Source organism: Schistosoma mansoni, chromosome 4 (genome assembly GCF_000237925.1).
Source record: "Schistosoma mansoni strain Puerto Rico chromosome 4, complete genome".
Taxonomy (NCBI): Eukaryota; Metazoa; Platyhelminthes; class Trematoda; order Strigeidida; family Schistosomatidae; genus Schistosoma; species Schistosoma mansoni.
Window position 1 is genome coordinate 11269554 of NC_031498.1, and position 108308 is coordinate 11377861.

Below are 108308 nucleotides of genomic sequence, written 5' to 3' on the forward strand. Positions count from 1 at the left end.
ACAACCGTTTAGTTAACCATAATTTTGCACACTAAAACACAAACACACTAACTTTATTTAAACCAGTAATTTTATAGCACATTGGACATATTACACACAAACACATACATATCTATGTAGATATGTGAATGTACTAGCTATTTAACCTTAACAGTCTTTCAACAAATTACCTAAGTCCGAATCATAAATTCAAAGTATTAAACATGGTATCAATAAAAGAAAAGAAAACTGTATGAAAAATATTTTATGAATACTAATGGTTCCACCATCCTATTTTGCATTAAAATAAAATAGTGATAAAAAGTTTTATTGTGATTTGTGTATTCGTTTTTTTGTTTTTACAAAATAGGAAATTCATTGAATTAAAGGTAATAAAAATTTGAAGTGAAAAGTTAAAAACAAAACAGTAAACTCAAAATTGATTGTCTAAAGATAAAAATCAACATAAAAGTGTTTGGTTGAAATACCCTTTTTACATATACATACAAATTAGTTGATGAATTTACTATTGAAGTAGTTCAGTTAGTAATCTCTTTCAGAAAACTTATAATAATTAAGTTTGTTTGTTTTTCCGAATTAATTTATTTTTGCTTGCTTAAATCACTTATGTTGACTATCTTATAAACAGAAGAAGATTTGAGAAAAAGAATTGCAATCCTCTTCAACACTTAACAATTTGATGAAGATAGATAAAGATGTTCGAGTTGATAAATCATAAAAAGTATTTTCAGTGTTTTATTTTATATCAGAGTAACATTGACTGGCTTGAAATGAAATAAAATCATTTCCTCTTGAAGTATTTTACTTAATGTCTGAATGAATTATGATTTAGTTGTCTTATAATATTCATGATTCTTTTATGATTGTAAACGTTTGAATAAAATATGTTTTGTAAAGTGTAGAATACTGATTTGGAAAATATAAGAAAACGAAATAATGAATATGTTTAGTTAAATAATTACTGATTAGTTGATCTACTTGCCCTGAATATCCTGGTGTTTAGTAAGCAAGTCTCCATCAGTGTTTTAAATCGCAGCAGTGAATCTTGTTGAGACACTTGTTTATTATATATATATATATATATATATATATATATACTTAAATTAGAAACAAATCATTTAGTTATAACTGGAAGTTAACTAGGACAGCATCATTGAACGAGTTTATTCACACTTACGTATCTAATCTATTTCTGAATGAGCCTACTTCATTTTTTTCTGAAAATTATGCAAGAAAATCAAAGAGTTCAGATGTAGTTACTCTATAAAATAGCTTCTAAGTTCTTATACATAAATTGTTATGGGCAAATTCTGATATCTGTGGAAACATCAGTCAGTTAAAAGTTCAAACCACAACTAAAGGTATCTTTAATAACCCAAAATAAGATCTGACATAAAAATGATATCTGATTTCATTCCAATTTGAGTTAAGATTTAACGTTCTGTGGAATATTTTGAAAAGAACAGAAATTTTCTGCGAATTTATTTAAAACTGTCTTTAGGTTTCTATACCTTTTTACTTGAACTTTCACCTAAACATTTATTTAAAGTTTGATTTCTAAAGTTCTGTTACCTTCATTATGTTTATTGAATAAAAAAAGTTTTATTTATAAACAAATAGTAACAACGTTTAATGTTGATGAATCACTCCTTGTTTAAACAACATTTTACAACTTTAAATGGTTTCAGTTAGAATAATGATACTTTACAATGATTGATCCTGATTTAAATATCGGTTAATCGATGTGTTTTAACAGACGACTTGTTGAGATATTATGCGAAATAAAAGGCTTATGAAAACTTTAAGAAGACTGAATTTTAAGCTTTCAATAAATAGAAACTCGTTATGTGGTGATTGGAGGTAGTCAACAGAACACCCCATACCTAGGTTTTGTATACCTAGGTGTACCTGTAACCTTAAGGGAACTGATGCTCGCTGACGGATTTTATCGCTTGTCACCCAGCTTCACAGTCAGAGACGTTATCACTGAGCTAACCATGAATACTAAGTGATATTTTAGTGAACACAAACACCAGAACACCTTAGCAAATTCTGAGAACCAAACTTTAAATATTTAATTTACACAATATTAATCAAACTTGACTGTTCCTTTGCAAACATCAATCAATCGTCTCAGACTTCACTGTTCGTTCATCTCCATACTGATTGCTTTCTGGTTCCGTCCTTCCTTTCTGGATCTTCTCAATCTTCAGCTGCCAGATATTTTACTCCCAACTGAAAAAATATACTACTTATGTCGATATAAGTAGCCCACGCAGCAATATAAATTATTCTTAATTGATTAAATGAATAATAAATTTCCTGTCATTTCATTAAATCAAATTTAAACAACCAATATAAAAAAATAACATTCAGACACTGTTTAATCATTAATAAATAATAATTTATTTCTTTATCTACTTTCACAAAAAGTATTCAAAACAATTTTACGGATTAGTTCAAAAACAAAAAAGCAAAAAAAAAAAAGAGAAAAGAACACCAGATTGACAGACCATTAAATATATAAATAAACTGAATTTATCAACAATTTCTTAATATTTATTTTTTAAAGTAATAAAAATGTTTTGTTGCATATTCAGTAGCTGACTAATAATGCATTTGATTTATCAACGGAAAAATTATTGGATCCTGTTATTATTATCATTAGCAACAGTAGTAGTTGTGTTATTAATGATATGAAATCACTATAAGTATACTGGGAAAAATATTAATCATTTGTGTATAAAAAGGGGAACAGAAATGTTTTAAGGTTTATCCAAAAACAAAAAATTTTTATACTGATAAATAAAAATCAATAAAGTTACAAAAACTATCAGTCATAAAAAATATAAGATAGTCTAATGTTTATTTTATAATATTGAGTAATATTATTCTTTCTCTCTTATGCTTATAAAAATATTGTATCATTCGATTCTATTGAACAATAAATAGGTACTGGGTTCAAATCTCATGAAGGGGGAGCGTGGAAGCGCACTGCTGAGGATTCCCACATTAGAACGAAACGGACATACAGTACTTCCAGGTTTTCCATCGTCGTCTAGCTTTAATTCATTAGTGATCTCAACTATTAAAAATTAATAAAATATAACAAAAGTTTATTTTGTTGGATTATAAATATTCAATGAAATCTATACATTGATCAAGGTGTTTTATAAATAGATTTATATGGTATGAAGATTATTTTCAAAATAACATGATTATGACTGAATTACACTGAAAATCAGAGGGTCAATAGACTGTTGTATGTTTAAAAACCAGCTACATATTGTTCTATGTTTTCCTATGTATATTTTTCTGATTCATTCAATAACGTATTGAGTTATCTAATGAAGAAATGTATTTAACAAATAAGGCATTACAATGTACTTTGGTAAATTACTAAATATAATAAAATAAGTAATACCAAATCCGTTTTATTCATTTGATCAATTAAATTTGAAAAGATAATGTAATGGCATAATTCCTTTTTGACATATAGTTAAGCAACACAATTACAGATATTTGTTTTATCCATATGTCTGCAGACATATATTCATAATTATAAAGATAATTTGTTTAACTTGTCCAATACGTTTAAATAGCACTAGTGCACATGTTTGACTTCTCCCTGAATGAAACATTTTTCGATAATAAGAAAAGATGGATAATGTCTAGCATTCCTGTTTGGAACTCGTCAGTTGGATTTATTTGCATCCCAGATTTGATGTTCACTGAATTGCAGTCCTAAACGACAATGGGAAGGTACAAGCAAACAATACCGTTGAATTTTTGGGTAATAGTTTTAATCAGTTAAAAAAGTTGATTTCTTTTCAATTTAACTGCCTATAGAAAAGTATAACACTAGAAAGAATCAGAATTAGATTATAAAGAATTAATTTTATACAACCAAAAATCAATTTATTCCCATAACCCCCTTTACATACAGAAGCAATTTCAAATCATATACAACACAGCATGCAAAAACGAAGAAATAAAAAAAACTTGATAAATTTTTCTTTCTTAAAACAAATAACTTAAATGTAGCCCAAAAAACGAAGTTGTTTTTTTCTTTTTAATTATTTCTAATATTAATTTACTACTTATTATTCTTCAATATAATCCTGCTGAGATTTTCAACTATTTTAACATATATACATGTAATATATACATATTTGTTACTCAAACCATTGATACAAACAAAAATAGTAGAAAAAAGGAAATGGAGAAAGAAGGGGAAGGTCTATTTCTAACACTTTTATAAAAGTGTAAACTATAGACAAGATAATACAAATCATTTCAGTAGGTGAACATGAAAATTAAATCGTGTAAAACTTGGAAAAACACAAAAAATCTAAAGTATTTCATCATCATTATCCATATAAAAAACCTTGAATGCATAGTGACAAAATGTGTAACTATGGAGAAGAAAACAAAAAGGTGTTGGGTGTATCCAATATTATCATCTATATGAATGGATGTTTAAAACAAGTGATGATATAAGGAGGAATAGTACAATGAAATAGATATTCATCCATTAAAATAATGTAGATAATGTTTTTTCACCAAAACAATTAGTTGATGCAAAAATGTATCTTATGTTTAATTTTGTTTCTTCAATATTAATAAATTATATTTGGAGACAATTAATGGTATTATCGAAGGGGAAGAAAATAATTCATTCAATGAAATGTATAAAACAGTTTATCATGTGGTGATTTTAATTTATTATTTTTGTAAAATAGTCGAATTGACTCATAAATTCAACTATGAAGTTATTAAAAATCTTCACAAGAAACTCTTCTGATAATAATCATCATGTGTTCACTAGTGACTGGCTTAAAGAGGTATTTCCTGGAGTTCTAGTGAGAGGTTGTAACCAGTGAAGTTCAAACAGGTCTGTTGTGAGATAGTAACTCACTGAAAACAATGGTGGATATGTCGTTCATTTTCTTGAATTAGTTGATGTTAGCATTTAACACTGTTTGGTGCAAGCTCAATGGTTTAGAGGTTAAGCGTTCGCGCGCGATACCTATAGGTCCTGGTTTTAAATCCTGTGGGGCAGGATCGTGGATGCGCTTTTCTGTGGAATTTCAGAATAGGATGAAACGGTCATCCAGTGCTTATAAGTTTTCCATGAGTTCAACTATTAACTTATTATAATATCCACAAAACCCTTTTCTGATAATATTCGAATATATGTTGTAAATCTTTGCCTGAATTCAATGACATAAATTGCAATCCTTTTGATAAGGTTGATTTCTCGGATTAGGTTTCGTATATTGAAACGAAATCCATGATTTTTAGAATTAAATAAAATTGATCATGGCACTATGATGGGATCACTAAATGGTTGTTTTTTTTTCTTAATTACGATAGTCACAACTTCAAATAGCAAAGCTGATAGTAGAAAATGACAACTAGTCACCAGCTAATAAAACAGTTCCACACTAAATGTTTCTTTGGCTCAGTCTTTAAATTTTCCAGTGATTCATTACCAAATGTGAGTTTGTAATGAAATTCATATCAAATCTAAATTATTCCTATTAATTTCCAAGTTGGTAGTCAGGTGAGCTTTACAAAATATTTTCATAGAAGTTATTTATCTTTCGTTACAAATTTTCCCAATTTCAGTGAACATGTTCAATATACTTGTAATGAGTTCAACGAATGTCCTAGATTCCCAATAGTGTATGTTTATATAGACTTCGGCAATTATGATCATCGCATAGTAATTAAAAATATTTTGTTATATTCTAGTTCATTTACCTAATGAATTAGAGTTCTGTTGGTATTGTTTAAGACTGACACTGTTTAAACTATGGATCAATACAAATGAGAAACTTGGCATTAAATATGCAACTTTAAATTGCACTAATGAATGAAACGTATTAGCGTCAGTAATAGTCTTTGCAATAATCCATTGGAATTCCAGAGACACAGACTTGGATGAAAACTGTCAACTTTTCATTCGCCTTAACGAGTTATTACTTTGTTATTGATTTTTGTCGTATAAAATTCCATCTTATCCTTTACTTTTTTATTACTCAGAGCCTGAGTTACAAGCCGATATATAAAGTAGTCTATAAACAGTGTTATTTGAAAGTGACCTTTGCCAAAAATTAACCAAACTGTCAATAAGTCAGTATTATTGTTGATAGGTTTATTCCAAGTATTTCATGAAAGAATGTAAATTCACGTTGTATGTATACACAGACCAGTTATTTATTTGGTTTAACCGACATCATATCACTTCTGTTCGGTAATATCCACATGTATACATAAAGTCAATTTATATTTTAGAACAAAACTGTCCGATAAGAAGTAAATCAAGAAAAGACATCAAAGTAGATTTTCATTATTTAAGTGAAGTTACCATTTTCCGCCTTGTCAAAATTTCATATATTTTAATAATTACAACATTCAACTTGTAAACACAAAGCTATATGTATACTATTTCTTCTATTTGGCATATGTTAATTTCACAGAATTCTGAATGAAAGTTCACTTATTATGGTTATTTATAAATAAACAAATCTTAAATGGTTTAATTAGTAAATGGAATTTCAGTATGGTAAAATGATGCTAGAAGCTTTATTGGCATTTATCAGTAGTATGTTATAACCTGCTAAATTAAATACATTATTTAACTCAAATGAATTTTGCAAATTCCAAAGTGATACATTCAAAGAGTATAGATATTATTCAGTCTCCTTGAAGCCAATTCTTAAATATGAATTCATATGATTAACTGGATAAATTTGGTAATAAAATCTGTATTTCTTCATTGCAGAAACGAGTTTTTCATCAGCTGATAACATTCATCTAATAGGTAGATGTAAACAATTTAGAATATCAAATATTTTCGACTTCGTTCAGATTTAAGATGCACCTTGCTAACGAGTACCAAGTAAGATAAAACTTGAGTCCAAGGTTGCCTACCATCTATTTGGTACTACCTGACATTTTTGTACCGTACGAACGATATCGAATCCCTTGGACAAAGGATCACATTGCAGCCTGATGAGTAAATTTTGTCAGTATCAACGATCAAAGAAACAATATATTAGACATTACACAGTGATCAATAAATAGAATTTTAGAATGGAACTCTGTAACCGGTTGCAAGGTGGTAATCAATAAGTAAATACCTTATATCTAAGCATCAGAAACACATTTATGATCATTCGTCTATAACCTTTCAGAGTTAATAAATAACTCCAGGTCTGAACAACGTCCGTCAATTAGATGTTATATAAACCGCATTGAGACGAAATGTTCTTCAGTATTACTCAAAGATGATTAAGAATAGTTCACGTTTTGATTCCAGACCATGCTTTTTAAAATCAGCCTTTCATTCTATCATACTAAACGTTTTGGGCAATAAATTCAGAAAAATATCTCAATACCTTATTGCCTAAATTGAGTAAATAAACAATTCCGTCAAAAAATTACTGACCAGTACTTCAGTGTTAACCATGAAATGTTCCAGATTTTTATATTGAAATATAATATACAACAAAAATGTTAAAGGTTAATTTTAATGCTTTGACATTTATAGGACAAATTTATTTTCTTACTTCTGTATTAATTTTTTATACTACTAATATTTAACTAGGAAATGTTATTATTAAGTTTAAAAACAGAGTTTTCAAATGTCAGTTTTTCACAAGTGAAATTTACACCCAAAACTAGTTATATTCACTAGGTGTTGTTTTACTTGTATCTTCGCATTAATATTTAGAACTGCAATTGATCAGTCTCTCATTGGCATATGTGCATCCTGAGCGGATTGTCTCGATATTGCCCTAAGTTACAAACTTTATAAGCAAAGATAGATAGTGGCTAGCAGTGGAATCCAAGATGCGCGTTTCGTCCTATCTGGGACTCATCAACTGGATGTACCTGCATCTCAGTGTTGATGTTCACTCTGGGACTCGAACCCAGTACCTTTCTCTTCAAACGCCATCGCGTTATCCATTTAGCTACTGAGTCCTGATAGCCACCTGCTTGCGAAATGATGTTGTTCTACTTGTATCTTATATTTATAAAATTCTAACCCGTTCGGCTCATCAGCGAAATTAAGAAAAAAACATTAAAATAAACTTGCTACAACTACAACAGATGTCTTTCACATCTTGTGAGCATAAAGTTTCATTAAAACACAATTAACTATCTAAATATAATTATAACAATAAAAAACAGTTCATTATTTTCCTAACAGCTTAAAATAAGTGCATCTATCTTAATGCGTACATTTTATTCATATGGTGGATGTCGAAATTGCTTAACATGACATTAGGCTACATGAAAAAATGTTATAAATGTAAACATTATAAAAACATGAATTGACTATGAAACATATTCGTTCATTTGCCCAATTCAACTCAGATAAATATTCTAAACAAGTGACAAGCTATCAATATGGAAATCAAACAAACGAATATTATTTTACAGTATTTAATTATTCAGTACAACTACAGTTTCTTTCAACAAAATTCACTTTCAGTAATTCACATAAATACGTGGCCTTTTATGATATCTAAGAGTTCAGAATATGACTTCATGTGTGTAATCGTCGATGCAAGGTGTTGTACAGCACTAAGTCAAACATAAAAGGTTATCTACTTCTTTTTAATTTTTTATTGTTGCTCCAATTAATTTCCATTCAAGATGAGAACTAACAATCATCAAAATCTATCTTTAAAAATCCCTAAAACCTTTTCCGTCAGTAAAGAATGCATATAGATAAAGCTAATCAACGACTGATATATTAGTTAATAAACAATTGGACTGGTCTTAAAGTTATGGGTGATATGTAACATTGCTTTTGGTACACATAATCAACATGACAAGGTACACGTATAAATTAAAATACTTCAACTATATTTGATTAAATAATTATATTGCTTATTTTTTCCATTTGAATAAACTTGAAGTGACCATAATTCACGGAGTTACTATAGTTATTGTTCCTAATGTTGTCTGTTAAAGATGTTTCGATTGTCTACACATTTGGACAGATGTAAAAGAACTTTTAATACTTTTACCACCAAATGTTAAGTAGTTTCAAATAAGATGTTCGGAGTTACATGATTGATATTAATCATAATTGATTATTGAAACAAGTAGTACGGTAAACCTTAACAGACACACTACTCGACAAAATGTTGCAACTATTGTATGTATTCTGTTCCCATCTTTAGACGTTTTATCTAAAGATATTTATCCAATAGTTATATGGATGTTTTTGTGACCTTGAACTACAACTGCAGTTGACACGATCAATTATGTAAAGTGATCATTTTGCCAGTTTTACTAACCGCTTTGGTTGCAGTCAAACTGTGTTGGGCAATGTATAATAAAATGGCATGTTATTTCAACATGAAAACAGTTTGAATTACAAATTATGTTAAAAAGCCATGAAGTCAATGTCATTACAAATGAGTTCTTAAGGCGGTAGTTGATGTGTCAGAAGTAGATCAAGGTCCCCTAGTTAGTCACTGAATACTGCAATAATTTAGACTGGATACGTGATATTTACTTTTTCATCCACATGCTTATTCATATTGCCAGTTGTTGCCAGTTGCCAGTTATCATCGGAAAATTATAACTCTACATGTGGCATCCAAAGGGACAATAATCTATGACAAAATAAACGCATGTTCAGTTATTCAGCATAAATTCTAGTTCTACAGATTCTCTAAGTATGTGAAAAATATTTTCCAAACAATATATTTTTATGAAAATATTAATAAACTGATAATTATTTTACGTTTCTCTTTAAGAAAAATTAAAGCCAAATATCCACCTCAGTTCTTAAGACTAGTATGACAACCTGTCCATGTAGTAATGATGAACATCACCATCAATAATAAACTTGGTAATCCAATCTGCTTTAAAATATACAAGAAACAAGTATTTGAAAATTTGTGAAATAGTTCAGACATTTAATTGTTGAATTCATGAGTCAATTAAAGCTAGACCATCATGAAAAACTTGGAAGCACTGTATTGCCGTTTCGTCATAGTTAAGGATTCATCAGTAGTGCGCATCCACGACCCATATGCTCACTAATGACTGGATTCAAGATGTACTTCCTAGAGTTCTAGTGAGAAGCCGTGACCTGTGGAGTTCAACTAGGTCTGTTGTGAGATAGTACCTCACTGAAGACAACGGATGAACGGTTACACAAGATCATGGATCGATTGAAGTTAGACATTAACACCATTAGACGTCAACACAGTGGTCTAGAGGTTAAGCGTTCGCGCGCGACACTGATAGATTCTGGTTTCACATCTCGGTAGGCGGGATCGTGAATGTCCACTGCCGAGGAATTCTATACTAGAACGGAACGACCAACCAATGCTTCTATGTTTTCCATGAATTCAACTATTGAATTACTGGAATCTCCAGAAAACCCCCTTCTGATAATAATTCAGACATTATTTTTTTTTAAAATCTTTCTGAAAATTAAACAGGTAATTTTTTCTTCACTTAAGTATCAGTATCAAATTAATTTTTGATCATAACAATACTGGTTACAAACAATTATTCATTTTTATTAATAATTAAGAAAGTTTTCTCATTTGTACACATTTTAAAGATGGAGATTAGTTAATTAGTTTTCAAATATTTTTGGGATGTTTAAAATTGAATTTTTTTTTCCAATGAAAAAATATGTTTTATGACTTTCTTGTTTATTTTGATTTTTGATTTTAAAGTGTTTGTTGTTTGAAATTAAGACTGCCTTTAATTTATACTTGGTTAGCTTGGGTTTGTATTCACCTAAGCAGTTCACGCATCATTGTATATATATATATATATATATACGTGATGAGGGGGGGAAAGCATGGTTGATTTCATACACACACGTATATACATAGAGGGATTTTGTTATAATTTGCAAACAACTGTATAATGATTTCGTTAAATGAAGATGATGTTTACTAGTTTTCTCTTCTTTACGACTTTATTTACAAGATTTTTAATTCATTAAACAGATAGATTTAACTAGTTAATCAATTAGTTACCTGATTAACATGTTAATTTCTCCAGATGTAGTTAAGCTTTACTACAAAAATATTTAGTTACTATTGATACCAGTAAATAAAAAAATGGTTACTTCATAGATATGTACACAATACACACACACACAAACAATCAAATTATATTGTTTACTTTCACGTATAATTTATGTATATCCTTATATTATATTCAGTATTAGGATAAAATGAGGTAATTTTGTTTGAGTATTGTAGACATTTTATAGTCTGTTTACTTATGTATTATATTTTATGCTTCTTTATTTTTAGTACAGTCTCTTCACAACAAATAAAATGACACAAAAGTTCATAAAACGCCTAACTGTATAGAAATAAAGTCACCATACGTTAATAAAATGTATTAATAGATGGAAAACGCTTTAGTAAAACGTTGCATTACGTTTAATTATTGATTTACAATGGATGATATTTAATCTCGGATCATATAAAACCTTTATTCAGAACAATGCGTTGTCTATCGAAATACCAAATTGTATACAAAATCATAGTTTTAATTAAATATGCTTAACTCGTTTGACCATAAAAGAGAAAGACTATGATATTAATAATTTTACGTCATGGTGGTAAAATTTGCTCCTAATTCAAATCTATCATTAACCTTTTATCTTCTACTGCAATATTACTGACATAACGTACTTCAAGAACAAGTGAGAATGATAATGCTGTACCCAGTAATCTGACTTCCTGTTTCTGGTACTCATAATATATAAATTATTACTCTTATCAGCAGCCAAAATATTTTCAAAATACTAAACTCTTAAAACTCAGTATGAAAGGAACTAAGTTCTAAGAGCTTGTCAATGATTGTACTAGTTGCGTAAAGCTATTTTTAAACAGCACTAACTAACTACATGGACCCGTTCATCACTAAAGGCAGTAAATGCATTCGTGTTAACTAATTTAATTTCATATTTTGTCAATATATAAATGACATTTAGATCATTATTGAATTTAATCAACATTTTATCTTTTTGTTACTAAGTGAGCAGTTCAAAAAATATTTATGCATAGTGGTGAATTCAGAATCTTTACTTGTTATCAGTATATTCAAACACAAGTTGGTTGCATCATGGACTACTCTTAATTTGCTTCCTTAATACTCGTAAAAATGATTATTCATTGTTTATCAAGGGAATATATATGATGATAATAATAACATTAATGCGTGTGGACTTTAAAGGGTTTATGATTCACTATACTTATGATGCTTTATTTTAATATTTTACTCTAAAATTTAAATCTGAATAATTATGCATTAGATATTAATGTTTCAATGAAAATCTATTAAAATATATTCACTACACTTTGTGAATAACTCCGCCTGTAGCTCTTCTACAGTTACTGCCCGTCCCAAGTCCGGGTAAAGGAGGAAGGTTGAGCATGGGGTTAGTGACCCCATCCCGTAGAAAAACTAACTCGCTAAAAAACACTAACCAGTAACACTTTGTGAAATAGATGTTAGTATACTAGGTGTATATTTTAAATCGAATGTGAATCAATTTATCAAGTTCAATTATAAGTCACTAACTGATTTGTTGTGAAGGAATGTTAACTTATGTTAAATTATATATATATATAACCTTATGTACGATTATTGTATTTGAACTAGTTCAGATAACTTAAATTACAAACATTTCACACACCTTATATGATACCTTCTGTATTTTTGTTTGTTTTCTTTTTTTGAAAATTAGAATAAATTCATTACATGACGAATTCAGGACACCATTTAAAAGTACATAACTATAGACAAGGTGAAGTAAACCATCCGGGAACACAAATAACTAATCTACTTCTATGTTTTGTTCCGTTTTTGTAATAGTATTAATGTTACTCGCTTAGTATTATAGTTGTGTTTATTGCACTTTGTCAATCATATTTGTAGAACCAATACACATAACTTATTGTTATAAAGAGTTGAATTGAATTGATCTTAAATAACTAAAAATGACAGGTTTAAGGATTTTGTACCATTTCTATTGATAATTATCCTTTAAATACATGTAGAAGAACTAAAGTTTTTGTCTTAGTGTAATTATCATAATAACAAATATGCAGAACAAATGAATCGATGTGTTTACCTGTTTATCCTAATATGGTTTCAAAAAGAAATAATGTAATTACTGACAGCTAACCGGACGCATTGTGCTAGACTACACAAGGAATGTTTTATACTTCACTAGTACATGAACTGATCAAGATCAATTGGAATTTATAGTCATTTAGGTCCTTCAGTAATGAAGTTGAATTCAGTATGATAATATTTCAGTTACATTACTATATGAATCAATTGTATGTTCCAAGTTGGGTGGATTCTGAAGCTCATAATGTCATTATGACACTTGAGATAATGTTCTCAGAATTTTATTTCTAACTTATTCTGATGAGCGCTTGTTACACAATCAGGAAAACTTCTATCTTAAAATTTCCTTATTATTTTTATTCTAAGCTACTATCTATCCGATGTTTTTTAACAAAACTCAGGCAAAACGCTTAGATCGGTAGAAACTTTCTCGTAATTTAGCATTTGAACTACAGACATAAATAAAGAATTATATAAGTTACACCTCTATTCTTTTTTATCTTAGCGACACTTCTCCAATATAAATCACAATTAATCCTTCATATTCAACGCTAATTTATAGAAAAATTTATAGTTGAAAGTACACATCACAATCTAAGTATATTTATGTCCAAATTACTTTGAGGATTTTTGTAGTTCTCAAGCAACACATGCCATTGAACTTTTGTGACAAGTGAATTTATTTTGTGAAATCTCACAGTTGAAGTCTCCATATCTGATATATTTTAACTAATCAAAGAAAACGGATCAGAATGAAGTGAAATTACGAAGAATAATTTCTAAAAGTAGTTATGGTCTAAATTTTTTTTACATTTTTTTAAATTTCTGAATGAGAAAACATTGAACAGCATACGTAAGAAGACATGCTTTACAAAACTGCTCCTATCGAAGAATAAGGAGGATCTGATGCAAACGTAAACGCAAGGATTGGAAAAGCAAAGGCAGCACCTCTACAACTGAAGAACATATGGCACTCAAAACAACTAACAACCAACATCAAAGTCAGAAACTTTAATACGAACGTCAAGAGAGTTCTACTGCATGGAGCTGAAACTTGGAGAACTGCTACTGAAAACTTTATAAAAAGTACAAATGTTTATAAACAATTGTCCAAACAAGATATTCAATGTTCATTGACCAGCTGTAATCAGTAACAACCTACTGTGGGAGAGAACAAACCGGCTTCCAAATGAAATTAGGAAAATACGATGGAAGTGAATAGAAAATACATTACAAAAATCGTCAAAATGCATCACAAAGCAATCCCTAACTCGAAATCCTGAAGAAAAACGGGAAAGAGGAAGACCAAAGAACACACTGCGCCGAAAACTTAAAAGCAGACATGAATAGGATGAATAGCAACTGGAAACAAGCGGAAAAGATTGCTCAAGATCGGGTCGAATGGAGAATGCTGGTAGAAGCCCATAATTCTCCGCGAGTAGTAACAGGCATATGTATGTAAGTAGGTATGTCTATTTTAATTTTAAGATTTTTAATCTTTCATTTCCACCAAATATGAAGAAATAGTTTATTAACAGTTTACTTCACTAAACCAACTGGTAAAAATGTTTTTTGTATTTGAATTTTTCCATTAGTACTAAGAAATCGGTCACAAGTAATTATTACCAACATTAAAAGTTTCAGTTCTCACCTCTTAGAAAAAATCAAAGACAATACATAGCAAGATATAAAAATTTCCTGCCAATGATAATACTATTATCTTCATGTACTGGTTGATAGTAGATTAACAAATAAAGCTTTAAAAACACGAAGTTCATCGAAGGGATCTCTTTCAATGAATTTATTATCAAGCTGTACAATCGTATATATGTGCGAATAACCTTCACTAGTAGGAACTTATTTTCTGTATCCATCAAAGACAAGCTTCCGCGTATGGTCACCTCTATGTGTATCTACCAGTTCACCTGCTCTTGTGGAGCAAGTTATATTGGCCGTAACCAGCGCTCGCTTTCAACTCGAATAAGAGAACATATCCCAGTTTGGTTCTACAAGGGTGAAAGGAAAGCAGCTAGCAGTTCTATACTTGAACACCTAATCAACTGTAATCATTCTACGGATCCACAGTCTGATTTTAAGGTTGTTTATATGATTCGTTCAAATCTACCTAAATTTCTTCGTATCCAACTCCTAAAAATAGCCGAAGCTCTTACCATCCATAAGCTTAAACCAGAACTATGCGTGCAAAAGAAGTACGTCTTATCGTTACCATGTCCTTAATATTATTAATATTATTCCATTATTATTTATTATTATTATTACTATTATTACTGAATTCCCCTTTACTTATGTCTTATATTCTCATCATTTTTTCCATGAATACTCATCATATCACCTTATTTATTTTTACACCTCTATGACCTTTAATGACCTTTAATTATTGTAATAAAAACATTTTATAAATAAAAAGGAACGAATCGAGCGAAGAAATTTCTTTTCAATTAGTTTTTCATCATGGCTCTACACTAATATATATATATATGATTTACAATAATTAAATAACACTCATGGAGTAGATACGTTACGTAATAATTATATAACGACATCGATTATAAACTAACATTAATTGGAAGAGAAGGTTTATTACTAATCAAAGTTATTATTCGAAAATCAAACAGTTGCTACGTTGCATAATATATAAAAATAGAAGAAAGAACTAACAAAATATTTTGATGAATGGTCAGTAATATAGTAGTTATGTAAGAATCAAGAGACGAATGAAGAGAATAAGTAAAATACAAAAAACGGAAGGAATAAGATAATTGTTTACCAAAATTATGCTACAAACTCCGCTATACCGATGGCCAAGGTAGTGAGAGTGGTTGTACAAACTTCTTTTGGATACAAAGGTTCGGTTTGTGAATATGAATTGCGATGGCTTCAGCTATGTGTAATAGACGAGCTCGTAAACCATGTGGCAAATTTGATGGAATATGGTAGATAACCTTAAAAGCTTTATTCAGTTCAACCTGATGACCTGTGTCCACCAAGTGAGCGAGAATAGAACTCTTAATCCCTTTTACCTGTCCTTTGGTCAACCACGACGGATGATGTTCTGTTATTCGTTGACGAACTTGCCGAATTGTACGCCCTATGTAACTGGCTCCACAGGAGCAGTTGAATTGGTAAATACACATAGATGTGGCGAATTCAGGCAATCTGTCTTTATTAACAGTTCTTATTGTGGGGTGGTTGTAGAAGACGGTACTAAGTCGGGCTGCATTAAATGTTTTCTGTACTGCCCTTCTTAATCTCTGCGTCAAAATTTCCTCCGTAGCATCATTTAAGAATTGTAACTTTAGGAACAATACCTTCTTCGGAAGGGTAGGTACCCTTGTCCTTCTTTTAGACTCCATCATGTGTTTGTCGATGAATTTCATTGGGTACCCATTCCTACTAAGCAAGTTTCGAATATTAACCAATTCATCTAAAATAATGTCATCAGAGCAAATCATTCTAGCACGATGAGTCAGGATCTTTATTAAGTTTCTTTTGTATTTCATTGGTACTGCGCTATAGAAATAAGTGTACTGTCCAACTGTAGATTTTCTATGTAACCCTCTTTTTAATGTTCCATCTACTCTTCTGGTTAGTTGGACATCTAGAAACGATATACTACCATTCTGTTCTTCTTCTAGTGTAAAAGTAATTGATGGGTGGATGTTATTAAATATATTAAGGATGTTCTCCTTTTCATGTTCTTTTTCTAATACTATGAAGGTATGATCTATATAGCGAGAATAAGATGTTAGATGGCTAATTGTGTCTTTGAGTGAACCATTTTCTAGTTTTGCCAGAAAAAAACATTTTGTTCATTTTAATCATCTTATTATATTCACTAAATCTAATGTCATTACTCGCATTACATAATCTAGTATTATAATCTTTCTATTACGTCATCTTGGTTATTCGTGTTCACGTTCCTTCAGGGAATTAGTACTTTAACAAAAAAGATTTTAATATATGAATATCAAATGTTGTTATTGAACAAAATAAAAGGATATGACTCTATTAAAGTACATGAGCTCAACATATCAAAATCAACGTTATCAAACTCATCTATAAGTTGATTATAAATTCAAGATAATGTCTGATAGTATTCATAGTTAGATTTGTCAGTTGAAAGTTTTTGAATGGTAACCATCTAAAATATAATACGAATCATATGTATTACAATGAGTGGACTGAGACTTATGGAGTGGAATAATTTTTTTAACTATCAAATGCATTTACAATTAAAGTGATCAAATACTGTAACTCTTTTAAATAAATCATATATAAATGAAAATTTGAATTTTGTTAATAGATGTTGTGATGTGAGCTACTTATATCCACATAAGTAGTATACAACGATAATAAGGAATAGAATTTATTGTAGTAGATCACGAAGGACAGAACGGAAACGGGAAGCAATAGGCATGAAAATGCAGGAACAATGAAATCTGAAACGACTAACTGATATTTGCAAAGGGAACAGTCAAGCCTCAGACAATTGATTGATATTTTGCAAATGAAGTATTTACTGCATGATTCTCAGATTTTCTTAAAAAGTTCTGTCATTTCGAGCCCATATGTATTCGATTTTCCCCACTGGTGTTAGTGTTCACTAAAATATTTCTTTTAGTTCATCATAAAAACTCATTACTTTTAGAATGGTTTTTGAAACTAGTAAACATAACACTACAATTTATAATCCACATTTTGCCTGAATACCAGTCTCCATTTCTTTTTTTAATTTTTACTGAAAATATTTCTTATCAGATAAAAAAAAACAGAATAACCAAGAGATGGATATCAGCTTAAACAGACTAATGACATTTTATTCATGTTACTAGCACTAAAAAACATGTAAGACAATTAGAAATCGGTAAAGATTATTATTACCATATGTTAATAAATGAACAATTATACAGACTGTCTTCTTTCTTTTTAAGAATTTCTGTGTACATTTTCTAATTTGAATTTGTTATGTGATGATATACTACTGAATAAGACCATAGAAAAACTACACTGTACATTAATATAAAAATTTTTATTATTATATTAAATGACTTCATATAAAACAAATTTTAGTTTAAAACCCATCTATTAATGTCCTTCCACCTTGTTTGTACTAAAGAAATCTGCATACTCCAACAAAAATTTCTATTGCACGTCATTATAACAAACAAAATAGAATAATACTATGACAATAGTGTTATATCCCCTGGTAAATTATGAATGATAACTTTTGAGCACTATTTATGGGCCAATGTAATATGTATATTTCCTATTGTATAATTAGTGAGACGTAATAAGGAGGGATCAATGCGATGTGAATAAATCATGTATAGGGGGGATTAATAATGATATTTAACCAATAATAATAATAATAATAATAATAATAAAATACAAAGATTTGTGAATAAATATAAGAGAGACAATTACATTTGACTACGAAAGGTCGTAAGTACATAGTCAAATTAGGTCATACAATAGCTAAGATGATTGTTCATTAATTGGCCTTGTGGTTGGCCAAAGGAGGAGTAAGGGTTGGAGATATTTCTTCTGTACACATAGCTCAGGTTTCTTCATTCTGATGGCTGCTGCTTCCGCCGTTTGAAGGACTTTAAGCCTGACGAGCTTAGGCAAAAAGTTACTGACCCTATAAATAATTGAAAAAGATTGGTTTATACTGGCACTATGACCAGTTTGTACTAAATGGGCCAAAATCGAGCTGTTTACTTTCCTCATCAGACCTTTGCTTAGCCACGCTGGCAGGTGTTCACGAGCACGAAAATGTAAATTCCTAGAACTTCGACCAATATAACTTGCTCCACAGGAGCAGTCGAACTGATAAATACAAAATGAAGTGGTCATTCTAGGAACTTCGTCTTTAAGCCTCGGTGTCACCATTGGACGCGTAGAAAACACCAAACGTAGTTCACCTGCGTTGAAAGATTTTTGGATAGATCTGCGTAATCTCTGAGCAAGTATTTCGCTAGAGGCATCCCCCCTGAATTGTAGGCGCATGAACAAGGACTTTTTCTTGACCGTTTGGAATTCGCCTGTTTTCACTTTCAAGATCATATATTTAATTATAAACTTTCTAGGATACCCGTTCTACCTCAGAGCATTATGCAATGTGTTTAGCTCATTCTCAACTACATCCGCCGAACATATAGTGCGTATTCGATAGCTAAGGGTTTTGATCAGGTTTCGTTTGTACTGTAGAGGTACAATGCTAAGGAAGTGTGTATACTGTCCAGTCCAAGTACTTTTTCTGTTCATGTTTCTTCTTAACGATCCATCTGATCTCTTAGTTAAGAGGACGTCCAGAAAGGCTATTCGGCCATCACTCTCTTCCTCCGATGTAAACTGGATATCTGGATGCACTTCGTTAAACTGCCTAAGCACATCTTGTTGTGAAATATTATCTTTACACAGGATGAATGTGTCATCCATATATCTGCAGTAAAATTTGAATTCTTGAATAATCTTTTTCAGATGACCGTTCATTAGTTTAGCAAGAAATATATCAGCTAATATAGGGCCCAGAGGCGAACCCATTGCCACACCATCTGTTTGTCTAAATATTTCACCGCTGAATTTGAAATTTACATACATGGTGCATTTCAGTAATAACTCTTTCAAGACATTAATCGGAACTGTAGTTTCAATTTTATTTTCAATCAGTTGTTCCCCTATATATTCTACGGTCTCTAGAAGTGGGACATTCGTGAATAGTGATGTTACATTCAAAGACATCATCTTTAGTCCCAAAATATTGACATTTTTTACTTTATCAACAAATTGAAATACATCCTTAACACTATGTTTTACAAGCTTTTCGTGGAGAGGTTTCAATAAAGTTACTGACCATTTAGCTATAGTGTGATAAGGAGAGTTATACATATCTAAAATAGGTCTTAATGGGATCCCCGGTTTGTGTACCTTTGGTAATCCATACAGTCTTGGCAGATAGGTTCCAACTGGTTTAATCGTTTCATATCTTATCATTTGATTTCTTATCTTTATTCACAAATCTTTGTATTTTATTATTATTATTGGTTAAATATCATTATTAATCCCTCCTATACATGATTAATTCACATCGCATTGATCCCTCCTTATTACGTCTCACTAATTTTTCACACAATTTAGTCTTCCACTTGATCGAATTGTAGTTGCACTATCATATCTCTCTCACCCTATCTGACCCATATTTATTCTGATCACAGATCTTAAATTTTCACTTACCATATATACAGATTCAAGTTAACATTCTATATGAGTCATATCAACATTAACAATTTTATTCTATTTGATTTGACATTCCTAAATCTACATGCTTTAAACGATGTACTTTGCCTTTAACCTGGCCATTTTTTCGGATTATTAATTTGGATATATAATTGTAGAACCTGAAGAGAATTTATCGAAAAGAATATTCTTCGTTCAAATATTAGTCTTTTTATTGTATAATTGTCGTATCATTAGCTTTATTTTGACCTTTGACCTATTATCATACGATCCTTGAGTTATCATCAGTTTATTGATTACTTTCCCCGTATCCACAGCCACATTTGACCAATTGTTGTACAAACGTTATTTTCTATTTTTTGGCACGATGTGGTCTGTTTGGTTTGTATATAAACCTAGTATGCTTGTGAAAAATGATTTATATTGCCGAGGCTGTTATTTGTGTTCTGGACTCAACTGGCTGGGCTAGGAAGTAGGAGGGTCGACAAGCACTCATGACTGCTCGTATGATTTATGTATCATTGCTCCGATAGATAATTTGCTCTTCTCTGATTCGCAGGGATCAGCACGTTCAGTAAACAGGGCACGCACACGTTATAACAAATAGTTCGTCATATGATAGGATGAGAGATATGATAGTGTAATTACAATTCGATCAAGTGGAAGACATTTGTATGTTTAAACAAAATTATCCTGCTCATGGAGCAAAACTGTAGTTGCATGAACCCAAATAATTTATCTTTCGTTTTCTACCATACAAGTTAATTTTTCCATGATCAATCTTGTATAATTTTTATTTTTTTGCGGTTAGAATAAATTAATAAAATAGCATAGAAGTTGTAAAGCTTAACTAAAATTTCAAATGTTTCTGAACCAATGTTCATAAGCAATTCATTTAAAGAACAAAACAGGAACTTTGTCCAGTTTCAAGAGAAAAAAAAACAAGATATCATTCCTAAACGAAACCCTGGATTATTCTAAACCACCGAATGAGGTTAGTTGGAAATTTTAAAACTAATAACATCCGCGGTTATCAGTTAGTTTATTTATTGTTTTTTTGACAAACAAACTATCAGATTTTTACTTCAGGTCTTTGAATGCTGTTAAAACAGACATGTATGTAATGCATCGGTTCCTTAGGAATTGAAATATTTCTAAACAGTATTCTTAAGACAGTTTCATATACTCCAACCCTCTTTATATTGAAGATACCACCAGTATTGTAGTTTGACAACTGTTTACCAGTAACACCTTCTATAATAGAATCGTGCCCACCCAGTTAAAATCAGAAGTCAGAAGCGAGGAGGTTGGAAGATATATTTGATGGGTTATCAATATATCGAGAAGTGACTGATCTAATCTGGCTAATGATCGTAGGAGATGTTTCCCACGCTGGTTCGTAACGTGATCTGGCACGGATGCATGACCGGGCGCCTTCAGCTAAACGAGTTCACTAAAACTAATGTGGTCAGCATCCAATGTCGAACACTTACAAAGCTATTGATTTTGAGGAATTATTTACAGCTACAATATTCAGCCATAAGTGTCCAAAAACGAGATGTTTGAAAGAATTTTCAAGTAATGTTTCATTTTGCTACTGTTAGCTAACAAGTGAGTACCAGAATTATTTTTATATTCTCTAACAACTTTTTAAGTATTCACTCACTGATTCTGAGTTTATGATTCACAAATAAGCAGTACAAAAACGCAATCCTATATAATTGAAAAATATTATAATTAATCAGTTTAATATGAAAGTTAATAGTTATGAAAATTACAGACCGCAATAAATAAATATTAAAAATTCTAGCTAAAATACAATCAGTTAAGTGCTCTGGCGCGAGACTGGTAGGTCCTGAGTTCGAATCTCGCGAGGCGAGGTCGTGGATGCGCACTCCTGAGGAGTTGCACAGTAGGACGAAACGGCCGTCCAGTGCTTCCAGGTTTTCCTTGGTAGTCTAGCATCAATTGACTCATGCTTTCAACTATGCAAATACTAAATCGCCACAAAAATCCCTTCTGATTAAAATAAAAAACTCTATAGTTAAGCGTAATGTGACTAATTTTATCAAATTTGTACAAACTACTGTTAGTAGTTCGTGTAAGAAAGATGTAATTTTGTTGATACCCTGACGAAATGTATTCTTGTATACATTTTTGTGAGGTCAAGGACATTTATCACTATTATAATTATTATGGTGTCATTACATTTTTGGTAAGAATACCGGTCGTATGATTTTAATGAAGTCAGTTACATCGATAGCATTGGTAACATGATTTTGAATAACCGCATGATTTTCATGATGATTCAATTATTTTTAACACTAACACTTTATCTCAGAAAAAGACTACTTGCCATTAAAAGTTTATTCATTAGAATTAGCAAATTCCCAAAATTACACATTCATTTTAAATAAACATTCTTGAATATTCAAACTTCAGAATGTGTTTTGTCAAAATGAGTCAACGCAAACATATTAAAGATCTGAAATTTTACTACAGAAAAATGAACAAAAATTGATGAATAGGAATTGTGCTACCAAAGTTTTGTCATAGTTTCTTTCTTTAAAGGACTAATGAGTAATAAATAATTCTGCTAGTACACCTTGGGCCTATATTAAGCATTAATTGTAATATCAAAAAATCTAGTATATTTTATTTCAGATATATCCATTGAGACTGAATACAATAAGAATGTATTCATTCTAGGAATATCTTGGAAAAAAAATACTACACTCTCAGTCGACAGCTTCGATGCTAAGTTGTAAATAATGAAGAAAAAACAAAAAGCTATAGTCTTGATGGAAAACTCTGATTCAGTTCACCAGTTATCTTAACTGACCATTAGATGGCATCGGCTTTTCCTTCAGAAACCGGTTACAATTACGTCCAAAGTTATGAAATCTGAATTATTCACTCATAAGAAATTTATTGAAGCTATCATTTATGAAACGTACAGTTTTACTAATGTATAGAGAAAAAACTATTGGACGATTTTAATAATTCTGCCTACAATTTATCCATTTTGTTTCCTCTTCTATGTCATCTACCAACTTAAACTGACTATTTACAAATGTTTTATAATGAAACTTCTTATGATTATTAGTCTATTAACATCGAGGGATTCAAGGAAATAATAAACTTTTCATTGGTTCTAATGAGTTCGTTTTCAAACTTTGACATACTTTTGCTCATAATACTATTCTGTTTACTATTCATATATTTACTACTATAAATGTCAAATTACTATCAATCTATAATTAGTAATGTAAACAAAAATGTGATACGAGACAATAGAAGACGACTGTTTCACTTGTCAAAACTCAGATCAAGGTTTTAAGATTGTTTTCATATAATGATATACTGATTTGGATCTATCAACTTTATTTTTATTGAGCCAAAACTGAAATGGACAGTAAACAAACTTTCACTACAGATTTAAAGGCTGTTGCTTTCAGTTTCTGATGAAGTACCGATTGATTCAGTGTTCAGATCTAATGAATTCATTCAAATTAGACGTTAACATAAGAACTTTAGAATGTCACTCATTTAATGATAAGATTTATAATAAAATGCATTAGGTCACGTAAGCTCAGTACATCATCAAACTAATTCTAATTAATTTAGCTTTTGATTAAAATGATATGACGAGATAATTAATTATTTGGAATAAAGTATTAGTGCTTAATTGACTAAGTGTTCACACCACATTTAATAATGATGTAAGCAATTCAAAAGTGGTTTGCTTGGCTTAAAACAGATTGTTACTTATTCATTTTAATTCTTAAATCTTATATAACATGGCTAAGCTAAGAATTAATGTAAAATAAGTCATACGAATAAAGTGCATCGATTTTATTTGTGGAAATAATTTTCGGATACATAGAGTAAATATAGATTATTACTATTTTAACGCGGTCACTTTATTATCGGTAATTTGTTGTATCTACTCCACGTCCCAGTCAAGTAAACCAGAAGTTCAGACAAAATTACTTATATACAAATCTTCGGATAAAATAATATCGCTTAGACTTGCGAAATCGATCTCTGTGTCCACTTTAATCAAGAACAAATTTTCACAATACTCGAATCGCTGTTATACAGTAAATCCAAATGAAGGATAGATAGAAATCGATTGAATTGTTCCTCAAAATATCTTCTCATCGTCCTAGCCATGAACTACGACAAAAATAACTGACATTTAGTTTTTAAAAATACTCAGTTTCCGTAGTAAGAGTAACCTATACTCAGAACATTAGTTGTAACAAACAATATGAGTACTTTGCGACGCAGAGTTCTCATCACATGAGCAGAATTACGTGACGAGTCATTCTAAGCTTAACAGTTATCGTATGTGTATTCGCAAGATTAAATTTTAGGTTATTAGATGTATTATTGGTAATCCAATTAATATTATTTCACTTATTTTCGGATCGTTAATTACTCACTCCTTATACCCTTCCGTAGACAGGAGTGCCTGTTTACATTTATTCATTTGACGAATCATACTTTGATTTGACTAAGAAGCCAACATCTTTATTCCGTCATTATTAGTTTTTCTCCCCCACAGTTCGTCTCCTGATCTACAAGCCTGAACTAAGTGTTATCCCAGTACATTCCATAAACGACTCTTAATACTGCTATGTCCAAAGGGAGAATCCTAAGAGCATATAGGGAACCAATCTGCGTTAGAACAACTTCCGCTTATCATTGCCAACTAGGAAGAATTTTCATATGTCAACACATTTTGACTAGAAGTAAGACTGTGGCTTTTATGAAGCTTTACATTTCAAGACCTAGCTCTTTTAGTTGTATTTTGCAGGTGACTTTATTAATGAGTGTACAGCTGCTACATTACGATAACTGAATATACTTTTAAACTTGAACTGAAGTGTCGCATAGTTATTTCGTAACACAAATGATCGTTTCAAACTAAGCTTGAGACTAGAAACTTCGAGCAGTAACGGTTGTCTCCCTGCCTACTAATGATCAATCCCCGTCGACCAGAGAACGAAATGACAATCAGTAGTCGTTTTAGTTACGAAAATCTCCACACATAACATACATAGAGCTTACATTGAAGATTCACTTTTTTAAAAACCACCGGGAAGTATATATAATACTACCAAAAGAATCAAACAAGCACTTCCGGTGCATAATATCACGTATCCAGTGACCTATTCAGTGGACAATGAAATGTAAATATTTTAGTTATACAGCCAGTTGCTACCCAAACTTATCAGTGGTAACGTCTCAGACTATGAAGCTGGGTGACTTGGATTCAAACCCCATAGGGAGCATCAATTCCTACAAGAATACAGATGCCAGTGCCAACTAGTATAAACCCAAGTTTATAGTTTCCTTTCGACTATCTCCGACATATCAACATAACAAAAAAGCTCACGTTCAATTCATTTGGACTTGTAGCCACATTGGAATTTGATCGATGAAATTATATCAGCACCAAAGAACTAGACAAACATGACGTCAGTCATTATTCACTAGTCAGTCAATTGGGAACTGTTACGTTTCAGTTATATGAAACTTGTTTAAAAAATCAACATAAAAAAACACAATCCATCACTTTCAAAAAGCTACACTATTCAGTAATAAAACAGATATTTTGAAATATATCAGTGGTGTAATGAAGTGTATGGTATATCTCCAAAAACGTCAACCGAAAAGGAAATAATGGTAATAACGATTAGAATAGGAACCAAAAAAAGCATCTCGAAATATAATCTTCCCAATTACTAATATTAATAATAAACGAAAAAAAATAAACAAAATAAAACGGAAAACCATATTGAAATGGGCGCTGAAAACTAAAAAATCTTGATTATTTTTTAAAATAATGATAGTAAATATAATGATGATTAAAGAAATAATAAGAAAAAAATTAAGTTGATACGTAGAGTATGGAGGGAAGTAACAAATAAGTACAAGGAACTGAAGTTTGTGATTGCTATCTATCTACAAACTAAAGAATAATACACTGGATAACTCTAAAGTGACGCGAAGGTAAATACATTACGAATACAATTAGAAAAAGAATTGCAATAGTAACAGATGATTTAGTGAAAGTAAGAAATAACAATAAGAGAAAATTTGTCAACATTAAAAAAGTGAATTAGAAAGATACTGGTAAAATTATATTTGATACTTGACATTTCATTCTACGTTCTACAGATTTTGGATCCATGTAAAAGTAATGATCATCTTCATCTGTATTAGAGAAATTATCATTTTTAAAAGTGCCCAAAAAATCACGTAAACGTTCAAATCGCCTTGTTTGATTATTTCTATTATCATTATTATTATTGATGGCGGTTGGATTATTAATATGATGAATACCATCGTTGAATTCACTTGAATTACTCTGTCTTATTAAATGAGAATATTTTGAATTAATATTAGGTGAACCAGGAACTGAATAACAAACAGATGACTGTAAACCATTAACATCATCGCCCGTGAGGTTTAAATTTGAATGGGAATTATGCAGTAACTTAGAAAACGATTTGTTTGAACTTGGAAATGCATTTGGTGATGTTTTTAGGCCATCATAAACGTGAGTGAATTCAAATTTCGGTGTTAAGTAATTACGATTCAAATTCTCCCCTAAGGACAAGAAAGAAAATAGATTTGAGACAGATAAAATGGTTAAAAATTGGACACAGCGGCGCAAATGAATTAACTCTTTGTCTACCATTTAAACTCAAGTCTCGAAATTGATCGATACATTTTATTTCGCTAATTCAGTCTCCTTTCTTGAATCATATTCTCTATGTTTAGTTTTTTACCAGTCACTAATGCTACTACTTCTGAAATATTTCACTTTGATAATTCCACCTCACTGTGCTAATTTATGGTGTGACAACTTCGATTGATGAATATCTGTGATGTACTGAATAAACTTGAACGATTTCCATAAACTCTTAAGTAGTTCTATTATTCATCGAAATACTTATAGTTAAGTATTTGACACGAATATTGTTAACATCTACAAAATTTAAAGAAATTGGACTAATTTCAAATGGATTAATCTCAGGTGACTCAACAAATGAACTTGACCTTTTAATCATTAAAAATTAAACTAAGTAAAACACTTTACATACCAACAGCATGACACCCCAGTATCTTATAGAATTCTAAATCAAAATATACTTTAGGAAATATTGAAGATTTTATAATCTTTAATTACTGTATTTTTATACAGTCTATAACAGAAAACTGGTATTTTATAAAGGCATGTATGTAAGCAGCTTACATGTTGATACTTCGCTAGAGCAAGACCTGGTTTAGATCATATCAGAAATATTGACAACCATTGTAGCACAGTAGGTATACCCAGTTAATGAGTGTGAAAAGACAGAATATGAGTCATGAATTACATACTTCTGGTTCTCCAAACAGAAGTAGGTGGAGCGGGACTCGAACCTGAGATTAAGTGGCTGAAAGTTGAACGCCTAAACCACTAAGATTAGTTTCATTACTGTCCATTAGTTCGACTACTTTCTTAAAAGCTAATATCCTCACATGTTCTGCCGTTGTTTTTACTATCATTATTACTTTTGTGAAATTCTTCGCGATACAAAATTTTACATTCTTTACAAACTATTAATCGTTATTTACAATACTTAGTAATGTATATCTCTACTTAGTGATAAGAGTATTTTTCCTTCCATCAAAATTTCAAATAAAAAAAAGCATTTTAATACAAGTACACTAAACAATATTAGAAAATGTAATATGATTTCACGATTTTTTTGGATGCTCAGAACAACTTGCGTATGAATACTAGTGGTTTGTCAGATGAGATTAACTTATGTATGATGAAAACCAATTTGGGCCACCCCTGCAGCTATCATGATGTGAGTTTGATTGTGAGAGGCCAAGTTAACAACTGGTCAGTGAGAGCAGTTTTGCTGTATGTTTGTGAAACTTGCCCTCTCCATGTCAAGGATGGTAAAGCGATTTCAGTGTTCAATCATCGTTACCTCAGAAAGATTGTTGACATTCAATATCAACATCATGTTGGTAATGAAGAGGTTCAGCAACATGTATCCGGGTAGGACTACGATAACCGAGTTGGTGTCACTATCGCGAAACACTGATTTTGGCCGCTTGGACATGTACTACAAATGTCGTCCAAGCGAACTTCACATCGTGCCTTATTTGCCGGGGTTGGGACAGGTTGGAAAAAGTAGAGAGATAGTCAGTTTGTGACACGGAGCCGTGTATCGGATTGGTATCTCTCAGTTCATCATAACTCTCTGGTTGGAGTCTGAGACAGTGCAACTCGGTGGTTTGAGACGTTACTAGACATGCCTTGGAATAGAAACAAATAGCAAACCTGTTGTAACTTTCTTTTACTTCATAAAAGTGAGAGGAATTTCTTTAACTGAAAAGATTCCTTCTAGTCGCAATTTATAGACTGAATGGTTCCTCCCAGTAAATAATACTCCCGTCTAGTTATTTTAACTCATTTATTTGTTTTTGAATATAATTTCTTCCCGCCTATTTCTTCAAAGAACTCATTCCCTTAATTGGGCGGTGTGTATTTGTTTTGGTGCCCATTTGTGTCAATATGCAAGCGTTCAAATGTATCTGATGGCGAAAAATACTCTCAATTTATACGCGTCAGTGTTAATATCCGTTTGTCTTAAATAAATTAAAAACAAAAAGATTTAAAGACTAACATCAACGGAAGAGTCATAGAACTAGATTTCTTAGAAGCATTCTCAGAGTAAGTACTAAGAGAAGACAAATAAGCCATGTACTTATAGACTGACTTTCCTACAACCCACTAGCGGGTCAATATTAGAAAAAGATAGAGAAACTGACTTGAATTTGTTTGTGTGCGACTAGAGGAAATACTCTTAGAACCAGGTCGTATATTTAAGCGCATTTCTAATTGTTGTTTACTCATGTTGAGCATTTTTGCTTCAGAAACAGCTTCTATAAGGTGATTATCTGAAAGATATCCAGTGTTAGTATGATCACAGACAGGCGGAAGTCCCCATGGTTCACCATCACTGTATTCACTAGAATAGCTTGCATCCGTTACGGCATTTCGACCATTCAAATAAATATTCAGTGAATTTCCAAGTTTGTCCGATTTCTTCATCTCAGATTTATTCTGGTTAGTATGCGCTCGAATTATCTGGTTTACTGGCATAACCATAGAAGCCAGAGTGGGTGGGTGGATTTGTAAACATTCTGGTAAGCGATGAGGATCATCCTGTACAGAAGTCTGTGGGGATCTCGATCGAGAGGAATTATTTGGGCATTTATATTCAGTAGGCTTTGATGTGGCGACCTTTGGATAAAAAGTGATAATAATTAGTAATACAATTTTAAGTTTAACACTTAGGTTCTTAAAAGGAAAATTCACTTTCTATGATTTTGGAAGAGAATGAAAGATTTATAACAACGTATGCAAGACGATGATGGGTAAGATATCACAAAGCAGAAGCTGTTTATTATAACCGAATTTAGAGATCGAATAATAGGACCGAAAACTTCTTGACAATTAATAGTACACAGTTTCATAGCAACAGATGCATATAATTTATTTATCTTACTGTTCACCAGTAAATCATTTTTCTACCATGTATTTCTGATAATCAACAATAACAGTATTTACATCCAGATACAGTCGAATAAACGTTTTGCTAAAAATAAAATCTACTACAGTTTAATGTAACCATTACTATTTTTAAATGTTTTCGTTAGACTGTCTCAGTAAAACATAGCTTCGTAAATTAAGAACTTATCTCTCTATAATCCTATGTAAATCACGAAGTCTTTCAAAATTCTTTAATATGTAAAAAAATAGAGTTTGTATGGTGTTTAATCGGTGAAAGCATTCACTTGAGCTGAGCTATGATTGGGCACACACGAGATATACAACTTATATAATTTGTAGGCAATATTTATTTGAAATAAAATACACGTGACACCTTAATTCCATGTGATTCTATTTATTTATTTTAAATATCAAATGGCAGACACTTTGAACAAAGTATTTCAGAATATTGATTTGATCAGGATAACAAAATAGGCCTGATGTAAATAACTGATAAGTTCGATGAGGATAAATCATTGCATTTCTATTTTTTTCTTAACAAATAACTGAAATCAGTACAAAATGGATATACATCTCCTCATATTTCCATTTAGACTATTCAGTATAAGCAAAATGTGAAACTGTCACTAAAATTATCTGGCTTTCCTAAATAAATTTGATCAGTCTCTTGGTATATTGAATCCTTAAGAAAAACTACACTAAGAAGATCCATTACAATTGAACTGGTGGACGAAAAAGCCAAAAGTTCCAGAAACAACTGAGTTCACATCCAGGCAGTTCTGTAAACGAGGCTGACCCAGATGTTTCTTGGAAAGATATATGAACAGCTGTGGAAACAGCATTAACATCTATTAGTAATTTAAACCGAAGGGTTACAAAAACCAATGGATTTCTTCTATGTCTAATGCACTAGTGGATTCTTGTAAAGTCATCCCATCAGGCTCTGAACACGATGAAGAGCGAAAGAAAATCAGATCTAGGTTAACCAAAAGTCTACGGAACGATCGTGAGCAGTGATGGGCAACGGAAGCAGAAGAAATGGAAAAGGCAGCGGCTGTAGGCAACTCTTAAGACTAATACAAGAAACCGGAATTAAGAAGTCAATTGTAAGCGAAACGATCTCGGGAAAAAGTAAGAATCTCATCTGCTCTCAGCCCAGACGCTTAGAACGGTGGGCGGAACACTTTAGAGAACAGTTTAGCTGGCCTTCAGTTACTCTACAGTTACCTACCATTCCCAGACAGTCTGAATGGAACATTGAAGTAGGTCCCTCGACCCTAGTTGAAGTTCAAAAGGCTATAGATAGTCTAAAACGACGAAGAGCAATTGGTCCAGATGGATTGACTCCAGAGGTCTTTAAATATGGTGGTTCACTTTTAGTGATTAGGATGACTAATGTTTTAGCTAAACTCTGAGAGTTTGCCGTAATCCAATCTGACTGGTTGCAATCACTGATTGTCCCAATATATAAGAAGGGGTCAAAATCATCCTGTAATAACCATATAGGAATTGGTTTGACCAATGTAAAGTCTAAAATGTTAGCCTTAATAATTATCGGGCGCCTAACTAAGACTCGTGAACTGAAAACATGAGAAAATCAGGCTGGCGTTAGACCTGGTCGTGGCTGTATCGACCACATATTCGTTATTCATCAGGTTTTAGAACACAGACATGCTTATCGGCGTACGACAATGATAGTTTTTCTTGACTCAAAAGCAGTATTTGACTCTGTAGACTGAGAGGTTCTGTGGCAGTGTCTGTCATTGAAAGGCGTACCTCAAAAATACATAAACCTTGTGAAGGCTCTTTACTCGAACACTAACAGTCGAGTGAGAGCTTATGGCGAACTGTCATCTGATTTTGCAACCTCAAGTGGTGTCTGGCTGGGCCGCGTGCTACGTATGCCTGAACACCGACTACCACGACGCGCACTGCTGACTAGTGTTGGCGATGGTTGGAAGAAAGTTAGGGGTGGCCAGACCAAAACGTGGCATCAGTCCTTGAAGTCACTAACGTCTGGTCTTAGCCATGTTGGTAGATGCAGACTACTTGGTTGGGGTCTGAGCGAATATCGTAACCGATGGTTGGAGACTGTGAGTGACATGGCTCAGAATCGATCACAATGGTGTAGGTGTATACACTCTTTATCTTCCCTTAAACCTTGAGATTAAAATTGCTTCATATCTGTCTTTCTTCTTGTACTATATCCTTATATACAATCTTTCTTTTATATATTACCACCACTAAATTAACTACTTCTATTCATCTTGTTCTGCTAATGAGGTATAGCAAATTGGACCGATGCATATGTGCGCCTGGTCCTACGTTGTAGCTGACTGACTGATTAACAAAAAAGGATTAATAATACTCGTTTTTTTATTTTATCAAGATTCAAAGGGATTATCAGATTGATGATATACCACAACGTTTATATTCTTCTTAGAAATTTGAAGAATTATTTAGCCAATAGATTACACTTTCAAATACAAAGGAGTGGACAAACATCTCACTCCCCACTCCGTGCCCCAGCCACTTGTCCAATGCCTCACATAATTAGTATGAGAAGGCTACAGATGCTACACCACTCCCTAGACTGCAGTGAATAGAATATACATTGGAGACCTATGACTTTATTTCCGAACAACTGGTCAACAGTTCGAAACAAATTCCAATCAAAGTATCCAGGGGATCACAGTATTAACAGAATTATTTCTTAAAACACTATTTCCAGTTTCCAGTAATACGTATGTAACGATGATAACAAATAGTGGATAATACTAACCTTGGCAAGGTAGAGTTTAACAAGATTCGAAGACAATGGACAATCAGGAAGAATATAATCTGAATAGTTAAAGGATGATAAATTAAGTGGCTGAGCCAGTTTGGTTACTGAATCAGAACAGGAACTTGGTACTTTAGGGTAAATTTCGGGAGTCGAAATACAACTATGTAGTGGATGGTCTACGACTGTAGCGACTGAGGACTTTCTTGAACGTAAATCACAACCATTTATTCCAAAATCTTTGATATCTGATGAGTCCTCAGACGTTAAAACTCCATTTTGTTTATTGTTTAACTTCTGTGAAAAACCCCCCAAGACTTGATCAAGAGCTGGATCACCATCAGGATAGACGAAAGATGGATGGCGAATTCGGAAGGCGGTAGGTAACTGTCCAAAATGAACATTGCCGGAAAGCTTGGGGAGCTAAACGACAGTAGGAAATATTCACTATAAATTAGGTTACTAAAAATTATAACAATCGATATATCTCCCGAAAATCAGAAATATTCATATACGATATCCATTCCACCCATGCTGATTCTTGGTCATAATGTAAGTAAATAGCTTTCTACAAGCCTTACCTGTGGCACAGAACACAAGTTCATGTGCACATCAAAGAGAGATCAAATTGTGAAGAACTTTTCTGCGTATTAGTTTATGGTACTTGAAGATAAAAGATATCCAAACATCGTAAGCATTCGACGAAAAATCCCGTCGGAAACTTTTCACATTTAACACTGCTGAGATAAGGTGTGTAGTACCATATATAAATAGTAAATCTATTGAAAAGATTCTGAAAGCCTCACCGACTAGGATGACTAGGCAGGTATAATACATACAAGCCACCGGCTACTCCAACGTGCAACTGGAGCTTGTATAGAAATGGCTCAGAAGGTAATATGGTTCGAAACTAAGATGTTACACATCAGACTGAGAAGTTATTATTCATTGAATTAAGTAGTGTTTAGAGTCGCAGAATTTCTAGTTGGGATCAGCAAAATGAAAGTAGTCTACAGTAGAGGTCAGGGAGATTTATTCAAACTTCATTCCCCTCTACATCCCCAGAATCCCTTCACACAACTTATTCCTCAATTTTATGGACTCATCTTAAACTATATTCTATATGTATATTTTTCTGATATTAGCAAAATCATGACCACTTTGATCCTTCTCGTGTTAATTTCAGTGCTGATGCAAACAGTGGCAACTTGAAATAATGAATAGTTTTGTCAGGTCCTTGTCTATGATTAACTGAAAAGCAAATAATACTGTCCCATTATGTGATATTGCTTAGTAAACTAGCCTGGGACTGTGACTTACCAACGTTTACGTCCAACTGTTACACAAATCATAAAACTTCTACTGTCAGGTGAATGAGAAAACAACACGCATTCTTGCAACACACTCGAGTGTTAGTGACCGAACAGACATATCAATGATATTCGCTGTGTGGAGAGGGGAAGGCAGTGAATTTCAGATGATTCCCCTCCATAGTTAGTATCAGATCCCGTTGAAAATTATATGACAGTACAACCTAAACAAATGAAGTAATCAATGCTTCTACACATCTAAAGAAATATGGCCACATTGGGTAAAAAATCCTGACCACTTTCTAAGCGCTATTCGTACGCTTCATGTCTAGAAGGCAGGGGGAAACACATAAGTTCAACTGTTCTTGATACCATAAACTTTTACAGTCTGTGGACAACCAAAATGAGTCACAATGTATATTGGACTATAAAATAGTTGTTGCTAAATAAAAGGCGAAAGATTTATCCACAAATGAGGAGACACCAGAGTTATCCTGCGGATCATTAACATGACCATATTACTGCCCCTAAATACCCTGATACGGCCGAGAGTGTGGAGATTCCGCTCTCCCTCTCAAAATGCTCCCACATGGCCACGTGCATACAACCACTGACAGGGAAAGCCTACTAACTGCATTCTCGCACCACAGGTGTTGTTGACAAAATTAAGAGAACGAAAAGCGAATGTCCAGAGCTTTGACCGAGTTGGTGGACACGGAAAGTCCACCTAAAGGAGTTGGCAAACCCTGATTCCAAACCAATGGTGCACATGGGCTCCAGTATCCTGAGGGAACAAATGGCGTATAAATCAATCGTTGGTCTTCGGTTACCATGAGATTCCATCTCTTCAAGATGCTCCACTACCTTGTGGATCAGACCTTTAGGCCAAAGGCTCCGGGTGTGGCTCCCTAAGAAAACCACCTGGGCAGCATCACAGCCCTCACAAAAGTCAAATGAGATTTGTGCGGCACATATATACCTGGTGCCCCCTTGTACCAATATTTATGTGTTTCCATAAATAAATAAATGTTGCTAGATTACTTGAAATTCAATTAAACTGCAGTACTAAGTTGTCCATTAAGTTTGTATCATGGGGTAGGTTTACCACAAATCTTTTGTCTGAATGGTCCCACTAAGAGGAAGCAATATTTCAAAATACAACAAACAGGGAACCTCAACCTCTAGGAAAAAAAGTTCAGTGGACTTATCAAAAGTTCGTCATATATTTCGAGTTTCGTAGTATCCAAAAAGGTTCTCGATTTACACAATAACGTTAATAGGAAAGGCATTAGGATTAGATAGTGATTGTGAAGTACATATAATTTTTGATCAAAAGTGACTAGTTAATATAAAAAGTTAATAGCATTCAAGTGGGAAAAATATAAACTAATTAAACAAGAGTTGTACCCCAGACTTGCCTCAGAGTATCCAGCGAACGATAACGCACGTTTTCGGCGGAGAGGTGGTTCTACCATAAATGGATATGATTTTTGGTAAGCAGCTTTGATCCACTTGAAGGTTACAAAACGTCTCTGTATTACATTTTAAAAAAGAATGGAAGTCGTATGGTTTGAAAGAAACATATTTGGTACAGTCAACGAACAGATGATTAGTGATAGTGTATAAGTAAGTCGACCAAGACATATAAGGTAGTCCGGTCTGAAGAATCTTAAACACTATGTGCAAATATCTCATATGGAATTGCATGTTTTAAAGTGACAACTAAACTGTTTCTAATTGTAATGAAACATTTTTGCACAATATGATACCGAGAAGAATGTTACGCAAATTGAAAGGATGATATTAAAATAGAAAGAAAAAGGCCGGATAATCAAAAATGGACAAGAATATTATATATTACAGACAACGATTTTTTAACTGAAACAGGTGCGGCGATGTTCAGGGATTCGAAAAGAAGTGAAAACATTACTAGTGTGAAAGTTAATGATGATACTCAGTAGCCTAATATAAATAAGGGGTTGTAGGCTCCTATGTGTTTAAACAAATAATAAAACGTTGTAGGCTCCAAACCTAAAACCTAGTCGTTGAAAACTGAATTTACCATAATATATTAACTGAAGAATGATAGGATACCCGAATCGTCATATCTTACCAAAAATCTACCCAGTCCTCTAACTTGGATCTGCTTCTATCCTTGTAAAGAGCTACAGACAAGTCACTGTGACCGAGACATCAAATAGTGGCCATTAAAAAAACTCTTAGTGCCACTGATTTAGACTTTCAGGCGTTCCATCTAAGCATCAAAACAATATCTACCTACCGATTATTCGGAGACTACAATTTATGGACGACCCTTGAGCGACATTTAAGTAATCTTGAGACTGTCCACCTACTAACTAGGACTAAATGATTATTAACTAGTGTGAGGAATTAGAATTTGCAGTTGAGGGTTAGGGTTAGGAATTAGATTTATGGTTTTCATTACGAATTGACATCAACCAAAATGCTAAAACGCTAGTTAGCTAAATAGATGAATGAGTTTCGCTCCAAAATCCAAAACCTGTCATCCTAAATCTGATTGCTTCGTCCATAAACTATAGTCTCGTCGAAACAAATGGCAAATAAAGACTTACGTCATTTAACAACGACCGTGGATATAGATCTGTTTTAGGGTTTGTTATTCTTTGAAAACTATCCAAAACCGAGTCCTTAATTCCTAACCTGTCTCGTACAGGACATTCCAAAGATTTTTAGGTTTGAGTGCTTAAACGTACGATCTATAAATTGTGATTATCGAAACTTCGTCCAGGATAGCCTCAAATACCAATACGTAAAATAAAGAACAGCAAACAAATGATAGTTCCTGTCTATGCAAAATAACGGAGAGAAATTGTTATGGGAAACCTGCAAACCAGTGTTACTTAACTGAATGCTGATAGTGTATCAAGTGACTTTTTCATCGACAAAGTTTCCTTAAATGTTTCGATGAACAAGGCAATATTGACAAACCAATGACGTTGCCCAGAATTTATTCAGGCATTATAAATGAAAATAGCTGCTGACGAAAACCCGATAGCTTACGTGAAAATGATGGTGATTTGTATACAATCCACTGAACGATTATATCTGTGTTACTTTCAAGTCAGAAGTAACTTCATAATCAAAAACTTCTAAGCGGAAGAGCTCAAGGTCGTCCATATACATTACTTCCACTACGTTTTATTCTGTATGACCGTAAGTATATTCAGTGTCAATTCATGCGTAAATCATACAAAAAAAAGCACTAATAAAAAGGCTTTGAATTACTAAACATGTCACAATCAATAACTTACCGTCTAGTATTTTTAAAGAGTGAACCTATGAAACATCATTAAGCTTCAAGGACACAATTTTAAAGAAACGCCGGGCATATATTCGATTCAATACACAATACAGTTAAATACACTTCCTAATGTACATTGAGGTCAGAGAAACCACTCAACTTCGGTCATCATGCTAGACTCATTGAGTACTTCGAAATTAACATATCTGTCAAATGAAAGAATAATTTATCTTTAGACACTAGGACCAATAGTCAAATTTGTTAATTATCAGTGTTTTTCTAGGGTTTAAGGTAAATACAAAACTTCTTCTCACCGAAGCATAGTTCACGTTTTCAGTGGTTCATCAACCCTTTCAACTGAGCTGTTTAAATAAATATTGTAGCGGTAAATAATTCCATGAAATAAAAAGCTTTGTAAACCTTTCGCATAAAAACAGATTATCTTGAGGAATTTCTTTGAAAGCCTTTAAAAACATTTTACATAAACGTTTTAGCACTACACGTCTCTTGTACTATGCCAAAAAATCTGAAATACATGTCATCTGCTGGTAAGAATGTCAATGCACTTTTTTAAAAACATTTGTGGTACAGATTTAATTCACTTATGAGACAAAATACCAAAACCGGGTGTCCGCTATTATTTTCTCATCTTCTTTATCCGTGTTCAGAAGGATGTACGAAGGAAACTTTGTTGAATAGTTTTATAGGACACAGGAAACATTTATATTCGTACACAATCCAAAGGACGGCGAGGAAATTCGAAACCATGAGATTATTTAAAGGTGTTTGTACTTCATCGAAATTTCTGGGATGGATAAGTTAAATTCCAGTCATTCTTTGACCAGTTTATCAGGATGTAAACTGCAAAGACGCCCTTCCATCGATTAAAAATAAGCTTTTCCATTCACACACTGGATGCTGTGACGATTAACTAACTCACTATATTTGATCTGCTAATATACAAGTAACGGCGGTAAATAAATCCACAAAATCAATAGCTCTGTAAGTCTTTGACATTGGATGCTGACCACATTGATTTTAATGGGCTGACATAGTCGAAGGTGCTCGGTCATGCATCCGCATCAGGTCACGAGTAGAAACGCCGCAAGTTTAGATCAGTCGCTTCTTGATATATTGATAACTTATCCAATACATCTTCGGACACCCTCGCTTCTGATTTTGGATTTCACTGGGTGGGCACGATTCAATTGTGGGAGGTGTTGCTGGTTAAAATATTATCAAACTAAAAACACCTGTGGCATTTTCATGGTATTTTAGGAAAAGTTACTGTTAGTATTGTTAAATATACTTGATATGGTTAGATCTATTTGATCCAGTGAAATACGTTTTGGATTATTGAGGGGGCCTGTAAGCTGCATTATAAACCATCTGGGCATATATTTTAACCTTTATGTAATCTAAAGTAGATTATCAAGTGACTGGAAAAGGCCACAATAAGTCCTACTTTTTTAATGGGTACGAAGCATCTAAAGATGTGGCCTCTATCAACTTAAGTAAGGAATTTGATGAGTTTCCGTGCAGCAGATTGCTTTCAAGGTTATTTCCAGCATACCAACGTAGAAAATAGTGCCAAAGTAGTCTTGAACGTAGTACCGGAACAGTGGATTTAGGTACAAAGTCAGATGAATTCTATTTTAACAATACCTTCTCTGACAGGCTAAACCACAATGTACAAAAAATTTTCACTCGTCGATTTACTACACATTAAATGGTGAAACCGTAAAAAAATAATACAACTACTCGGTGTGGTGGAAACAAGTTCTTTTCAAGACACTACCTTGAAGGAAAAATGCGAAAACTTTTCAACGAACAATCACAATGATGAAATAAAAATTTCGAGATGAAAAACGTATAAATAACTGGCTGTTCGAAGCAATACTTCATCCCTACAACCGAAAAAATATTTTCCTTCCATCAGAAACAGAAACAAAACAACAGGCCGAATAGAATCTGACAAGATGGAGCTTCACAATATGGTCACCACGAAACATTTAGAAGACTTGAAATTTAGAAAGACATAGCAGTCAGAACACTGCCAACAACAAACAGCCTGTCTAAAACTCATAAATACAAACGGTTTAGCAATAATACTTGTAAACAAAACAAAAAGAAGACTAAATATGTGTCAACAACAGAGCAAACGATCCAAATAGAGGAGGAGAAAAGGAAAAGGCCTAACAGAAAACGTTAATGGACTCATTTTCTCCAATCCTATACACAGGTATACTGAAACGAACTCCAGACCTCTATCCACGCAGATGTTAAAAACTCCATGAATTTGTATAAGGTGTTTGCTCGTCTTAAACCCACGTACTGCATGCAAGTACACAGTCTCTGTCCGTAAGAAGACAGTGATCTTTCGGAAAGGGTTTTAATAACATCAGCTAACTCGCATCCCGTAATCACATGGCCGCCGCATGATGTCAAGTTACTTGGGCCAACTTTCTCATCAAGTCATCAGTGAGTTAAATTCCCAAACTCAGCACGTGAATGAAAATCCCTCTGTCGACGCGTTCAAGAAAGACTCCAAATGATAGGCTCTCATTGCCAGGAATAATTCATCCCACATAGCCTGCTGTAATTTTTAGATCGAAACGGAACCATTGGACAAATCAATGACCATGTAGCTGTAAATAATTCCCCAAAATCAATAGCTCATTAAGTGTTCGACATTGGATGCTGACCACATTTGTTTAAGTGGACTTGTTTAACTGAAGGCTTTCGGTCATGCATCCGTGCCAGATCACGTTACGAACCAGCGTGGGACACAGCTCCTACGTTCACTAGCCAGATTAGAGTAAACGCTTCTCGATATATTGATGACGTATCAAATATATCTTTCCGATCTCTTCGCATCTGACTTCTGATTTCGATTGTTTGGGAAAGCTTCGAATATAGAAGGTGTCACTGGTTGCTAGCTGTCAAACTAGAAAACTAGTCGTATCTTCAACCAAAGATGCTCGTCAGGCGTTTTTAAATGATCACTTTTCATTGCTTCATGGACCACAATTTTGTTACCTTGTCAGATAAGATATTGAATACTCAATCACCATGGCCTAACATCCAAGTTTAACAGTTCATTGACCAAGCAAAACTAATCCTAACCTGGTGACCGGGCCAAACGTTTCAATAGGGCATGTGTTACAAGTCACACCCTGGTGTTTTCGTGGATATTCGCTACTTTCATTGTATCTTTTAAAATCTTTGCAAATAAGTAGTTGCGTTTATTTGTTTACCGAGACCCTAGTTTTACCAATCAAATCTCTGTTAGGATCTGTCCTCTGGCAAATTGCTTGATTCAATGATGGAATGATAGTACCAAATGATAGTATCAAAGAGATGATTTTTTCTGGTGACAAAAAATTTAAACCCAGCTTTCGTGTCAAAACTTATTGCTTTGAAAGTTTTTTAACTGGTCATGATTAAACCGCATCACTTCTAGTAACCACATTTACCATCAATTCATGATATGAAACCCGATTCGACCGCTGAACCAATACTCCGAGAAATGATGACATTGACAGATGACATAGAGTCCTAAATGAACTTTATCGTGTTTTTATTTTCTGTAACCATAGTAAACCTACTTTTCTATCAAAATTTTTCACGCTACGAAGCAACTTCTTGCTAATTTACTTGGAGTCGTATATGAGTAATCTTCGCCTTTATTCAGGTGCAAAGCCATTACCTTAACGAATTTCAGATTTAATGAAACTCGAAAATGCATGAGTATCCCAGAATTTATGTTCGTTATTGTGCAAACTTGTAATAAGAGCACTAAACGTCAGGCTCTGAAGTGAAAACCAGTAATGGGTAATACCATCAATACATCTATAACATTGCTATCGGAATTCGGTATTTATGCATATAATCGTGCAGTGTAAATTGTTTTTAAGGGACTAGGACAGATTTTTTCACTGTTTTCTGTTGGATAGATAAGTCATTTCGCAAATTCCAATCACTTTAGACTGATATATAATTGATGAAAAATCTTATTTTATGATGATGATACTTCAACTGCCAAACTAGTCTTTCTACTTAAATGAATGTGACGGAAAGAAGCGTATGGTTCACGGTACTAAAGTCTGAGTTATGAATTGTTTTCATGCCACACGAACTTACAGTAGTATTAGTAATCATTTGCAATACGAAAAAGCCTTTTTCGAGAAGACTTGAACTAATTCTAAGTTTGTAGATTTAACGTTAAAACGTTTGATCTACCTAGCTTTAGTAGAAAGTCATTTGTATACTTGATCAGGAGATACCATGAAATCATACGCCAAATTAATTTTCCTCGGCTGAAAAACTCTATATGTTTAGAAAACTGTATCTATTGTCCCATAAGTTAATTGAATAGTTGTAAACTTGTTTTCAATAGTGAAATACGTAAATGATGGTTTCCTATGCTGGGCTTAGTGATCTGGTTAGTTCCACGTTACATGAAACATTAAACTCATGAACAATATGGAAATCATTTGCAATATAATATTATTCAAAAGATGGCTTGTAATATTTAAAACAGTCCCATGAACTTGACCTCCAAGTGTAGTGCGAACTCGAAATGATATTACGAAGTAGTACTAGTTCCAACAAGCCTAGAACTTTGTCATGAGACAGGCAAGAAACAGAATTCGAAGTGCTCAGTAGTAATTGTGTTGTATTGTTTTGATGGATCTAAACACAACAAAATATATTTAATGTGTACTAGGTTCACTGATTATTCACCACATGTAGGCACGAATAAAATATGGGAAGTAAATAATATGGGTATACTTCATGCATTGAATGCTCCTAGATGGAGAACAGATTGGTACTAAGTAGTACCTAAATGTTGAGTGACCCACTAAATTACGTGATTAACAGATATTTGACTTTACCTTGAGCAAAATAATTACTACTGACTGATTATGGTATATTTAGGATACACAAACAAGTTGTCACCTGATGTAACTTGGTATGCAAGTAATTAGATATTTAAGTAGAATTCCGTTAGTATACTGTTGACTGTAAAAGAATCGCTTCACACAAATTATGAGACCTGAGATGTCTAGAGATAAGACTGCTATCAAATTTTACAACTTTCAACAATACCCGTTTATCTTACCGTATTGCTGCAAATCTGAAACAAAATCAATCGACGGTCAGTAAACAGATTATGATACACAATCTTTATTACAGTGTGTAAAATCATTGAACGTTATCATAAATTACGGTCGCAATATAATTGATTGTTGTCCTAAGAAGTTACTGGTATGGATCAAGAAGTTTGTTTTTCTCACCTGCATACAAGTGTGGTGTTCATACACAAGGTTAACTAGCAAAATAATCCCTCCAATAAGATTAATTTTTAAAAAGAACTTCCTTTGTGAAGTTAGTTGTTATTGAACCTGTTAAAACTAAGGACGCAATACAGGAAAGCAGAATTTCTATTTACTTGCTGAGGATCCTTATCACATAGCAATTAATTTTCTGACGGGCTTTGGCGGGATAACCATCTCCAAGTATATGAACATTCTGTTGCTGTTCAAATGATTACGTTGCATGTAGAAAAGAAACGGCTTCGATCGTCTAGGAAAGACAACAGTTCTACTAGCAGACACATGTGATTCTAACTACTATCTTCTGCAATGCCTTAATAACTGACTAACTAGTTATTTGAAATTTCTAGATAAGTACAGTGTAACCTGTAAAAACGACCAACGTGAATTTAAAAACGAATTATAAATAGTTCCTACATCCTCTACGACTTTCTTTAATTTTATTAAGTGTATACCATCTGCGTCTGTAGGATCTCTGCTTCGGTTTAAGTGAGTAATTACTCGTTGTAAATCGTTAAAGGCACTTTCGAATTTCGCCTAGCTGAGGAAACACCACAACAACAAGGACTTTATTACTACAGAATGCAAAGCAACAAACGATAATTTAAGTCAATAGGAGATTGTGTAGATTGGCAAAGTTTTGATTGAGATCGTGAATCTATGAGTGTTAGAATAATATAATGAAGAATCACAGTTACTCCTTTGCTTATTTTACATTCTAAACAAACTTTATCTCATATTGAACATGCATTTATAAACATCAAAGGGTATCAAAATAATTCACACAATTAACCACTTTCTTTGCTTGTGTATTTCATCCCACCAGTTCACGTGAGCAAACTATTCTTTGTTCTAGAAATCATGTTTAATATTTGCTTTTTTACTCATTTGATAGAATCTGATTCAAAATGTCCTAAAGTTATTTTCAATCATTTGACAATCATCATATAAATATATATATATATATATTTCATATCTCAGTCACGCTAATATGTGTATGATACTTTTTTTACATAGATTCTCAAAATGTTTGCTTGTTTTGTTGATCATACTTCAAGTAAATGAACAGCATATCATTTACTTTTCAAATAAGCTTTACCAAATTTTAGTCAAAAGCTGAAATTTCAGCTGATTGAACTTTGTAGCGGTAATGGGTAAGTTAATAAATATAAAAAAAGGAAATAGTAAATGGAAATGATCATTTCAACAAAAAAATTTTTACTCTCGGCGATTTCATTTCCACATGTTGCACAGTTTTATTTATACGAAATGTTTTTTTCAAGATAATTTATACAACTGAAACGAGTTTAATAAAAGGTGTATATACATAATTTTATTGAATTGCAGAAGTATTAATGATACGTAATCTAAAGTCAGACTGATTTGCTCAAAAAAGTTGTAGAATATCATTCTTCTTAAGTACACCTGAAGTTTGGTTACCTTTAAGTCGAAGATTCACGTAAAGATATTTCTTAGATACGAAATTTCTGGAATACTTTTTTACACTTCATTAAAAAATCAATTAAGTGGTTATTTTTAAAAAATCATGTATACTTTTTATATCAAGAAATCAAGAAAGTAAAAACTCAGGTTTCAGATCAAAATTAAATACAGTTGAGAATATAATAAGTATTTTCAGCTGGATTCTATATAACACAACAATATTCAAAACGTAAAACTTATAAAATCATCAGTTTCACTATTTCTAGCTGTCATTGGAATATGATTGAAACCTTGAATGTACTTTACAGTACGCTCATATATTTTGTGACTGTAGTAGAAAGTAATTAACAGTCGCTAGGATAAAAATCTTTCTAATGTTTAAACCTGACATTAATGACAGTTACTTTGGATAGGCTGTTAAAATTCGACAAGTGATGAGGGTTAGTTTCAACCATTAATTGTGATTACTGATATTTGTTATCAGAGAAAGATATTCTCCAGTTGAACAATGAATGAAATAAAAATATATTTATATGAAGAGTATATTTAATATATGCAAATAATTTAATAAACTACAAAAAACGTTTTTAAAAACCATCCATTAGTTACTTTATAGTTTTTCCCCAGGCTACTAAATGAGAAAAATATATAGATTAAAAACGTTATACAATATAATCCAATGAATAAGTAATATATTGTTATTACTTGCTATATGAAATGCTGAATTGTTTCGATTTCTTACAAAAGATGTGTAGGAACAGGCCTAAGTTCAAAGAAAAAAAATACAAAAGAGATTAAAGATATGCAAAATCAATGTTAGAGTTTATACATCAATTTTTTTCTATTTATGTTCAATACTAATGATCATTTCTGTTTGTAACATTTACCAAGATTGTAATCATGGATTTAAATGAAAACTGTACTATGAATTTATTACACAATTACAGAAACAATCTAAATTAAATAAAATATCTTCAATTACAAGTTGGTGTATTTCTAAAATATGATAGAATAATTAAACAATAAGACTTATGAGCAGTGATAAGTTTCTCTAAACACTAACTAATTGCTATTTTTATATATACTTGAAATCAAGTATAGGATGTAAAGGGACATTATTCTTATGGATTTTTGGGAGTCCATATAGTTTTGGTATAACGTAACGCGGTAATTTGAGATGTTCATGGAGGTCACAGTTGATAGTAAACTCATCTTTCATCTTCCTTAGGATTTTAATTAGTATCTGTTCCGTTTCTTCAGTTGTGTCATTTTGAACGGTTTCTCTAAAGAATTTGACTGGATCAGATGATATCGAAGATATTTTGGAGATGTAGACCAGGCGATACATAAGTACAATTCCTGCACCCTTGTCTGGGAGACATAACACCAAGTCCTGATTTCTCCGAAGATCAGATAATTGAGATTTATGTTTTTTTGTGAGTAATCGAATAACTGTAGGTATTTTATTTACATATTGATTACAACAGTCTACAAGAGTTGTTTTGAAATGCTCATAATCTCTATTAGATACTGGAATAAGGTTATTTTTCTGACGAATGAGGCTTTCAAACTGAATTTTAGCGTTCAGTTCACTAATGTTAGCAGACGTACTACAAAATTTAGGACCAAGGGATATTGCTTGTAGCTGAATAGTCGATAATGTTATGCATGAATAAATGAAAACATATTTCTCTGACGATTCGGGAAAAGAAGCTTGCGTCTCAGTCTGTTTTAAACGTTTTCATTAATTTCAAGATCACATCTTCCGTACGAGTTTTGCTAACAATATCAATGTGATCTTTGAACTTGAAACGTTGATATTCTGACAAATTAAATAACGTATGTGAACGTAATGAGATATTCCGTTCCAATTCTGTTTTTCTGGACTTAATTTCATCGATATAATTCAGAGTAAGACTTTTCAAAGAACGACGATTTGGATGAATACCATTACGGCGTAATGAATTGAAAAATGGTCTTGGATATTCATGTTTGTCTATACTGCTTCTCAGAAAATTGATTCTGGTATTCGCTATGGCAAGCTTGACAGAATAAATAAGAAACCCAGTGAGTCCCTTTACTGTCACATGATCCTTGCAGCTCTTCAGATAATTAAAATAACCCATAGTGTCATTGAATAAGGAAAAAAATTCAGCGAAGAAAATTTTCTTTTCGACGAAATCATTTACTTAAGTTTCCTTCTTCCTTACCCTTGATTAATACGTAACCCCATTTGTTATTTATTCTCGAATCAATTTATAATGCAATCTTTCCTAGCCTCCTATAGACATACGTTTTCCATATAACTATATATACGAATGTACAACTTAAGTAAATGATTTCTTCGAAAACAAATAGTTACTTACATTGCAAGCTCCGTTACAACTTGGGCACAGTACTAATCCTCTGACATTAATGTTATTATCGTAAGCATTTATTGGGAGAGATTCTCCATCAGGACAGTTTGTAACTTGCTTTCCAACAAGTAATTCAATACCACCACTTGAACAATTGTACTAGAAAACAAAACATAGTCTTTATTATTATTATTATTGTAATCTAACTGTGAGGCTTACGTTTACTTTACTTAGTGTACAGACTCATTTAAATCAATACACTTTAAATGTTTGGGGGGTTCTAAAGCTTTTCATTCACCACAAACTATTCGTTTGGTGTGAAAAAAAACACATATTACACAATTCACTATTGAAAAGATAGAGAAAACGTCTATCATTTTAACATTTTATATGCGGAAATTAAGTGATGGAACAAATAACTCATTTTCCATACATTTACAAAGATTTATGGATAATTATTATTAACACAGTTTGATAGATTTTATTAAGACTGCTAAGTTTTCATAAACCTAGAATAATTAGCATGTAATCCATGATTGAAAAATTTTCGACATTTCACTTTTTTCTCCCTAAAAATTTTAATCTAAAGTCACATTTCGTTTATTAATACAACAAATTAACTTATTCAAAATATTTGTACATGTATATCGCTTTCTTACTTTATGACAACTAGCGTAGGGAAAAGATATATCTCTGTAAAATCCTCCTACAATGCTGATCCATGGTGCGTATGTATCGTGATTAACACATACTGAATCTTGACCAAAATACTGCAAAGCATAATTGTTTTGTGGATCTAAAACAAAGATTTTTTAGGCGTTAAATTTAGTTCAGCACTAATAAACAAAAAAACTATCAGATTAAAAAATAAAATACGTAATTTTTGTTTTTGACTAACTCTTGCAATGAATTAAAGTTGAGCCAAACTGTCTTGTTCCATGTTAACCTAACTGATATCAAGTCGAACTGTATAAAATCGTAAGAAAATAAATACTTCAAATGTTACTGGTCAACATTAATCTATGATAATATTTCAGTTTAGTTGTTCGTTTAGCAATAAGTTAGCATTTGACTGGTGCATGAATCAAACTTCTTAAAGACGCTTTCACGTAATAAAATAATTTGTTGGGTTTATACAAAGCTACTGAAAAGTAATAGAGTTTTATCTATTAATCCAGAGATTTCGATTTATTAGAAAAATAACGTTATGATACGGCTTCTTGATTTATTTTTGAAAAATCTTTCGGAAACATTTGTTTTGCAGAAACACAAAGCAACTATACACTCATTTGGTTTGTCTTTTAGTTCAGGAAGTAGACATTCTAATAGCTATTGTCGCCTTCCTTATGGTACTCGATTCAATATTAAATATCTTTTAAGTGTATGCAAAAATAAATGTTTAGGCGTTAGGAGCCTCGAGAATCTCATTGAAAAAAGATGTAACATTATTATTTTTATTAACTTTTATCAGCAGGAAAGTATGTATTATAATGGTTTTCAAACAGTTTGCGTTCTGATCATCAACTGAGAGAATTAAACAGTATTTCCGTATTCATTAATTAACGATTCAGCTTCGCTCTATGTTGAAAAACATTCAAAGCATTTAAAGCAGACAGAAGAGTTAAAATTTCTATGGTTTACTTATGCACTGGAGAATGGTTGTTAGTCAAAAAAAGGGAAATCTTATTTACCCTGTCATCATTTCCTTTAGTTCATTGAGCTTACTTAGTGTATCTACTGAGAAATAAACAGAAACAAATAGCCTAGAGCATAAAAAATACCTTGATTACTACATTCGTTTTAACATGACATAGGTGATTAAAAAAATGAAGATGCGATTGGCTGTAGACAGAAATGGTGGCAGTAGCAACTAACATTACACAGTGAGAAAAAACCTCACAAGATTCATATCTAACCACTTTAACAGATAAAGGTTTGTAATTACATAATAACAGCCCATCAATAAGTCCCAAAACCAACGAATACTTAACTGAATGTATTACATAATTCGATACATAAAATATACCATTGGGTCCTCCAAGTTCATGAAGAAATCAAAATCAAAACTGTTCACCATAAAAATCTTTTGTCTTTATAATCATGAATCCCATCCAATCAGTGACAATTTTTTTTAAAGATATATGAATGTTTTGCTCTCTGACAGTAATTGAATACAATTAACTTCGAAAGTGCCTGATAAAACTAGTGTTACCATTAGGTTTGTTAACTTCAAAATGATGGTGACAATTTTATTGTTCAACAACTACATCCAACTGTACTATCAGTTAATAAAGGAATCAAAATGTACATGAGCATCACCAACATCCAACTGTGAATAAAACTTAAACGATAGTATATAAAGCGTTATTGTGCAATGTAGTTGAAAAGTGACAGATGTTAATGACTAGTAATCTAAATACATAGTTTTATTAATTTTTTTATTTGCATGTTAGTTTTACCATAGTGAACACCAAAAAATGATAGAAGTCTACGTCAGTGCAGAAAAACTTCAGATTTAAAATGCAGCAACTATTTTAGTATATTGAGGTAACTAAATATTTTGTATATATAGTGAATATAGAAATCACAAACCAACGGTATCTTGATTTTCAATATGACGACAATATGATGTATATTTATATCCAGTCACTGGTTCAAATGGCTAAATAAATATAATTTCAAACAACTATCAGATTCACAAGTACTATTTTAATTTCGAAATAAAATAAGGTCAAACAACTCTTTTCTTTTAAAGTTATGAGTAAAGTGGTTTTTCAAAGCGATGACATGAGAAATAATTATGAAAGGTATATAAAAAATCTCTGTTCATAATAAGTTCATTTCTTTTTTTTCATTGAAAAGAGTTACTAAGACTAGTTTTAACTAGTTTCTTTTGTGTATCTGCTGAATCCATAGGTGGTTTCGTCAGTAATCTTGGTTAAAATATGACTTTTTAATGCAAGCTATTCAAATCACATGAACCTTACAAGAAATAAATAACATCTAACTTATAAAGTTAAATCTAAAGATCAAAATAGCCTAGGGAGACACGAGCATAACTAATATGATAGGGAAGCAGTAAATGTAAAAATTATAGTTAAACTAGACCTTTTTTCATTAAAACAACAAACTAATGTGGATCATTTCAGACAAGTAAAAACCTTACTGTCAGGCATCAGTCACTTCACTAGTAATAACATCTATAAGTCAGTACACAGGCGTAATTATCATAGGACAATTAGTATATTTTTTTTCATGTGAAAGTTTAATATGATCAAGATTAACTCAAAATCCGAACGAATATTCTTGTGACAGATGTCCTTAAACATGGTCCATTTTGTTCTTAATAGATGCTCTATTTTCTGAGTAATAGACATTTATTTATCTGAATTTTATTGTTCCTGATACAACAATAAAAGTGGATCCATACTTCACACAACATTATCAGTAAGGTCTATAGTTTTCTCGTTTCTTGGAGTGAATAGCTGCAGTTATGAAGTCATTATTAGGTTTTGCTCCAAAACCTGAAGCCAAAATTACTTTTGACGCTTCGTCTGACAAGTTCAGAAACTAAGTTATAATTTGGTGTGCTTAACAAGACACTACTGTAAATGTTCATGATCATCTCAGAAAATTGCATTTAAAAAGATTTTCAAAGTATATAGATTTTATTTTCGCCAAAATATTCAGAAATATTAGTTTTGATCAGATGCTGATAAGAATTCGGAAATATTATATGAACAACCTCTAAATTTCTATAATCGTCTAAAGCTGTTTATGACCCAGTGTTGATTTCTTAACGTACGACGTCAAAGTAATTAACGCTTGCAAAAGAATCAACTGTGATTTGTCAAGTGAAGATCAATTGAAATGATTTGATTTTCTGTGTAATTCACTGATCTAGTAGTTTTTCACTGATTTTTAATCAAACATGAATTAATGCTAATAATTCAAGCTAGTTAATGAATATCTTTACCATACAACGTTAAGTTTGGATGTAATCAAAACATTACCCCGTATCTATCACATGACAGAAATCACATTCAGAAGAACTGATGATGAAATTCGTCAAAGGGAATCAATTGAAAGGACATCTGGACAACGTAGAATAAGCACTGTCAGCCTACTAATCGTTGCTTGAAAAAAGAAATTGTTATAGACTGTTACAAAAGATAGTACAAAACCAGTGAATAGAGGCCTTTTTTCATGGTGATGAAAAAACCGCATTCATGGTGTTCAGAATCATACCGCGTATTCACAATATAAATGAAAAATGATAGTTTACTTTAATTTACACAATTGAGAAGTTTCAGAATATGCTGAAAAGTCAAAAATTACGATCATTCTGATAATTAACCATTTCCTAGAAATTTGCATAAAAATATCTCTGTATATAAAGCTAACTACCTTAAATCTAGACGTACACTCCAGTTAAAATACAAATCCCAAACATGTAGGTAACCAGATGTAAGACAAGTACTTATTAGTTGTCTTGGTTTAGACCAGGGATTAATTCGATGTTTCTATGGTAGACAGTCATTTTATTCATATAGTGCATAAATAAGATGGAGAAAGGAACACGATTTATCCTTTAGTTTTAAAATATTTTTAACTTTTTGTATGATTGACTCTTAGACCCTAACTGAGTAAAAACTAGGATAATTCTGTCAAAAATGTTTTTATTCAGTGGAAGCCTACGGCTAATGGAGTTCAATGATGTCGAAAATGAGACAGATGTTAGTGGCGGTACTGGACGATGGTTGGAATGCATATCGAATTGATTAAAAGTGACATAGGGAACTACTGGACTTGGACTTGTGGCTCACAATGCATTTACAACTTTACACAGCATAAGCTACTTAGTGACTAAAATTCTTCAGCTAGTCGTAGCTTCTGAATGGAAGTTATTTAACCGAAACAATCCACTTTGGCAGTAGTTTGAACGTCCTTAAATCCATTATTCTCTTTCAGTGTTGCACCATTTAGAATGGGCTGTTTTGAGAGGGACTTACAAATAGTCGTGTTCGTTTGAGTAACAGGTTAATTCACAAGTCGGTAAACTTTAGCCCTCTATCGGATCCCATGTAAGATCCAAGTTCATTTATAAATATTCACAGAAACAATCAAGTGTGAAAACTTTCGGTGTGATTTTGAGAAACATCTTTTTATGTTACAACTTCAGATAATGGTGCTTGAGATCAAACTCCGTCTGTTGTTTAATCGACCTGAAGAGTTTAGCTTAGTTTCTTAATCAGTAGACAAGGTTTCACAAGAATCCTCCAAAACCTCAGCAACTAAGATTGAAGTTCAACGAAGTTTATGTCACATTTTGATTTACTGACTCCTCCATTTTCTTAAAATTGAGGTAATGATTTATAGTTTTCAATCAAAACTAACAGAATTATAAACAGTCTTAGTGAACAATTCAATATCCAACAATGACTGAAGTCTAAATAAAAAATAGGTTTCACAATCTGTAAATGTTTGCATTATTTTTTGAAACAACGTTCATTTATAATTTAAATATTATGAGTCAACATTCGGATGTCAACTAAGATGTAAATTTAAAATCGATATTACTTATTAAGACAAGCAAACTGGTTCTTAATCATAGCACAATGAAAAAAACCTACGAAGTGCCACTCAGCTCATTATTAAAATTTCATTGATAACGTTGATGACTAAGTAAGTGTATTTAATAAATACATGTTAATTTATGATGTACATTGATAACCTCATATGCACCTAACATAATGGTTGATTTTATGCAGTTCTTTAATGGAAACATTTGTTCAACTTTGGATATGGTATTATATACAATCAGTAAACACTACGATGAATGAAAAAGCCCAAAGAATTGGAAAAAGGACAAACGGTTGTAAGATACTGTAGGAGTTCATAATACAAGTACTGTTTAACACAATCTGTTTGTATTAAAGTTTCAACCACACACTAGTTTTCAAACAGCCTATTGATTCCTGAATAGATTATTTTGAAATTTGGATGGAGTAATAAGAAGACGAAGATTCTCAAAACTATGTGACGTATTAGCATAATAAGTTCCAAACAATCCGATCACACATAAACTCCGTCTCCTTATTAAAGTATCCAAATTTATTAAAGAAACTAATTGTCGTATATTATGAAGTTATGAGCAAAATAACAGTCATATAAATTTATATTAAAATTTTAAGAAAACAACAAACCCTGTATACTGGGCAACGGTCACTTAATAAAGATCCGCCAGCATAATATGGTAATTCAGAAGCAGAAACACCATCTATACTGGTAAAATATTGATTTTCCACAGGTACCTTGTCTTTTTGGCGTTGAAGGTCACAGAAGCCGAAGACATCGTCGTAACCTAAGCATTTGATATCAGTGCTTGAAAGTTTGGTACAATAGGGGGTTATAGGGTTATTCCTGTAAAAAAATTCAACATATTTCTTGCTTAGGTAAGTTTTGAAACGAAGTTTAATAAAACTTTAATTGTTTACTTAGTTTCATTTTATTATATCCACAGAACTGAGGAAGAATTCTATGCCCAGTTATTAAGTAAAACATTTTTGTTTTAAATTCTGCATACATTTTGACATTATAGTAATATTATTACACAACTTGATATCTTCGGGACCTGAAGAAAAAAGTGAGTGCACTTTATTATTCATAATACAAAATTTCATTACTTCAGACTATTGAAGTACTTATTCTGTTTCATTAATTAAATAATAAATGCATATTGTGTGTGGAATAATTTACGATCCACGAATGTTTCTACATAAAAATAATGGACTATGAAGTTCATTATTTCAAACAGCATCTCATCAATTTGTTTAACAATGCCAAGTTAAATACTCTTATCTTATTATCCTTAGATTACTAAGGCACCAAAATTTTGAAAAGCATACTTTTTTCAATGAAAAAGACTACCATGAACATTTATACTAACAACAAAAATGAAATATTAGATGCCGTTAGAGAGAAACTATTATATGTGTTTGTAAGTAATAACATACTTTGCTACTTGTCTTTTCATGTATTCGTAGCAACTCAGTTGAACGAAATCACATCCCCAGTTTTTACCGAACCTCCAATTTTGGGCCATAGACATATTTACATTATACCACCTAAATTTGTTTAAAGTAAATGATACAGTAGTTTATAATAAAAAAATAATAACACTGGAATAATAAATAGTAAAGTCTGAAAAGACATTGTTGAGTTTTAACGTTAGAGATAATAAGTTTCTAGAATGAGTATTTTTGATTTTGGGAGAAATTTAACCCTATTTCAGTGAGTTCAGTAATTAATCGCCAGCTACAAATCCTGAAGGTCTGCGTTTAGATCATAGGCGAGGTAGCTGATCCACACATATGATAAGTCTTATTCAGGAACTAACCAGCTATCCGGTGCTCTTTGGTTTTCAGTAATATCCTAATTAAGATCTATTCGTGCCGAAAACCACCTACAGAAAATGAGATTTCTCAAAAATAACTCACTTATGTTATTTTAAACTTCAATAAATTAGTTATCTTTATCGACTTTGATAAAAAATAGATTAAAGCAAATTAATATATACACTGATTTTACTTTGAGGGTGCTTATCAGCTGTTTGCAGCCCTATTTGTATTGAACGACAAAATAGCATCCAATATTAAACAATGGTGAATGGATAAATGCAGTTACAAGAGTTATTCGTAAAACATGTTTACGTGTGAAAAGTCATTTGAAGGAAGACTTAAAGTTCCAAAACTGGCAACATGGGTTGCGAATAGTTATAGACAATTTGAAAAGTTCACATCACTTTCAAGAGATTTATACGTAAAAATCAAATAATTTATAGATATCTTATTTTAAAGTGGATCAAATAATAATTAGCTAAGGAAAGGTAGTATACTACAAGATAATGATTACAGTAACAATAATAATTATAGTGGATATAAACAAAAATATCCGTTTTCTTCTTTTTGTATGATTAAGTTTAGTTAGAATTCTCTGGTGACTACTTTTTTATCGATTCCTAACAAATCTCACATTTTTACAATATTTCTTTTGAAAGATTTACATAAAAGTAATTCATATCTTAGTTCCATTTATTGCTCAATTAGATCAGAAATATTTCACTAATTTTATACCTATTTTTTAGATGTTTTCTCATCAAATATTCTTCATACTGACTGTTTTAACTTTTGGCTTGAATAAAGAAATGAGTGTATTGATTGTAAAATATTCATTTTACACAAAGTTAACCAAAGGATTTTTAATATCTCCTTTATGTATATTCAACATCATAAAACCAAAAGTGTACGGGAAGAGTCATTTTTAAAACTCAGGTCATAAATTACAAGAATGGTAAAACGGATATTTGGTTACTAATAGAAAGAACAATCTTCTATGATGGATCACGAATGATAGAAAATAGTCTACATTTCTTGATATATATGTTGATATTTATTCATGAATAAATTTACTGAGTAGTGCGGTTATTAATCTAATGAACATAATAATTAAAAAGCTAAGTTGTTAGTTTGTCCATATGAAACATTAAGCAATATAAATGAAAATAATTTACATCTGTATAATAAGCTGAAAAAGAGCAGGCTTTGAAGAATCCGGTAATGATGTATGACATTATTAAATATGAACTACGAATTCCACGACTGACATATAACTAAGATAATCTATTGCGAAAATGATAGTATTTTGTGCACTAAAGCAATATCAACCTTAGTTAAATATGGTCGGATGTCAGATCAACGGGAATAAGTTTGCTTTTGACATAGGTATAACAGTATACATAGCTAATCATTACTTGATTTCTTGTGAACATTCTAATGAAACGTTCATACACTAAATATATAAGTAACTCAAAATGAAAGTCTAGCGAATCAAAATTAATATCTTATTCGACTAGTATTGATGCGTTCTCCAAAGAGAGTTGTTTTAACTTGGAGGTTTACATTTTCTAGGCAACAGACTTTTGAAAAATGTTTCAAAGCTTGTAATAATGATGATAGAATGTTTAAAAGTAGCCTGACTAGTTCTAAAAAAGTGTTTTAAATTCCATCTGAGCTATAAGTCATTCTAACTGACACTATGACGTGCTTTATTTCTCCAACTTCATTAAGATCTATGTTTAATAAATATATATTATTACCCAGTATCTTTGAAGTAGGCCAACGTTAAAGAAGATACGTAAGAATCTTTTGAATAACTTCCTGACATGAGTTCATCCTGAAACATAAAGAACATTATGATTTTACAACAAAATCTTACGATCACTTTTGAAAATTACAGAGGAAAACCAAAAATCGTTATCTGACACAGTCTGAACCATGTCTGTGGTGTGTGCTGCTTATATCAACATAAGTAGTATATGATACTAGTCAGGAATAGAATGTCTGGTAGCAGAAGGTCGAGAAGATCGAGAAGGGAAGAACGTGAACAAAAAGCGATTAGTACGGAAATGAAGGAACAGTGAAGTCTGAGACGATTGATTGACATTTCAAAAGTCAAGTTTGAAACACTTGATTGATATTTTGCAAATTAGGTATTTACTGTATGATTCTCAGATTTTACTAAAAGATTCTGTAATTTTGCGTTCCAATACGTCCTGTCGTCGCCACTTGTGTTCTCAGTCATTGCATGTCGATATTTTAAATTGTTACTTATGTAGATAAAATCTAAAATGATTTATTATATTATCATGTGAGACAGTTATTAAAATCATGAATAATTTACTTCAGTGATTCTTTTTTCGAAGTGAACAAAAGCTGTCCCAGATCCTCCATCATTTTCTAAATCCATTCCATCCATTGTAGGACAGTTAAAGTGAGCTCTAGCTTCTGCCTAAAAGTCAAATGTAAACAGATATCTCAGAAGCAGTAACAATGAAAACATCTTTTCACTGGTTAAGGATCTATAAAGTATCAAGTGGAATAATAAGCAATTTAACATAATTTATTATGATAAGTGCCATTCGTTACCAAGAATGGTTCATTTAAATTTAATCTCCTTTTTTTATCATTATCACTTAACATCTACATTTAGAGGATTCCAATTTATGAAAATGTTTTTTAAATAATCATGCAAATAGAAACTACTTTTAGACTGCTTCTTTATCTTGCTCATTAAACATGAATAAAGAGACTAGATTGTAAAAGAAATAAAGAATGGGAGAGATTAACATCAATAGAAGTAAAGTAAATGAGTCAGCAAGAATAATACATGAGATTACAGATAAAAATACAATAGAGCAAAACTTCTTGCAGTCAGGCGAGTTACTCTCGCTTTGGTGAAGGATAATAAAGGAAACTACAGTAGAATCTTCACTGTCTGCTATTTTGAGCCACATCTGATTGCACCTTGAGTCACTGAGTTGCACCATCTCTTTAGTTGCCACTTAAAAAATCATTTTATATTATTCTGTATAAAGGTGCTTACTGAAGCATTTACTTGGGAATCATAGAGACAAAATCATATTAGTGTAATAACTTGTTTCTAGTAATGATATAACTTATGAAAAGAATTTTCACCTAGATAAACAAAAAAGAAGGAATAAGGTGGTAGTTTCGTTTACAGTATTGAAGTCGGAGTAGTGAATTATTAGCAGAGCACACGGAAGTTTAGTTATTACACTCAGTAAACGAAAACGTATAGAAGCTCATCAGTGAAGCCACCTATAATGTAAAATTAACTTACCAATACATTTGGAAGCACAAAAGCATCTACAGTTCGTATAGTTGTGGAGACTGCAGAAACCCAGATTCGTTGAACCTTTGTAACAGTCGATTTACTAGAAAGAAAGAGACAGACAGTGAGTAGTAATCTCAAGTGTTTAATATTACAGAAAAAGTTCAAAACAGTTAATATTTTCAAGGTAAATATTTTAAAGTCAGTTGATCGACTAAAACTGTGCCATACGTATAAAATCTCAAAGTTTATTTGAAAACAGGGCCGTCGCTCTTTAGCCTATGCACTTTACTTTTTGTGGTCATGTACAAGATATTAACCCAGCTCATCCCACGAAGTTTGGAATAAACTGTTACCTAAAATATCTGATTCTCAAATTCGTGTGTATATTTATTAAATCAGCTTTCTTCTGTTCAGCAGTAAACAAATATTTCTGTTTGAAGTTCGAAACGATTGGTGGTGAAGCCAAACAAACAGTGCATCGACATTCCAAGGATTGATTACATTTTCAGTCATTGACATTTGCGACCTGGTTTTAAAATTTCCAGAGATAAAATGTTTGCCCTTTTTACCCACAGAATTTGAATAACACTTAAGAACAAGAGACAATCTATTGAAGTCAGAAAGATTGGTTCAGCGAGGAGTTCTCTTTTCGACGAATTCATTTTCAAAGCTGTACAATCTCAAATATTTATACACTTTTTTAAGGATGATAATAATTACAATAATACTGATAATAAACTTCTGTTAGACATGGTGACAGTGAGGTAGAATATTGAAGGGTACTAAAAAATTTTTTTAAACAGGGAATCTAATAATCATTTGATTGTTAGTGGTTTAAATATTCATTAAAAGATAGTTATGGAAAGGAAGGCTCAGAATGAAAAGATAAAATGTTGGAATTAAGATTAAATGTAATCAGGAGGACCATAGAAACAGAAATAAACCGGTAGTGGGTAGAAGATTTAAGGAGCAGATGGAAGGGGAAGCAGATGGCTATAAAGAAAGAAGAGTATGAAAAAAAATTATAAGAAATTAAGACCATGGTAGAAATTTATTGAAGCATAAGATTATATATGATAAGTTTAATATGAAATATAAGAGGCTGACCAAAACCTTTAACTTAACAGTAGTAAGAAAACGCATTTAGAATTTAAAAGTAAGAAGTCATCTTCATTGAATAATAGGATGTCTAATAGCTTCAACGAATATAAGTCTTTTATTTTAACACAAAATATTAGTGTCTGCATAGTATTTTCCAGATAAATTTCTAACAATAAAATACGTTTCTCAATTACCTGGCTATGTAAATATAGTCTGAATCTTGACCAAGTGCAGGTAAGTTTGTTTGAGGGTCTCTAGGTGTACGTGGTGTACCATCTTCTTCACGTAGGAAAGCATAGGATGTACTTGAAAATCCCTGTAAACATATTTTAAGCACGGATAATGTTTAGCAAAATGACATTTGGTATTTTTTCAAATTAAAAATCAAGGTAATTTATTGCGCTTTTAGAAATGGATAATTTGACTAATTTAACGTGTTTACATTATTATTAAATGATCCGCAAATAGATATATAAAAAATTTTCATGATGAAACAATATGTTCCTTAACACTCGAGAGATCCTGTCCGATAATTGTACACAAAACTTATAACGCATATTTGCCCAGAGGAACATTGTAGTGCCGTGCTTCATTGATAGTTCACTTTGATAACCGTTATTATACCAATCTTAACGGTGCGTAAAATCAGAAGGCAAAAGGAAGCGGCAACTACATTTTTATTGATGAATGATACAGACCAGAAAGTTGTAAGCACATGAGCAAGTGTTAGCGAACGAAGCATAAACGATATGCATTGGAGATGGCTGGTAAGCCAACTCGATAGCGGAGCGAAAATAATGCGTATTGGAGATTGGCGGGAAGCCAACTCGCTATGAGCAAGCATTACGCAATATTTATAATCAGACAAAAATGAATGACAGACATATAATGAATAGGATACGAAGTATGTACACATATACGCTGATATAAAAAGTAGTCAAGGTTAATAAGCGAATAATTAACAAGATCAAAATATGACTCATAAGGTATAGGTGAATTAGCTTGGCCAGAAGCTAGAATAAAGTATATGGGCTTAACATATTAACTGATACTACAACGTCAGCAATATATTAACAGTAAACTTTGTTTTCTTTCCCTCCCGAGAATGTTTGTTTAAGAAGCAGAAGAAATAAACAGAAACTAATAATGTTAGAAAGACTTGAAAATATTGTCCAAAGTGCGAAATATATCTAGTAAACACAAGATTTGTGAATTAACTCTATTTATTTTGGCTGTTGTCCATCCGTCTTAGTGCTTTTTACATATGCAAGTCACTCTTGACGGACAGCCGTAAGTTAGTTGTTAACGCTTCAAAGAGCAGCAGCTCAAATTTGTTTTCCAATCCGAAGAAATTGTCAATGATAGGTAACTAAAGAGTAGTCTGAGACTAGTTGAACTGTTCCTTAAAGTGTTCCACTTTTTTCCAATTCGCTAGTCCAACATAAACCATGACACTGATGCATGTATTTATTAGAACATATGCACATGTACATACATCCTTTACAATTTAAGTAACTTATAGTACTGCTGTCAATGAATAAATAACTAACCAAAGCATGTGCCATTTCGTGAATGAAAGTAGAAATACTGGAACGAACGTCTCCTGGCTTTATTGACAATTGAGTTGGACACATATTAACGTAACCCGCTACTGGCCTGAGTTAAAAAAAAACCAAGTATTGTTAGCAACGCAAATATTTACTGATTTGGACACAATAAATCAAACAGAGGAAATGTTCTTAAAATATACTAGAAAATATACTTAGTAGGAGATGTAAAAAAAGGTGGAATATTTTACTGATATGGGAAATTACATATAAACGGAATTTTACCATTCAGATTTCAAAATAACCACCATTTATTTTGAGTTAATAGACTTTTTCTTAGACAATCAAAAATATAATCAATTTACATGTAACTGATGTGTGGTGGTGAAAGTAAAATAAGATTGGTCATTGAACATCGACAAACCTACAAACCATCGAATAAGTAGTTTCGTTTTCTTCCATTAAAAACTTGGAGGCATCAGACGACCGTTTTGTTCCATTATCCTTAGCATCGCACATACACGATCCCGCATGAGGATTTCGAATCTTGGACCTTCAGTCTCGCGCGCGAACGCAAGCTGGCATCCAACGGTGTTAATGTTTAACTTCAATCAATTCAGTGCTCACAGGTTTTAGCTTAGATCGATTTGTGATTACAGCTTTGAAAATGCTACAGTCTCTTGAAATCCCCTCAATTATTTCCCTTCTTCCCATCGATTACTACCCCAAACTAACTGAGTGTGACTGCTTGTAGTTGTATTAGGTAAAGTATTATCTAGTGCTAATTTGGTTCTCTATTCTGGATCGTGAATCCTGCATTTGATATAACGTGGCTAGTCCTATTATCATGTTAACGTACTTTCGTAGTATAGTTGGGAGAGAAGAAAATATTTTAAACCATCTGTTATATCAGTAATGCAAATCAATAACATTTTGATTGATTTGGATGTAATGTAAATCAGAATACCAAAATACACTTGGCTAGGTTCATGCCGATCACGAAACGTTGCTTCCTATATATGAGCTAGGGATCTTTTCTGCAATATGAGTAAAAAGGTGATCGAATGAAGATATTCTTAGAACCAAACTATGATTCAATGTCACAAAAAAACAATGGTATATAGGGATTAGAAAATCAATCTAATTTACACTAAAGCTCAATGTCATAAACAATCGTTTAGGGAATGAATTATGTACTCAACTGAATAACTTTGTCTTGTCAATTAGGTTAGTTAACTTACCTTTTATATAATCGTTTTTCATGATATTATTAATTCAAAAACAGTTATTGGAAAACTAGATAACAATAAAAAATAAGCGTTCTACCTGTCAGTACCAAACTCAAGTTGACACGCCAGTGCATAAGCCAATAGATCATCACTTTGACATGGTTCAGTTGCTGTAGCATCCACAAAAACTAAATAACCGTTTGGTGGTATTCCTGACCCTCTTGAACCTTGTATACTGGGCTTATTCGCAACAAACTCTTTGCATCCCTTTAGAAATATAAATGAAGTCCACTAAGTAATTGACTAAATAATAATCATCTGAGGAAAACAAATAATTACTGGAATAATTATATCTTATTTATCATTATCCATGTCGGTTTTTTAGCATAACTTTTTTTCGAATGACTACAAGCTTGCTTGAATCCTAAACTGAAAAAATAATCGTTTTTCGTTAATTATTTCGCGTCAAACCAGAGTAACGTTTTAAAACGACCTCAAATGTGGCTCTGCATTTTTTCAGAGATCAATCAAGTTAGGCCAGATAGTAATTAAGTTTTTATACGCATTAACTGTTTCAGTATTATGGCTCTATTAGTATTCCCCCTAAAGGCAAACGGAGCATATATAAGAAACTAAGCAATGCTGTACAATATTTTTTATGTCCAAAAACCTATTAAACTACGGTTAACGAAGTGCTGAAGTTTACTTTACAACAGAATTTTTGGGTTATGGTCTAATTTCATTAGTGTATAATGCTACATACTTACTTCGCCAGCTAGAGTTAAGTAGATAAGAATTAAACTTCCAAATGGAAAATGTCTCACATTTTATTTGATAATATCGTGTTGTACTCGGTATAGAAAAATTTCATGAATAGGTAAAAAAGCGAATATATCCTGAAATCCCAGGGAGCTCATTAATCGTCAAGATTATTGCAATGACTGGAAGAATATACTGAAAAATCCTTCACTTTATCTTGAACGGTTCTAATCTGATCATCGGGTTGCAAACTTCCAAGCACTTGGTTTGAATAGACACTTTGTAATTCGCTATGAAGTTGGCAAGATAGAAAATTAACTAATAAACAAAAGTAAGGTTGTGTTCCGATTGAATGAACAATCAATATCTGCTTTATTCGCAGTTCACTTCATTAAAACGAAGTTATATTAAATCTACCTCATAAGAAAGGGACAAAACCGGCTGTAGGATAAATCCTAACATAATTTGTGAACAGAGAGTTCACAGTTTTTGATGGTTAAATAAACAAACATTAAATAGATATGAATTTAGAATAATTTACATGTAACTCACATTAAGATAGTTATCAGGTATGGGTTCCGTGAAACATCTAGTGATATTTTCACAACCTTTATTGCAATATATACCAAGTGTACCATTTGGCCATTTTACGTATGAAGTTTGTCCATCCAAGCATTGTCTTGTAAAACAAAGTAAATTTTAGCATTCCTATAAAAACATAGATCTGATAAAACATCTACAATTAGTGCAATACTTTAATTTAATTTGCTAATTTCGCTTTTCGCTGTCGGTGAACAGTGTTCAGTTGAATTATTGCGGTAAATTTATTCGCTTCATGGGGTCAGCGACTCAGTCAATCAACGGAATGTGTATAACGTAATACATTTTTGTATTATATTCAATTGTTAAGCTACATCAACGCAGTGAGATGCTGGAGTAATCTAGTTAGTAACAGTATTAATTGTAGTGAAAAAGATTAGGGGTACAAATTATTACACGAGTGGGAATGTAGGAATCTGCAGAGGAAAACAATTTTGAGGCAATTTTGAAGCTAAGAATTCGAGGAATGACGAACAATGAATCCGTTAACGTTAATTCAAACAATCCTGAGCCATATCACAAAGGAGAAAAACTGTGTTAGTACAAGATTTCAATGGATAAACTTCAAAAATTCACCGTTCTGCCCATTAAACTGATTCAAGCTTTTTCAAGGAAATATAATAAAACATCAAAAATATCAGATATAAATACGTCGTTCAGTTATTACCTGGATACTGAAAGCCTTCAACTACTGTGAAACTATCCGTTCAAGTTTAGATGAAAGTTCATATGAACATGTCACACAGCCTGTAACTATTGTTTACGAAAATCACACTGACCCAAAGTAGATAGTCTGCAGCTATCTACACGACTCATTCCATCTGTCAGCAAATTCATGTTCCAGTTTGACTTCCACTAGCTCTCTTCCAACATGTTATTGGTCATAACATTTAGACGCTACACTCAGCCTTATAAAAGGTTAATTTATTTGATAAAAATTATAATTCTAAGGACAAATAGGGGAAGATCACAAACATTATATCATTTACGTTTTAAGCTTATTATTAATTGCATTTTCATGGCAAACACAGTGCTTAGCAACAAAAAAGGTTTAAAATATTTCATTGCCTACTTTTAAAAAATAGAAAATGGGGAATATCCAACCTTCTATATGTGCTAGTCAAGTTTATTTTCAGCAGTCAAAATACATGGCTTGCCACAAAATTTCAACCAAAAGCTTTTCAGAAAAAATTTTCTTATCGCTTGCTAAATGATCTGAGGAGTTTATGTAATACTTAATTTACGACTGTCATAATATCAATAATTTGTGTCAGAATGAATTAATATGAAAAATAAGAATGTCTGTCTAACCTCTCAAGTATGATGTTGTCTGAAGCAACCCTCTTCACACTTAATGTGTTTTCCCAGTACATGAGCGAAGGCAGAACGATTTTTGTCTATAAAAGTGCAGAAACAATTACTGCAATCTTTAACATAAAAATATAGTGTCTCATAAAATCAAAAATCGATGATAAGCCGAAATAGGGAAAAACGTGTATTTATCATATGAACAAATTTGATTCTAATTCATGAATATCACACTTGATGTGAAAGAAAACCATACATTCAATTATTCTAATTGATCAGTGAAACAACCAAATAAACTTTCATTAATGAACATCATTACCGTATAAGTATCCATGGTTTCAAATTTCACATGTATTTTGGTACATCTCTCTCACTGAATTACGGCCTCTCAAATCAAATAGTAACCAGTTTAAAAACACTATGTACTCCATAATGACATAAGTATTTGTAAAGGTGCATTTGTGGGTCAAGAATCTCGCAAATTAATCATGAAAATATTCTCATGTAGAACATTACAAATACACTACTATTATTACTCCATGACAAAATAGTGTCTTTTTATTATATTCATGAAAAGCGCTTTGTTGCAACTCAAAACAAGTGAGATTAATCATTTGCTTTTCAAGCGCTTTTTGAATTAAAAATTCGCAGCAACAAGAGAATTTACACCTAAATTTATGCATAAATCTGTCAACCATTAGTTAGTTATGACAACTTAAGTGCCAAGCAGACAAAATGCGACCCAAGCATACTTATGTGAAAACCAACAATTTGATAAAATAAGATTTGAGTTAAAATAAATAAAACGCGTTAATGAATAATGACAATGGAAAACTAAAAATTTCATATTTTAAGTAGGCTTGAGGGACATATAGATGTAAATTTAAAACTTAGTCAGTAATGTGTCTGTTCAAGTTGTTTGCCGTTGATAAAACATAAACCTAATAATGGGAACCCGAGGACAATGTTTGTCTGTATGGTTGATAAGATCATTAAAAAATATCTATCATAGCTACAACCGTTAAAATTGGATTTTCGCCTTCAAAAATCGGGATAATAAACGTCAAAAGATCTTAACCACAAGCTGTAATTATTTTATGAGGCCCTTTGACATAAAGACATCACCAAAACAGTTCATTTAAACAATCAAATTTTGTACAAAATTTGAGAATAAATTTTGCTGAACAGACGCATTAACTGAAGCAATCTTACTGAAAGATATAAAGGAGTAGGCATAATTATTATACCTATCTGAATATATCCAACGATATCTTAACAAATTCTCGCAGTTTCAAGAGTCTTTTTGACCTAGGCAGCTAATATGTTGGCATTGAAAATTAAGTACATACACTGAACAACTGAAGTTGTTTGTATGATTCGGGGATTAGTAGTTGGTGCATAATAAATTCTGTCTAAAGTCTTACCTTTCTTCCTTGCACCTAACAATATCAGTCTCTATATTGTCACATTGTAGTAAGCAAACGGTTGTGTCCACAAGCTTAACAAGAAGGAGCACCAGAACTTTATCAGGTCATCACAGTCATGATATTATCAATTAGTTCAAAGCTGCTAACCGGGTAAATATGTCTATCAAGTAAAACGTCCAACCAGGTATCAGCAACAGCAGTTTTGTGTTGAAAATTTTGAACCACTATTGAACTTAAATTATACTGCTAACTTTAAGTACAAATGAAATGTACCAAATACTCACAGAAACATTGATCGAAATCGCCAAAATTTATGTTTGCTTAACTGAAGTGTATCAACTGGAATTATTCAGTTAAGAAAATTATCAAATATTAGAACAGGCTTTATTGGTAACAAATATTCCTCAAGCTATTAGAGAACCTGCAGTTATAAATTAATATAATTACAACAAATGAGTGTCACTCCCACACCACACCATTACCAATTTTATATGTTTAGTAGACAAATTTGCTTAAATTAAGCGCTGAAAGTTATATGAAATAGTTTTCGTGCTTTGTTCTAGACACGTAGAACAAATTTATGGCATTGTAAAGAACATAACGAAGGCTCCAAACCAGCTGCCATATAAAAACATATCGGCTGAAATGGCTTGTGTGTGTTTACAGCTAGGGATGATTTTTCCTAATATTATGTATTGTACATGAAACTCAAAAATCCAGTAATTCACTAAAACCCACTTAAACAAGAAGTGATTCACTATCGGCCTATCTAATTACGCCTCTAAAAAAAATCAATTTTAAACAGATTAGAGACTAGTTTTGACTTGTTTAATATAACAAATGTTAGCAAATCAAACAAAATGTTAATGCTCTCTAGTGATTTTGAGTTTTCTTTTGTCTGGAGGCTCGTCTAAGCGAATATTGGTATGATATCAACTTATGTCAATTCTAACGACGTTCCAAAGAAAAAGCCAGAATATATATTGCTGTAGTGCACAAAAAATGTGCGGTTTCAACTTGAAGGGAAGCACTATTGGCAAGCTGATGCAGCCGTCATAAATCCGCTAGCATCGAAATTTGTCGATGTGTTCATAGGTTAGTCACAAAATACTAGACTTCAGCTGGGATTAAACAAACGTTGCTGCATTTGAAGTTAATAATGATAATTTCGCCATATATTATAACAAACGTCATCTCGATAAGCTGATTTGTTTTCTCAGCTCGACTCTTTAGAACAAAATTTGTGCTTCAGTGCAAGACACAAGATACGGTGAATTTCCTAGGCCTTAAAATAACAAGAAACAAGAACTATTTATGCTCAGTTGAACACACGATAAGACAATATTTGCAGTTTAGGGGTTTTTTCTTAACTCAGAATGGACATCTTGGTAGAATGCTGTCATCAAAGGTCGGCAAAACATGTTTCAAAAGTACGCGTTACGGAAATTTGAATTTATCTAAGGAATGAACATAAGATACTAAGCAAAGTCAATCCGTCTCACAATATTTGCTATTCATGATATACTTGAGTTTATTAAAGGTATTAGCCACATGACATAAGTTACTATCGTTTAACACCATAAAATGGATAAAAATTCTTTATTTCAAAATCCCCAATACAGTGCTGATGTTTTTGAATGGCTGCCCAAACGGTAGGATAAGTTATAATAATAAAAAGGTATTCAATATCGTAATCACTTCCTTATAATTTCGATTCTATCTGGAGCGGTATTACCTTTCAGCTGAACTTGCCCCAAGAATAACGCATGATACTAGATATTGAACTAAATAAAATGAAAAAAATGTGTACAGTTTCACAAAAAACGATGGGTTTTCGATATCAGTATACTACTATCAAATTTAATGATTGTAGTTTTTGGTTCATGTCAAAAGCAGAACAAAACATTATTAGGGATTTTAGGAAACAAATCGACTTAACTACATGCTATGAACCTTCTTTTGATTAGCTTCAACATATTAACAGCAAATGGCTGCAAAATTATCAAATAAAACATTGTCAAAGACAACTCTGAAAAGCACCACAATGGTTTCATTAGGTTAGTGAACAATCACAAAAAGTTTAAGGAAACAGCTATTGTATAAAGTCTCAGTGTTCATAGCACAACTGAATTATTGATTAATGTTGTTAAAAGTTCTGAAAGAACCTGTTAAACACATATAGAGAGACGAATTAAATGAGTAAGACTGTACTAGTTATAACAAAGATATAAAAAACACGTCGGATCAACTAACCTTTATCTGCTCAAACAGAGAATTTTTCTGAAATCCCGACGTGTAAACGACGGTAAACTTCAACTGAGAGTTCGGTGTGCTCCGTTTTGATCGAGAATTACATGACGTTGCATGAATCTTATTTATAGAGTTTAAAACTAAGTCCTTACTATTGGTGAAGTTCTAGGAACTTTACAAACATGCTTTGTTTGACATAAAATCTGTAAAAATACTAATGTTAGAACTATTCTTAAAAACATTTCACGACATCGAACTACACTCAAAGCGTTAACTAATACAACTATTAAACGTCCCCTCAAAATGAGTAATTCAAACAAGATTAGATGTACAATCAATAAAACATCTCATTTTATTTCCATTTGTGATATTTCAGTCTACTGATGACGCCTTTATTTGATTCAGTTCATTATTTATGTTCTAATAACTAGTTTTAAGCTATGTCAGTGAATCCCATAGATATAGTGGGGTTTGTTTATATTGTTGGTAAACAAATGGGACTCAAGAGGTTAGAACTCCTAATGTCGAGTATTCAACTCAGCAGTAGGGCATAGTTTCGTTCGGATGAAATAAAAATTTCCGCAAGATGATCAAGGTAACATTAAGTTACGCCTTAACAGAGGTTTTCATAAGGAGCGGCATGGAGAAAAAAACGTGAATGAATGATATCGTGTGTAACACTATTAAGATGGATCTGGGTTGTATCTTATTTTCACCCGAAGGCACTCAGGTCAGATACAGTTGTACAGATGTCAACTTCAATCACTTCTCAGATAATTTCACTGTTCAAGGAACTTCTGTAATTTCATTAATTTTATAGGGCCTGATATGTGCTCCACTTTTAATACGTATGGAAAACCTAGTCCATAAAATGTCATCTGTGTTAGAAGTTCGGTCTTCAGTGTCGAGTACAATGTGAGGTTTACAACAAGAGTTTTAAATTGACTCACTGGAAATTTTTTCACAGTATTTGGTTTATTTTATCACATTATTCACTAACGCAAATTAGGACGATAATTATACACGAGGGTTGAAGAGATTTTTATTTTGTTAACACAGTCCTACAATCAAACCGGGGGCAAATAAACGATCTATCAAAACTAGTTGTCTATTCCTTGTTAGTAAACGTATCTCAAACCAGTCGCTCATGACTTACCTTGAACACACAGAATATCATTGATGAAAGCTTTCAGACACAATGTGATCAACTTATACGATCAGTTTAAACGAGCATATAATAAGCCCAATTGACTGAAAATTAGACAGCCTTGTGTTATTTAAATGTGTTATTTTTATCTTGCCGCTAACAACCATTTATCTGTGCAACTAGCTGTAGATCAGTCTTATCTTATTGTTCGTTCGATCAATCATATTCATGCTGACCTTTGCGATTATTAGGTCGTCTTAATACGACTGGCCTGTGTTCGAAAGTGGTTGAGATATGTCCCTTCTAATAACCCGTATTTGATGAATTTCTTTTATTATGTTGGTGACCATCATTAAAAAGTCGTTTCAATAGTACGAATTTCGCTGAGTAATTAAACACACAACCTCATAAGCGAAACAACAATATACATGTACTCCGCAGGTCGTCATATATATATATAATGAATATAATTAATTCCAGAATATTATTCAGTGCATTGTAAAAAATTTCAATGATCAGTTTGCCTGTCAGACGCCACTGCAATCGTTTTCAATCAAAATTAATGTGTATGCTCATATTCCGCTTCAGACAAGTAAGTGGAGCTTCAGTTTGATTTTCAGCATCGCTGCTAGTTAAATGAACCCAAGTTGGTTGACGGCTGTCTATTCATTCAATTTTGCTGGAACAACCTTTCAAAGACATATCAAAGTGAAAGGACGAAACTAATGTGTCTTAATGAGTAGCCTTGTATCACCTGGCGATAGATTGACCGAGGTTAATTGTGTAGCCTACGAACTAAGGCAGTTCGGAAAATGGGACGACCGTTACCGTTGGTTTATACAGTGGTAATATGCCAACAATATGCTAAATGAGGTATATCCGTTTACCGGTGAGATCAAATGCTACAGGCTTTACCTTATTAGGTTACTTAATCAGGTTGATGTTATGTCACACATGGGCAATATAAGCCGGGGATGAATTTTCATACATCATAATATTGATGTTAGTATGACCACAATTTCCAGTACGAGAGTTGGGGCGCTTTGTAAGGGTTGTGTTGCAACAATCGGTGGTCGAGAATGGCCGGAATTAAAGTCCAGAGCAGTTAACCAAAGATGCTAACTTGAACGTATGAGTTTGTGCTTCTCAACGGTGATCTCTAATAAATTCCGGAGGTATAAGTAACGGCGCAGGAGAAAGGCTTATTTTCCACAAGTATTTTCGGTGGTTTGCAGTGAGGGTGCTGAAGAACTGAGTAAAGAGGTGAGCGCGAAGCAAGACGAGTAGTGCTCATGACTGTGAAGTTTAGTCATTTGTGAAAAAATAATTAGGGTATGATTACTTAGGCTCATTCTCTTTTAATAAGTCAATTTCTAAACAAACATATTTCATGATGTCAAAAAAACGAGTCACAATATTGAGCTGAGTGGACAAAGAACTATCTGAGTGATGATTGAAGCAGAATCTAAAAGTTTATTATGTGTATTATTAATATATAGTAAGGAAAATACAGTGTTCGAATGGCAACTAGCTATTTCTCGTCCAAATTATTATAACTAATTTTTATTGTTGTAACTTTTATCGAGTCATGAGTGGACTCATATTTGGCTTGATTGTCCAGTCTTGCCTGCAAAAAGATTTCTCATCAGGAAGTGAAACCATTTTAGTGTCACAGACATGAGTCAGACAAGTTTTTGGCACGAGAAATCGGTATCAACACCATTGAACCGTATAATTTCAATTGACCATACGGAGCCATGATAAAACAAAATGATCCACCGCACAGACATGGGTGGATTGAGGTTATCTCCATGATAAATGTTATTCTGGCTTTATCAGTAGTTACAATACACCAATAATCTGTTTCACATAATTGTAATTTTTGTCTTTAACATAACTAAGCTACGAACGTCTACATACAGGCATGGTAGACGAAAGCACCTCATCAGTTTACAACTTTCGAAAAAATGTAACTTATTTGAAAAATAACTTCACTATTATAAAATATTTGGGTGACTATTAGAAAGAATGTTGGTGCAAAATATTGCTAACTGTCACCTAGCTTACGTATGGTTTGAGGCTCTTATTGTTTTTGCTTATAGTCCGCTGTTTCCAAAACTGAAGACGGCGAGTATAGTTGTTATATTTATCTACAGACAATTAATTACATGAATAAACGTTCACGTGGTAAATACAGAACATAGTTATCCTGGTTTTGTGTATTGTTTGTTCACACAATTTTTCATATCCAGCAATTAATGAAGCTATTTATTGGTCTGGACTTCAATATTAGGAAAGTTTGGACCATAGAGGTAGTAAATAGAGGCCATAAGTTGAATATAGATAGCACATCAGCTTAACCAATGAGATTATGAGAAACAGTTAATTAATCAAACTTTGAAGTATGTTTATTATTATTATTATTATTATTCACAAACACCTTGTGGGTACATAAGTGCTGTGAAGAAACCATTTCGAGTTTCTTCAAAAATGCAATAATACACAATTTTCAATAATGTTAACATTACATATGCCATGTTTGAGAAAGGAAGGAAAAGGAAAATAAAATATTAATAATAGAATAGTAATAATAAATCAGGTTCTGCGTAATTGGCAAGAATTTTGGATTGATTTTGAAGAAGGAAAGGAAGAAACTAAGGAAATAGAAATAAAGGAGACGCGGAATATGTAGATATCTTAACGCAGAACAAGAATAAACAACTATGTATGTATAGCAAAATGAGTAATAAAAGTAAAATAAAACGGAATAAATTAATAAGTAAATAACTTATTATTGCAGTAAGATATGACGTTAGAATAAGTTTTTGTGCGTGTACAGTCATAGTTTTGGGTGATGCTATGAAAGTCTCAATTAAGTGCAAAAGATAATCTATATGTATGAGTTGTGTATACACATAGTGAAGATAAAACGGGTCTGATAAGTTGAATTCAACGTAACTCAAGTTATTGTCTCAATCCAAAGCTTCGTAATCTTAAGAATAATATTTATTTAGAAGGAAAAAAAGGGAGAGAGAAAAGAAATGAACACATGGTGAAAGGGTCCAACCACGATCATAATAGTGTAATGGGTATAGACTTTTGAGATGAAAGAATAATTTTAAAATAATAATAATAACAATAATAAACCCTTACGGATAAATACGTGTAGATTTATGTAACAGTATACAGAGTGAAACCGGGTATTAGTATAAACATTAGTGCAATAATAATAATTTAGAATGATGCTATCATAGTCATAATTAATTGCAAAGAATAATTAAATATAAATTTCTGTATGTTATATATATGTTGTGAATATTTTTTTTTTAAAAAAATTGTTTGTTTAAGTGGAACATAGGGTTTTTTGTTTTTAATTGTAGACTTTGGATGTTTAGGAGTAAAACATGTTTAGAAGGACAAGAAGAGATGAAAAGAATATCTAATGTGTCGAAAGACCAATAATGATATTAATAACAGTAATAATTATAAATACGAACATAAGCAGACTTTATATATTAAGATGAATAAAAGTGAAATAGAATAGACGTGAAAAGTTTCAAAGGTTTCACTTTGCTTTTCAGTCAGTTAGATAGATGACGGACCTTTTTTGTATAAATCATTGTTAAGCACGTTAATATTCAATAGGTGACACAATCCACTTTCGGAAAGAAAATCATCAAGAAGACTTCGGAACCGGATTATAGTTTCACTGCATCGGAGGTTTATTGTCAGTCTATTCCACATGGTTGAGTAGCGAATAACGAAAAAATTCTGACGTAAATTTGTGTGGGTTTTTGGAATCGCTAGAATATTTTCCTTATTGCGTAGATTGTGGGACGGTATCGTAGAGTATGAAGGGGTAGATAGCGAAGAGTAAGAAATACCGTTAAGAAGCCGGTAGAGAAAGATAAGGTTTAATTTGATACACCTGATCCAGAGGGGTTCTAGTTTGAGTTGCTGACATCTTTGGTGATAGTCTTTGTTGTCAGAATACCCCAAAACAGCTTTGGTGAACCTTCTTTGAACACCTTCAATTTTAATCAGGTCATTATGCCTGCAATTACTGTAAACTAAAATTCCATATTCAAGAATTGGTAAGATACATTTTCTGTATAATAATAATCTCGATTTGGTATTATTGAAATTAATCATTATAAATCCGATGAGCTTTCTAGCTTTGGATACTTGAGATGCAATGTGTTCAGAAAAGTTCAAACTGTCGCTATATCTTAAACCCAAGTCACGAACAGTGTTGAGAGGTTTCAGTGTATGTTTTTGTATAGCCAGATTTAAGTTAAGGCAACGGCCGATGTTAATAAATCCACTTTTGTCAACATTCAGTGGCAAATTCCACGAAATAGTCCATTCGTACAACTTGTTTATTTCTTCTTGGATTACCGTTGAAATATAGCTTTCTTTTATGGGAGATGAGAATGAATAAACCACTTTTAGATCATCGGCAAAAAAAAAAGGTTTACCATATTGAAAGAGGGAGCAAACGTCATTGATAAAAAGGAGAAATAGTAATGGACCAATTACACTTCCTTGTATAACCCCACTGGTTACATTCACAGGTTTGGAGTAGCAAGATCCAAAGCGGACAATTTGGCTACGTTCTTCTAAAAATAACTCGAGCCAAGATAAAAGGGGATTCTGTATTCCATATGAAGAGAGTTTTAGAAGAAGAAGTTTGTGTGAGACGCTGTCGAAGACCTTACGCAAATAGAACCGCAGCTGGCAGGGTATAGATATAAGTGACTTACTAATAGTAAACAATATGCTTCATTCTCTAAACGTCGTACATTTTTAACTACTTAGTTAACATTTTCAAAAAGTTTCTTGGCAACAAATAAACTTATTCAGAAACTCCAAGAAATCGGGAAAAACCTCACGTACAAACTTCATAACACTGCCGTTATTCCATGGCTCTCATACAATAATAAACTAGTGAAAGACAAAATTTACTCACCGATACGCACTAGATCTCTGTCTAAAACGTGGTCAGTGGTTAAAGATGCATTTAACAGAAAACCATTGTCAATTTCTTTAATTGATAGGCTGTTAGTGTGTACTAATTAAGGAGACAGTTGAGTGACCGTGCTTAAAACAAACATGTTTCACATTACTTATGAGTAAAACGCAACTTATCAAGTCACTCTCTAAACCGATGTTATAGGCGGTTGCTCTCTGTGTTTAGAAGATGGAAAGGAGAGGTTATCAGCGTCAATTATTATTTTTATGATTATTCCTTCTCCGATAATGTACACATCAATCCTTCAACAAATAAGGATACCAACAATTGTTAGAATTGCTTAAGCTTTTATGCTAGGAACGTACGTAACATCTGAAAATAACCTAACACAGAACTTGTCAACCGGAGCTTACTAAACAATTACTAGGCACTGATGTTCATCAAAGTCTTTCAGTATGGTGAATCATATTGAAGAATGTTTTAGAGTGCCTTTTTGTTAAAGATCTAATAACATTAAATTGCTGATGTCATCAGCGATCCTTTTTGCTTGTTCGAGTTTTCGTTGGTAAACGTTCTGGTAAACATTCTTCCAGATAGTGAACACCCAGACCATTTATAATTATCATAAAAGCCATACAACATGTACGAACTTTGCAGAACTTGACGCAAAACATTAAATGTGCTGTCCACAGCCGAAAAATGAAGACTCCTAAAATATTCGATGTTACGTGACACTTGTGCAGAAGCCCGTAGCTCTGCATATTCATCGTACCGTACACAAACTTATTTCGCAACCACAGGTTCGTGAATGATCCCAAGATAAAACCTGGAAAAGCAACTCACGATACCACAAATACTTATGGTCATATGACCAACGATGCTACAGGTATTCGGAATCGGACAACACGTTTACCATTAATGCCTTGACAATCGGAGAATGCCAACCCAGTCGGATTGGAAGTTAGAAATGGATAGATTTAAAGATACACTTGAATGCCTATCAAAATATCGTGAGCCGTTTAGTCTAAGTTGATTAACGGGCGTAGGAGGTGAGTAGCATCACACACACACCCATGATCTGGTACGTATGCGTGACGGAGCACCTTCAGTTAGATATATCCATAAAAGCTAATGAGGTCAGCACCAAATTTCGATGATTTACATAACTTTATATTTCGGGTTTTCGTTCACCTCTACATGATTGTAACACTGAATACCAGCAACTCATTACTCACACTCTGATACAGACTTACACCTGTAGTAGTGCTAATAGCCATGAAAGAAGCAAAATAACACACGCATCAAGCCAGGCACTCAGAAATACTTTTTATTTTGAAGGACGAATACAACGATGATGGTTGTTGTATCCAGGTTCACTGTAGCTTGGAAACTACATAATCTAGGCCGTTCAGTAGGTTCATCTTATATCAAATATTCGGTCAGAAGTGCTGTTATAAAAGTGAACGATAATGCCGGTACGTTAGCATATTTGCCAAACAAATCACTGAACATTCTATACATATCGGTCACATATAATAGGAAGAAACGTTGGAAGATTGTGATACATATTGAAAGTTTCAATATAGTGACCACTGGACCAGAAATGGATCGATCATGTCGAGAAACACTTATACTGGTCAGTTCTGAGGGGCTTGCCAACCTGTTGATAGTCTGTCCAACTGGCATAAAAGAATGACATTGCGTGCATAAATTTTTCAAGTAACAATATGTTACAGGCCTCACTGTAATAAGCTACTCGGTTGAGTCGAGATGTTGCAAGGCACACCGTTCATAGAGTCAGGAGGATAACACTTCTGACATGTGAATGGAAATAGTGTTAATAAAACTCGAAATGTCAACATAAGAGTTTAAGCGCCTTGTGGAGGTTGCACTACGACTGAGACTGATGGTCAACAAGGAATCCATATGAAGTTGAGAGCCTTTAGAAGGCGCTGCCTTATGTTCTTCTGAAATATCTGAGGTATTATTGATGACGCTGGACGAAGTCACAAGTTCCATTTGTGTTTTCGAAGGCACATCGTGAGAGTCAACAAGTTAGGGCATTATGAGCCTTCTATGTCTGGCTATAATTGACCGCCATCCGTAGATGTGGCACCTCGTAAGAAAAACAATGCGACTTTAAACATCAGAGAGGTTTGGAATTTTATGGTAGGAGCATAAAAGCATGATTAATAATGAATGAATAATGGTAGAAGGTAAACCATTTGTATTATCATTTGGTTGTACACATACTAATGACAATGGGAGCCCGTTATGTTTATGACCAGTCTAGACATTAGGAGGTCCATATTAAGATACCTTGTTGTTGCGTGTGAGGCCATGGAATAGTTGATGATGCTCTTTAAAGTTTCAAAACAGGGTCATTAGTCTTTTGAACTTGGTGATAGTGCCACAGATACGGAAAGGTATTGACAGCCAGTTCCACAAAATACTACACTGAACTGTAAAATACCTACAACACATTGGTTCATGGTGTTTTACAGTCAGTAGTATATGCGCTTTGTTTCTGAGTCTGTAGGCTGCGTCATGGATCATGGTTGGGCAGAGGGTTAGAAATAGTGTCCACGTATTGCTCTGTAGAGATATATTAGATTGTTCCTAAGCCGACGGTATCATAAAGGTTTCAAGGAGAGGTACTTAAATCTATCTGTGTAGTCTACAGTGGAGTTGGAGTGTGAAGCTTCTTTGGACATCTACTCACATCTTATCTGTTGTGTTCACGTTTGAGAAGGTAAAAGAGCAATATCCAGGGGAGGGTCGTATACAAATTTCGTAAAGGGTAAACTTGGTCTACGTTGGGAAGAAATTTTTCATTATGAAACCAATTTGCCGTCTAGACTTAAGAATATTAAAGGAGGCATGGTCTTCAAATTTTAGGCTTCAGACGTAAATAACACCTAGATCGTTTACTGTTTTAAGTGTTTGAATACTACTTTCATTAAAGTAAAGTCGTAGTTCCTAAGGATTTCTTCCAAAATGCATGATCCCATACTTGTCGTCGTAAATGTCAACTTGCCATTTTGCGCTCCAGGTTATTGAGGTCACTATGAATCTGCAATACTCTCTCACTTAGAGCTTCAGGTTACATATATCGTTTATGTGCATGGGAAACAAGAGTGAACCTAATACACTTCCCTTGTAAATTCCAATAGTTATTGGTTCTTGTGATGAGAGGGAATCGTTGTTATTAGGTTTGTCGAAGCTCTAGTCGTACAGAAATTCACAAACCTTTGTGTGCCAGACAGCAATTTATACTTTCTCTAAGACTATTTTGGTATTATTGACTGATGGTGTGATTCACACTGTTTTCCTTACTATCTTTAGTTATGTTCTCATCTTTTGATTTTTATGATTAACCTTTATTTTCATTCACAAATACCCTTGAAAAGTAAATGTATGGTCAAACCGCTCAAAATTTACTGCGCCTACATGCCACACAGTTCTAATAATTTTGTATTCTCATTGCCTTATCTCGAGCTCTGGCGTTAATTTCGACATATCCATCAATCCAGAAAATAATTAGTCTACCGAAGCTTCACGAGTGTTTACCAGTATTACATCAAAAGTGCAAAAAACTAGCAGTACATTTTACACTTACTTCATAATATTGAAAATTACAAGGCTGGTAGCTGGATAAGTGATACGTAGTTTAGCATTTATTCTATGTTTAAACAATCCAGCAACTTAGTCACATCTTGAAATGAGGTGCTTAAGGCATATTTTTGTCAAGTACATCATGCTTGGAAATCTCACTTTATGACTTTATATTCTTTTGTATATTTCCATATTCCTGTATATATTTTTGAAAAACTGCTGCTTCATTGGGCCTCGAAATAGTGCAAAGTTTACAGGGATTCACACTAACTCTCACCAGATAAATGTTTTTATAATTAAGATAAATACTAACCTATAAGTCATTACGATAAGTACCCATTGTGACTCGCCGTTTCTAACTATTTAGATACCGAGAACTTCGAAACTCGAGTTGTCATAATGTCCATATTCCATTATATCCTGTTCTACTCTTTTTTGACACCTTAAGCAGAAGAAAAGATATGATATGAGATCACTATTCCATAAACATTTAGTTTCTCGAATCAGCTTTGTGAAGTATTGATTTGAAACATCAACTACTTCGGATTCATACATACTGCTTTGTAGTACTGAAATATAAACTCGATATATTACTATTATTAATACTATTAATATTATTATCACTATTATTAGTGACTTTATTCAGTATTATATTTTTCGTACAATATAGAATTCTCAGAGCAAAATATTTCAACAAGTTTCCCTTTCTTATTTCCTGATCGATCCTTGCGATAAATATTGAGTGGTCGCCAGTTAGATGTTAGCAGTTCAGCAATCGACATATGAACAAAGTATATTCTTTTCGACACATATTGCCAGCAACCATTATGTCTCTGATTGAGCTCTTTTGTAACTCGTACGACAGAATGTCGTAAACTATTCACAAACGCACCTGAATACGTTATGAAACTATTAATCATGATGATGTGTGAAAACAAACAATAAATTAGATAACTTGTTGAAATATCCAGATGGTAGGAACAGGCTGCCCAGACATTCAAGCAGGCTGCCTTGTGAAAACATGTACTTCACAGTTCTGTAGAAGCTATCTTTTAGCTGTTTATTAACAAGAGTTTCGCATAGTATATCCTCCATAGATGATTAGTTTCAAGCTAGATATTTCAAATAAAACTGATAAATTTGATCCTGAATTCAATATTTTAGCCATGAGAGTTTCCTAACGAAATCCCTGACTTCTACCTCGATCTTAAAGTAGAACTAAATTAAAATCAAGGGAATACAATGTGAGGATATGTTGATCTGAATTAAAAATAACATTATTATCTCACTTCAATAGTCTGATTGAATAAAAACTTTGAAAATCTATAACACCCATCCTATATCAAGCACCTAAATTTCAAAAGACTGATTTATTAATTCCTCACATCTTGAACTTGGTTGCTTACGGATAACTTAGATTATGGGATGTATTTGAAGATGAGTCTCAACGTATTCTGCGAACGGTAAATATCAGTTGTTTTATGTGGTAAATATCCCAAATATTTGAATAAGACGATGATATAATCAGATGATAATTCGCCATGTACAATATTACCAGTGTCTGACACTGAACGCCTTAGTAGCAACCATACCAAAAGGTAAACAGTGGATATTAGATTACTTGTCATGTATTCAACTAATTATTCTAAAGTTCATTTTTAAAAATACAATATAGCTTTCCCTATGAAATATACCAACTTATAGAAAAGATATAGATTAGGTTCACATTAGGTTTAATAGCAATTGTAAATGAAGAAATCAACAGTTGATGAATAACCTAATAGAAGAAACTTTTAACGACACACAATATATGATAAGACGGATAATAGTTTGAAAACGTTCATTTCCATAATTGAATCAAGAAATTTATTTAATTTCTAACATTAGTTATCTTTAATTGTAAAGAATTTACCCATGAATAAGTCATTTTTATTTAGGATATACTTTATTTTAAACAGCATGAAATACTTTATCACTATTATCATTCACTGAATGCTCCGTTCAACATCAGTTACTTGGACATTTCTAGATATAAATAAAAAGTAAGTGATATAATATTCTGTTACAATTAATAATATCAGTAATTTATCAAAACATGTTTACTTTTAAAAGTAAAGATGTTGGTCTAGTGTTATTTTATTATGCATTTGACTTTCAACTATTTGACAAGGAGTTGAATACAAATACTATCAAAACATCCAGTGATATTGTGGTATGTACCACTGATGTCGATAGATATAAGTAGTATGTATCCTCAATTAACAGTGAAATACCTGGTGGTAGAAGGTTAAGAAGATCGAAGAAAATAGAACGAGAACAAAAAATGAAGAAACAGTGAAGTCTGAGACGATTGGCTGATATTTGAAAAAAGAAACAGTCATGTTTGAGACAATTGATTAGCATTTTGCAAATCAAGTATTTACTGGATGGTTCTCAGATTTTACTAAAATATTCTGTAATTTTTGTGTTCAGGTACATTCAATTGCCCCCAGTTGTGTTCTCAATCACTACAATATAATCTTATACGATATTGTAAATCAATTCATTGTAGATAAAAAGAAAACAATCTGAATATTTCTTTTTTCTTATCTATAGGACTACGAAAAGAAATTTATAAACTATATTTTATTTATGAATTAATTGCTGTTTAAAAGTAAGTTTTCATTTTGCACATTTTCAGTGGAACACTTGGTCAAAATCCAGTGCTCCAAATTTTCTACTTCGAAGCATTTTCTATATGACATGAGGATCAGCTATAGGTTCTGTTCAATTGCTGGGATTTTTTTAACTCCATAAACCATTGAGCCCTACAAGAAAGTGTTTAGTTTGGAATAATTTACGTTCATGTAATACTTCTTACATGTAGCACTGTAGTGAATGATAGATATTTAATATAAGTTGTTGAATACATGTCAGTAACTATCCAGATTACATTGTTATAATATCATAAAGATTTGGAATATATCAAAAGCTTTCAAAACTGCATCAACTCAGGTTCAGATAAAAAAACATTTATATCCGGTGATCAGTTAAAAAATGAATTTTATTTTTCGCCAGGTACAGGTTTAGTACTTGTTAATTAACTATACTTGTTTCAACAGTTTTGTATCATTAATATAATGCTTGAAAAGCGCTATTATTCATTCAGTCAATTCCATGCATTTTCGTGTTTTACAGATTAATTTACGAGATTCGAATTACTGAGATTATGGATTACGAAACGCATTTAAAATGGTATTTCTGTACAATTACATATTCATTTGTACTAGTTATTATTTATTAAAAATTTAAAACAACGTACTTTACAAATATCTCTACATGGTGGACAAATGATTGAACCGTTAATATTGAAGTACTTTCCTCGAAGACTGAAATCAATATATTTGCCTTTAATAGGACAAACAAGTTCTTTATCTTGAAAGATCAAAATCAATCCTTCACTCTCAGAACATATATGCTATATAATAGAAAAGTAAATAAATCCTTTAACGTATAAATAAATTATTCGTATAAGTTTGTAAGAAGGTATAACGTTCATTTTTAGAAAATAATATAAAAGACTACTTTTTATGGCATAAAGTCTGTCTTCCTTCCTGTACTATATCCTTACATACATTATCACCATTAAATTCACTACTTCTATGAATTCGGTGTTCATCTTGTTTTGCTAACGAGGTATGGCAACTTGGACCGATGCATATGTGTGCCTGGTCCTACGTTGTAGCTGACTGACTGATGGCATAAAGTATAAACAGAAGCTCATAGTAACAAGTAATACATTTGATAAAAAGCTTAAACTCTATTCACTGCAGTCGTACAAAATAATGTACATTATATTGCTAATAGTTACAAATAATTTGTAATACAGTTTAAAGTTGAACAAGATTCATAACTCATTTATAATAAAATGATTTCAAAAATTTGGAAAATTTAACCAAAGATTTAATAACTTGTGAATCAATTCTGTTGGATCATCTAATGGATGGTGTTTAAGATAGTGTATTGGAAAATTCAACAGAAAATTTCAAAAGGAATACATCGTCCATGATATGATAATTTATTTAGTGAAAATTATTTAACCATTCCACTTTAGTTCAATGAGCGGTTATCTTATGCCAAAATCGATAACTACATTCTATTTTGATTGGATTTTTTTATTTTCTCAGTATGAAATGAAGAAATACTATATACCTTTTTACAAATGAAATTCTCTGTAGTCTAGTGAGAAGCAGTAACCAGTGGAGTTCAACCAAGTCTGTTGTAGAGATATCAACTCACTAAAGACAATTGGTGAGAGGTTGCTCAAACATCGTGGATTGGTTGAAGTTAGACGTTACCACCGTTGGATGCCGGCTATCTCAGTGGTCTAGAGGTTAAGTGCTCTGGCGCAAGACTGGTAGGTCCTGGGTTCGAATCTCGCGAGGCCGGATCGTGGATGCGCACTGTTGAGGAGTTCCACAATAGGACGAAACGGCTGTGCAGTGCTTCCAGGTTTTCGATGATGGTCTAGCTTCAATTGACTCATGATCTCAACTATATAAAATTACTAAAATCTCCACAAAACCCCCTTCTGAAAATAAAAAACAATCATCCCGGTTTATTTTTATCCTGTTAATAATCACGAAAACCTGATAAAAATTACATAATTTCTAAAAAAACATGTATGTTCATATAAAATCAACCAATTAGATATTCATCAAAGGAACAAAACAATCAATTCAGACGTTTTTCGGAAAATTAAAAAAAGATTATTTTCTTTTGCAGTATTCGCATTTTATCTATCTAATTTAATACTTACATTCATGCAAGAAGATTTTGGTGCACTTTCATCGAACATTTCATGTTGACGAATCACCTCCCAATGTCTGGTACTATCATGGTTTATGCACATAGAAGATGCACCAAAGTAATGAAGCATGTAGTTTTTATTTTGTTCTTTAAAAGAAATCCAAAAACATTAGCACAATTCAAAAAAAATATGGATTAGATTTTCAATTTATTGTAGGATTTATATTTTCACAAAAACTAAATTGAAATGGTAGAGATTCGTTTTACCATATTATGAAATGACTCTCTATTCCCAAAGAGTCACAGGCTTAGTGATGATTTGTAGATTTGTGACTAACTTTTATTTCGTTGAATTTGATTCATAACATTTAACGTTTTGCTTAAAAATATGAAGTTTTACGATGTTACTTACATAACATTCTCTTCACAGAACTAAAGTAATTATCGTATGCTCATTACTAACTAGCTTTCATATTGATTTCCTAGAGTGTAAGTGAGAAACGATTTGTAAGAGTGATCTTCATCAAAAGACACAGTAATTAATAATTAACAATGGACTACAATAGTGCTACACTTTAAAATAACTTTATCTGAAAATCGAGACCATTAAATTAGGATTTAGTACCTAATGCAAAATGTATATGTTATGGGTTCAGGGTTGTGCTGACACATCTTAAACTACAGTTAAATACATATCTTATTTTCCATAGTTTTCAGTAATCATCAGTCTGACTTTCATTTTTAATAATAACTATCTTCAAGTAAAAAAATGTTTAGCTATAACTCAAATAAGTGAATCAAAGCTAGTTTAAATAATGACCGCTTTACTTGTTGATGTGTTAAAAATAATGAAAAACTAGAAAATATTGAAAATTTTGAAATTCCATTAAAAATAAGTTCATCAACTGCACAATATGTATAGTTTTTGTTAATATTCTTCGACATTTTAAATACAATTATTCATTAAAACTTACGAACTTCGGACTGTTTTTCAGGAGTGTTGCAGTATGAATAAGTATTACCCGTTCCGGTAAATGGCTAAAATTTCAGAGAAGAAATTCATTATTATAGACTTGTGTATATACTTGTGTTGTCTGTGATGGGAGTGTTACAGTCTTTAAGGTAATATGAACAAATAGGTTTCCTTTTGACAGTAACCTCGTTTATTATTTTCATTTTCAATTGTCATAAATGTAACAATGAATGTTCATGAAACCCTGATGTGTCTTGGGCTGTTTTCAGTGGTCTTATGACTATTCGAGCTGATTCTTCAAACCTTTTCTTTGAATATTATATTAATTGTAACATTCTATTCAATCTCTTGTTAAGATCTTCTAATAAGCAATCACATTAGCTACTGACCAACAGAATTTTTACTCCCGATACTTAAATATTTCAGATCGTAAATACAAAGTAATTTTGCCCAATTTATTGTTTATACTTCGCTCAAGCAGACTGATTTTAACTTAGTAAATCCCAGTATATGGAGGATGATATGGAGAAGAATAGTGTCTTTGTAGAATCATTTTGCTTTGTAGTATTTTAAATCACTATGTTTTTAGTAACTCGACCAAATTCCTGACTATGATTGTTTTGAAACAAACCGGGTACTTTTATTATTAGGTCTGTAAATAAACACTAAAAATGGAAGAATTCTTTTTGCCACACTGGGTTCTAAGAATCCTTTCTGATGAAGATAGAGAATAAACAGTTCAATGACACCAGCAGTTCTGATATTACATCTGAATAAGTAGCTTGCAATAAAACTATTTGCTAGTCCTATGCCCAAATTTTAGAAACAGTTATGCTATTATAATGATAATTAAGAATATAAATCACTTAACCACATAAGCTGGACAATAATCTCGAAAACGGTCAGCTGAACCAAGTCTCGGGTCTTCAAAGTACTGAAATTCCAGTGGAAGAGGCCGAAGATAGTGCCTCAGATCACAGAAACCATATGCATTTTCATGCTTCAGACAGAGGGTGTTACTGAAGCCTATTTGATCACAGTAAGGGTAAAAACTTTGTCTTCTAAAAGAAAAAAAATTAAAATTTCACTTTTTTAATGTGTTGAAATCATAAAAGCAAATAGTTATAGTAGATCACCAATAATTCACATGCTGTTTAGTTTTTATAACAATTTAGCATTTGTTATAACATTTGCTGTATTACTGGAGTATCTTGAGTTAAAGCCAATTTTTAAATGAAAGTTTTCTACTGACCATTCAGTGAAAGCCTGTGTTACTTCAAAAATTTTCGAACTTATTCGATCTGAAAATGAAAAATGAAATCTCAGTATTGTTATTTTAGCACTGATATAAAACAAACTTTATGACTTTCGAGCATGACAGTGAAAGATAACTAGTGTAAGTATATCGATTTTTATAATGTATATTTTGTTACTTAGGGCACTTACCTCCCACAAATGAATATAGTTCACACAATTAACAAAACTCAGTAATGGATAAAAGCCATTACTTTTGAATGAATAGTGTACTAGTGAAATAGTTAAAAATAAACACATATTTAGATTATTTATACAACCGTCATACAGGAAAGATTTCATTCAAAAATAAGTTTATTACTTTCGTCGTTGAATTAGCATATATTCATAACAACTTTTCATAACGAAATCACAACCAAGGTGTTTACCATATCCCATTGGATTAGCTCCTGCATAATTCACTTGGTACCATCTAAGTTAATAAAAAAAATGATTATGAAATCAAAGTAACACAGCAGAAATGTAAAGGATCTGAGAGTATTGAGGTTATTAAACCTTCATGGAGTGAAAAAGAGAAAATTGGTATTGAAAATCTTACACGTTTTTATTTTCCTACAGTAAATTTCAGTTTTACCTACTAGGAAGTTATGAATAACTAAGAAAAAATTATTTCCTCAAATGAATCAAGTACTTACACACAAACATCATTATTTTTGAAAACATAAATATTAAACTGACATTAAAATTTCATGGTGAAATGAGTAGGCTCAAAACATCCACAACAGTAATATTCCTAATATTTAATCCCTAATAACTTTTTATTGAAAAGAAAATTTCACATTTCTTCTCCATATGACTAGTTCACATTTTGGAAACAAATAAAACTCCATGGAGCTAATCCTGAAGTACAGGATATATTATCTAGTATGGTGATCGAATTATGGGCTAGAAACATGGATACAATCGTAGTAATGTGAGGTATAGCGAATAACGGAAGTTAGCAGTAACTCTCATACTTGTACGTAAGTTAACGTTTTCATGGATTAGAACAGCTATACGTAAACAGTCCACTTAAACTTACCCAAGGTGTAGGCGCTTTACTTCAATACGATTGAACGCTTGCTTAAATACATTTGGAGATAATAGCTTTTGTAGATTGGTTCACGTATTTAGTGGATCACCCATGGGGCTTATAAAATTATGGTTGGTAATCGTTACTACACTAAAGAAACCGAATTTATAATTAGTTTCATAGATTAGAAATGACTGTGGCTCATTCTTTACTCTCAGTTGTTTGATTGAAAGCGGGGTATTTATGACACTAAGATCATGACCTTCTAAAATCTATATTTCAGTTGCCTAAATTCATAGTTCAGACTAGTAAATACAAGCGGCAATTACTGTTTTCTCAAATTTGAAATATGAAACTAGATTTTAATTGGTGTTATGAGAAATACCTAACTTATAGCTGTTAAGGTATCTGAAAAGACAAGCTTTAACATATCTTATTTAAATGTAAAATCAAAAATTTAGACCTACCCAGTGTCTTCGAAAAATCCAAGTGTGATTTTCGATATATATGAACGTGATGAAAGGAGAGGAGTCATTAATTCATTCTGTGTATAAAAAGTTATATTATTAATTTATTACTTTCTTGCACTTTCATTCCAGAAATTTGTTCGTCATTTTACACGCCTGATTTGTCCAATAGATGTGCAAAGTACTTAAGAAATTCGTAAAGTTTTGAAGGCTATTCGTGTAAGCATACAATTAAAAATAACATGTATATTCAAGTGGGTCACGCTTCTCTTTAGGAGACTTGAATCTTGCAAGAATGGTCAAAATTCATGACTGTTATAAACCCCATGTGTAGATGGAAACAGTGGATATGTGCGGTCACTCGTGGCTGACGAACTGGATCCAAAACAACCGTCTGTTTGGACGACTGTAGAAAAACCTAGAGCAACTAAGAAGTTTAATATCCTGACTTTTAAAGGCTTCCGGTACTATTTTGACCAATGAAAGCAAAGACAAGGTAATTGTATTGGTAAAAAGGAAGAGTAGATTGAAAAGGAATAGATAAGTTCTTCAAAACCAATATTTGTAATCATTTTGATCCCTTTGTGTATTTATTATGTAGAGTAGCACAAGTCTGAGTTCACTTATTATTCTACTGAAGATCAGTAAGACGCCAATTAAATAGCAAAGTAAAATACTATTAGACATCGATAATCAAGACGACTTTTTATACAGAAATCAAATAGACTGAAAAAAGTAGGGAAAACAACGGAAGCTACCGTTCAGCACTCCTTTCTATAATTTTAGACTCATTAGGTAACACTGTTGTTACGACCATTATTTGTCATATTTTGTAGATAAAATCACTGATTGGCTCTGATCAAATAGTCAGTGAAAATCAAGAAACAGTGCATGCCCATTACTCTGTTGGAGATCAAACTTAAGACACTCAGGACCCACAGTGAGAGCTTAACCATTAGACCACTGAACCGGCATTCAGTAGTCTAAATGTTTAACTTCAATCAGTTCATCGTTGATTATTTTTCAGTGTAGCTGATGGGAAACTATTTCACACTCCATTTGTTATAGCTTTTCACTGAAGCTCAGGAAATCCTCACTTTAAACTAGTAACTAGTGATCATATGACTATCATGTTATTTTACTGTTACTCGTTAAAAAACCAGAAATATTTTCATAAAATAATTATAAAAAACTCAAGATCTACACAAAGCACTCACATCAATTAGCCTCTTTTCGAAATGACCTCTAGCATACATTTGATCGTTGTTATCAAGTTCAACACCGTCAAGTTCTGGACAGTTGAAGTATTCTTTCGCCATTTTCTAAATTTAAAAAGAAAACAGAAAACATATTTACAGAAAACATATTTAACTGTCAGTTACTTCTTAGCATTGGATAAATGACACATTGTTATATACGTAATAGTGCAGAATATATCACAATTTTATTATCAGTATCAGACTAGTAAACCAACAGAAGTTCACCAGTTGAACTCTTTTCCAACTCGCCAATTTAGCATCTAGACTACACATGAAAACAGTTAAAAATGTTCACATCCTATTCTTATCCGATCAATAGTATATTTATAATTTATCCATATTTACTAAGAATCTGTCACACTATATGAAATGAGTTTTTTAAAAGGTTTTTGATATTACTTATTCAATTGGATGACATGAATATGTTTGAATGATTGATTGATTTTAACCTGTACAGTTACTTCTAAATCCGATTTATTTATTGGTTGGCTTTCTGAACAAACAACAAACCTGAATACATTCTTTACCCTTATTAGTTAGTTTTAATTAAAGCCAATTCAAAATATCTATGTTAATATATTTTACTTGAGAAAAAACAGAAACATTCATAAACTCCTCAGAAAATCAATATAATTTAGTTTGTTTTTCACATGATCATTGGTATTATTAAATGAACAATCCAGTGATCATAATTATCTGTCCAATACTACCTCATGTACAACATCATTAAAATACAGGTATATTTTGCTTTTATTAGTTTGCAAGCTGTGTTTTGAGTGCCTCTTCAATTTAGAATGGTTATAACTGACAAAGAAGATGAAATCAGAATGAAACCTGGGTTTCCATACCCTCCCCTGTATTCATCCTCTCCTCTACAAACTGAGCTAAGAGATTCGAAGAATAAACAGATTTTAATTTCGCCTTGATTCTCCAGCCCGATTATCATTATTGATTGGCAACTCATATTAAAAAACTAGTCTGATAAAAAGAATTTAGTTGATAACCTTTCGTTCACAAGAAAAGACAATAAAAAATTGTCAACTGAAATAAAGTGTAAATCAAGTCATCATGTGAGGATCACAGCTTAGTAAGCCGGTAACACATAGGTCATCAATTCAAATACGTCCGTGAATCGTTAATTTGTTCAACCTTATCTCTATCTCTACCATTCAAGACTACTTTTAGGCACTCAACATAAAAATTAACATTATTCAACTTGTTCAACATAACAGACATTATACATACAATTGAAAACAAACTCACCAGAATCATTGGTGTTTTAAGCGCAGTCAAATAGCGATAAATTGTTGTTTTAGCAGACATCCAAACACGAGTAACATTGCTTAAAACTGATTTGCTAAACGTTTCAAAATAATAATACAAAAATATTTAGTTTACAATGTCATTTGGATCTATTATTATAGCCCCTAAACACTTTTCAAGACCATACAGCTCATCAAGGCCATATGATGTCACAGTAATTTTCTACCTTTGAGAATGAAATATAAAGCATATTTAGACTCAGTAAAACGTCTATACTATTGCGATCCTAACCACTGCATTGTCTGAATGTTTGAATAAGTAATAAGCCTTACTGTAAAGTAATATGGCTTTAATTTAATTTACCCAGGATATGTCTAGATAATAATTTTAACGTTTGGTTTATCGGGGATATATATATATATATATATATTACCAAACTTACTAACCCTATGGATGATAATAGTTGTCAAATACTCCTTTTTATTTTATGTAGTTAACAGAACAAAGTATGAGCCTAGGATAGTTCAGTATTAATTTTCTGTTCTTAGTTATAACTTGTGTTAGTGTGACCGTTCATCTAAGTAGCGGTTTCTTTTAGCCGAGAAATTAACTGTACTTTACAGGATTCATTGTACAATAGAATATTATTTTTATTAGCTGTGTTTATTGTGGAAGATCATGGGCAATATAAAAATTTCTAAACATCTACACAAAATTTCAAATTCAGTCTGTTAAAAAGCCAAGCTTACTGAATCGGATGATATTTAGATGTACGGTACTTCAAAATTAGACATTCTGTTAAATTTATCACCATTTTAAACTAAACAGAATAATGAAGTTTTAATAACCCATGTTTTACATAAAACAATTATTTCTCACTCTGGAATTCTGTATCCCAGTGGATCAGTTAAAATAGGCTCATTAGTAACACGTTCACGTATAGTTCTTGGTTTACCAAGCTCGTCTCGCATATATCTGAAAGCTTCCGAGTTGAAACCCTTTTTGAAATATGAATGAAAAACTGGCTGGATTAGTAAAACAAAGAAAATACTAGAAAAAAGTGAGTTTTCATATTAAAAGCCTATCATTAAATGTCAGACTAGCTAGTTAAATGAAAATCAATTTAATGTATCATTATAAGCATATTACGTTTTTTGTACCGACATCCTAAGAAACGATCATTTGGTTATAACTTTGTGATAAATCTCTGAAACTCATTCAATTTAAATATATCTTTTCACAAGTAGGATAACATTTCGTTATCATAATTCAAAATGCACGGCTCAATTTCCTTAAATTCTACCCTGGCATAATGAATGTAAAGGCTTCACTTGAAATATTTGTGCCGGTAGTCATTAATTGTTAGTTATGTATTTGATCATCAATATAGGTTTAGTTAAAATGGTGACTGAATTCACAATTATATATTATCAATTTAAAAAATTATATTTAATCATATTATAGAAATACATCAATGCAGATTACCAAAACGTGGCCCAATTCATGTGCCATAGTTAAAGTAGCCATTCTAATACTTTCATAATCAACTTCTATGTTATTCGGGCAAAGATTTGTATAGCCAGCTATTGGCCTAAAAATTGAAATAAATAAAATTAATACCAAACTGTTTAAAACCGTAAATTATATATATATATATGTATATATATATATATATATATATATATATATATATATTCAAGTAATCAACCAAATCAAAAGGATTGTTACATCAAACGCGATGAAAATCTAAGTGTGAGAAATAAAAAATAAAGAATGAAAAGGAAGAGTTGATACTAAAGTCAGCATTTAAAGGAGAATAGTGGGTGAGTGAAGGTGCACCAGTGCAAACTTTACTATCCCATCCGATGTGTTTTGAAGAAAAAAACGTCTAAAAATCATCATTACTATCAACAATTACTTTCAACCTGGAAGTTTAGTGACTAGTTATAGATAACTTTAGGAAGATTCAACTAAGAAGAAACTAAATTTATGGGTATTCTTAGTCATATGGAGTTTTCAGGTTAGATGATTTCTGACTGGAGACTACATTTAAATGCTTGAAATATAAAATCCTAATCTAGATAACATTCGTCCTATGACAGAATGATTAGACAGAATCATGAACTTAGTCTTATTCCACAAACATCACATTGTTTTTAGGACATTAACCGTAAATGTATTTTGAATAAATGTTCAGTGGTTCGAGAAGTGTGTAATAAATGAACAACAATCAATTTTGTTCCTACTAGTTAATAAAGAGGAAAAATAGAGATAAATATGATTCTTCCAAGTGTGTTTATCTTAAATAAACTAACCTGTCTGTTAGTCCATCCATTCTGCAAAACTGTGCATAACCTACAGTATTCCCACTTCGACAAAGGGAAATTGTCTGGGAATCAATAATATATAATAAATGATTAAACTTCATCCCTTGTCCACGATGTTCACTTATTTTGGGTTGTTCATGTTCAAGTGTATAGCAGTACTAGTTGTAAATAATTATAAATAATAGTGGTTATAAATAATAAAGTACAAATAATTTAGTGAGTAGTGTGATAAAAATGAGAAAAATATAAATCTTACTTGTCCAATTGATCTATATATTTTAATAGTTTAACGTTATAAAAAAACAAAGATTTCACTGCTAGTCACTATCCATCTTAGCTTACAATGCTTGTGAATTTAGGCTATATCGAGGCAATACGCACAGTATGCACATATGGCCAATAAGAGACTGATCAGTTGCAGTCCTAAGCATCAATGGGAAGATTCAAACAAACAATACTAAGTGAATTCTTAAAGCGCTTTTATTGCTTCTTCCTCTATAGTGAATAATTAATTGAAGTTTCAAGTAATGAGACTTGCAGTGGACAACAACTGTATTTTCTCAAACCATTTCAATTATTTAAAATTTAATTGTCCTCGTGAATAAACCTTAATGTCCATTGTACCTTTTTAATATGATTGATGGTTTAAATGTGTATCAATGAAATAAATATTAAATTATTAGGTTTAAGATTTGATTGTTAAGTAGCTACATTGACAATTTGTTGAGTATTCAGAAAAACCACTTTCAAACTAGAAAGGAAATAGTTTGTGCCGTTGAATAGTTGAGAAATTCTTTATTAACGATTGTTATATTATAGATAATAAATACTACTGAGATTGTCTATATGGTAAGCAATAAGTTAAGTTTGTTATTCTGTTTTGTCTTTATTCCACTAAGATTTGTTTCGCTTAGAAATGCCATTCGACTTCCATATGAACAATGACTGTTTTGTGCTGATGTTAGCGAATCATTTTACTAAATGTTCTTTCTACTCAGTAGCATCTTCACTGAGTGAAATCGCAAATAATAAAGTTTATCCTAATGCATTCAATGTTCAGAATTTCCTATCTTTATAAATTTGAAGTATTAAATCTAATCTAAATGAAGTAAATCCTCCGTAAATTTTACAATAAACAAAAATAAACACTCAATATTCCTTAGAATAAAATAGGAAAACGGATAGGTAATTTTTAAAAAGCTTAAAATGTTTTCAATTTTTGTTAGCTCAAATAGTAGTTGTATCAGTGAATGCAATTCACTTACATCTAAGTACTTTTCTGGAATAACTCCATGATAACATTCTGACACCGGTTTACATCCCTCTCTACAGTAACGATATCGCGTACCATTAGAAAGTATCTTTGCGTCTTTAGAATGATTTATACAACTTCTTTAGAAAAACAACAAATACAATATAATAAACAATAAATTACGTTGATTTAGAAATTTATCAGTATGAGGTTATGGAGATTGTTAAGTTCTTGATAGAAATCATGAATCCATTGATGTTAGACTACTATTGAAAACTTGGAAGCACTGAACGGCCGTTCCATCCTAGTATGGGATTCCTCAGTGGTGCGCATCCACGATCCCGCACGCGGGATTTAAACCCAAGACTTTCCGTCTCACGCGCGAACGCTTAACTTCTAGACCACTAAACTGGCATCGAAACGGCCATCTAGTGCTTTCAGGTTTTCAATGGTGGTCTAACATCAATCGATTTGGAAAGTATCAATAACACTATGGCACTTCTTGGTGATGTTTAAATTATTACAGATAACACAATATGTTCATTGGAAAGGAAAACAGATTTCGCGTATATATATTATACACTAAAAGTTTTAAATCAAATACATTACTTTTTTTGTGCTGCATTTTCCTCAACTGTCTTTTTATAACAAAAAGTAAAAGTAAGCTGATTTTCGGTCTTACACTACCAATAATTTTAAACATATTGGTGTTTTCGTAATTCCGGTTTATGTAAATAAACGTTCACCACGTTTTTGAAAATCAGTTACATTTATATATGAGCATTTTAGCATGACATTTGAAACAGTATTGTTTACATCTAATCTTGTATAATTGAACTACAACACATAGCTTAGTTTAACTTTCATGATGATTGTAATTAGTAATAAGTCATTAGATCATTAAAGATCTCGCATAGGATAACTATAGATATGTAAGATCATTTGTTATTAATAATGTTGTCTTATATCAGTCCAATTCACAATTAGTTTACTTCGTACTATGTTTCTTGTCATAATCTGCTAGATTTAAGTTTTCAATATTCGACCTTGTACCGACAATTGTTATTATCTTGTACCCGCCAATTAAAATACAGTGAATTTATCGGTCGGACCAATGATATACGAAACCCATGCGAGCAGTCTAGAGTACTCATCGGTCCTGCTTTCTATCTAGCCCAGCCAGTTAAGTCCAGAACACCAATAACAGCCTCTGCGGTATGAATTATTATTTTCAAACATACTGGGTTTATATACCAAAAAAACAGACCACATCGTACCACAAAATAGAAAATAACATTTGTACAATATCTAGCTAAATGTGGCTGTGAATAGGTGGAACAGTAATTAGTAGACTGGGTATAACTCAGGTATGGTAAATCATACAGTAGTAATCTATGGGTGAAAATAAAGCTCATAATAAGGGGGGCATGAATATGAATAGTTGAGTTACTTAACAATTATACAATAGGAAATATACGCATGATATTGGTCCATAAATAGTTCTCAGAAGTTATCATTCATAATTCTCTTCGGGATATAACACATTCTGTAAAATACTTTGGAATTTTTGTCAAATTTAAGATCTAAAACTTTATACAAATCCACTTTTCTACTGAATACTTGAAGAAATGAAAATTATTCATAATTCTCTTTCATCATCAGAGTTTTATGTTCGTTCGTTTGTTTTGTTCAGATTAAAATGTTTCTCAATTTAGATCAAAAATATCATAAAATAAAAGTTTGATCAATTAATACGAAGAAGTAATGAATGGTGGAAACAAGTTTTAATTTACCTGAATAAATAAATTCTATTTTTAGATTTCATTTTTACTTTTAATAGCGCCTCCCACATTTTTATAGCAGGTTCAATAATTTTCGTCTATAATAATTAAGAAATTAGAAAAAAATAGTTTGAACGAGACCAAGAATAAAGATGTTAGATACTTACTTATATGAACCAGTTACCCCTCGCGGACACTTACATTCTCCATCCAACCCTGGTTTGGACGACCCTTTCTAGGTGTTTGCACTTGCTATTCTCCTTTTCATATCTGCTTTCGTTTCCCGACGTAGTGTGTTCTTTGGACTTCCTCTCCTCCGCTTCCCTTTAGGATTCCAAGTTATGGCTTACCTTGTGATGCAGTGTGATTATTTCCGTGATGCATGTCCTATCCACTTCCATTATCTTTTCCTAATTTCCTCCTTAGCTGGAAGCTGACTTGTCCTCTCACATAGTAGGCTGTTGCTGTTGGTATCTGGCCAATGAAAATTGAGTATCTTGTGTAGACAACTGTTCATAAATACTTGTACTCTCTTGATGATGGTTGCAGTAGTTCTCCACGTTCCAGCTCTGTACAGTAAGAATAACTGTCTTGAAGATTCTGACTTTGATATTTGTTGACAGTTGTTTTGAGTTCCATATGTTCTTCAGTTGTAGGAATGCTGTCCTTGCTTTGACAATCCTCGCCTTTACGTCTGCATCAGATTCTCTTTGTTCGTCGATGATGCTTCCCAAGTACGTGGAAGATTCCACATGTTCCAGAGTCTCTCCATCGGGTGTGATTAGGTTGATGTTCTCCGTGTTTTATCTGAGGATCTCGCTTTTTCCTCTGGATATACTGAGGCCTACAGTTGTTAGATAGAATAAAATTATTTCTTATAATCTATCTATGAGTCTTACTAAATCTATAAATTCTTCAAAAACAAATAATAATGATAAGAAACAGTTTATTAACTTACTCGTATTAATTGGAAATGAATATGTCGTTGAATTGCCTCTGTGTAGTGTGGTATCACTTTCAGTCGTTTTATGAAAAAATGTCCTTTATTTATACTCTCGTGAACGTTCGAATGATACTAGAAAGTGTTAAGAGAAGTTATCACAAATGATATTTTACATATTGATAATCATTTTGTAATTTACAAACAGATGTACATTTCTTAGATATATAAAGAAGAAAAAGAAATATATGTACAAGATTGAAAAAATCCATTCTTAATTCAAGATGTGAATGATTCCAAAGTCTACTCATTTTCTTTATATACCTTTGTAACCAAGTGAATGCTACATGATGACCTAGCGTTTTAAGTAATTCATTTTAATTACAATGTCATAAAACGGTGTCATAAAAATCAAAAAAATGAAACAATATAATATGTTAATTGAGGGCTGGGTTCCATAAGAAAATAATTAAACGAATAATCTTTTGCTCTATCATAGTTTATTTAATATTATTACATTTTACGAAAACAAGGTAAACCCTTTGCTATGAGTAAACTAATTAATAGTTTAAGGAAGATTTTGATAGCTGTCAGAAAATCATACTTCTAGGTTGAAAATAATTCCAGTTTGTAAATATTTATATTGTAAATTGATATGTACATGATAGCAACATCTATGTTACACCTTAGTTTAAGTTCATATAGTTATGAACATTATGACTCACTAAGATGCGTGTATATGAGTGGTGTAGAATAGAGACGTTGTAATCCGCTAACTCATCACTGTATATGGTAATAAAATTTGAATTTATATATTCTAATATTTATAATTATTTTTGTTCTGAGTTGTGAATGTGGATAGTCTCATCACAGAATAATGTGACTGTAATGTTGAAAAATCCAAATATTCACCTATAACGATTTCTACCTAAAGACTTAAAAGCAGTTTTCGAATCAACCGTATTACCTGCTCTTATGATATATTTAACCATACTGACATTCTTTACACAGTTTAAAATTCTAGTTAACTGTCGAATCAATAAAACATATTTAATCATGTTTAAGCACACTACTCAGTCATTCCATTCTGTGTTTGCCAGTACAAATTCATATTATCTGAATAACCTGGGACTTTAATAAAGTTCAAATATCTGATGACGTGAAGTCTCTTGTGTATTGATATAGATTTGAAAACACCGTTGAATGATTGAAATAAAAACTTATTAATATCATTTCTGAATGGTCAAAAAAGTGTTGAACTACAAGTACGAACTATAACATGCTGCTTGTTACGTGTTGACCAGGTAGAGGAAAACAAATTAAAGCGTCTACTTATAAGTAAATATAGAGTTATATCAGTTTATGAAACAGAAACTTGTCTCACAGGTATGAGTTTTGAAGAGACTAGGAACCCAACGATGTTTCATATAAAATATCTGCTCTACTATATACTTCATAAAATGATTATCAGGAAATTCTTAATATATTAAGTGAATAGTTATAAATGCAAGGCTGAAATAAGCAACATATGGACAGAAATTTACTTCGTGATCAACAACTGGATCAAGTCTAATAAACTATTCATTCACTGAATGTACAGTTCAAAATCGTAACTTATCAGATGTTACCATTCTTTGTTCGAATGTCAAATAGGAGAATCATTAGTCTGAACGAAATCGACTGACTCTCACTTACAACAGATGGCTAAATAAGTTGAAACGCTTGATTTCATTTAAAGTATTATAAATTAAAGTTTACCTTGATTTTTTTAGTAAATATTCATAGATAGGTAGATTTAGAGTTACCATTTGACTAAGGTCTTAATATCTACATGCTCTTAGCTACTTATTTGTTTATCTGTTTGTATAAACTCTTAATAACTACCATAATTTCTTTACAATATAGTGTTTGAAAATTTTAAGCATCTAAAGATATTTGCGTAACAATCGATAGGTTAAGAAGAAAAACAAATAAATTGATAGATAATTGTCTGTTATGGAATCTCTCCTCAGTGCCCATTAACGAAGGCACAATAATTTTGAATATGAAATTGTGAAAAATGAACAATCTCCCTGATTCAATACTTGTAATTAAACATTTTACATATCAGAATAAAGTATGATCAACTAGTTTACTGAGTGTGAAAAATTAACCTTGTAAAAGTTTGGTAAGGTAAGAACTTGTATATGATACGTTAGCGAACAAAATTAAGGTTTGAAACATTAAAATTGATAATGCTTCTGTCATGTAAAACTTATCAATCTCTTTATCCTTTGAGCCTGATGGTTCAAAATAAACTTATTTGTTAAGGAGTTATTGTAATGGTTACAACTGATTAACTCAAAAATAAAGTTAAATACGTGCAACCAATTTAAAACAATAATATGGAAGACCAGAATATTCTTTTGAGTTATAGACATTTTCACGTTTTTTTCCGTTAAAGACAATAAATTTAAAAAAACACCTAACTTACATCCAAACATTTCAATTATTCTGACTACATACGCCCATTTTTTAATGTTTCAATGTATGAAGTTTATTATCAAATTGTAAGTATAATGTGAATTCGAATTGCATAGGAATACATGGTTTATATTCACTTTAAATGTGTTAGGTGAATAAAGGACCAGTCAAAATAAATCACCAATAAGGTATCTCGGGGAATAGAGTATAATTACTTTAGTATGACATCCATGTTAAAAATCCCACCACAGTTTCTGAAACAGTATTATAGTTATAAAAGGAGATCTTAAAACTATTCATGTTTTCTTCCTATGTACAAACCTGATTTTGAGCATTTTTTAAAAATTGGTGTTAGTTTCATAACTTTATCTGGGCGTTGGTGTCATCATTTATGTTCGAATACTCATAGACTAATCTTGAACAACATTTAGAATCCGTATTTAAGGTTTACCCTAAATCATTTTTGTTTTAACATGATGCGTAGCCGTTTATATATATATATATATATATATATATATATATATATATATATATATATACCAAGATTAAAATATGTTCAGTTCACAGTATTCCCTGTAGTAATGTTAAGATTCATGTTTCCCTTATCTCAAACTAAAAGGAACAAGTGGTTCTTTCTTCCACTGAGACATTCTTAGAATTTAATATATATTACATTGCATATCGTCAAAATTCATCGAGTAATATGAAGTTTTATTATCTGAATCTGCCAAAAGATTTTGTTTTAATAATGAACATTTTGAGTACAACCAGATCAGTTAGAATTCAACCTACACTATACTTCAACATTTGTATTACTCAACAAAGATAACAACGGATATATATTCAACTTGGGATGAATAACTGCTCTAGTTCTGATATTAACGACATTGACCTGTCGTTTTTGTATTATTGTCCCTGCGTTATGAAGTTTATTTTTGAAGAGGATATACAACGTTTTCGCTATATTCGTCTTCACAGTAGAATTACATTTCATCATACCCTAACTGGTTGCAACTTAATTAGCAGAATTGTGACTAATTCCATTGGACTCTGAACGTATGGTTAGAAATAGTATACCAATCGAAAACAGGACATAGTTATTAGCTTTCCTGTAATACACTGGGAAAACCGAACATTGTATATTAATAAATATACATTTTAAAGTCATAGTCATAATGTGCATTACTCATAAGATGAAAATGAATCTCCAAATTGAGTCCAAAATACGACATTCCTATACTACAACTAATAAACAGATGACTAACCTCGTTATTCCTATCTCAATATACAATACATTATAGTGACTTCGCTGTTTTCTCTATCTTCATCTGTGGTGGAGCAGTGACCAGTAGAAAACATACTGGTTAGCTCTTGGTGTTACTAGTTTACATATGACACTACATACTATCGATACATCAAAATATTTAAGATACACAATAGTATTGATCATACTTGAACAATATCTCTATATAACTATCACGAATTTAAAACGTAATTGCCTAAAATGCATTCAGACTGAAAGCTTCATCATTCAGTTACAATGTAATTCGTGACATGGACAAGTAATTTAACAATAACTAAATATATATTGCTTAATCGTTTTCAGCAGCATGACATGTATTTCAATTAACTTAAAATAAAAAAGCTTTTTTTCAAATAACTGGCTAAATGCAATTCTTACCATCTTTCAATTTCTGTCAGTCTTATTGCTAATAAACTCAATTTATAAACATTCATGTGCTATTTTTATCATAAGCTGGTGTTAGCTGAAACACAATGGGAAATCATGTACACTAGTTTCAGATAATTAATAGACGTCTTTAAGGAAAGACACTTGTGAAAAAATTGCGATGCATACGAAAAGTTCAGTATGTAACTAATTGACTGGAAAATTCTGGATCTGTTTGAATAGTTAAACATTTCATTTCTGTGGTAATATAGCTATGGACCAGAAAAATTTTCCTTTCTTCTCAATTCATTACTATCCATGAAGTACTTAACTTGGATACTCATAGTTCTATCGAAAAAAGTTGTTTACTCAAAGACTAGTTTGTATTTCAAATGGAAGAAAATTTGTAAAAAAAACTTTGGTTATTGAAAGTTGAAGTACATATATCAAAAAACCCTTCATAGTGTACGTATCAGAGTGCTACTGTGTTAAAGCATTTTCTCATATTTACACTTGAGATGTTTTGCATGAAATTATTTAGTTACAATTAATCAACTACTTACATTTCCTAGTAGTACAAAAAGATAGTAAAACTTCCATCATCTGCAAGTGTTGGTGCAGGCGATATTTACTAGTCTTATCTGTCACTGAAAAAAGTAAACCTGATGTCAGCTAACGCTAACTATTTTTCGCCTAATTCATACGCTCTGTCGTATGAATCCAATAATGACTGAAACTATTCAAAGCAATACTACTTATAGAAAAGTTAAGTTTGATTCGTATGTGTCCTGCACAGTTTCAGTAATTCCTCATATTTTCAAATTTGTTTTTTTACTAGACCATTTTTCCAGTTCATTTGTCTAGTAGATATTATATAAATTCTCATTCTTCATCTGGTACACTCTCGCTACTTTTCAGAAGCAAAATGTCGTATCTCATATTTTAGCACTGTATTAGATAGCATTTTGCTCCCTTCTAGTCTTCTAATAGTACACACAATTAACATTACGGACTGAGGTAATTATTTGAGATATCGCGTTAAGATATTTACTGAGGAGACTGTACTCTATATATGTATAAATATGCTAAAGTAATCGTGAAACTATAATACAATACCACAATTGAGCAGTAATGGAACATATCTTCAAAACTACAAGCCGACATTTAGATGGTGAGAAGGCAGATCGTCAAAACTTATAGCTAAACAAATAATTAACATCAAGTATAAATATTGATTTAGAAGGCTTATGAGTTTATCAAGATTCAATGTCGCATTTTTATTCTAGAGCAAAGCATTTTGCTAAAGATATTCATTTAAGAAAGCATTAGTTTAGCATCACTGTAAATTCTTCAAAAGGCTTATTCAGTGTTAAGATAAACGGAAAGAGCAATAAGAATTTTAAGATTACTATATGTTTTTATTCAAAACATCGATGAATTTAAAGTCTTAACAAAGTTTACAAAAGGTAACAGTCGCTCACATCGTTTAAATTTTCGTATTTGTGTTACATATATAAACTTTTGAAAATTGAAGTCAGAGGTACACCAATTATTCAAATCATATTCACTGGACAATACAAGATAAACATCCAGTTTTCTACAAAAACATACTTTTCATTAAACATTTTCCATCTAATTCTGAAAAACTGTGAAGACATCATTTTCATCGTCTTATTCAGTAATTAAAGACAATCGACGTTCGGACTAGAGATCTCATTCACAGACTCTCTGTAAATATGCTATTGTAATAGGCAGCATTATGCATCCACAAAAAGTATTGAACAAATCACAATCCAATATATACATATTTATAATTGACACAAAGAAATGGTATTAAAATTAAAAAATAGTAAACAGTGGATTTCTAATAGATTATGGCCTAGATATTTATAAAACGTGTTCAGCAAACTTATAAGCCCATACAAATAAAGGATAATACAAAATGTATTGTTGTGAATGTGTGTACCTTAACCTGTTTGATCTATAGTTATAGGCAACAGAACGTAATGAACGATAACCAAACGAGTGAAAGTCATATGAAAGTGAATTTTGTTAGTATCATCATCATCATGTGAACCATGAATCCGAATACATATGAAAAACGTGGAAAAAATATTAAACTTAAAAATACTGGATTCGGAGTAATGTTTACAATAGAAAATTGAAATAGCTCATCTGATAATATATGAAATGATCATTTTGTTAACCAGTAAGAACGAAACAGAACGAATTTACTTTATTGGGTTTATTAACTAGGTTTAATTTTACTTGGTCTCTTCAACAAAAGGGTTAAGAATCTGATACAAAACTGAAAATTCTTCGTTTAATCCCAAAGCTATGCTTATGTAGTATTGTACATAATGTGTGAATAGCTCTTTGTAAAATCTCCATCACTTCTTCGCCTCCTCCCCAACCAAACAGGTAAATTTTCACAATCACATAGCCTTGCGCATACATAGATATCTTTACAAAAGCACTTTGAGATCCAATACATTTTGCTTCCCCATTCGGTAATGGCTATATAGCGATGACCATTTTTTTTCTTATAAAGAACCAATCAAGATCGTCATCTTACCCGAAAACTATTAAAAAGATACAAAAGTTAAACTATACTCCTGAACGACCATGAGGTCTAAGCCACCTTGTCCATCAGAAGACAGCGAACATAAATGAATGACTTAGTAGATAGTAGTAGGAATCAGGATCAGGATTTTAGGACCCTCACACTATAGAAGATGTCACTTCGTGATGAAAACGTTTGCCTCAGCTCCTAATCCTGATTCATAACACTATTCACTAGTCGCATTTTAATAAGTTGCGCCGTTAATTTGAGGTGATTTCTAAGTTCACGATTGGCCTAACGGTATAGCTCAGCCACATCTGAAGGACGTAAGCGACTATATCATACATATAACCCCCTCATTCTCTCTTTTACACACACACACACACACAAACTCATCATGACAAAATGAAATAACAAGCAGAAAAAGAAATTATAGAAATCTAATTTGCAAACATTCTAAAATAATTAACAAAGCAAACACTTCAAGCTAGAGAAAAGGTAGAACTAATGATTGAATCGATACAATCTGCCGTTCTATTATTTGGACTTTTATTTTGATTGGATAATTTCCCTTCGATAGTAAACAATCATCAATCAGATGATTTATTCTTAACCAATAACAATTACCTTTATTAGGTTTTTCATTTTCATTGAAAAGCTAGTTTAGTTTGACTAAGTAGTTGGTTGGCTGATACTTGTAATGCATATACGAGGAAATCAAATTTCCAGTGGTTTCAGATATTCTATTTGTCAATTATTCAAGATCTTGTGACAGAACGTAGAGATATTAAAATGTACCATAGATGAATGATGCTTTCTGTAACACATATTTTCCAGACAAAGTAACCGTAAAGTTGTTCTCTCAGATTATTGCCGAAGGGTTTTTAATAGTGAAGTGATAGTTGTCATCGAATTAATTATCTCCTTACTTAAGTGATTACATAATCTCAGTCGAACAGAATCCAAAAGACAGAACAATTAGTCAAATGAACGAATATGTACATTATTGTACATTATTAATAGACTAAAAGGAGGCAAATTATAAAACAGCAAGGTGACAGATATCATAGAATAGAATATGATATAATTCATACAATATCATTTTTTCAAGCAATACTTATAACTAATAGAAACTAACTATTTAATGGCTAGAATATTATTGTTATTGAAATCATGAACCGATCCATGTTAGACCACCATTAAAAACCTGGAACCACTGAACGCCCGAGTTTTCTTAGAATGGGACTCATAAACAGTTTGCACCCACAATCCCTCAAGCCATATTCAAACCATGACGCACGATTATTTCCATTGTCTTCAATTGGTACTTGCCTCATACCCGACATGGTTGAACTTCAAAAATCATGACTTCTAACTAGAGCTTCAAGTAACATCTCTCGAAGCTAGTCACGATAGAATGAATCACCTATAGTCTTTTCAGTAGATAATTTTCATACTAACGATTGTTAATGAACTTTCAGTTAATTAAGCTCTAAAGAGGACAACCATTTACCATACATAACATTACCAGTTAAGACCAATTTGAAAATTGTATTTCGTTGTGTTGAGAAATTGTCCATCAGTTGTTGTTATCTAGATATTCTTTTACACTTCATTTTAAGTATTTTAATTCTCTTAAAAATCTCTTGTATTTGTTTGAAGATTGTTGTTTTCATTTATTGCCATATTAATGAGTAAATGATTGATCAACATATTGCTTGATATTTACTAGTTGTCACTGATAAATTGAAGTTCATTCTCATTTAACTTATTTTCTTTAAGAAGTTAGTTCAACTATTCAAATAAAACTTTTCCTGACTGACACAAAGGTTAACTATAAACATTGAAATATAGACCGAGGTCAATTGCTTTGTCTATGGTTAAGACAACAAAATTCATTAGATAACCTTTTTTTCTACTAAATACAGACTATACTATTTTTATACATGACTAATGTCATAACTAAGACGAGAATTGGAAAGGCAAAATAACTAAATGGTGAATTTTTTCTAACTCAGTTTTAAATGAACATTTTATCAACAATTTTACAACTCATGATGACTGATGGGAAAGCCATCAAGAGTAAAACCACCAGAAAGAGCTTACAACAAGTACGAAGTATTATTAGGCAGTGATCAGATTTAAATCACTAACAAATACGTAACCATTTTTCCCCGGTTTTTATGATTTTCGTAAATGCCCTCAAAAATTTTAACTTAAAACTCTTGTAATAGAATTGATCTTAATGTCTAGAAGTTGAAATCAATTCAATAACCATTTAAAGCAAGATTTTAAATTGTAGAAGGACCTTGGGGACATTTTCCAAATAGTTGACGAAATTGTTAAGAAGTCACCTAAAAGCAATTAGAAGACCACTCAGAAAAACAAGAAAAATTAAATGGCCATTTTTTCATGTTTTAATGTTGCTGCATACTGACTCATATCTCCACATTTAAATAACAAATCTATAATCCTCATTGTTCTAATGTCAGCTGTACTGTTTATCGAACCGATAAGAAACTATTCAATATATTTTATGACGTAGTTTAACCAGCATAAAATTTATTCATTCCTGTTCACTACTTTCTTAACCTCAAGATATGTATCACGAAAAATAACCAAATCAAATTCTTACAGTAGCGATTTTTACATTACACTTCATAACGAGTAGTGTTTTCTTTGATTCTACCAGAACAACACATTGCACGTTCCTTCTTTTTGATCACTATCTAACACAATCATCAACCATTCACTAGTTTCTTTCGTCAAAGATTTCAATTGACCTCGATGACCTTTTAAATCGTAAAAAAAACATTTGATTGAACAATAAACTGAACAATCCACTATACCAACGACCTAGTTTTCTTTCACAAAAATAAACTAAGGGAAGTGGTGATATAGTTAAAATTCCAATAATAGGTTAACTGACAGAATAAAATATCATTTTCCAAGTTGACAACAATCAATTTAATCTACTCTGTATCACTTATTATAAGAATATTATAAGGATAATATTCTGTTAGTTTACCATCCTCCTTCAGTCCAAAAGTAATAATTAATTAATACATAATCATGTGTGGTTGCGCCACAGGATTGAGCTGTACTTTTCGGATTGTAGCGTTGAAGCCCATATAGTGTCTGGATCTCCTATGGGGAGGGATTGAGCCGTACTGCTCGGGTTAGGCCTGGGCTCTCCTGTTAAACGGGACTGAGCTGTACTGTTTGGGTTGTCACGTGAAAGTATGAATGGTATCTGGTTCTCCTGAAAACCATTGCAAAATTACCCTGACCCACAAGGGTATATTATATAACATATAATGTGTATTTGTTAATTATATTTTTTTGCAATGAAACTACAATACTGAATTCTTTGAACTTGATTACATCATAAACAGAATGATATCTTGATTTAGCATGGTTCTATAATTATAATAAACAACCTTTAATGAATATCAGACAAGTATTGCTATGAGATAATGATACAAATTTAAAAGTCAACGCCAAATTAATAAATCTACAATTAGAACTATACGTATTGACCTAATTATATTATTTAATCTTTGAAAAATACAAGTTAAATATTGTTTTTGTGTACTTTTAAAAACTTCCACCTACATATTATTATTTGAATAATTTATGAATACTAAAACATATCAGTAATAGAAAAAATAACTATTTAACTAAAACGATAACAGCTACTAGGTTTATCACATATGGAACACTTCAAGTTTGCTAAAACTTGTTTATATATTCATTTCTTCAAGGAGTTTATTTGAAGTATAGAATAAATCACTAATCCATAAGTATTTCTTGTAGAGTTTGAAGATAATAGTAATAAGTCACTGATAATACTATTATTCACAATGTTGATAGGAAGAAACGGCAAGTTCAGAGTTAGGAAGCTGAAACTAAATACTTAATGTTAACCAATTAAATCAATAACTTTCTGCTAATATGCAATGGAATATTTCATTATAATGTATGTTAAGAGACAGTACAGTGAAACTATAAATTGAATAACAAGACTTTACAAATAGGAAGTTTGTAAAAGAACAAAGTATACTAAACTTGAAACATTATTCCAAAAAGTGGTCATTGAACTACAACTACTAATTTGTCATGATAAATTTTAAGTAGTGAAGCTAAATTTTTCCATTTGTCCTGCGGATGTTGTCTAAGCCTTGACTGAACAATGATGATGCGAACGACCAAATAAGAAAACAAACTGTATTTTGGAATTTAGAATGAAAACATTCTGCTGACCAGAACACTAAAGATAATCGATTCAGAATCCTAATTTCTTTGACTAATATACAATGGTTGTACACTTCGTAATTCTTAGCTTTAATTAAATGGATGCTTTCTTCTTTTAAGTAAATGGTTAAAACAAAAATATCGAAGCATTCCTCGTGGATTTTGGAATCACCGAGTCATCAATACCTGAGTTAATAGTAGGGTATTACGTAGGGACAATAAATCGATTGATGAGGTAGTAAATCTTCACCAACTAAGGTGGTTTGGCATACATAACATATATTGAAACCACCGCTTACATAGATCGGCGATAGTGTGGCGAAGGAGTAGGTAGAACAAAAGCTGCAGGTACCAAACCAAAACATAACATCAGTTCATGAAGTTGGATTGAGCCATGTTAACAGATGTAGACTTTCTTGTTGGGGTCTGTGTAGTTATTGCAACCAATGTTTAAAAACTTTGAGTGGTATAGCTGTTTGAAATGACACAAGCGAATCCACCCTCAATTCCGAGCATCTGAATTCCTCGTGATTCGTTTTATTTCGCTAAATTATGTTCTATTGAATTGTATCTTCGACGCCTAAATTTGTCTGTTAACACTGCTACTGTTACTAACTCTACTACACTGGGATTTGGTTTGACGATTTCATCTCTTTATGCTGATGGGGTATGGCAAATTGAACCAATATATATATATATATATATATATATATATATATATATATATATGTACCAGTTTCTACGTTGTGACTAACTGACTTTATGATTGAAACATAAAGTTATAATGCACTTGCTACTTTGTCACAATTAATATCTAAAGTGCAGTCAAATATATAGAACAATGTAAACTTAGATTTAACGTGCTGATTGTATCCAGACAGAACGTAACAAAAGAGATTAGTTATTAGACAAAAGTAAAAAGTAGCGAACTTCTTTAATCTAAAAAATAAATTATTAGGCTTAGGTATTTTACATTTACTCCCTTAGTTGAAGCTTATAGAAATAGGACATTAACAAAAGCTTTGATTATGATAACTGACTTTCAAATGGAAGTACTGAAATCTAATACTAAAACGAAACTGCAATAAATACTGGTATGTAACGAAACTTTCAAATATCATGAAAACGCACAAAAAGACATAAAAAATATGTTTGGAATCTTTGTACGGAGTAACATCATGAACATTGTCTGAAAAAAAATGACAAAAGCCTTAAAATTATTGTATGTAATTTGATTGTTTGCGATAATTATCTAACTTGAGTATTGTCAGACCATGTTATTTGTCTAGAATTATTATGATAGCACATATGCTCATTTTAATTCTGTGAATACTTCATTGTATTTTATAAAACTGAAGACAGTAATAGAATGAAAACATTAGATTTATTTTAGTTTTGTTAATTAGAAGTTAATTATATGGTATAATAGTGATCCATATAATATTATGAAAACAATCACAAAATTGCTACTGTCTCAGATTTAATTCAAACAAAACAAGAATATGAGACAACAATGTCATATCATTAGACCCCAACTTTATAATTTATTCGAATAGAGAAATGTTTATCTCAAGTGTATGATTAAACGGTATGTCACCAACATACTCTAGTGTTGAAATAATCATTCAAATTGAAATTTAGGCGAATTTAATCATACCTTATGAGACGAGAGCCTACAGAAATCCATAAGGCAGTATTGAGTAAAGGTGTGTTTAAATAGTTGATCAGTATGCTATAAAGTAGATATATTCAAACGTACAAGAGAGTGCACGCTAACTAATAAAAGATGTATAACCTAATAAACTATTAACTGCACTTTCGTTTAGATGATCACCTAGGAATTCATTCTTCTCTATACTGACTGAAAGATTTGATCAAAATAAGACAAATCTAAAAGCTTTTAGTGTAAACAGCAGTGTTTGAGCAAAACAATACAACTGATATCCAGAAATAGAATATTTAGTTTTAAAAAGTTGCAAAGTGTCGTAACGAAATTGTAGATCCCATTATAAATTAAAAACAAATTATTAAACAAGTTTATATCCATTGTGCATTTACTGATCAATAGACTCCATATATCATGGAACACAATTTTAGAAGCAAATTAAAAATGTGCGATTCATAGTAGTTTTATGAAGTTAAATCAAGTTTCTCCATATGAACATCAAACGGAATATTATAATGGAATCATCTCTATAAGTTACTCCAATAGGCAGTGAAACAAAATGTTTGCGTAAAATTTAACTAAACATACATTATATTGTTAAAATTTAACAACAGTAATGTACAATCGAATATATCGAAGTGACTTCTTCATAAACTTTTTACTAATTAAACGTCTGTTTAGCTGATATATATATGAGTTTAATAATCTCTACTTAACTGATATTTTTTAGGAACAATCTATGTATACAAAGATGGATAGTGGCTAACAGTGGAATCCAGGATGCGCGTTTCGTCCTATTTAGGAGTCGTCAGCTGGATGTACCTGCATCTCACAGTTGATGTTCACTCCGAGACTCGAACCCAGTACCTTTCGCTTCAAACGATATCGCGTTATCCACTCGAACACTGAGTCCTGATGGCCACTTGCTTGTGCAATGGGATGAAGTTTAAATTCATTTAGTATTGTTTGTTTGAATCTTCCCATTGATGTTTAGGACTGTAACTGGTCAGTCTCTAATTGGCATATATGCATACTGTGCGTATTGCCTCGATACAGCCTAAATTCACAAGCATTGTAAGCTAAGATGGATAGTGGCTAGCAGTGGAATCCACGATGCGCGTTTCGTCCTATTTGGGACTCGTCAACTATCCATCT

The 108308-nt window shown here is 32.0% G+C and overlaps 2 protein-coding genes across 2 annotated transcripts; both read right to left on the bottom strand.

Annotated features, from left to right (window-relative positions):
* Positions 1-26536: 26536 nt before the first annotated feature.
* Positions 26537-27118, bottom strand: Smp_177600 (hypothetical protein; the record flags this gene model as incomplete). Its single annotated transcript, XM_018796813.1, has 1 exon — positions 26537-27118. The coding sequence occupies one exon, from the start codon at positions 27116-27118 to the stop codon at positions 26537-26539; it is 582 nt and encodes a 193-aa protein (XP_018651918.1).
* Positions 27119-27925: 807 nt separating this feature from the next.
* Smp_135530 (leishmanolysin-2 (M08 family)) lies at positions 27926-90666 on the bottom strand (the record flags this gene model as incomplete). Its single annotated transcript, XM_018796814.1, has 23 exons — positions 27926-28023; positions 29254-29728; positions 32781-33203; positions 46522-46671; positions 52719-52935; positions 53529-53639; positions 55670-55746; positions 56254-56361; positions 57214-57307; positions 58503-58624; positions 59859-59964; positions 61182-61351; positions 80464-80619; positions 81961-82097; positions 82925-82988; positions 83795-83984; positions 84539-84649; positions 85717-85793; positions 86934-87038; positions 88239-88324; positions 89170-89236; positions 89724-89829; positions 90554-90666. The coding sequence occupies 23 exons, from the start codon at positions 90664-90666 to the stop codon at positions 27926-27928; spliced, it is 3363 nt and encodes a 1120-aa protein (XP_018651919.1).
* Between the last annotated feature and the right edge of the window lie 17642 nt (positions 90667-108308).